The sequence below is a fragment of the Thalassophryne amazonica genome, chromosome 10 (assembly GCF_902500255.1).
Source record: "Thalassophryne amazonica chromosome 10, fThaAma1.1, whole genome shotgun sequence".
Taxonomy (NCBI): Eukaryota; Metazoa; Chordata; class Actinopteri; order Batrachoidiformes; family Batrachoididae; genus Thalassophryne; species Thalassophryne amazonica.
The window spans coordinates 89,693,426-89,837,604 of NC_047112.1; the positions used below are offsets into that span (position 1 = coordinate 89,693,426).

General features: G+C 42.7%; 1 protein-coding gene across 2 annotated transcripts; it reads right to left on the reverse strand.

Annotated features, from left to right (window-relative positions):
* Positions 1 to 19,404: 19,404 nt before the first annotated feature.
* LOC117519166 (protein-glutamine gamma-glutamyltransferase K-like) lies at positions 19,405 to 81,215 on the reverse strand. 2 transcript variants are annotated; one of them, XM_034180476.1, is made up of 14 exons: positions 81,029 to 81,215; positions 80,661 to 80,926; positions 80,392 to 80,580; positions 39,688 to 39,939; positions 38,678 to 38,796; positions 38,480 to 38,587; positions 33,559 to 33,736; positions 33,331 to 33,469; positions 33,011 to 33,203; positions 24,422 to 24,575; positions 24,040 to 24,324; positions 21,039 to 21,199; positions 20,809 to 20,945; positions 19,405 to 20,727 (listed from the first exon to the last, which is right to left on the reverse strand). In XM_034180476.1, the coding sequence occupies exons 2-14, from the start codon at positions 80,923 to 80,925 to the stop codon at positions 20,568 to 20,570; spliced, it is 2,340 nt and encodes a 779-aa protein (XP_034036367.1). In that variant the 5' UTR covers position 80,926; positions 81,029 to 81,215; the 3' UTR covers positions 19,405 to 20,567. The 2 variants fall into 2 exon arrangements, with proteins under 2 accessions (XP_034036367.1, XP_034036368.1); XM_034180477.1 differs by lacking the exon at positions 38,480 to 38,587.
* Positions 81,216 to 144,179: the final 62,964 nt, after the last annotated feature.

The window sequence follows — 144,179 nt, forward strand, 5'->3', positions numbered from 1 at the left end:
AGAAAAGGAAAAGTCTTTTTATGTATCAATAAACTTACATATGTACATATTTATATAAATGTAAACATAAATATACATATATGTATATATACATACATACACACCCACATACACATACATATTATACATACACACATACACACATACATATATATATATATATATATATATATATATATATATATATATATATATATATATATATATATATATATATATATATATATATATATATATATATATATATATATATATATATATATATATATATACGTACATACATACATACACACACGCATACATATATACGCATACATATATACATACATACATATACATGTCTCCCCCTCTCTCTAAGTTATTACCATCATCACCATACTTCTATTTGACTAGCATTTCAACTACAGGATCATGATGTATAAAAATAATACTTTTGACCATGGTTACGACACCGGCAATAACAGGTATTATGCAAATATGTTAACATCTATTATATTAACAAACATATAGTAAGATTTTATTATCATTATTATCATTTTTTTTTATAATATAGTTTACAATTATGGCTATGATATATATAATTAAATTGATGTACAGGATAATTCCAGGTATTTTATGAAAGACCCCTTCTATTGCTGACAAGGCAAAAAAGCAAAGGTAAATTAACTAGAAATACATTAAAAAGACGTGACGATCACGCACCTCTCTCCTCATTCATGTATTTCAACAGAACCATTTCTTTGTATCTTTTTTTGAATTGATGGATGTTAGGACATCGCTTGAGCTGAGGTGCTAAACTATTCCACAGCTTAATGCCACACACGGACACACAGAAACTTTTCCTGGTAGTTCTCACTGCCTTGACTTTAAAGTTACCACATCCCCTCAAGTTATAGCTTCCGGGTAATGAGTTTTTACTGGCTTTATATAATAATTGTGCAGTGTGAAAATTAACCACATCTGGCATTTTCAACAACTTGGATTGCAAAAATAGACTATTTGTGTGATCAAGATATCCTACCTTATAGATGATTGTTATTGCCCGCTTTTGGATTATACAGAGGGGATGTAGCAAACTTTTGTAATTGTTACCCCAGATTTCTATACAATATGTTAAGTAAGGAGAGATTAAAGAACAATACAATAAATATAATGCATTATGATCCAGAAAATATTTTGCTTTGTACATAATAGAGACATTCTTGGAAACTTTTTTATGCATGTGGCTGATATGAGACTTCCATCTTAATTTACTATCGATGGTTATCCCTAAAAATTTGACTTCTGACACTTTATCTGTTTCGACACCGTCTGTATTTATTGGTAAAGTAGAATTGACATTATGATTTCCAAAAAACATGACTTTAGCCTTTTTTATATTTAGGGATAATTTATTAATATTCAACCAAGTTTTCAGCTTAATTAATTCACTATTTACCACATTAATAAGTTTGCTATAGTTATCACTGGAATAGAATATATTGGTATCATCTGCAAATAATAATAATTTTAATAATTGTGACACATTAAATATGTCATTTATATAAAGATTAAAAAAATGTGGACCCAGTATGGATCCCTGTGGGACCCCACAAGGGATGCCCAAACACCCAGATTTAAATGCACCCATCTGCACAAACTGATGTCTCTCCGTTAAATAGCTTTGAATCCAGTTCCAAGCCACTCCCCTGATACCATATCTTTCCAATTTATTGAGTAGAATTGAGTGATTAAGTGTGTCAAACACTTTCTTTAAATCAATGAATATTCCAACTATATAGTTTTTACTATCTAAGGTGTTTGTAATCTCTTCTATTGCTTCAATTATTGCAAGTGAGGTTGACCTACCAGACCTAAACCCATATTGACATTCGTTAATTATGTTATATTTTTCTATAAAGGATCCTAACCTGTTGTTAAAAAGCTTTTCTAAAATTTTGGAAAATTGTGGAAGTAGAGAGACCGGTCTGTAGTTTGTGAAGATATGTTTATTTCCATTTTTGTATAGTGGAATAACTTTTGCCATCTTCATTTTGATCGGGAATGTCCCAGTTTGAAATGATAAGTTACATATATGAGTCAGGGGTTTTGATATGCTTTTGACTAGCTTCATATCTATGTCATAACAGTCAGTTGATTTTTTTATTTTTACATTTATTAACAATATCTATTATTTCGGCTTCACTAACACTGGAGAGAAACATTGTGTTTGGATTGATTTTTATGAGTGATTCCTGCTCCTTGTTACAACCATCGGGAATTTTTGCTGCCAAGTCAGGTCCAATATTAACATTAAAGTTATTAAAGTTAAAGTTATTAAAACCATTAACTATGTTATACATAATATAGATGTCCTTGTTCTTATCAATAAAATAATTTGGATAAGAATTACCTCTTACCTTATTTTTGATTATAGTGTTAAGAATTTCCCAGATTCTCTTGGTGTCATTTTTATTATTATTTAATAGATTGGTATAATATAATTTCTTGCTGGCTCTGATTATATTAGTTAGTTTGTTTTTATATAATTTATATCTATGTTCAGATTCTTTTGTCCTTAGTCTAACAAATTGTCTGCATTTTGTAGACCTTTTGTTAACCATGGACTTTTGGCGACAATACTGTTTGTTGACTTGGCGTATTGGACAGTTTATCTCATCTAATGAATTGAAAATGTCTAGAAATTTATTGAAGGCACAATCCACATCATTCTCCCTATACACAGTGCGCCAGTCCTGTTTTGTTAAGTCATTATTGAGGTGATCTATTTCTTTTTGGGTTCTTACTCGTTTAAATGCAGAGTATTGGGGTTTTACCTGAAAATTACAATTGGAGTCATACACAGTGAACACAGGAAGATGGTCAGTTATGTCACAAATCAATAAACCACTTATATTTTTAGTTTCTATGTTGTTTGTGAAGATGTTATCTATTAGAGTTGCACTATTCAATGTAATTCTGCTTGGCCTGGTGATAACTGGGTATAAGCTCATGCTGTACATTGTGTTTCTAAATTCATCAGTTGATGTGTGCCTATTGGGGTTTATTAAATCAATGTTATAATCTCCACATATAAATATTTTTTTGTTATTTATTGATGAAAACATTCTGTCCACCCAGTTTGTAAATGTAGCCATATTTGAGCCTGGCGCCCTATATAAACAACTTATAATAATGTTTTTCTTGTTTCCATTATAAATTTCTATTGATATACATTCTAACACATCTTTTGTTGTTAACGTCATACTTTCTATTACCTTAAATTTAATATTTTTCCGCACATATATAGCAACACCTCCACCTCCTTTATTCACTCTGTTGATGTAGTTTAGATCATAACCATCCAACTCAAATTGTATTCCTTTTTGCGCATTGAACCACGTTTCTGAAATTGTTATTATACTAAAGGGTTTTGTAAACTGCTGAAGAAATTCTTTGATACTGTTAAAGTTTGTGTACATACTTCTGCTGTTAAAGTGGATAATTGATAATTTACCTTCTGTTTTAACTGTATTATTGTAATCCTCTTCCGTATAGTAGTTGCAATGAACGGTATCAGTCGAAAAAAACATATTATCCGGGTCTATTTTGTTTTCCAAATCCATTATCTTATGTTCGGTGTACTCAGTTGCTTTTAATTCCAATAATTCCTGGTTTATTATCCTCTGTTGTATTATTGCATCTCCTGAAGTAGAGATTTTGGGTTTTGATTCAATGGTTTGTGAAGTAGAACTATTTTTTTTTTTTTTACTTTTTTATTTCTCCATACATTATTGACTCATATTTCATATTTTTCCAGCTCTTTTATGTCCTTAATAACCAGCACCTTAGCTACTTCAGGAGACCCATTCAGTTTAATGAAGACTTTACAATTCCTGACCCATGTATTCTGAATTTTGTTTGTTTTCCTTAAGTATCTGGCTTTTTTTTAGCAATGACTGCATTTGTTTTTGTCAAGTGATCATTCAAATAAACATTCATACCTTTCAATTTTCTTCCTTGCCTCAACAATGTGACCATATCCTTTCTGTTGAGAAACTTCATGATAAGTACAGGAGGAGTGCCTTTCTTCGTAGGGAGAGGGTGACAAGCTTCAAGACAATTTACGTCCAAATCAGTGTCCCTGGACGCCAGGAACGCGGCGACCTGTTGTTCCGCAGAGCTCTCCTCCATCTCGCCAGGTTCGAGATCACTGCCCGCGGCCACTGCATGGGCATATGAGCGGGGTTTAATCTTTAAACCAGTCACAACCACATCGTTAATCCTTGTGTACTGCTCCAAGTCCTCAACTCTCTTCTCGAGAGCCTCGATCCTCTTGTCCTTGTCCTCTAATAAGGCTTGTAGTCGCGCGACTTCCTCCACTAGCTTGAGTATCTTGTCCTGCTTATTCTTTATGTCAGCTACGTCCAGTTACACTAACTCAAGCGCCTTTTTAACCTCCTCCGACTCCTCCACCACCGAGCTTTTCTTTGGTCCCATTTTGTAGTGATTTCGTCTTCGGCTGTTTACCCTGCTCGGTACCTCACCTGGTAGCAGCGTGGCTAACCACTAGCCCCGGTCCCAAACTGCGCTGAAAGTTACTGTTTTACATAAGTCCGAGGTCCAATATCCTTTTTTTTTACGTTGTATTTTTATCCATAGCCATTTTCCGTTTAGTCCGATTCCGAAGAAAAAAATTATATAAATAAGTTTTCAAAGTTTCTTTTGCCTCTTCTCATGCTGCTCACACCCGGATAACCCGGAACTCCTCCTGGAACTCCTCTTAAGTCTGGACATTCATCTGGACATTCATGTCCAGACTTAAGATGCATTTATTCTCCCTTTCATATGGCTAACATACTGGCATAGAATGGAACTATGCTTCCTATCCATTTAAATTCATTTTATTAGTTATGGAACAGGTCTCGGCCTCAACTTTATCTAAATTCTGGGTCTGTTAGTGAAGCTTAGGGCTAGCGGCCAGTGATCACCTTAGTATTTTCTCTGCTTTCATGTTGATTTACTGCTGATGAATTGTACCTTAGGTGTAGTTTTTCTGGTGCCTGATTCTTTTTCTGTCTGTCCGAGGCACGGATAGTGTGATGGGACAGAGTGCCAGACTGAGCATGAGATGCCACGCCTGATGCTGCTGCCACACACTGCAGTCTGCATTTGGCATGGACATTGCCACGGAGGAATGTTGTATGACCCCTGCCTGTGGCATAATCACCTACATGGAGTTCTCATCAAATACATATTCTTTTGTAATTATGTCACATTGTTTTTATTTCCTGCTTTCTGTTTCTTCACTTTTGTAAAGCTTTGTAAACACCTTGTAACTCTTAGAATGGCCTAAGCAGTGGGTCACCCCTCTGAGTCTGGTCTGCTTCAGGTTTCTTCCTCAAATCAACAGAGGGAGTTTTTCCTTACTACTGTCATCTGTGTGCTTGCTCTAGGAGTTGGTAAGATTAGATCTTGCATGTGTGAAGCATGTTGAGGCAGCTTTCTTGTGATTTGGTGCAATATAAAATTAAAGAAATTGAAAATTGAAATTGAAATGGGTAATTGTGAATGTTTCCAAAATGTTTTGAAACTCTAAGAAAAGAATATCACTGCTGAAGTTGTGATGTTAAACTACTGGACATGTGTGACTGAGCTCATGAAAACCAAGAGTTTCACACCAACAGTTCATACAGCTGCAGATTTCCTGAAATCCTCACCATAGATTACTGTGTGAAATGTGGAAAAAAGTCATCCTGATATAGTAAACATTGCCAAACATGGATAAACCACATTTAAAAAGCATATCTTCACAAAGACAAGACATTAAAGACTTCATATTATTCTAAAAAATCAATCAATCAATCAACTTTTTTCTTATATAGCGCCAATTCACAACAAACAGTTGCCCCAAGGCGCTCCATATTGCAAGGCAAGGCCATACAATAACCATGAAAAACCCCAACGGTCAAAACGACCCCCTATGAGCAAGCACTTGGCCACAGTGGGAAGGAAAAACTCCCTTTTAACAGGAAGAAACCTCCAGCAGAACCAGGCTCAGGGAGGGGCAGTCTTCTGCTGAGACTGGTTGGGGCTGAGGGAAAGAACCAGGAAAAAGACATGCCGAGAAGGGGGGCAGAGATCGATCACTAATGATTAAATGCAGAGTGATGCATATGGAGCAAAAAAAGAAAGAAACAGTGCATCATGGGAACCCCCACAGTCTACGTCTAAAGCAACATAACCAAGGGATGGTCCAGGGTCACCCGATCCAGCCCTAACTATAAGCCTTAGCGAAAAGGAAAGTTTTAAGCCTAATCTTAAAAGTAGAGAGGGTATCTGTCTCCCTGATCTGAATTGGGAGCTGGTTCCACAGGAGAGGAGCCTGAAAGCTGAAGGCTCTGCCTCCCATTCTACTCTTACAAACCCTAGGAACCACAAGTAAGCCCGCAGTCTGAGAGCGAAGCGCTCTAATGGGGTAATATGGTACTACGAGGTCCCTAAGATAAGATGGGACCTGATTATTCAAAACCTTATAAGTAAGAAGAAGAATTTTAAATTCTATTCTAGAATTAACAGGAAGCCAATGAAGAGAGGCCAACACGGGTGAGATATGCTCTCTCCTGCTAGTCCCCGTCAGTACTCTAGCTGCAGCATTCTGAACCAACTGAAGGCTTTTTAGGGAACTTTTAGGACAACCTGATAATAATGAATTACAATAGTCCAGCCTAGAGGAAATAAATGCATGAATTAGTTTTTCAGCATCACTCTGAGACAAGACCTTTCTGATTTTAGAAATATTGCGTAAATGCAAAAAGGCAGTCCTACATATTTGTTTAATATGCGCTTTGAATGACATATCCTGATCAAAAATAACTCCAAGATTTCTCACAGTATTACTAGAGATCAGGGAAATGCCATCCAGAGTAACGATCTGGTTAGACACCATGCTTCTAAGATTTGTGGGGCCAAGTACAATAACTTCAGTTTTATCTGAGTTTAAAAGCAGTAAATTAGAGGTCATCCATGTCTTTATGTCTGTAAGACAATCCTGCAGTTTAGCTAATTGGTGTGTATCCTCTGGCTTCATGGATAGATAAAGCTGGGTATCATCTGCGTAACAATGAAAATTTAAGCAATACTGTCTAATAATACTGCCCAAGGGAAGCATGTATAAAGTGAATAAAATTGGTCCTAGCACAGAACCTTGTGGAACTCCATAATTAACTTTAGTCTGTGAAGAAGATTCCCCATTTACATGAACAAACTGTAATCTATTAGACAAATATGATTCAAACCACCGCAGCGCAATGCCTTTAATACCTATGACATGCTCTAATCTCTGTAATAAAATTTTATGGTCAACAGTATCAAAAGCAGCACTGAGGTCCAACAGAACAAGCACAGAGATAAGTCCACTGTCCGAAGCCATAAGAAGATCATTTGTAACCTTCACTAATGCTGTTTCTGTACTATGATGAATTCTAAAACCTGACTGAAACTCTTCAAATAGACCATTCCTCTGCAGGTGATCAGTTAGCTGTTTTACAACTACCCTCTCAAGAATCTTTGAGAGAAAAGGAAGGTTGGAGATTGGCCTATAATTAGCTAAGATAGCTGGGTCAAGTGATGGCTTTTTAAGTAATGGTTTAATTACTGCCACCTTAAAGGCCTGTGGTACATAACCAACTAACAAAGATAGATTGATCATATTTAAGATTGAAGCATTAAATAATGGTAGGACTTCCTTGAGCAGCCTGGCAGGAATGGGGTCTAATAAGCATGTTGATGGTTTGGATGAAGTAACTAATGAAAATAACTCAGGCAGAACAATCGGAGAGAAAGAGTCTAACCAAATACCGGCATCACTGAAAGCAGCCAAAGATAACGATACATCTTTGGGATGGTTATGAGTAATTTTTTCTCTAATAGTCAAAATTTTGTTAGCAAAGAAAGTCATGAAGTCATCACTAGTTAAAGTTAATGGAATACTCAGCTCAATAGAGCTCTGACTCTTTGTCAGCCTGGCTACAGTGCTGAAAAGAAACCTGGGGTTGTTCTTATTTTCTTCAATTAGTGATGAGTAGAAAGATGTCCTAGCTTCACGGAGGGCTTTCTTATAGAGCAACAAACTCTTTTTCCAGGCTAAGTGAAGATCTTCTAAATTAGTGAGACGCCATTTCCTCTCCAACTTACGGGTTATCTGCTTTAAGCTACGAGTTTGTGAGTTATACCACGGAGTCAGACACTTCTGATTTAAAGCTCTCTTTTTCAGAGGAGCTACAGCATCCAAAGTTGTCTTCAGTGAGGATGTAAAACTATTGACGAGATACTCTAGCTCCCTTACAGAGTTTAGGTAGCTACTCTGCTCTGTGTTGGTATATGACATTAGAGAACATAAAGAAGGAATCATATCCTTAAACCTAGTTACAGCGCTTTCTGAAAGACTTCTAGTGTAATGAAACTTATTCCCCACTGCAGGGTAGTCCATCAGGGTAAATGTAAATGTTATTAAAAAATGATCAGACAGAAGGGAGTTTTCAGGGAATACTGTTAAGTCTTCTATTTCCATACCATAAGTCAGAACAAGATCTAAAATATGATTAAAGTGGTGGGTGGACTCATTTACTTTTTGAGCAAAGCCGATAGAGTCTAATAATAGATTAAATGCAGTGTTGAGGCTGTCATTCTCAGCATCTGTGTGGATGTTAAAATCGCCCACTATAATTATCTTATCTGAGCTAAGCACTAAGTCAGACAAAAGGTCTGAAAATTCACAGAGAAACTCACAGTAACGACCAGGTGGACGATAGATAATAACAAATAAAACTGTTTTTTGGGACTTCCAATTTGGATGGACAAGACTAAGAGACAAGCTTTCAAATGAATTAAAGCTCTGTCTAGGTTTTTGATTAATTAATAAGATGGAATGGAAGATTGCTGCTAATCCTCTGCCCCGGCCCGTGCTACGAGCATTCTGACAGTTAGTGTGACTCGGGGGTGTTGACTCATTTAAACTAACATATTCATCCTGCTGTAACCAAGTTTCTGTTAGGCAGAATAAATCAATATGTTGATCAATTATTATATCATTTACCAACAGGGACTTAGAAGAAAGAGACCTAATGTTTAATAGACCACATTTAACTGTTTTAGTCTGTGGTGCAATTGAAGGTGCTATATTATTTTTTCTTTTGGAATTTTTATGCTTAAATAGATTTTTACTAGTTATTGGTGGTCTGGGAGCAGGCACCGTCTCTACGGGGATGGGGTAATAAGGGGATGGCAGGGAGAGAGAAGCTGCAGAGAGGTGTATAAGACCACAGCTCTGCCTCCTGGTCCCAACGCTAGACAGTCACAGTTTGGAGGATCCAAAAAAATTGGCCAGATTTCTAGAAATGAGAGCTGCTCCCTCTAAAGTGGGATGGATGCCGTCTCTCCTAACAAGACCAGGTTTTCCCCAGAAGCTTTGCCAATTATCAATGAAGCCCACCTCATTTTTTGGACACCACTCAGACAGCCAGCAATTCAAGGAGAACATGCGGCTAAACATGTCACTCCTGGTCTGATTGGGGAGGGGCCCAGAGAAAACAACAGAGTCCGACATTGTTTTTGCAAAGTTACACACCGATTTAATGTTAATTTTAGTGACCTCCGATTGGCGTAACCGAGTGTCATTACTGCCGACGTGAATTACAATCTTACCAAATTTACGCTTAGCCTTAGCCAGCAATTTCAAATGTCCTTCGATGTCGCCTGCTCTGGCCCCCGGAAGACAATTGACAATGGTTGCTGGTGTCGCTAACTTCACATTTCTCAAAACAGAGTCGCCAATAACCAGAGTTTGATCCTCGGCGGGTGTGTCGTCGAGTGGGGAAAAACGGTTAGAGATGTGAACGGGTTAACGGTGTACACGGGGCTTCTGTTTAGGGCTACGCTTCCTCCTCACAGTCACCCAGTCAGCCTGCTTTCCCGACTGCACGGGATCTGCCAGGGGGGAACTAACGGCGGCTAAGCTACCTTGGTCCGCACCGACTACAGGGGCCTGGCTAGCTGTAGAATTTTCCACGGTGCGGAGCCGAGCCTCCACTTCGCCCAGCCTGGCCTCCAAAGCTACGAATAAGCTGCACTTATTACAAGTACCGTTACTGCTAAAGGAGGCCGAGGAATAACTAAACATTTCACACCCAGAGCAGAAAAGTGGGGGAGAGACAGGAGAAGCCGCCATGCTAAATCGGCTAAGAGCTAGTAGCTACGCTAAGCTAGCGGATTCCCAAAAACACACAAAGTAAATAATGTGCAAATAATCCAAAGGTGATTCAGCAGAAGGAGTGCCCCAATCAAGGCACCAAACAGGCCATGAAGCAGCACAGGCAACGCACGACAACGGTGCTAAAATAAAATAAAAAAAAAAAATAATAAAAAAAACGAAAGCGTTAGCAAGCTAGTTAGCCTGCCAACGCTAATAAAAGTTAGCTGATAAAAGTGCTCCGTCGCGATGTTTCGACCGTTAGAGGTCTTCCTTAGGCGTTGGAGCACAGTAAAAAGTTAAAAAAAATTAAAAAGTAAAAAAGTAAAAAAAAGTAAAAAAGTCTTGAAAAAGACTGTTAGTTCAAGTCCAAAGCAGCAGGTAGCAGTCTCTGTGTAAACAGTCCCAACAGAGAGCCCTCCAAATCCAACCTACTACCCGAACCCGAACAAGACTCGTGGAAGGCTGGTAAGTGAACGTGGAAATACAACAAACTGCCCGAATTTGAGAGTTGTTTAAAAAAAGAAACGATAATTGAGAAAATAGTTTTTGCAACTGTTGTTTTAAATTTTAAAGTGTTGCTGCTCTCCACATCCTCGCTGTGAAGACAGGAGGAGCAATGTCATGTCTGATTGCCCAGTGTCTCCCCCACAGGGTGTGCTGCACAGACTGCAGACTGATTCAGTGAACATGTCACACAGCAAGAAGGTCCGATAATGACTTCTCTGACGAATGTCACTTTGGTGTCAACAGTCTGCAAACAGCAATTGCAAGAGAAATCGTTTGAGCTTTTGTTAGAGCTTTTTCGACTTATATACAGTTGTATGCAAAAGTTTGGGCACCCCTGATAATTCTCATGATTTTCCTTTATAAATCATTTGTTGTCTGGATCAGAAATTTCAGTTAAATATATCATATAGCAGACGAACACACTGATATTTGAGAAGTGAAATGAAGTTTCTAGTATTTACAGAAAGTGTGCAATAATTATTTAAACAAAATTAGGCAGGTGCATAAATTTGGGCACCCTTGTCATTTTATTGATTTGAATACATTAGCACTAATTATTGGAACACAAAATTGGTTTGGTAAGCTCATTGACCCTTGACCCCCTTACACAGGTGAGAATAAGATGTTGAGAATAAGTGAGAATTTGCATTGGGAAAAGTGACAATGCTGATGTTTATTCTTTTTAAAAAATGGCAAAAAACAAAAAAATTTGTGTGGCACACGGCGCTGTCCGTGGTGCTGAAAGCAGTCACTCCCAGAGAGACAGGAGAGAGAGGCTCAAACAGCTCATTTCAAAGTTATTATCATAAAACACAGTTTGTGTTTGAGGCACTGTACATTTCTGATGCAGTCAGTAAACTTTTTGTCTCTATTTGACCCGCCAGAACAGCGCACGGCCTCCAAATTTATCTCTTTATGAATTCAAAGTAAACTAAAAGTCCCAAAACAAAGGAAAAATGCATAATCTACAAAAGGTCCGTTTTAATCGTGTTTTTACAACAATGACATAACATTCTGCAAAATCTCTTTTGAATAAACACACACAAAAGCGTACTGTGCACTCAAACTGGGGAAAAAAGACACCAAAAAAGCCAGTGTGCAGGCCATGTCTCTCCCTCCTCATCACCCATCCCTCCTCGCCCTCTCCACCTCTATCTCATACAACGCATAAACATAAAAATGTGAATGGCAAATCTCAAAATTTTAATTTGATGAATTCAGACAGACCCAAACATTCCACAGTTTGCATAATAATGAAGCCAGTGCTGGCGCCATGAAGTGAATTAAACGCATGTCTTACATTCAGAAGAGTTGCAATCGGTGAGTGTTGTTACTGAACCTCCTTACAACAGTGTCCTTCCTCTCAGTTGTGCACTTTCTTATTAAGTCCCTCTCAAACGCCAGCATTACTTGTCTGCGGTCCAAAAAAATGTTCCTCAGAGTGGAGAATGAGTTCTCACACGTGTCTGCTTATGAAATCCCCGCTCTTTCTCCGCTGCATTTTTTCAGTTACAGAAACCCACAATCAACGAAAGGATCCGTTGTATGAGACCGGCTGCGGTGGCCGCTAAACTGCCGGCAACAAAAACAAAATGCTGCATGGGCTATGATGATGTACTGGAGCCAGTCTAGGTTGTGATACTGAACAGCGACAAATGAATGCTTCCTTCCACTGAAAATGCTGGCAGGGTACTGCTGCTGCTGTAAAACAATTTGGTTGGGCTGGTCGGTCCCAAAGTCATCTATCCGTGGTTTTCCACAGGTAGCACTTGGGCTAGCAGGTGCATCCCGGCTGTTAACGGGTGCATTTGCTCCCTCTTCAGTAGATAGAGCTGAGGGAGGCCTAGAAGATGCAGCACCATGTAGCCACTTCCTTATGTCCATTTTCTGACTGCTTCAAATGCTATTTTAGTATGATCGTAGTTTTTGTAGTACTCACTGACCGCGCCTTTTTTGAAATGACAACAAATCAAATCAGTAGGTCACAGGTTAAGCGCCGGACCAATGAGCATACATCCCCACATCACGTGACACAAATATTACTAACAAACGCATGTTTTTAAAAAACTGAATCATTAATTTTTATGCCATTTACCAAGGATGTGTCATGCTTTGGCCCTGGACCTGACCAGAATCTGGTTTTGTCCCCCAGTCTTCGTCTGTTTCCCTCTGTTTGTCCTTCTGTCCTAAACTGAGTGTTTATTTTCTGTTTTTCCACTTTACCAGGTCTATTAGAAAAGTATCGACCTTATTATTTTTTTCAAAAACCATATGGATTTGAATCACGTGTGATTACATCAGACATGCTTGAACCCTCGTGGGCATGCAAGAGTTTTTTCACGCCTGTCGGTTACGTCATTCGCCTGTGGGCAGTCTTTGAGTGAGGAGTCGCCCACCCTCTCGTCGATTTTTTCATTGTTTAGGAATGGCTCAGAGACTGCTGCTTTGTTTGATCAAAGTTTTTTCAAAACTGTAAGGCACAACTGAGTGGACACCATTTGATAAATTCAGCTGGTTTTCAGTAAAAATTTTAACGGCTGATGAGAGATTTTGGTCTGGTAGTGTTGCCGTAAGGACGGCCCATGGTGCCTGATGGCGATTTGCGCTTCAAGGCGGCGTCGTCTCGCCGTTTCAAGTTGAAAACGTCCACATTTCAGGCTCTGTTGACCCAGTAAGTCGTCAGGGAACAGAGAACTTTCAGAAGAAGTCGGCATGAGGAGTTTATTCGGACATTCCATTATTAACGGACATTTTGTAATGAAAGAACGTGCGGGCAGAGTCGCATGTCGGGCCGGACCCGACCGCGGGGGGTCGCGACAGGAAAAACACCTCCGTTGGAAACGTTAATGGGCAAGCTGGAACATGCCCAAGCTGTTAAACAATTTCTCAGGTACTCACTTGTTGAAAGCCATCAAAAGCCGCCTGAATTTTACAAATGGTTTTCAACACGGAGGTGTTTTTCCTGTCGCGGCGCACACAGATTCGCCGAGTCTTCACGGAAACGACTCGGCGAATGTCCTTAAACAGTGGAATGTCCACATAAAGTCCTCATGCCGGCCTCTTCTGAATCTTCTCTGTTCTCTCACGACGTCCTGGGTGAATTAAGGCTTAAATTAGGATGTTTTCAGCTCGAAACAGGCTGATGACGGCGCCTGGAAGCGCTGCGCCATGTCCCGCTCCGTGGGAAGTCCTTACAGTGACAGAAACACCCCATAATCTCTCATCAGCCGTTAAACTTTTCACGGAAAACCAGCTAAATTTCTCGAATAGTGTCCACTCGGATATTCCTCACAGGTCCAGAAAAAATTTTGATAAAGCAATGCGCGCCGTCTCGAGCAGCGTGTGAAACAAAGGAATTCAGCCGAGAGGGCGGGACCACATCTCACTCAAGGCCTGCCCACAGGGAAATGACGTCACCGACACAAAAAACTCACGCATGCGCATGAGGGTTCAAGCATGATTGGTGTAATCGCACGTCATTCAAATCCATATAGTTAAAAAAAAAAATAAAAGTGTCGGTTTCTTTTCTAATAGACCTCGTAGTCTTGGTTATCTTATCTGTTATTCTTCAGCCACTTTAAGTCCTGTTCTAGTTTAGCCTCTGCTTTTTATTTGAGTCATTCTGTGTTATCACGTTAGGTTTTGAGGATTATCTGTTACACTTCAGCTACTCATTGAGTTCTGTTCTAGTTTAGTCTTTGTCCGTTATTTTCTGGTTAGTCAGTATTCTGGTTTGAGCACATTAGTCCCTCAGGTTTATCTGTTGCACTTCGGCCACTTGTTGATTTCTCCTCTAGTTTGCATCCAGCCTTTAATTTTCTGTATTCTGTTTCTGCTTTTTCATTTGTTTATTCTATTGTTTAACATTTGTTCCGTCACTGTCACATTCCTCTTTTTGCTGCTTTTGTCTGACACGCCCACCTGTCACTCCACTCGTCTCGTCCAGCCACGCCTTCTTCCCTGCACCTGCATCTAATCACACCCTGATTAACCTCTGCTTTTAAACCCCTTGTTTTCCACAGCTCACTGCTAGTTCATTGTGCATATTTGCCTCGTTCCATGCCTGTCGTGTTTTGTCTGCCATAGCCTGTTTCCTTGCCGTGTATGACCCTCACCTGTTTTGACCTTGCCTTTTGTCTGAGCCAGTTGGACCTGCTTCTCTGTGCCTCAACCCTGCTTGTTTTTTACTCTGTTTTTGCCTCCTCCAATACACCTGTTTGCTCGTACTTGAACTCTGCTCGTTACTGACCACGCCATGGCCTCACAACCGTTTGTACCTCCACCTGCCTGTTTGTCATCCAGTGTATCAACCTCAGCCTGTTTGTGATTAAACCTTTTTCTACTTCCCACCTCTGAGCCATGAGTCTGCATTTGTGTCCGCCTGCCTGTCGTGCCATGTCCTCACATTTCCTGACAGGATGATTTCACATTCAATAAGATACATTTAAATAATCAATAAAATATAGGTTTGGCATAAAGGCTTGGCTTGCTTGTGGGTGAGTGAAGGGGAGGCACAATAACTCATTTGGGGGGCATGGCCTGTGAATGACCCCCATGACGCCGACGCCGCTGAATAATGAGTAAATAATAACGATATAGAAAAGCAGACACATGGAAGTCCATTTTAAATGGAAAATGTGGTGAGGACAAGAAAAACAACCTAAAGATGTGAAGGCAATGATCAAACTGAAAATAAAACTCAGGTGATTACTGTGATCATGCAACACATATGCACCATGACAGTAAGGAACACATAACCATAAACACAACTTGAGGTGCACACATGGGATTCTCTTAGGAGAAACCAGTACCTTGTTTCCCATGGATACTGGTTCCTTGAACCACACTGGGGAGAATAAAGCCAAACAGGAAAAATAAATACCCGGACCGGGATGTGAGAACATCCAAGAATCTCATGTGAGTGCACGTGTAATGTGGATCGGGACACTAAGGATCTCTAGACCATAGATGATGCATCTCAGACTGTTTCACTTGATCGTTTGCTTGACCAGTGTAAAAAGTAAACTCACCTAGAAGTAACTTTACCACCAAAAGCATCCAGCACCATGAGTTATAGAAAGGAATTACAATTTAAAATGTGATAGTGGTTAAAAAAATAAATAAAAAATTTTCTACACTATGAGTGAAATTGGTGGCGTGACATACAACTTCCACCTCACTGCAGCAGATAAATGGTTTTGAAAAGTGGGTAAAGACTTGTTGTATCCCTGCGTGGTTTTCATCCAGGACCCAGGGTGTTTTATTTTATTTTATTATGTGGTGAATGTACTGACATACGGCACAAATGCATGTTCCCAGACTTGACCTGTTCAGCCCCACCCTAATGTAAAAGCTGTCTTATTCAACATTTATTGGAGACAAAATTTAGTTTTTGTTTGTCTGTTGGAGGTATTATGACAAGTTGGATTTATATGGTAAATTGTGGGCAGGTGTTGGTAGAGAACTTAAAAACAGATTTCACATAAAATGACACACTTACAGTAAATTCATTTCTAATCCTGTGACTGATGTGTATTCCACAGTGTGTAGGTGACATAGCAATATGTTCTTCAACGATAAAAACATCTGCAGGCTTTGCAGAACACACCAACATTTATGATTAACTTGCTCTGGATTTAACACAGCCCTTTGGGAGATTATGTTTTTTTTGTTGTTGTTGTTGTTTGTTTTTTTGTATTTTCATCTCCAAATGGTTATGCTGACATTTTGGAGTTTCAATACGAAGTTATTGCTACTCCCACATTCCAGGTTGTGGCAGCCGTTATATCAGCATCCGTTCTCTCAGCTGCCTCCTTCATTACAGTAAGTCACATCTGCGCATAGATGACCTCTGTAAGGCCCAGTTCTTGCTGTGCCGCCTCTCAAAGACACAGAACCTGAAGTCACAGATGGCTATGTGAGGAGGAACAAGAAGTTTAGGACCTGAGTTTTTTTTAGTGTGACGGCACAACACACACACACATGCGCGTGCGCCATAGGAAGATCTAACATTTAATAACTAAATTGCATGACACAAAGTCTAATGATAACATTGAACAATTGGTCACTGTACAGTCACTTTTAGTCTTTAGCATACCTTTTCTGTGCTGTGTGTCCATCTGTCCGGTTTGTGCCTTTTGGTCATGGTTTGTGTTCAGTCCTGTATGTTTCTGGTTGTTGTGTTATGATCTGTTGCATTTGGTTTTCCGTGTGTGTGTCATCCCTTGCCTGTCGCTAATGTCGTCTCCGTGCCTCTTGTGGGTGTGTATCTTTGTATGTGCTCCCGTGCCTGTCGTGTGTGTTGTCTCTGTATCTTGTGGGTGTGTGTTTGTGTGTCATTCCTTGCCTGTTGTTGGTGTCACCTCTGTGTCCTCTTGTGTGTGTGTGTGTGTGTGTGGGTGGGTGTGTGCTCCCGTGCCTGTCGTGTGTGTTGTCTCTGTGTCTTGTGGATGTGTGTTTGTGCGTCATTCCTTGCCTGTTGTTGGTGTCATCTCTGTGTCCTCGTGTGTGTGTGTGTGCTCCCGTGCCTGTCATGTGTGTTGTCTCTGTGTCTTGTGGATGTGTGTTTGTGTGTCATTCCTTGCCTGTTGTTGTCATCTCTGTGTCCTCTTGTGTGTGTGTGTGCTCCCGTGCCTGTCATATTTATTGTCTCTGTGTCTTGTGGGTGTGTATGTGGGTATGTGCTCCCGTGCCTGTCGTTTGTGTTGTCTCTGTGTCTTGTGGGTGTGTGTTTGTGTGTCATTCCTTGCCTGTTGTTGGTGTCATCTCTGTGTCCCTTTGTGGGTGTGTGTGTGGGTGTGTGCTCCCGTGCCTGTCATATTTATTGTCTCTGTGTCTTGTGGGTGTGTGTTTGTGTGTCATTCCTTGCCTGTTGTTGGTGTCATCTCTGTGTCCTCTTGTGTGTGTGTGTGTGCTCCTGTGCCTGTCATATTTATTGTCTCTGTGTCTTGTGGGTGTGTATGTGGGTATGTGCTCCCGTGCCTGTCGTGTGTGTTGTCTCTGTGTCTTGTGGGTGTGTGTTTGTGCGTCATTCCTTGCCTGTTGTTGGTGTCATCTCTGTGTCCCTTTGTGGGTGTGTGTGTGGGTGTGTGCTCCCATGCCTGTCATATTTATTGTCTCTGTGTCTTGTGGGTATGTGGGTGTGTGCTCCCGTGCCTGTCGTGTGTGTGTTGTCTCTGTGTCTTGTGGGTGTGTGTTTGTGTGTCATTCCTTTCCTGTTGTTGGTGTCATCTCTGTGTCCTCTTGTGGGTGTGTGTGTGGCTGTGTGCTCCCGTGCCTGTCATATTTATTGTCTCTGTGTCTTGTGGGTGTGTATGTGCTCCCGTGCCTGTCGTGTGTTGTCTCTGTGTCTTGTGGGTGTGTGTTTGTGTGTCATTCCTTGCCTGTTGTTGGTGTCATCTCTGTGTCCTCTTGTGGGTGTGTGTGTGTGTGGGTGTGTGCTCCTGTGCCTGTCATGTGTGTTGTCTCTGTGTCTTGTGTAGTGTGTGTCATTCCTTGCCTGTTGTTGGTGTCATCTCCGTGTTCTCTTGTGGGTGTGTGTGTGTGGGTATGTGCTCCTGTGCCTGTCATATTTATTGTCTCTGTGTCTTGTGGGTGTGTGTTTGGGTGTCATTCCTTGCCTGTTGTTGGTGTCATCTTTGTGTCCTCTTGTAGGTGTGTGCTCCTGTGCCTGTCATGTGTGTTGTCTCTGTGTCTTCTGTGTGTATGTGTCATTTCCTGCCTGTCATTAGTGTCATCTCCGTGCCCTCTTGTGGATGTGTGTGTGGGTGTGTGCTCCCGTGCCTGTCGTATGTGTTGTCTCTGTGTCGTGTGTGTGTGTGTTATTAATCCCCTGCCCGTGTCAGTCATCTGTCTCTGTCCTTGTGTTCAGCACCCGGTCTGTGTCTCTGATGACATTGCGGTTTCCGTGGAGTCGACAGATCCAGCACCCAGTGACTTCAGGATCCTGGAGGAACCGTCCGACTCCTTGCTCATGGGCATCTGTGTGACAGCCAGGACCATCAACCCCTGGGTTTGGTGACATCTGCGTTTCAGAGGAGCCATCTGGTACAGCACCAGAGGATGTTTGTTCACCTGTGGGCCGTACAGTTGCCCTCTGGTCTCGACTGTGGACACCTGTGGGTCATGTTGCCGCGCATCTGGGTCGGCTGTGGAACTCCTGTGGGCCGTTAGGCTGTCCTCTTGATTCATCCGTGGATTCCTGTGGGCCATTCAGCCACGCTGTAGAACCAGGTGTGGATCCCTGTGGGCCGTCTGGCCATCCTTCTAGCTCTGCTGGGAGCTCCTGTGGGCTATGCGGCTGTCTTCTCGACTCAGCCGTGGACTCCTGTGGGCCATCCGGCTGCCCTGTAGACCCAGTTGTAGACCCCTGTGGGCTGTCCAGCCATCCTATCGATGCAGCCGTGGACTCCAGTGGCCCATCTGGCTACGCACCTGGCTTCGTTATGGACTCTCGATGGCCGCCCTCCAGAGGACGCCGTGATCTCCTGCCGGCCACACGGTCATCCCCCTGACTCTGCCTGGACTTCCTGGTTGCCCTCCAGATGCCGCATGGGGCCCTGGGCACCTATGTGGTTGCTCTCTGGCTACAAAATCATAACATTTTCATTGTTCCTCCTCAAAGGAGGCCATAGACAACAAACAACACTGAAATAGCTCACTGCATTATAACATTTAATCAATAAATACTACTCTTGGGGTACAACAGCATTTAAGTTGCTACTTTTATGAAACAAAACAAAAACAAAGAATAGAATTGCACACTTGTGATTTCATCCTAAAATCAAAAGCACCTTTGCTGAAGTTGCCACAGTGTATCTTCAGCTGATAGAACAGGAATCATAAATGCATCATACAATTTTGACTAAAGCCAAGCTCCCATTGCAGATTTTTTGCAATTTCCAACTTGATTCTAAAAATGAGGAAATCTGGTCTAATTTATTAAAATAAGAGGCAAAATTCCTTGTTTTCTATTATTATTGTTGATGAGCTCCATGACACAAATGCTTGTGAGCATGCCACCCACAGCACGTCTTCATACAGTCGATGCAGTACTCCCGTGGTTATGGCCACACTTTTCCACAAAGCTAAAATGTATAGTAAAATCTCAAAACTGTCTTATGTTCTGAAGAGGGCAAAATGTTTTTTTTTTTTTATGGGATTTGTGGTATTGATTGACATTGCAGTGAATAATCAGGAGGCAGGTTTCTGTCACTATCCTCACCTACGTTTGCTCCTGAGATATCATAAACATATATGCTTTTGCCAGAGCAATGAACGGAGTGGTGTGGACTGCTCAGAGCTCTTCATTGAGCTGCCTCCCTCATGGAGCTGTGTGTCTCATCGAACTGTACCTCTGATGATATTGAGGAAGAAACCTCAAGCAGACCAGACTCAAAGGGGTGACCCACTGCTTAGGCCATTCTACCAAAAAGGTTGCACACACTGATTACACTTGTTTTCAGGTCCTGATTTAGGTAACTATTTTTTTCCTCACTAAAAAAGTACACATGTAGGTGTCTTAGCAATGAGAGCCTGGCCTAAGACCGGAATGTGGTGACTAAAACTGAGTTTTATAAATTCCAAAGAGTTAATATTTTCAGATGAAATCACAAAAATATGATTCCAGTATATTTTGTAAATAGGTTTCTTGCCTTTGTTTTGAAAATTGTTTGGAAATAAAAGTAGAAGCATAGTGTCAAGCCTGTGTAATTCTCAATATACGTATATCTATATGCTGTAAAGTTCATGAGAAAATACTTCACAGTGGGGGAAGAGCAGTAATTTGGTGTCAAACATTCACTGTCAAAGTGGCACAGTTTGGAAATTTTTATACAAGCACATTATTTTTTTCCTGCACGATGATGTCCACTACACCGTGAACCTGAGTGAGCTCTTTGCAGTCTAGAGAAGCCAGCAATTTCCTCCGTCCGGGAAGGGTGGGGACGAAATGTTCCGTTAGACACACTGAAGCATATCTGCCAATATCACTACAGGTAGGAGGGAAAATCACAGTGTCAGTCACAAAAGGAGAAAAAGACAAGGACGTAACAAGAAAGTACTCTGCTCACCCATAACTAATCATTCGAGGAGTCATGAGTCCAATTCCTTCCACGTGAAATATCACAGCTTTCAGCATCCGTGGTAGCGGGTTTGTAAATGAAATTTCTGCTGCCATCTTTTGCCCAACTTTGGCCATTCCGATGGGCTGTGAGAGGCAAACAAAGAAAACAAAATCAGATCTGAAATCAATTTTTAAACAGACATCTCAATAAGACTGAAGCTGAGTTGGATGACTTACTTTTATGATGAGGTCTGGCAACTTGAGTCTGAAACTGAACTGAGTGGCGAGGACCTGCTGTGTTTCTTTGACCCTGCCCGACAGTGTCAGCATCAGTGCCGCCTGGTCCACGAGTTTGTCCTTGTAGTGGTTATACTCCAGGATCCAGTCCAGAACGTTAACTGCAGATGGGATTTGCAATTAACATCAACTTTAATGTGCTTGCTTACCGTGCATGCAAAAAGTATTCACAGCACTTCACTTTTTCCACATTTTGTTGTGTTACAGCCTTATTCCAAAATGGATTAAATTATTTTTTTCCTTAGACTTATACATACACACAATACCCCATAATGACAATGTGAAAAAAGTTTCGAGATTTTTGCAAATTTATTAAAAATAAAAAACAAAAGAAATCACATGACATGGCACATGGCAAATCACTGTTTTCATCTATATGGTAGGTCTTTCTGCTGCATATATAGCTTACAGATGTTTATGATGTCACAAGTCTGGTTTGCAAAAGACATACAACCCCAATTCCAATGAAGTAGGGATGTTGTGTAAAATGTAAATAAAAACAGAATACAATGATTTACAAATCCTCTTCAACCTATATTCGGTGAATACACCACAAAGACAAGATATTTAATGTTCAAACTGATAAACTTTTTTGTTTTTGTGCAAATATTTGCTCATTTTGAAATGGATGCCTGCAACACGTTTCAAAAAAGTTGGTACAGGGCAACAAAAGACTGGGAAAGTTGATGAATGCTCAAAGAGCACCTAATTGGAAACAGGTGAGTGTCATTATTGGGTATAAAAGGAGCATCCCCAAAAGGCTCAGCCATTCACAAGCAAAAATGGGATGCGAATCACCACTTTGTGATCAACTGCATGAAAAAATAGTCCAACAGTTCAAGAACAATGTTTCACAACGTTCAATTGCAAGGAATTTAGGGATTCCATCATCTACAGTCCATAATATAATCAGAAGATTCAGAGAATATGGAGAACCTTCTACACGTAAGCGGCAAGGCCGAAAACCAACACTGAATGCCCGTGACCTTCGATCCTTCAGGCGGCACTGCATTAAAGATCCGACATCATTGTGTAAAGGATCTTACTGCGTGGGCTGAGGAACACTTCAGAAAACCATTGGCAGTTAACACAGTTCGTCACTACATTTACAGGTGCAAGTTAAAACTCTACCATGCAAAGCAAAAGCCATACATCAACAACATCCAGAAACGCCGCCACCTTCTCTGGGCCTGAGCTCTTTTGAAATGGACAGACGCAAAGTGGAAAAGTGTGCTGTGGTCTGATCAGTCCACATTTCAAATTGTTTTTGGAAATCATGGACGTTGTGTCCTCCGGACAAAAGATGAAAAAGACCATCCAGATTGTTACCAGCGAAAAGTTCAAAAGCCAGCATCTGTGATGGTATGGGGGTGTGTTAGTGCCCATGGCATGGGCAACTTACACATCTGTGATGGCACCATCAGTGCGGAAAGGAATTGGAGCAACACATGCTGCCATCCAAGCAATGTTTTTTTCAGTGAGGTCCCTGCTTATTTCAGCAAGACAATGCCAAGCCACATTCTGCACGTGTTACAACAGCGTGGCTTCGTAGTAAAAGAGTGCGGGTACTAGACTGGCCTGCCTGCAGTCCAGACCTGTCACCTATTGAAAATGTGTGGCACATTATGAAGTGCAAAATACGACAACAGAGACCTCGGACTGTTGAACAACTGAAGTCATACATCAAGCAAGAATGGGAAAGAATTCCACCTACAAAGCTTCAACAATTAATGTCCTCAGTTCCCAAATGCTTACTGAGTGTTGTTAGAAGGAAAAGTGATGTAACACAGTGGTAAACTGTCCCAGCTTTTTGGAAACATGTTGCAGGCATCCATTTCAAAATGAGCAAATATTTGCACAAAAACAAAGTTTATCCGTTTGAACATTAAATATCTTGTCTTTGTGGTGTATTCAATTGAATATAGGTTGAAGAGGATTTGCAAATCACTGTATTCTGTTTTTATTTACATTTTACACAATGTCCCAATTTCACTGGAATTGGGGTTGTAAACGAAAGCAAAATTAATTTCAGAAAAGCCTTTTAATCAGATCCAAAACTGCCTCAAAGTTTAGTGAACCCTTTCTTAAACAAAGGACATCTCTTCACAATATCTGGTCAAAATTAATCTTCTCTGGAACTCAGGATTTGTAGGAAAATGTGTTTAACTTAAAAAAAATCCAATTATACAGGTTTGAAGATGGCTTCCACTCAGATGAAAAATACTAAAATGTTAGGGTTTCTTTTTGGGCAGCAGGGTACCTCAGTGGTTAGCACTGTTGTCTTACAGCAAGAAGGTCATGGGATCGATTCCCACCTGTGGCCTTTCTTTGTGGAGTTTGTATGTTCTCCCCATGTTTGCATGGGTTCCCTTTGTCTCCCACAGCCAAAGACATTCAGGTAAGGTGGATTGAAAACTTTAAATTTTCCGTAGGTGTGCGTGTGGGTGTGAATGTATTTGTTTGTCTGTATGTGGCCCTATGACAGACTGGTGTCTTGTCCAGGGTGTACCCCGCCTCATATCCTATGACTGCTGGGATAGGCTCCAGCCCCCCGTGACCCTTAATTGGGTTGAAATTGAGTGAAGGTTTCTTTTTTCTTTGAGAGAGAACACTGCAAAACATGCCATTTGTGTATCAATTCAATTGATTTATATAGTGCCAAATCACAACATGTCACCCCGAAGCACTTCACAAGGGAAAGGAACTGTGTATACATGCACAAAATGAACTAGAATTTAAATTCAACAGCACTTCAACTGCTCATTTGATTTTTATAATCTCTTGGCTCTCCACCCGGATCCTTATTGCTGTTTAACTATAAAAACAAAAAAGCTATAATTGGCTGCTGAGTAACCCACGTACCAAAGATATGCATGCACAAAATAACCTGTTTGTTGGTGATCATGTCTGGAAAGCACTCTGACTGATGACCTTGACTCACCATCATTGGCTGGCACGTCCACCTCCATCCTGTCCTTTCTGACTACAGCTTTGTGCACTCCTGTGTAGTACATGACTGACACCTGGCTGTGCAGGATGACTTGTCGATGCTCTGAGCTGCTGTTTGTCAGCACAATGGTCAACTCTGCATCCCTTCCCATTTGTGGCCCTTCACCATCCATGGTCACTTCCACAGAAACATCCTCTGCTTTAGGGGCAGAATAGGCCTCTGATTTGGAGCCATAACGGCAGGCTCTTTCCACGGCAATACGTTCTTCCTCTGAGCCTGAGAAGGCAAAACTGTAGTTCTCATGCTGGACAGTATAAATACCATCATTCATGGTGTTTTCAATTGTGACTTCCAGGGATTTCATGTGTGATACCTTCAGGGTGTTTGTAAAGGTGAGTGATGTCACTGCGCTTATCAGACCCAACAGCCTTGGTGCTGATGTAGTGACCCACTGAGTTTTTCTCACTGTGAAACTGAGTGAAGGTCCCATATGAATTTCTTTGCCAGTATATTTTATCACTGTTCACCTGCATGGATACATTTGGTTAGAATTAAACAACAACAACAAAAAAGCCCTGAACAACTAGATAATGTTTGACATGTTTTTGCCAACTCCAAATCAGAAAACATTGGGATGGCATGAAAAACACAAATTTAAAAACAAAACCTCTTACATTTACTTTGACTGTTACTATCTTGGAGATGGTATGAACCCAACATATTTCATGTTTTGTGTGGTCAGCTTCTTGATCAGCCCAGTGTTATTCCACCAACTACTCCACTTGTCTGGTATGTCTGGTATTTATATTTGTGTATTTATATTAATTTAATTTAATTTAATTAGCTTATAATGCACCAAATCACAGCAAAAGCCGTCTCAAGGCGCCTTAACATAAAACAAGGCAACATAAAATTTAATAAATAATTTAAAAAATGAAAAAAAAAATTCAAATACATAAATAAAAACAGAAGTAAAAGAATAAAACAGATAAAAATAAAAACTATTCATAAGAAAGAGAATAAATTAGGTTTTCAGTCTTGACTTAAAAATGTCCACTGATTTTCCTGAGGGAGTCTTCCAAAGGAATTAATAAAGTTCTATCTAATCTAATCTAATCTACACCTAAAATAAATCCAGTAGCCTAGAAACTCTGCCAAGGAATGGATTACTATCACGGCCTTCCAGAATGGATATTTATTTTTCTGTTGCAATTTTGTGCCACTGTCAAGTGTGGACCAATTGGGCAGCACAGTCTCGTTTGAGAGCTGGTGTTAAGGGGTAAAATATCACACAAATAATGTAATTTCTCTACTTCTTGGGACAGAAACACGGCACTTTCTCTGACTTTTTAGGCAAATTATACGCAAAGAAAGTGAAAATGCAGAGCAAAAGTGACGATGTGGTGGAAAGTGGACATCTGTTGCGTTTTTTTTATGACCCGGAGCTCAAACGTGTTGAGGCAGTTGTGCAGGCGAGAGAACACAGCTACTCTGGTTATCTGTGTAGGCTAACGCTTACTGACACGACCGCTCCCACTTGCCTTGTCTTCCCTTCTCCACTAGGAACTGAAAAAAACAGCACTTTCGTGACCGGTTCAGTGATTGCAGCCGTAAACAAAACAATACACCATTTTCCCTTTAGAACTGACGCTGGATGTGGGAAGAGACAAATCCCCGGGCAGAGTGTGGGAGTGTCAGCACAAACCATTCGGAGGATGGGGTTTCAGCGAAAACCATTTTAAAGAGGCACGTATTAAATCAGCAGGTCCGCTAGATGACAGCGGGTATGCTTTTAAGTTTATTGAGCCAGGCTGAATGGTTTGAGCTGAAACTCCCACACTCCGCCTGGGGATTTTTCTGCCATGTTTGTGCCGACTGTCGCCAGATGTGGTCAAATCCCACGATATCATGTAGGGGTTCAAATGAGACTGTGTTGCCATATTTCTTTCTAGAATATATCTCAAATACTACATCTTTGCTGCCATGAGTGTTATGGTCTCGCTAACATGACACAAGAGTTCAGTATGGTTGCTAACTTCATGTCTAACCCTGTTTAATGAAGCAGCGGGTTCAGGATTCAGCTGTACAGAACGTTTACTTTGCAACTTGCAGCAGCGTACAATCAAGTCACTCTTCAGTGAGAACTCATATCTGTATCCGGAATTCCAACCTAGCGCATGCACAGTGTTCTAGAAGTAGATGCTCAGTACTAACCGGTACATTAAACAATATCATTATTATTGCAAACTGTTGAATGGAACAATTCAAATGTTCTACAAAACCCAACATGAATTGCTGGTTTTAGGTGCTCACCTTGGTTATGTCATTAGCCACAGTTATCAGTGAGAAACACAAAACTACTCTTTGTGTTTACCAGCAGATTGCAAACCAGCTTTAGAGGTGCATACCGCCACCTACTGTATCAGTGTGTGTGAATAAATATCTTAAAAAACAGCGCAAGTATGATGATGTTACCACAATGACACAGCACTTTTAAAAGACTGAACAAGCGCACTCTATGAGTGCTGTAGTTATACTTTATAGCCGAACACCACAGTGCTCAACCGATGATTCCAATCTATCACTTTGTCATGTTGCCATTCCTTCTCAGAACACTTAAAAGGCTTCTTGGCATTGAAGATACCAAATGATGAAGCGTATCAGGCGTTATTTTGTTCCATTTCTTCCTGCACAATGACAAATCCAAATGATCCGCACAGCCACAGCGCTCTCAGTCAGAAAAAGTTTTATTTAACAGAAAAAATAAAGTGTTACGTTTCGGGCAGATGCCCTTCGTCGTCTGATGAAGGGCATCTGACTGAGAGCGCTGTGGCTGTGTGGATCATTTGGATTTTTCATTGTGATATATTGTTGATCCTGCACGCTCCTTCAGATGCTTTGGATGTGCGTGTCTCCACTCCATTTCTTCCTGCAAACATATTTCAAGGTTTGCAACAGGGTGGGGTTGTTGTTGCATTTTTCATTTCTGAATTCTCCACATACTCTTTATTGGGGACAGGTGATGACTGCAGACAAGCCAGTCCAGTACCCATACCCTCTCCTTCCATAACCATGCCTCTATTTATGCAGAATGTTTTTTTCATCCTCTTGTTAAAAAACTGATGGATGTTCTTGGAAAAGTTGTGGTCTTAAAGGCACCATATGCTGCTTTAAAATCTCATAGTACTTTTCTGCATTAGTGTTGTCATCACATAGGTGCAAATTACCTTCGCCAAGGTCAGTGGCACATCCCCATGACATCCCCATGACATGAAAGACCCTACCTTTTGCACTTGTTACTGATTACACTCTGGATGCTCCTTTTAGTCTTTTGTCTGGGCTACATGGCATCAATTCCTTCCAAAAAAGATCTGGAGTACTGATTCATCTGACCACAGTACATATTTCCACTGTGTGCTGGTGCAATCCAGATGCCTTCTGTTTGGCACAGTAAGGGCCCTGTCCCACTGGCGGTTAGGAGGATTTGCGCATGAAATGAGGAGACAAAAGCTGACCGTCCGCAACAAAGGTGGGCGGAAATGACAAATATCCCGGGGTGGATTACGTAGACATCATGAGTGTACAGCAAATACATGAGGAAGAAAAGCGGATATAACAGGGAACAGAAACGAAGGCGACTGTGGAGGCGCCCCCATGAGGGGCACAGCTGGTAAATGTAGTGGAACGTATCGCGGCCATTGCGGAAACACAACGGCCAAACACGGATGTATAAAATGCATGGATAGAGGAGAGGGATCGGACGCAGAGCGACGAACACAGCAGCACAACGGCTGCAATAGGGACGCAGTGCACATGTGTGGCGGGAACTGCGGTGGTGGCGCGCATGCGCCGCATTTGCATCGCTGACACAAAGGAAGCGCAAACGGGCCTGCCGGGATCAGTATCCACAGCTGGGCTGGTGCTGGCCGGCATTTATGTGTTTTGTAATACATCCGCGTATGATCGCATATCGGATACACAGCGGCCGTGATGCACTCGCTTCATCCGTGCCCACTCTGTCTGCATGCGCGACATACCATTTGCGACCGTGATGTGGCCGTGCTGGGCACGCGTTATATCTGTTTTGCATGCTGTCCCAGTCCGCCACCAAGCCGCGCCAACCCGTCGGTTGCAGATATCAGCGGATGACAGCGGATATGCGGCGCGTTGATTGTGTATGTCCTGCGTATGTCTTCAGTATGTGTTCAAGAAGTGATGCGGATCTCATCCGCATCAAGATTTTTGAGCCGCTCAAAAATCCTGGCTGCGGACATGTGTGCCTCTGCCGATGTTCACGGACGTGTTCGGATGTCGGCCGACTCATACAGGAATGTTACACGGATATTGCGGTTCTTTGGCGGATGTGGGCCACTTTTGTGTGCATTCCATACGCAAATCCTCCTAACCGCCAGTGGAACAGGGCCCTAAAGTTTTAAGTGGTATTTTTGAATGCAACTGCAGTGCTTGACAAAGGTTTCCCAAAGAAATCCCTTGCCCAAGTGATTATATCAGCTATTGATGGATGTCTGTTGTTGATGCAGTGCTGTCTGAGGGATTAGAGATCATGGGTATTCAGTTTTGGCTTACACATTTTTGCCCTTTATACACTGAAGTCCCTCTATTTTCTTTGAATCATTTTATGACATTATGCAATATGCAAATCTCTTCCAATCATTAGTTGAGGAACATTGTTTTTAAACATTTCAGTAATTTTCTCATGCATTCTTTGATGAAAAAGTGGAGATCCTTTCCCCATCTTTCCTCAAAGACTCAAGTTTTAATTAAAATCACCTGTGGAAAAAAGATTTTTCACCTTTATTAATATCACATGCAGAGCCACCTTGGATCCATCCTGAGTGAAAACAAGGGAGCAGCTGAAGGGATTTACTATTACTATCCCTAAACTGCCCCCTTCCAATTTTATATGATGTGCTAATTTATGAATAATGTTATCTTAGACTCAGTAGCTTGCTAGGATTCACTGATGTTGGAAATAGAGAAATGATGAGCTCCAACTTCGACAAAAATATTTGAATGCCAGGTTGGGTTGACTTATATGCTTGGAAACTCAGAAATTCACTGCCCTTATACTCAATGTGACATCATAACAACTACAATCCTGGCATCTTCTATCATGACTATTAAGACAGTAATACTGCAGATGCTGTTTAACTGCTTTTAACAAATCATTTACTTTTGTATATGTTAGGGTTTTTTGTGTGTTAGTGAAGGTGCCAGTTTTACATTGTTGTAGTTTAGATGTTACACCCCTGAAAAGCGGGGGGATAATCACAAGAGTGATCTGGTGGTGTTTCCTTATCAAGAGCGTTTAGTGGATTGAGGCAAACACAATCTTTTCCCCTGGTACATGGGCGGAGACAAAAGCAATCTGTAGACTGCCTGATGTCCAAATGTCTGGATGGCAAACACGGGACCGGAATGGAAGGGAGTGCTGTATCCTTCCTTTGCACGGAACCTGACGGTACTGGACATCGTAGTACAACCAACGTATGGACCGGACTCACACCATATGTGTCAAAGCCGGCATTGATGCAGTCACTCACTCACTCATGCATCACATATGCACTCATCCTCCCCTTCCCAGCGCTACTGACCTCATATGTGTGCTAAAACAGACGCTGAAATGACCACTCAGCTGTGTGTGTGTGTGTTCATAACAGCTGAATGAGCCACTAAGTGTGTGCATGGGGCATGCGTGTGTGTGGGGTGCACGTGCGCGCTGCTACCAGCCACTGGACACAGCAGTCACACCATGCGTCAGACGCAGCCTTTCCAGTGAACTTTAATTTCTTTTTTGTTTTATGCTCACTTCAGCAACACATCGCAACTCTGTACACTGTGATGTCAGTTTGATTATCACATGGGATTTAATTTGCTGTGGTCGTTTACAGCACACAGCAGCCGGGTGAGAAGCTTTTCACCACAGACTGTGGTTCTTGGATCCTGTGCACTCTGCTCTGTGAAACGATCCTGGTTCCGTGCTGGAGGTGTGTGTTCATGTTTAATAACGTTGTCATGACCTGGTGATACAGTTCCATGTCACACCTCCTACAGAGTTTAGATGGTGACCAAGTAATAACATGTATATTACAGCGGTGAGATCCATTCAGGTCTGACACATGCAATGATGCATTACTGCACATGAGACCACGGAGAAGCGTAGCGGCACACAGTACTTTCGGTTTGATTGTTCACACCCACTGTACATGATGAATGTGTGCCACATACATGTTATTACATATCAACATTTCCTTTGCCCTCCCTGGCCGGGGTCCAGTGGAGGTGGACATCAGTCATGGCACAGCATGCTGTGCCATGACTGATGCTGTTATGATGCCGTCAGAATACGTAGATTGAGATCGGATGACTCAAAAACTGCATATAGACCACCGTCAGATGTGCGTCTCATCAAGATGGCGCCAAGAGTGTTTTGAACATGTGCGACATACTTGGGACAGCCGAGCGAATGAGACCAAACATGTAGATGTTCACAGACTGCCATCCGTCGGTCTTCAAACTGCACCTCAATACTTCCCGATTGTGGCCAGATGTGTAATTTTGACGCCATTCAGCCTCAATCAGTGCATGTATGATGGGGGTATTTAATTTGGTGTGATATAAATAAACAACAGTGGATTTAGTAGTGACCAGGATGGTGAGATCAGCTTCTAGGCTTCACAAGCATTAAATTATTAAAATGACCTACAGCAGTTAAAAAATAAATAATAAATATACTAAGTATAAAGTGGTGTGTGTTGGCTGAACTCATTGAGTCATTACATTCATCCATCACTGATGTTACTCTGAACAATGTCAGCGGGGATGAAAGATGTTTTAAAGCAGCACTTATGTGCACAGTGCACTCCGAGCCTGTGTCCCAGTGGCATCACCTCAAAAAAGGCTTGACCAGGAAGAGATGTGTTAATTTATCATGGATTTTGTTAGCCATTATATTATCTGCTTTTGCATAATGACCTGAGAGCGGAGTCTGTGTGCAGCCTCTGATTTAGCTCTCCTGGTTGACCAGTCTGGAGAGTTTGCCTTCACACTTCATAGTCAATTGATCAAACCAGGACACAGTGGTAAAAATTAATACACTTTAAATGAGTTGCTCAGGCGTTCTTTCTTGACATTTAATTAAGTTTCACTGCAGAAAAAGAGAGTGCGTGCAAAGGTATTAAAACTGGCTACTTCTCCACTATTTGGTCATTAAATGCATTGGCATTGACAGTGGGCGGAGTTTAACATGTTCATCTTATTCCCACCCACACACATTTCCTTTGTGTTACATATTTGGTTTTGATCTTTTCAAGCCACTTAGACAGTTCTGCAACATATGTGTTAAATGGTAAATGGACTGCATTTTTATAGCACTTTTCCATCTGCATCAGAAGCTCAAAGCGCTTTACAATAATGCCTGACATTCACCCAAACACACACACAGACACACACACACCGATATCATGTTGCTGCCATGCAAGGAGCTCACTACACACCGGGAGCAACTAAGGTGTTAAGGACCTTGCCCAAGGGCCCTTAGTGATTTTCCGGTGTGGGTGGGTTTTGAACTGAGTATCCTAGTGGTCTGAAGCCCAGCGCTTAACCACTAGATCATTACCTCTGCTATGTTCAGAGACTGAACATCAATTAAGCAAGCTACCAGAGCCATATCTGCATATGTCACAAACCTGAGACAGATAGTGCTGCACATGATCTCATTAGTGTAAACTGAGAATACAACCAGGGGACAGCCTTGGGGAACCCCCCAATATAAAATCAGGTCATATGAGAAATATACTTTTAGGTTCACATGCTGGGGATAGTTGCTTAAAAATTCTCTGATCCACAAAATCCAGACTGGATGAGTCTGGAGATCACAGAGATGCTTAATAGGTATACTTGGATGCACTGTGTTAAATACTGATAGAAAAATCTATGTATAAAACCTATGCACATGTCACTGCCTTATACTGTGACACAGTTTGAAGGAGTGTCAATCATGCATCCTCTACTCCCCATTTGGCCTTATATGCAAAGGATCCATCAGTGATGTCATGAGCTGTTTGCATATAACGTTTTCATACATTTGCAAAGAATCACAGTTAGGTCTGTTCTTGGCTATGCTGCTACGTGTCTGTGTCTCTGAACACGCCTCAGTTCACACAGCTGTAAATGGCTCTAGGCCTTGGCAACAGTGGCAGCTCCAGATATTTTTTTTTTTTCTGCAGGTGCTATGGGGCAGCTTGGGATTTTTATGAGGGCGGTACGAAATAAGGGTTCATGTGTCACGATGGTTCTCTGCTACATCTCGGCCATGTTCATGGGCATGCGCGTATAGCCGCGTTCTCATGTGCAACTGTCACTGAGGACATGCAGAATGAACAAAATCACACACAAAACTAGGCTACTGTTCTATACAAATATCCATAGACCTACACATGTAGTCTATAGCCTAAAACAAAAAATGCCAACAGCAGGCAGAAAATCTTTCACTTGCCATTGATGTCTTCATCACAGCACAATGCGTCTATTGAATGGAACTGGATAGAAGACTTCACTTCTTTCCATTTCCACTCGTGGATATTTGGGCAACAAAAATCGATCCATTTCAGCAACTTAAACACTTTTTTGGAATGTGTTGCTGGCTCGAAATGCTGGGATGGATGTATATTAACAAATGAAATGACACAAAACATGAAATATCTTGAGTTTACAATCTGCAATAAAATAAAAGTACAAATAAGAATAATTGTCAAAATCACTATATTTTTGACTTTTTTTCTTTTTCTACACCAATTCTGATTTGGGTTTGTATATTTTATTCATTAAAAATGAAGAACTTAAAGAGCCCTTTACTCTTGTCAACTGTGGTATTTTAATGCTTTCTTGTGTAACGTTTTATGTTCTGTTAATGATTTTAAGTGAATTATGTGACACAAACCTCAGCAAACACAAATGGAGAGTCATGTTTGAGGTAGACCTGACCATTGCGGATAGCTGCCAGAGAAGCAGGCCCACATCGGAAGATCCCCTGGCTTGTCTCCTGAGGTGTGGCATCAACAGCCTGCCAGCCCCCCATGCCAGGAGGTAAATCTGTACGGGCCATCCAGCAATCATTCCACACATGAAAGTTCCTAGAGGAAAAAAAAAAAAACACAGAAAAAACACAAGCTCAGGGTAACAAAACTGGGAAGAAGTGTTGGCTGTTAAAGCAAAGTATGCAAGATGAAGCAGCTTTAACAACATGGTTGTAAAACATACCAGATTGAGTCAGCATTGAGGTACGCTAAAGGCTCCAGATTGTCATCAAAGTATACATCAGTTGTCAAAGAGACATCTGTATCGTGAGCTGACCTGAAGTTGGTCACAGGACGACTGGGAATGCCTAAACATCGTAGTACTACAACAACACAAGTTTAATGCATTATCTGTGTAATCAGACATTGTCCCATACCTGTATGTGAACATGTGACACAAAAACTGACTAACTAGTCGTAACAACACCAGCAAACACCCAACACTGCCCATATTTAACAGGGGTGCCTTTGTATTTATGGTAGTCCTTCAGTATTTCAACACTGCCACTCCAAACTGTTGGAGACGTTCCATCTGAATAGTCTCCAGACCAGTTCCCTTCCAGGACACCGTAATCATCAGGAGAGTTTACCTGGACGAAGAATAAAAAAAAAAAAAAAAAAAAAAAAAATGTTTTTTACTTTTGAAAAGAAGTCAATGTTGTCAGCCCTGTTTTTTTCTTTTGGGTTTTTTTTCTTTTGTAGTGGTTGAGATGGTGGGGACGGGGGTCATCAGGACATCTCAAAAACACATAAATACAGTCTCGCATACAACAATACAACATATACAACATGCTTTTGGAATAGTTACTTTCATTGCAATCTCACTGACAAATGTGTTTAAAAAGTCATTAGCAGGGTTTTGGATGTTGGAACAAACTGTGACTTTGAGTCCAACTTAACTCCTTATAACTCCTTAATTATCTTGTCTTTTCTGCTTTGATTACTGCACACAGCTGAAATTCTGAACACCTGCATTGCTCCAGAAAGATTTAAGAGACCACATTTCAAGAATCTGTTCACAGCTGACTGATTGCACACTGACAGGAACTGTTCCCCACACGCACTGATTTATGGGTCCCTGAACACAACATGGATTTCAATTCAATTTAATGTAAACAATCAACCGGCAAATGAGGAAGTAAACAGGAGTGACTTATAAACCAATGAACAGATGAACAACAGGTGCAGAAACAGTAAAAATGGAAAGGCTGAAACACGGGGGGGGGGAATAACGGAACACATGGAGATGAAATAAAACGGACAATGCGAGGTGAGTTGAAATAACATCTGATCACAAAATATAAAACCAAAACATAAAGTACACAAAATACAAAAAACAAACGTGGAACTAACAGACAACACAATAGATGATAAACATCTCAAACATGGATCAAATCATGAACAGTGCAAAAACCCGTAACCTTAATCAAACATAAACACTAGGGGTGTATGATATAAATGATTTAATTGCTTCACGATATAAATTTGGCCGACGGTAGAGATTTAGACTCCACCGACCAATCACGGTAATGCTTGATGATGACATCATCATATCTTCTTCAGTGATTCTGAACGACTGAAAAAGGCTGCAGTCAGTGCTTTGGTCAGAGGCTCCATCTCATTTTATTTATTTATTTTAATCAATTGCTAAGGTTGATTGCTAAGGGACTATATGACCCATTCAGAAACACTTACATTATAATTTTTACACTTAAGTTTATATCGCAATATATACTGTGACCATGAAGGGATTCAATTTATATCGTGATATGAATTTTAAGTCATATCACCCAGCCCTAATAAACACAGGAAACAAATGCGGAACTCAAACTGGGCAGAGTGACAATGGGGGACACAAGACAAACCTAAGAAATACATAAAGAACTCACACACAATCATCTTGAAACCGCTTAGTCCAATTAAGGGTCGCGGGGGGGGTGGAGCCAATCCCAGCAGTCATAGAGCGTGAGGCGGGGTACACCCAGGACAGGATGCCAGTCTGTCACAGGGCCACATACAGACAAACACATTCTCACCCACTAGCACACCTACGAACAATTTAAAGATTCCAATCCACCTAACCCGCATGTCTTTGGATGTGGGAGGAAACTGGAGCACCCACAGGAAACCCACGCAAACACGGGGAGAACATGCAAACTCCTACATAAAGAAATGAACAGCAAAAATAACAAAGATTCAGAGGACTGTGGGCGGGGAAAATATAATGTCTCGACAGGAACACAGAATGATACACATGCAGAGGAGTAAACACTACGGATGGCAAATTGCAGACAGGTCACATGGGCAAGGGAGAGTGATGACAGAGCATCAACACACACACATAAATGGGACCACACGAGATATGGACAGACACGAACAAGGGGCACACAAACAGACACTACAACAAGGAGTATGTGTGCACACACATACACATACCCTAGACCAGGGGTGGGCAACTTGTTCCAGAAAGGGCCAAGAGGGTGCAGGTTTTCTTTGCAGCCACTGATTCCACCAGGTGATTTCACTGATTAACTGATTCCATCTGCTCAAAGTGATATTAATCAGTGAAATCACCTGGTGGAATCAGTGGCTGCAAAGAAAACTTGCACCCTCTTGGCCCTTTCTGGAACAAGTTGCCCACCCCTGCCCTAGACAGACACAACAAGGAGCGCCCTTACACACAATTGGCTGACGAAGGAGGGTAACCCTAAACACTCAGACATAAGACCCAGATAGAAAGCAGGGGAACACACAAATACACAATACAGACACAAAGCCACATGGGAGACAAAAATAACAGATAGAGAAGACAAAACACACAGACAACAAGTTCAGACAGGACTAACAGGGCACGCCCACAACAATTCGACTGGATCTGATATGTGTCCACAATGACAATCTCATTCATACTGATTGCTATTGAAACAGGCTGCGCCAAGGAAAAACTTGGACAACATATTGTGCCTGTTTCTGTCTGAAATGGTTTTGTGGAGATGCAGCATAAACTTTCTTGTAATTGCAAGGAAGCGAAAGAACGAAGGAGACTGCCAAATTGTGCCGCCATGCTCTGTCATTTTTGACTATTTTCTTTGACATTTTTTCCATTTAGTATTCCAACTCCACTGGTAAAGAGCCTCGAATCAACTTCTGTCTCTCCATCACAACGTCACTGTTGTTCATGTCGCACTGTGAGTGATGCAGAGGAGACTGTTGCTCAAATCCTGTTTGAGCAACCGCAACATTCAGATTGAAACAGATTTGCAAAAATGTGATTTGATTTGATTTTCAAACCATTTGAATCCACTTTGGCAATCTCAAGCGGTACAACAGTCCACTAATTGCTCAAACTTACAATAACATAACATAGCAAGCTAGGTGTAGTTGTTTTTATAAAACACTAATTACTTTGATGTTAACTTGTTCATAGAGGGAAGTCACTTCGCTGGAAATTATTTTATGGTTATGTACAATTTTTAGCACCAAAACAGATCATCCAGTTGAAGAAAGGTGTATTTTCAATAAAGATTTGAAGAACTTTGTAAAATTACATTTAATTTTTTAGATTTAGAACCAAAATATTTCTACATACAGCATTCTTGATAAACATATAACATATTTTCTGAAAGCTGAGATTGATGAGAACATTTTGATATTCAACATGGGCATTATACTTAAAAAAAACCTGGACACCAGAGGGTTAAAACTTTTCAGTTTGGAACTACAGTATAACCTCTCAAAACTGCAACCAAGGGAGCAGCACTTTCCATATTCCATGCCTAAATGGGATAATTTTGGTCTGGAATTTCAGGGTTGATTTGTATATGAATCCAGAGAAAGTGAAACCAACACACTGAAAGGCCTTGGGGAGACGGATGAGCTTCTGAGCTATTTTTAAATCAAATGTGTAATTGAGCAGGCCAGGCAATAAGGCACTCATCAGAACACTTTCAGAAATGTTGGAGCCAGCTCATAATAAATGAACACAGTGCCACTGAATGGGTCAGGTCTAGCAGCAGGTGCTCATGGTGCTCTGCATTGTTACATCTGCCACACAATATAACCTCCATGGGTTATGATTGATGACCACCCGGGTAGACCACAGATCTATCACTACCTCTTGAAAGAAGCCCTTTATCTGCTATAGAGGCTTTGCAGTCACGTGAACTGGCCACTTCCTGGCTACTTCCCATCGCCACGCTACCGATCATGTGCAGGACTTCCAGATTATTTATATGAGAAACAACGTACAGACTTTGAGAATGTGGCATAACCTAGCAACAGGCATGCAGCATGCCAGAGTGACAGCTCTCCCCTCAACACACGTGGCGTGCATGTGTATCGTACGTGTGTTGTGCCCCCACTCCCCTGCAACACATGTGGCGTGCAGGGAGGGGGGCACACTTGCATGAAATGCTGATATGTATGTACAGACATGATCACATGGGGACCGGCCAGCCACGTCTGAGCGCACACAGCACAGCAAGGCGCCTCTTAGCTGATCACCAGCCAGCCACACACTGACAGCTGGAAGTGACAGCTCAGTGCACACAACGTGTTACATTACAAACACAGACACCACAGCCAGGACAGGTATATAAATAATTACTACAATAACTACATACACAATTATATAACAACTGAAACAAATGATCACAGAACACGGAAACAGAGAGTGACACTTTGTTCTATGCAGTGAACGAACAGGTGTCTGAGATGTCTGAACCTGATAGTGAAGTAAGTGAACATACCAGGCATCTTTCTGGCACTGAATTACTGCAGTACAAGGACAAAAACTGCTGTTTTTGGACGCTTGTACACTGCAGTTGGCTGAACCTGGAGCAACATTGTCATCAATGCATGTGTAACTACACTCAGGACTTAATAAGTTAATTGAGGATTGCAAACATGCATATTTATAATAGTATTTAGTGATATTGTTAGTCATTAACTTTACTGAATGTTGTGTACACTGCTGTGTGATTGTGGAGAAAAACCGAGCAGAGTCTCACTCTTTTTTTCTTAAGTGGTAGCAGCTTCCTTTACAAAATAAGTAATGTTATAGTGTTTGAGGTTTTTTATATTATTATTATTATTTACTATTTCTAGACCTACCCATGGTGTAATAGGGGAACAATGGCAAAAAACAGAGGAAAGATGAGTTAAGACAGCTTGTTTACACAGCCAAGCATACTGTGACCGGCTAAACTTAACCTTCAGCTGTGGGTGGCACTGTCCTGCACATGACCTGTGACAGGAAACCTTTAAGCAGTTGCCAGTGGGTGAAAAGTTTTGACAAGAAAAGAGTTTCAGTGAATATATCACTAAACTCTCACCATGGCTGAGATAACTCGCACCACATTAATTGGGTCTCCCCAACCAGATGGTAGTGTTCCACTCTTTTCCAGGACAAAGAAGCAAACAGCAAGAATCCCTTCATCAAACTAAGACCATAAACAGAGAAACACAAACACAGTGTCAGGATCCAATCAGTTGCTTTTGGTCAGATCACTCACCGAATGGTACTCACCCACCTGTCCAAAGTCCCAGGTTCTGACTGCTATCTGAATCTCTGTGCCGTAGTAAATTAAACCAACATCATTCAGCACATATTCCTTCCTCTCATCCTCATCATCCATGAACACTGTGTCATCTGATTGAGCACAAAAATGGTAAATAATAACACAAAATCACTTTGAACAGCACTGCATCTGGGATACGATGCAGCGTATTCATGGAAAATCTATATCACTTTCTTTTCTTGAGATAATTATCTTGAGAAAACAAGCATGATTTGGTAGCTCAGAACATTATTTTTCATAATGCTTAACTTGTGTTACCTTACTTAATTCTTACCTGATCAATAACTGCAGTTAAACAAACATGGGTGAACAAAATAAAAACATACATAGTTGTGCACTTGATGTAAATTTATTTAGACTCAGATTGTTCAAGGGTCAGTGGTGCGAGAAAATGTGTGAACCCTTGAAGTTTTCCACATTTTTATTTTTTATATCAAATCCATTTTTAATCATTTTTTCCGCAAAAATTTCTATAGTTATGCACTTTCGTCTCAAAATGAAAACAAATCCTTACAAAATTAAATTCTTTATGTCTGCTCCTTCCACTGAGGGTCACCACAATGGATCAGCTGACCCCATCTCACCATGTCCTCTGTATCTTCTGTCAAAACTATCTCAAAGTACTCCCTTAGCACATCTATAAACCTCTTTTCCTCCTGTCTGGCGACTCCATCCCCAGGATCCTTCTCCCGATATACCCCACATCCTTCCTATGCACATGATCAAACCATTTAAATTCTGCATCTCCCACTTTGGATGCTAACCACCCACCAAAGGCTGGGTATCTTTACTACAAGGTCTCTTTGAAGGATCCTTGCCCACTTATGTAATGACTGTTTGTTAAAGAAGCGGCTACTTAGGGAGACTCAGACAAGGAGTATCACTTGCACTGTGAGGGAGCATCAGCTACAACATTTTGGACATGTGACTTGCTTGTCTGAGTTGGTTGGTTGGTTGGTTACCTTCGCACCAGGGGTTGAACAACATGTAGATGTCATTAGCAGGGTCATATGTGGAGCTGGCCTTCCCTTTTGGACAACTTGTTTCCACCGTGAGTCGGTATCGACCAATGACAGCTGTTGGTAGAGAGTTCACCAGCAACTTTAATCTGTTGCCGTCCGTTTTGACAATAATAGCTTCCCAAGTGCTGTCTCCAAAATCCTCCACCAAAGGCACAATGACATGAGTTCCTTTTGCCACTGCTGGCAGAGTACCTGTCAATGTGTATAAGGAGCCAGATATATGTTACAGCACTGTCCAAGTTACATTTGATGAATTGATTACACACCACTCCAACTGTTTTCAAGATATGTGCATTACCTTTCAAATTATTGACAAAAATTGCCCAGAAGCATTATATCACACAACATCAAAAAGAAATGGTAACGTAGGTGAGAGAATCACATCTGACCAAGTCAAAAACATCTTAAACTCGAGCACTGCAAAATTTCTAAGTCATTGTTCTGTTAGATGTTGCTTTTCATAAGCTAAAATACAATACAGTATATAGATCAAAAGGGCTTTTCAGTGTTAAGATCAAATATCTGCTAATATGGATCAGATGCGGATCAAACTTAGCATATTCATTGAGAGTGCCAGTTTACACCTCATTGTCACAAATGAGAGTGATTGAGGCACTTTTGATTGAGATATAATGCAAAATGTACACCAAATGGGCTTTTCAATATTAAATTGAAAGGTACACAAAATCCACAATCTGCATCAGATCTGGATCAAACTTTGTCAGGTGATAGTGAGTGCCAGTCTGCACCTCACTTTCAAATATGAGAGTAATTGGAGCATGTTTGATTAAGATATAATGTAAAATATACATTAAATGGGGTTTTCAATGTTAAATTTAAATGAACACAAAATCTGCAGTCTGGATCAGATCTGCATCTGATCCAGATTGAGCTATGGTCCACATGACATGTTGCCTTGCTGGACACGCATGCTGGGCTAGCAGATACGGAGATGATAAGCGCGCACTGCTTCATTCATGTTATTTCATGACTGTGCGTCTATGACCATGGGTCATCTACAGAGGAACAGAAGGATCATACTTGTATTGTCTGCTTTATAAGAGGGATTCAATAAAATGCGTTCTTTTATGGTGTGTGTGTGTGTGTGTTTTTTTTCCACAGCAGCGACGTCCGCGGACAAAGGGGGGCATGTCTCCCTGCTACCTGCAGCTGTTCAGATGTCTGTGCTTGCACGTCACAGCTGAGGAACACATGGCTGGTAGAATATGACATCACATAGCTACACCGTGAAGTGCAGATGCCAGCTTGCTGTCCTCATGTGGGAATAAATTAAAACATAATTGCTTCAGTTGAGCACTGCGTCAGTGCACCACAAAGCTGGTGAATATTGTGCCATGCTGAGAATCACTGTTAAGTGTGTGTCACTGTAAAAATTAAAACACATATCACATTTGTAATGCCATCACCAGCGGAACATGCCATGCTGGCTGATGTATTCATCGCACGAGCGCCTGCCTCTCGTGCCATGAGACTTCATGAGACTAGAGCCCTGCTGATGTCTTCATGAGACGAGCGCATCAGATAATTCATGTAAAACATAAGGGAGAACAGTAATCCATGTCATTTCATTACTTTCTGGTGTACATCTAGGCAGAGGCCTCTGCTTTATATAACAGGAATTAAGTATTATAAATTGTGGTGTTTTATTAATTTTTTGTTCCACTGCTGTGTGTGCGACTTTCCATGAGCTCGCACTGTGTTCGTGCACGTGAACACGAGCATGCACTAAACCTTTGCCTCAGTACCGTGCACGCCTGTCCAACTGGGCATTGTCCCTCCTGACAGCAGGTGGAATGTTTTGCGGTTCCCCATTTTGTTTTTGGTTTGCGGATTTTCTTCCGGTTTCTGCATCTTTCGTATTATGTGTGAAGAGGCCCTAACTTCTGATTGCCTAGTTGTCTCAGTCAAGGACAGATCATGGTCCTGGATTGGGCTGAAGGAGTTTTGGGGATTTAAATGTTATTGTGGTTCATGTCAGTTTAACAGTGTTGTTAGTGTTATTGATTTATTGTGTTTTTGTACTTCAAATGGTTTAGTCAGTTTTGTTGAGTGTCATGTTGTCGTTACTATGCGTGAAAAGAGTATTGTTTTTGATGGTTTCCGCCACGATCTCTGTTTGTGCGTGTGTAAAAATTAAAAGCACCTGCTTGGGGACAGCTGACATTTCCCATTTGGGATACTTATGTATTTTGGGTCAAGGATGAATGCTGCCAAAACTGAATGTTGATTTTTGGAGAAACTATGGATATAAGCTAACATTGTTAATTACATTCTGGATTAACACATCATTCTAGCAGGGGTGGTAAATCATCTTTATATTAAAAGCGTGAGTGTGTGCATGCGTGATTTTATTCAGTAAGTTCAAGGTAAGTACATAATATAATTGAAACTCTGTTAAAAATATATGGCTGACACAAGTGAAAACACTTATTTCCATTGTGGTCTATTTAAAAATCAAATGACAAAGTAGAAGTAATAATCAAATATAATAAAAATGACCATAATAATAACAGTGTGCATATGATAAGACGAGCGCCGACGGAGGGTTTTCCAGCAGCAGCAGCCGCGGAACTGACGGGCCTCGAAGGTGGGCCGAACCCTCCGCGGTCAGTCGGTGTAGTTACTGCCCATAAGGTACAACCTTTTTTTCCTAACTGTACAAAATGCCAAAAAAAAGCCTTAAGTAGTGAAGATCTGGATGAGATCAAACTCTCCCTGAATTTCATGTCAGATGAACTCAGTGGAGTGGTTAAAAAGCAAACTGAACTGCTTGGTTTATTGAAGGAGGTGCGTGATCTCAAAAAAATCTTGCAAGAGAAAGACAATAAAATCAGATCACTGGAAAATCGTGTCGATGACCTCGAGCAACAAATGAGGATGGAGGAAGTAATTGTTTCAGGACTGAACATTAAGCATCGGACATATGCTCGGGCCACTGCTGTGGGCAGCAGTGCCGATGAAGCAGATGACACGTGAGAAGAAACTCACTCCCTGGAGCAACAGGTTGTTCAGTTTTTCTTCCAACGATATCCACATTAATAGTACTGATATTGCTGATTGCCATTCAGTTGCAAGAAGAGACAAAAAGGTGAAACCGGTGATCATCATCCGGTTTGTAAATAGAAAGTTTAAGAATGAATTGTTAAGGCAAACAAAAAAGTTGAAAGGAACCGAGGTGTAGGTGAATGAACATTTGACAAAGAAAATTGCAGAGATTGCAAGACAAGCCAGAGTCCTTCGCAAGCAGAAAAAAATTCAAGCGTCATGGACCAGGAACTGTAAAGTGTGGATCAAACTAAATGGAACTCCGGAGGAAGCGAAGGTCATAATGATAAGAGAGCTTGTGGATTTGGATAAATTTAAATGATTGCTCCTTTTGGATGAACATGTTCCTTATTGTTTCGATATTGTTTATTTGAAGGGATTTTGGTATGTTTTTGTTTCGTTTTCCTTTTTTGTTATGAGACAATTCTTTGCTAAATCCATATCACATACTCGTTTACATGAAATAGTCATATCATATTTAGCCACATTTTTGGTTTGTCGATTACAACCCTTTTATGATGTCAGTTGATTCTTTTCAACTTGCTTCTGCACAGGAGTTTGATCTAAAAGTGTTTGATTACTCTGAACATAAATCTCATAGCATTGATTACAATATAGATCCGGATTGTTTTTTTCTTAAAAATACTACTCACCACTGCAATTACTTTACCGAGGAACAACTTAAGGACTGTTCCATGATAAACGGTTCTTTCTCCATTATACATTTTAATAGTAGAAGTCTTCCTATGAATTTGCCCAAAATTCAGGATTGTTTAAAAAGTGTCAATAACCCCTTTTCTGTCATTGCGGTTACAGAGACATGGTTGAGGGATGAGCACATGGACACAGTCTGGCTCGATGGTTATGAACTTTTTGTTATAAATAGGATGAATAAAAGGGCCGGTGGCGTGGCACTTTACGTCAGTTCTAGTTATCAGTGTGAAATTGTCAATAATATGTCTTTTTCTTTTGATAATGTTATGGAATGTGTCTCAGTGGAAATTAAATGTGAAAAATCAAAAAACATAATCATAAGTTGTATTTACAAAGCTCCTGGATCAAACACAAATATTTTGTGGATAAATTGACAGATATGTATAACACCTATAAAAATAATAAGCTTTTGTTTATCTGTGGAGACTTCAATATGGATTTCCTCCATCCTCATTGTCAATCACACATAGATGAATTTATTAATTCCGTATTTAGTATGGGATTGTATCCAGTAATTACTCATCCAGCTAGGATAACTAGGAATTCATCAACACTTATTGACAATATACTGACAAACATTACTACAGGAAACATAATGGGTGGACTTCTCATTAGTGATATCAGTGATCATCTGCCTGTTTTTGTTGTTTTCAATTCATTAGTTGATAAAATTGACAATATTAATATTATAAACTTCACAAGGAAAATAACAAGGAAACAATGGAAAAGCCTAGGGCGGATTTAAGACAGCAAAATTGGAGTGACATTTACATTGAGGATGTTGATCAATCTTATGAATTATTAATTTTGATTATTTCTAATTTATATGACAGACATTGCCCTTGTGTGTTAAAAAATGGAAAAAAGCTAAGCAAAGATAAACCTTGGATCACTAAGGGACTTCTGAATGCATGTAAAAAGAAAAAAATGTTTTGTATAAGCAGTTTTTAAAATCTAGAACAATTGAAGCTGAGATAAGATATAAGTCATATAAAAACAAATTAAATTACATTATGCGATCATGTAAAAGACAGTATTCTAGTGATTTATTGGAAAAAAAACTAAAATGAATATAAAGGGTACTTGGAGGTTGTTAAATGAAATCATAAATAAGAAAAAAGATGTCAAAGGATATCCTGCCTATTTTTATGCAAATACTGACACAATTGTTAAAGAAAAAAAAAGCTATTGCAGATCATTTTAATGGTTATTTTGTTAACATGGGTAAAAACTTAGCACATTCAATTGTTCCTTCCCAAACGTGCTCCTTGAATTACAGCAAAACAACAGAAACAGTTCGTGATTCAATGTTTATTAGAGGAACAGATGAAAAAGAAATTATTGATATAGTTCACAAACTTAAAGGGAAAAAATCAACTGATAGTGACCGTTTTGATATGTTTTTGGTTAAAAATATTATTGATTGCATTGTTAAGCCTTTAACATATATCTGTAATTTGTCATTAATGACTGGGAAATTTCCCTTCAAAATGAAAATAGCTAAAGTGATCCCATTGTTCAAATCTGGTGACAAGCATGTCTTTTGCAATTATAGGCCAATCTCCCTCTTACCACAATTTTCCAAAATTCTGGAAAAGGTATTTGAAATTAGGTTAAACGATTTTTTTTTAACTAAACATCATATCCTTAGCGAGCAGCAATACGGTTTTAGAAAGAATCACACTACTTCGTTGGCTGTGATGGATTTCGTTGAACAAATTACCAACGCGATTGAAAATAAGCAATATACTGTAGGGTTTTTTTTTTTTTTTGATTTACAGAAAGCATTTGATACTATAGATCATACCTTGCTATTGGACAAATTACAGAAGTATGGTATCAGGGGATTGGCACATGACTGGATAGCGAGCTACTTAGACAGTAGGTATCAGTGTGTCCACTTTTGTGGGACAAATTCTGAGTTTTTGAAGATTACTTGTGGGGTGCCCCAGGGTTCAGTCCTTGGGCCACTGTTGTTCCTTTTGTATATTAATGATATATGTTTGGTTTCTAAGTATGTAAGTTTTATTTTATTTCCGGACGATATGACTGTGTTTTGTAGTGGGGATCATTTGGGACAGCTCCTGGACAAGATGGAAAATGAATTACATAAATTTAAAAAATGGTTTGATTTAAATAAATTATCGCTCCATTTTGGTAAAACTAAGTGTATGATATTTGGGAATAAGACCAGGAATTTAAGCAAAAAACTATTACTACATGATATTGAAATTGTAACAGATAAAAAATTTCTTGGTGTTCATATTGATGATAGATTAAGCTGGAAAACACATATTAACTATGTTAAAACTAAAATGTCAAAAGCCATTGCAATTCTGCACAAAGCCCAGGACTTCCTCACCCAACATGCATTGACCACTTTATATCATGCATTACTTGTACCATATATGACATATTGTGTCGAGGTTTAGGGAAATGCATACAGAACTAATACTAAACCAGTTTTTCTGTTGCAAAAGAAAGCCATAAGAATTATCAGTAATAAACCATATCGAGAGCCAACAAATTCATTATTTGCTTGTCTGCAAATTTTAAAATTCTGGGACTTGGTTCATTATATTACAATACAGATTATGTATAAAGTTAAAAATAAGCTTTTGCCTCTACATGTCCAGAATCTGTTTAAAATGAGAGACTCCAACTACTGTTTGAGAGGAACATTATTATTTGAGAAATTGAAGATCCGTAGGACTGTTAAAAGTCATTGTGTTTACGTCAGGGGTGTTAATATTTGGAATAATTGTCCTGATAATATTAAAATACTTCGTACATTGGTTGGTTTTAAAAGGCTTTACAAAAAGAATATATTTACTCGTTATAGGTTGAAGGATTAGGTGTACATTTTGTCACTGTTCACTCTTACTTGTTTGGTTGTGTTTTGAAATTTTGTGATTAAGTTAAATTGTTTATGCACTTTTTTCCTTTTCTTTTCTCTCTTTTCTTGTACAGTTATTATGACCATATGTGTAGGTGTGTATGTATATGTATATATGTATGTGTATATATGTATATATACATTCTTTATTTTTAATGGTATAAAGGGAGGGTGCTTACAGTATAAGCTTTGCTTCTGCCTTCACCCTTTCAGCCACACGGGTTTTCGTACGTTGTTTCTTTTATGTTTTGTTATTGCCTTTGTTGTTGCTCAGTTGTGTGCCGGATAAATAAATTAATTCAATTCAATTCAATTCAAACCCAGTCTGGACTCACACACCATTCCAACTCATTATACAAGCTTTGCATAATTTATGACCACATTTGAAAAAATGTCAGCTACCTGTTTGATAAACACTGCCCAATCTAGAGCCCGTGGATCCCCATGGGCAACATTCTAGTACAGATATAATTGTTGGATTTAGATTCATTGGCATGCTTAGTACATTGCAGGGAAGAAAACAGTGAGAGGAAAGGAGCAGGTGCTGAAATGAACTGTGGGTAAAGCTGAGACAGTTGAGGTTCAGACAGCTGGTAGCTGAATTAGTGGTGATTGTGAGTGGACGAGATTTGTAGTTCGAGCAGGACTCAGGGTTACACATCAATTAAAACTCTCCTCAGAGCATAGCTACCAGAATGGTTACTATAGCAATAGTAACCAAATTTCTACCTCTGCCTATCTAGCTCACACACAACAATAAAACCAAGTCGATGTTCTCCACATTTGTGCAGGATTACAACCCCTGGAAAAAATTATGGAATCACCGGCCTCAGAGGATGTTCATTCAGTTGTTTAATTTTGTAGAAAAAAAGCAGATCACAGACATGACACAAAACTAAAGTCATTTCAAATGGCAACTTTCTGGCTTTAAGAAACACTATAAGAAATCAAGAAAAAAAGATTGTGGCAGTCAGTAACGGTTACTTTTTTAGACCAAGCAGAGGAAAAAAATATGGAATCACTCAATTCTGAGGAAAAAATTATGGAATCACCCTGTAAATTTTCATCCCCCAAATTAACACCTGCATCAAATCACATCTGCTCGTTGACACTGACCCTATGCCATGACATTGACCCTATGTGTCTTTTTGCAAGGAATGTTTTTGCAGTTTTTGCTCTATGGCAAGATGCATTATCATCTTGAAAAATGATATCATCCCCAAACATACTTTCAATTGTCCAAAATATCAACATAAACTTGTGCATTTATTGATGATGTAATTACAGCCATCTCCCCAGTGCCTATACCTGACATGCAGCCCCATATCATCAATGACTGTGGAAATTTACATGTTCTCTTCAGGCAGTCATCTTTATAAATCTCATTGGAAAGGCACCAAACAAAAGTTCCAGCATCATCACCTTGCCCAATGCAGATTCGAGATTCATCACTGAATATGACTTTCATCCAGTCATCCACAGTCCACAATTGCTTTTCCTTAGCCCATTGTAACCTTGTTTTTTCTGTTTAGGTGTTAATGATGCCTTTCGTTTAGCTTTTCTGTATGTAAATCCCATTTCCTTTAGGCGGTTTCTTACAGTTCGGTCACAGACGTTGACTCCAGTTTCCTCCCATTCGTTCCTCATTTGTTTTGTTGTACATTTTTCGATTTCTGAGACATATTGCTTTAAGTTTTCTGTCTTGACGCTTTGTCTTCCTTGGTCTACCAGTATGTTTGCCTTTAACAACCTTCCAATGTTGTTTGTATTTGGTCCAGAGTTTAGACACAGCTGACTGTGAACAACCAACATCTTTTGCAACATTGCGTGATGATTTACTCTCTTTTAAGAGTTTGATAATCCTCTCCTTTGTTTCAATTGACATCTCTCGTGTTGGAGCCATGATTCATGTCAGTCCACTTGGTGCAACAGCTCTCCAAGGTGTGTTCACTCCTTTTTAGATGCAGACTAACGAGCAGATCTGATATGATGCAGGTGTTAGTTTTGGGGATGAAAATTTACAGGGTGATTCCATAATTTTTTCCTCAGAATTGAGTGATTCCATATTTTTTTTCCTCTGCTTGGTCTAAAAAAGTAACCGTTACTGACTGCCACAATCTTTTTTTCTTGATTTCTTATAGTGTTTCTCAAAGCCAGAAAGTTGCCATTTGAAATGACTTTAGTTTTGTGTCATGTCTGTGATCTGCTTTTTTTCTACAAAATTAAACAACTGAATGAACATCCTCCGAGGCCGGTGATTCCATCATTTTTGCCAGGGGTTGTATAAGCACTTATAAAAAGGGCAGTAAAAGAAATGTTTTTCTTGGCTCATCTTCTCCCCCTAGCCCAGACTCTTCCATGGGCATTGACACTGACAAAAAAGTGAAGAAATCTTCATTATCATGTGTCACTTTGCTCTTTGTTTCATGCTCATGTCAAGAAATGACATGAGCATGTTTCAGCCAGGTTGGCTGGGGTCCATCCATTTTCACACTTGACATCTTGAAATGAGATAGCAGTCATATGGGAACTGTGTTTTTTTTTTTTTTTTTCCATGGGCATTCTAGCGATCATGGCCTCACTTAGCCGTAATTAAGTTAGTCCATTAATTTTCTTTTCTAAAAGGGCTGGTGTTTCAACTGAAAAAGACTGTTGTTTTCACTTCTGATTTGAAATTCCTGGTGCAGCTGTGGGACATCTTCTGAAACACTCCTTTGGTCTTCACACCCCAAGTGTATTGTCCATTGTGTGTAATTTAGTGTTTTTCAAAGTGGTCCTTGAAAACTATTTATCAGTGAAGTTCCGGCTAGTCTACTTTATGGGACAGGTTTAATTGCCAAGCGTCAAAAATGAGAAGCTTCCTAGACCCCTCAGGATATCTCATCAAGTTAATAAGACCACAAATGTAGAGCCTTGACAACCAGTTTATCCTACAGTTCTCAGTTCAAAGAACACAACCACTTTGTGTCAGAACATTATTTTATCTGCATATGAAAGTCTAATGTTTTCTTATGTGTTTAATTAAGCAAAACGCTTTGCATATATTCAATTTAGCCTGACGTGTTACTGTTATAACTCGGTATGTTAAAGGTGATTCTTGGCTTATTAATACTTTGATGGTGAAATATTTTGTTTCTAATCAATGGTTTGATCATGTTGTATTTTGGGTGTGATAACATAGTTAACGTTTTTAAGTATGTGACTCATTTGTGTCTGCCTGCACATGAAGTTTTTCTGAAGTGAAATTACACACCCAAGTACGTGGAGTAATGACGTAAGAGTCCACTTTAAAACTTCCAGATCAGAGTCTTCCTTCTCCTCGCTTCTGGCTCGCTCTCTCTCACCTTTTTCTCTGCTCTTCTTACAAGAGCGTAATTTTATTCTGTGGCTAACAGGGCCCCAAGCGGCCTAGCCTCATGTAGCTAAAAGCTACCACGTGGCTCTTTGTTCATCTTTGGTTTCATGACTTTTGATAAGTTTTGATAACAATTTTCCAGCATGATAACTCTGTTAAAGCTTGTCTAGTTTTCAACTTTTATAAGATAACTTCCTAGCGTAGCTTTTCAGAATAAGAGCAAATTTTCTGTAACGTTACAACATCACTATCAAAATTTTTAAATTTTCTAAATTCACAAAGACTTTTAATCTGGATCCACAAATTTTTGGGAGCCACCAGAAATCCTTTGAGAATAACCACCTAAAACCTTTATCCGTGGGCGCACTGGAGGAGTTAGGGGGCTATTCAAATAGGCCAACTAGTAAGATATCACTCCTGAAAACAATCTTTGGTTTATCACGTGGGGTAACTCTGTCCTGCGATTGTATTTTGGAAAATCATGTGATGGTGAACCAATTCCGATTGGACACTCACATTGCGCACGTCATCACACAGCTTCTATGAGGAGTACAAAGATGGCCAATGGTGGATCAGAAATCCGAGGAGTTAACTTTTCAGCAAAAAAAGTAAGTTTCTATCTCATATCATTAAAAAGTTATTTGTAATTTAGTAAAGCTTGGTCCCAGCCATCGTATACGACGGCGTCGGCCCCAGAGGGTTAATCTGTCTTTGATCTGAAAATCATAAGTTCTGGATATGATTGATTAAACATCTGTCTTCAACTGGACACAAGAAAAACAATTGGTGTAATATTCACAGATTTATTTACATATGTACAAGTACAAACAAAAGTGACTGAGATTGTGACAACATGGGTAATGAGTCATCATTTTATTACTGAGAAAATATGTTGATGATGATACATGGAAAGCAATAGAAATTAAAGAATGAAATATAGAAATGTTGTAAAAACAAATCTGGTAGGAATTTAGCAGTGAAATATGGGTTCACAATTTTTTTAATAAACATATACATATTAAGAAAATTATCAAAGATTAGCTACTTTGCATCACTGGCAGCAAAAAGCATTGGAACACTTGAAGGTTCAGTTATCTGGGTCCTTGGATCGGGTGGAGTGACCGGTCCGGTTCCTGGTCTTCTTTAATTAACCTGCATCAAGGTTAACCCACCGGGTCTCCCAGATGACTACAGGCGTGGAACATTATAGTTCTGTGATGCGTAAAAGCTTGGTTTACCAACCAGCCCAGGATGAAGGTTTAGGTGTTTGCTATTAACAATGTTCTGGCAACTTTCAAAACATGTGGAAGATCAATTTAAAGTCTTTGTAAAAGTGTAGAAAAAGTTCAAGGCTTTGCAAAGAAAGGTGTGGAGAAAAATTAAGGTTAACAAAAACACTTTTGGAACTGAGCGGGAAAATAAAGAATTAGGAGACTTGTACATTCGCTCTTAATTTGAAAAACTCAGCTCAGAAGTTGTCTTCAAAATGCAGAGAACTTGACTCATGCCTTAAAAGTTATTAAAAACTGGTTCATCAAACAAAAGTTACAGAACAAAAAAGCAGCACAGTAACACAATGAAAAAAAAAAGCCCAGAGCTAAGAACTTAGAGAGTGCTGAAGAGGGATGGATGCAAGAGAGTCGGAGAAGATGGCGATTGGAAGAGTATGAAAAACCAAGAAAGCAGAAGAAGATGATGTAAGAGGGCATCGTAAGAGCGGAAGAAAGAGTTTAGACTATTCCAAATGCGTTGTGTACCTCATGAATTGCATGAGAGAGGGGGGGGAAGCTGCATCTGTAATGGTCCTCTGTGATTCTGGAAATGATTAGAGGTGTTTTCATCAGCCAAACTCTGAGAGAAAATGATTAATCAGCTGCATAATAATTATTTTATATATGCAGCATCCAGTGGCACAAAGCGCGGCATTCAGCTGGGAACACAGCGGGTGGCACTGTCACGACGAATTGCGCAGCAGTGTTGGGGTTAAACGCTTGCAAGTGACACCTTAAGACAGGGGTGGGCATCGAGGGCCGAGACACTGCAGGTTTTCCATGTAACCAATCACCTCAGCAGGTGGGTTGCTGATGAGCTTCTGCTCTGAACATAAACACCTGGTTGTCAATGAAATCACCTGCTGAGACACCTGATCATTAATGAAATCACCTGCTGAGGCGATTGGTCGCACGGAAAACCTGCAGTGTCTTGGCCCTTTATGGCACATGATTGCCCACCCCTGCCTTAAGACGTCTGCCAGGCTCTCAAAAGAATGCTTTTAGCGCCCCGTCTGGAGACATGAGATGCTATAAATTGATTACAGAGCGCTTGGGTGTTGATGTTTCCTGGCATCGTTTCAACAAACAGTCCATAGGGACTGTTTGTTGAAACCTTCCAGAGCTGTTTGGCTACACTGTAAAAAATGTCCGTGAAATTAACCGGGAAATCCTGTAAAATCACGACGGGAAAAAAAATGTAAAAAGAAAAACAATAGTGTTTAATTAACAGCAAAAATTTGTAAAATGTGGAACGGAACTGAACTGTGAATTTAACAGTACAAATTTGTGAAAATAATCATATACCATTGTAGAATTTACAAATAACTGTAGTTTAAACACAGAAAACCGTAATACTATAAACTGTACAATACAGTTAAAATTACAACATAACAGTGTTAAAATAATGTTTTTTTCTGTTAATTTGAATTTTATAATTGTTTTAGACTTTACACATAAGAATTTTCACCAATACAGTAAAATACTTGAAAGAAGAGGTGATGTGTCTGTTTGACCTACATTCTGGGGATATTTAAACATAAGGGGATCGTTTTGCACAATTTTATCTGCTAGATAGACAATTAATAGCATATCTCTTCCATATATTTGCATTGTAATTATTAAAATTCAAATATAAAGAAAAGATTAATTTTGCATTGTAATAATTATTAATAAGAGATAGATAGATAGATAGATAGATAGATAGATAGATAGATAGATAGATAGATAGATAGATAGATAGATAGATAGATAGATAGATAGATAGATAGATAGATAGATAGATAGATAGATAGATAGATAGATAGATAGATAGATAGATACTGTATTTGTTAGTAGGTAACATACTTTTAAACATGACAGTAACAAAGTTTAATCTGTGTTTAGGTAATTGTACAGCAAAAAGTAACATTTGTGTTTGAATCATTGGAATTTCTTATTGATTTTTAAACCTGTGGTAATTAAACTGTTTTGTTTATCCTTGCCATGGTATGCAAACCGCCAATAAAATCCGAAGAAGAAGAAGGAGGAGAAGAAGAAGAAGAAGTCAACTAGTTTGAGCGCGATATTTTCTGATGAACACTCGTCAAAGTGGAAAGGTAAATTAGTCGTAAGAAATGACGTGTCTTTTTGTAGTTTCAAATGTTAAAAGTATAGTTGAAGACCAAGCGTCTATAAATCCCGTGTTGCTGCATGTCGTACAAATTATTTCCCTGTTCTCTGTCGCTCCCAGCGATGTTAGGTAGCCTACCTGCTAAAAAGTTATCAGATTGTTAGCTTTGCAAATTTGGGTAGCAGCTAAAAGATATATCACAGAAGCATAGTCGATTGTCAGGTTAAATCAAAAAGGCAATTTAGTTAAAAGAAACAATGTTGTTTTATTTATTTCAGTCGTTGATAGATGGGGAACTATTAACTTTATGTTGCTACGTTTGCTGCTGGCTGCTAATATTATATTTTTGGTTTTTTCGAGCCCATTATGTGGGGTGTCCCCAAGATGCTAGCATAGTATACAGTGGTAACATCATTTACACAATGTAGTCTTAGAAGAAGGTAGTTTTGAACATGATTGAGTGTAGTTTTTGCAGCAGAACATTGCACACATTGAAGGCTTATGTGTTGCACTGTAGGATTCATAGAAATGAACCACGTTTTGTGTTTAAGTGTGAAAGCACTGATTGCAGGCAGACATTTTGCACCTATGCAGCATTTAAGGGTCACTTCTATCGAAAGCACAATGTGCCAGCGCCAGCTGTTGGCACTAACACATCGCAAACAAATTTTGTTTGAGCTGTGTTGCTGTGTTCATACCGATTTCAGACTGTGCAGGAACTTATAGTGTGTTTTCTCAGGACGTCATCAAACCGGACGTCCGCCATGTCGGAGGCATTGGAGGTGTTTTGATTAGCTGGAGTGCATGACTGTGTCAATTCATACTGACAAAATAGCGACATAATGGTCAATTATTGTCGAGTAGACGGCTGCCACAATAGGGCAGACAGGGAAGAACATCTCCATTACTATCGCTTACCAAAAGTGATAAGAAATCAGGGAAAATATTGTAAAGAATTGAGCGAAACGCGAAGGAGGCTATGGCTGGCCAGTCTTCAGCAGGATCTTACTGGAAAAACTCTCGACAACATCCGAGTCTGTTCTGCTCATTTCATCTCGGGTATGTAAATAAATCAATTATCGGTAAAAAAATTCAGTTCTTGATTTTCTGCTTCCAGATACGGAGACACGCGGACTGCAATTGTGACAGACTGACATCATCCATAGCTAGCATGCACTATGTACTTGACATGTATCAACAATATGTTATTGTATGTAGCCTACTGTAGCTAGGCCTGACCAAACATTGATGGTACCACATTGATACCCCAACATAAATATTTACAAGCTGTTCATTTTACCAAAGATAATTTAGTTAAACTTTCTAAGGCCTTATTATTATTTTATTTTTTCAAAAATTGAAACAAGAAGCCACAAAAAGTACTAACCAAAAACTGATATGTTTTTGTAGTACTAACCTAACCTGATCATCAGGACATGATAAAAACCTGATACCCTCAAATCTCGTTTTTTTTTTAAGTCTTAGCCTGATTTTTTCTTATTTTTTCATTACAGGTAAACGTGCCGCCCTCTACGCAAAACATGAGCCTGATTGGGTTCCTTCGGTAAACATGACCAAACCTGTTGAGACGCCCTCTACAAAGTCGAAGGTAGATGCCACCACTGCAGCCACACGCTATGAACGACATCAAATAAGGACACTGAAAAAAAAACTATGTCAATGCTGCAGAATTGCTTCTTCTTCTGAGCCAGCCTCGTTCTAGTAACAGTCCTTCCGATCCAGAACCTGAGGACATCTGTTGTGTGGGCCGCTGAAGAGGAGGTACTGCTGGCCCACCACCACTAGAGGGCGCCCTGCCTGGAGTGCGGGCTCCAGGCACCGGAGGGCGCTGCCGCCTTACAGGAACAGCCAGGATGACAGCTGTCACCCATCACTGGAGACAGCTGATTCCAATCAACCGGGAGGTATATCAGCAGGACGGCATCTCCACCTCATTTGCCGAGATATCGCCTAATCAAAGAGGTAACAATCTCTGCCCAAACATATGAATAACCATTGTTGTATTTCTTGTTGAGCATTTGTAGGACAGCTGACTACTGAACAACATTTGGATAAGTACTCACCTTCCTACACTCCTGTATTGTTGTTAACGAGAGGTGGAGGTGGACTCTCCACCCTCCGTGTTGCTGGGTGCAGCTGCATCCACACCTGACTGTTTTTGTTCCTTGCCAGCAGTACCGGATCCGACGAGCGGAGGCAGTGGCCACCTGGGGATTCTGGACTTGGCGGCTCCAGTATTCCCGGGGTTCGGTGGCAGAGGAAATCGGGTTGGTTCCGGTTTGACTTGGACAGACGTCTCCTATTGTCAAGCCTGCCCACACGACACCGTTGTTATTGGACTCAGTCTCAATATTGTAATCGGCTGTGTTGTTGTGCCTGTTTTCACAACAGTAAAACAGTGTTATTTGACTCCTCCATTGCCCGTTCATTTGCGCCCCCTGTTGTGGGTCCGTGTTCCTACACTTTCACAACAGGATATCTCGGCCAGCGTCATGGATCCCGAGGGGCGTCAACCGGCTGTTGAACGGCCAATGGAAGAACAGGACGCGCAGGCGTCCTCGGGAGGGGTGATCGGTGAGTTGCAGCGGATCCTCACCGCTTTCACGACTCGGATGGATTTAATGACCGAGCAGAACGTCCTCCTGAACCGCAGGGTGGAGGCTCTCGCCGCACAAGTGGAAGCGCGCCCCCCGGGCGCCGCTGCGGCTCTCCCTCCCGTCGACCCTGTGCGTAACAGCGATGTTCCACTGGTCGTTCAACGACCCCACCCACCTTCCCCTGAAGCTTACATAAGCCCCCCAGAACCGTACGGAGGCTGTGTGGAGACGTGCGCAGATTTTCTTATGCAGTGCTCGCTCGTCTTCGCACAGCGTCCCGTCATGTACGCGACTGATGCTAGCAAAGTAGCTTATGTAATAAACCTGCTTCGCGGTGAGGCACGTGCTTGGGCTACAGCGCTCTGGGAGCAGAATTCACGGCTCCTTCTGACATATGATGGGTTTGTAAGGGAGCTCAGAACCGTGTTCGATCACCCTAATAGAGGAGAAACCGCTTCAACCGTGCTACTGTCAATGAGACAGGGGCGTCGGAGCGCAGCTGCCTATGCAGTCGACTTCCGCATTGCGGCTGCGAGGTCCGGCTGGAATAGCACTGCCCTCCGCGCCGCCTTTGTAAACGGACTGTCTTTGGTTCTTAAGGAGCACCTGGTGGCTAAGGACGAACCGCGGGATTTAGATGGGCTCATCGATCTTGTCATACGGTTAGACAACCGGTTAGAAGAACGTCGGCGGGAACGAGACGAAGGGCGTGGCCGGGCACGCGCCGTCCCTCTCCCTTCCGGTTCCGACCGCGCTCCGCCTTCCCCACGCTCCACGGCCCCTGCGCTCCGTGGGGCCACAGCTCCCCCTACTGATGAAGCTATGGACACGAGTAGGGCAACATTTAGGGCACCAGACGCACAGAGGAGACGGGCCCACGGAGCTTGTTTTGTTTGTGGTGCGATAGAGCACCATATGAGAGACTGCCCCGAGCGGTTAAACTCCAACGCCCCTAGAGACTGGGCTAGGGGTGGGCCGAGACATTCACGTGGGACACACCCACATTGCCACATGACTCCCAGTTACGATCCTTTATGAGGACTCAACCCTGAAGGCCCCAGCACTGGTGGACACGGGCTCTGAGGGGAAACTGTTGGACAGCAGATGGGCCAGGGAGATAGGGCTCCCTCTGGTGGCACTTACCTCGCCTGTACAGGTTCGGGCACTAGATGGCTCCCTACTCCCTCCGATCACGCATAAGACACCACCTGTAACTCTGGTGGTGTCAGGAAATCACCGGGAGGTGATCGAGTTTTTTGTGACTCAGGCCACCTCCCGTGTGGTTTTAGGATTTCCCTGGATGTTGAAGCACAATCCCCGGATTGATTGGCCGTCCGGGGTAGTGGTTCAGTGGAGCGAGACCTGCCATCGGGTGTGTCTAGGTTCCTCGGTTCCTCCCGGCTCCCGAGCTAAGGAGGAGGTCAGAGTCCCGCCCAATCTGGGGACGGTGCCGGTGGAGTACCACAACCTTGTCGACGTGTTCAGCAAGGATCTGGCTCTCACTCTTCCCCCCCACCGTCCGTATGATTGTGCCATTGATTTGGTTCCGGGCAGTGAGTTCCCGTCCAGTAGGCTGTACAACCTCTCACGGCCTGAGCGCGAATCAATGGAGACCTACATCCGGGACTCGTTAGCCGCCGGGTTGATCCGGAATTCCACCTCCCCGATGGGTGCAGGTTTCTTTTTTGTGGGTAAAAAAGACGGCGGACTTCGTCCATGCATTGATTATAGGGGGCTGAACGAGATCACGGTTCGCAACCGATACCCGTTGCCCCTGTTGGATTTGGTGTTCACACCCCTGCATGGAGCCCAAATTTTCACCAAGCTCGATCTTAGAAATGCGTACCACCTGGTTCGGATCCGGAAGGGAGACGAGTGGAAGACGGCATTTAACACCCCCTTAGGTCACTTTGAGTACCTGGTCATGCCGTTCGGTCTCACAAACGCTCCCGCAACATTCCAAGCGTTGGTTAATGATGTCTTGCGGGATTTCCTGCACCGGTTCGTCTTCGTATATCTAGACGATATACTCATCTTTTCCCCGGACCCTGAGACCCATGTCCAGCATGTACGTCAGGTCCTGCAGCGGTTGTTGGAGAACCGGCTGTTTGTGAAGGGCGAGAAGTGTGAGTTCCACCACACGTCTTTGTCCTTCTTGGGGTTCATTATCTCCTCCAACTCCGTCGCTCCTGATCCGGCCAAGGTAGCGGCGGTGAGAGACTGGCCCCAACCCACAAGCCGTAGGAAGTTGCAACAGTTCCTGGGCTTTGCTAATTTCTACAGGAGGTTCATTAAGGGCTACAGTCAGGTAGTTAGCCCCCTGACAGCCCTGACCTCACCAAAAGTTCCCTTCACCTGGTTGGATCGTTGCGAAGCCGCGTTCAAGGAGTTGAAACGGCGCTTCTCGTCTGCACCTGTTCTGGTGCAGCCCGATCCTAGTCGCCAGTTAGTGGTTGAAGTGGACGCCTCGGACTCAGGGATAGGAGCCGTGCTGTCCCAGAGCGGGAAGACCGATAAGGTCCTTCACCCGTGTGCCTATTTTTCCCGCAGGTTGACCCCAGCCGAACGGAACTATGACGTCGGCAATCGAGAGCTCCTTGCGGTGAAAGAGGCTCTTGAGGAGTGGAGACATCTGTTGGAGGGAACGTCCGTGCCATTCACGGTTTTCACTGACCACCGGAACCTGGAGTATATCAGGACCGCCAAGCGGCTGAATCCCAGGCAAGCCCGCTGGTCACTGTTCTTCGGCCGTTTTGACTTCCGGATCACCTACCGTCCCGGGACCAAAAATCAAAGATCGGATGCTTTGTCCCGGGTACATGAAGATGAGGTCAAAACGGAGTCGTCGGATCCCCCGATCCCATCATCCCGGAGTCCGCTATCGTGGCCGCCCTCACCTGGGACGTGGAGAAGACCGTCCGGGAGGCCCTGACACGAGACCTGGATCCCGGAACCGGACCGAAGAACAAACTCTACGTCCCACCAGAAGCTAGGGCTGCAGTCCTGGACTTCTGTCACGGTTCTAAGCTCTCCTGCCATCCTGGGGTGCGTAGGACCGTGGCAGTCGTCTGGCAGCGCTTCTGGTGGGCGTCCCTAGAGGCCGACGTCCGGGATTATATCCAGGCCTGCACCACCTGCGCCAGGGGCAAGGCCGATCACCGCAAGACCTCGGGTTTGCTACAGCCGCTGCCCGTCCCTCATCGCCCCTGGTCCCACATCGGCCTGGATTTTGTCACAGGTCTCCCGCCGTCCCAGGGAAACACCGTTGTCCTCACGATAGTGGACCGATTCTCCAAGGCGGCCCACTTCGTGGCCCTCCCGAAGCTACCAACGGCCCAGGAGACAGCGGACCTCCTAGTCCACCACGTCGTCCGTCTGCATGGGATACCATCAGACATCGTCTCCGATCGCGGTCCCCAGTTCTCCTCGCACGTTTGGAGGAGCTTTTGCCGGGAACTGGGGGCCACGGTCAGTCTCTCGTCCGGGTATCACCCCCAGACCAACGGACAAGCAGAACGGGCCAACCAAGAAATGGAGCAGACCCTACGCTGTGTGACAGCCGCGCTCCCGAGGGCCTGGAGTACCCACCTGGCCTGGATCGAGTACGCCCACAACAGTCAAGTGTCGTCAGCCACCGGCCTCTCCCCTTTCGAGGTGTGCTTGGGGTATCAGCCCCCGTTGTTTCCGGTGGTTGAGGGAGAGGTCGGTGTGCCCTCGGTCCAGGCCCACCTACGGAAGTGCCGTCGGGTGTGGCGTACCACCCGTTCTGCTTTGTTGAGGGCCAAACGAGGGCGAAGAACATGCAGACCGGCGGCGGGCCCCGGCCCCCACGTATCGTCCTGGGCAGGAAGTGTGGTTGTCCACCAAGGACATCCCCCTACAAGTGGACTCCCCAAAACTACAAGAACGATACATTGGGCCGTACAAGATTCTCAAGGTCATCAATCCCGCCGCAGTGAGGCTCCAGCTTCTGGCCTCACTGCGGATTCATCCAGTATTCCACGTCTCCAGGATCAAACCTCATCACACCTCACCCCTCTGCACTCCGGGTCCGGCACCACCTCCTGCCCGGATCATCGACGGAGAGCCGGCTTGGACCGTACGCCGGCTCCTTGACGTCCGACGGATGGGCCGGGGTTTTCAGTATCTGGTGGACTGGGAAGGGTACGGCCCCGAAGAACGCTCCTGGGTGAAGAAGGGCTTCATCCTGGACCCGGCCCTCCTGGCCGACTTCTACCGTCGCCACCCCGACAAACCCGGTCGTGCGCCAGGAGGCGCCCGTTGAGGGGGGGGTCCTGTTGTGTGGGCCGCTGAAGAGGAGGTACTGCTGGCCCACCACCACTAGAGGGCGCCCTGCCTGGAGTGCGGGCTCCAGGCACCGGAGGGCGCTGCCGCCTTACAGGAACAGCCAGGATGACAGCTGTCACCCATCACTGGAGACAGCTGATTCCAATCAACCGGGAGGTATATCAGCAGGACGGCATCTCCACCTCATTTGCCGAGATATCGCCTAATCAAAGAGGTAACAATCTCTGCCCAAACATATGAATAACCATTGTTGTATTTCTTGTTGAGCATTTGTAGGACAGCTGACTACTGAACAACATTTGGATAAGTACTCACCTTCCTACACTCCTGTATTGTTGTTAACGAGAGGTGGAGGTGGACTCTCCACCCTCCGTGTTGCTGGGTGCAGCCGCATCCACACCTGACTGTTTTTGTTCCTTGCCAGCAGTACCGGATCCGACGAGCGGAGGCAGTGGCCACCTGGGGATTCGGGACTTGGCGGCTCCAGTATTCCCGGGGTTCGGTGGCAGAGGAAATCGGGTTGGTTCCGGTTCGACTTGGACAGACGTCTCCTATCGTCGAGCCTGCCCACACGACACCGTTGTTATTGGACTCAGTCTCAATATTGTAATCGGCTTTGTTGTTGTGCCTGTTTTCACAACAGTAAAAACAGTGTTATTTGACTCCTCCATTGCCCGTTCATTTGCGCCCCCTGTTGTGGGTCCGTGTTCCTACACTTTCACAACAGACATCAACTGCAAAGACACTCAAACTGATTTGACTGGCTTGTACATCAATACCATGTAAGAGGAGCTGCAGAGTTTAAGAAATTAAAATCTTCAGCTACGAAGTGACGTGGACCATTTGACGTCTAAGTTGGACCAAAAAAGTTTTGAGGAAAATGACAAAAAGTACTATTTTTTACAGGACTTCCAAAATGGAAATTGTTAATGACATTGGCCACATATGTCAGTTTATATATTCCTGAAAGAAAATCACTCAGTAAATTTAAAATGTTGATAATTACAATGGCCAGGCTACGTCTCAACTTGTCTTCAAAATACCTTGCTTACGAGTTTGCAGTCTCCCAGTCAACAATTTCAAGGGTAAACACAGATGTTATTAATGTGTTGTATGTAAGGATGTCTCCTCTTGTTTTCTGGCCTGACAGGGAAATCCTGAGAAAGACCATGCCCATGCAATTTATGAAGCTTTTTGGAGACAGGTGTGCAGTAATAATTGACTGTTTTGAGGTGTTTGTTGATAGACCATCTAACCTAAAAGCAAGGGCTGAAACATGGTCATCTTATAAACACCACAACACAGTCAAATTTCTTATTGGAATTACTCCCCAGGGAACTGTGTCGTTTATTTCAAATGCATGGGGTGGTTGAACCAGTGACAAATTTATCACAGAAAATTGTGGCTTTTAGATAATCTCCTCCCTGGTGATATGGTTTTAGCTGACAGAGGTTTTGATGTTGATGCCTCAGTTGGCAGCATGATGGCACAAATTAAAATTCCAGCCTTTACCAAAGGACAATCACAACTGGGGCCTGTTGATATTAAAACAACCCGGAAAATAGCTAGTGTAAGGATTCATGTAGAACACGTAATTGGGAGTGTTAGGCAGAAGTACACAATTCTTGGTGGACCACTTCCTATTGACTTCTTAACCTGTAAGGAGGGCGAGACAGTGTCACTTATCGACAAGATTTCTTTTGTGTGCTGTGCTCTGGTTAACATGTCTCCATCTTTGGTTTCATTTGATTAAATCCATTTGATACATTTATTAATACGAATCATGACTTCATGTATTAGGGGTGTTTCATGCCACTCTTAATTATTAACTCTTCATTACAGAGAAGTAGGTTTGGGAATATTGTATGTAAGCACAGGTCTAGAATGCATAATACATGTACAAGTTGTCCTTAGTTTGTGTACATTGCTGTTACAAACCTAGTTTAATTATATCTTGGAGAACTAGGGTACAGAGTACTACCGTGCAAAGTACAAGTCTTAAAATTCTGTAAATACTGTTATGTCCAGACATGTAAATACTGTTATGTCCAGAGATGTAAATACTGTTATGTCCAGACATGTGAAAGCATTAAGATCAATACAAAATACATGTAGTATAGTATTTTATAAATCATGTGTAATTCTTTTTTTTTTTTTTTACATTTTTTACATTTTATTAAGAGAGTGCATAACCTTTCATAAACAATTATTAAATGCAGCACAATGAAACATGTACATGCCATACACTTTAGTTGCTTCAAGTATGACCTAGTTACTTAGACTTGGCTAGCCTTTTACCTCTCTTGAACTGTGGAAGTTTTCTACAGTCTGGGCAATACCACTTTCCTTTAGGAACACATTCTATGCCCACACAAGGGTAATGAAACCACTCAATTGAACATTCCTGATTGTCACAACCAACCATATTGCCAAATTCCACCTGGCCACAGTAACACCATGTTTTTTCACCACCAGGATAATTGTTATTGGCATCTTCAGAGTCACTATCACTGGACTGTTTTGCAGCCTGTGCATTGGAACCACTGCTACTACTAGCCCCTAATTTATTGGGTATTCCTGGAAGGCGAGTATAGAATTTACCCACAAGCTGGCTTTCACACAGATTTCATTCCAAAACTTACTATCAAAAGGAATCTGCTCATAATGTAAGTCTTTCTCTGTCCATACAACAAAACAGGCCATTTCAAGCCTGCAAACTCCAAGTTGTGTCTGAACTTGATAATAATAGGCATGGTTCCTATCAAGTTTTAAATGTCCATTCTCATCTTTTTTTAAATAAAACGTCTTGTCTACTGCATCCAAAGACTTGCTTTTGACAGAGAATGGACACTTCACTTCAACAACAATGAGGCCACAACAATCGCAGCTTAGTAAACCATCTGGCGATGCACCAATGAAGGGCACATCAGGATTGATAAAGAGCCCTGTATCAATGAGGCTGGCGTTAGTATGGGATTGTTTAACTTGCTCAAGAAAAATGTCCCTTGGCATTTTTTCATGCTCACAACCCCAAGCAGTGGCAGCTGATGAAAATTTGGTTGCCTCAGGATAACAGATACTCTTAATAAGGCTCTGTGCAGGCTGGGTTGGATCAGTACAACAGGCGGATTTCATCTTTGATGCAGTGATTCGACCAGTTCTGAAGTGGTACCACAGCTTTGAGTTCGACTGGTTGCGTGTTTCCTGTTCAACTAAATCAGCTTGGGCTTGTGAGACTGATAGACTAGCTTCAACCTCAGAACAATGCAAACTAGTTCAATGTAGTTCATGGTAAATGTCTCTTCATTTCTTAGTTCTGACAAAGGCAAAGGGAAGTCCTTAGTCAAAGGCTTCGGGACAAAATTGTCAGAATATGGGGGGTACAGAGACAAAACAGCCGAATTAACCCCACATTCATTCAACGCACTAAAAAATGCATCTGCCTCATCCTTTGTGGGTTCTGGTTCTGGAATTTTTAAAGTTCTTGAAGTTTTAGGTCCATTGTCATTGCTGATACTGCACACAATATTTTGGTTGTTTTTTTTCAATATCTTTGTAGACGTGAAGTCTATACTCCGACACTTCTTGTACTCCACAGTCTTTAGAGTATTAGGGAGAAGCCAATAGGCTTTCTCTTGAGTGACAGTTTTAGAATCCCTTATTTGAATTATGGCATCTACAAGAAACAAAAGGGCTGCAACATGGGTACACGTTTCCCCGAGTCCTGTCATGCACGTGCAGTGTCCTGCCAATATCTTGCCATCTTCTTCCGCGATTATCCAGGCTTCTAATGGTTTTTCACGGATCCTTTGTGAGTGTAGAACCTGAAAAAGAAAAACATGATGTTGGTTAAACACTATTTATTGTGTTTGGGCCATGTTACAGACAACAGAAGAAAATATCATCAAATTACTAGAGAGTGGCGTGGTACATGTCACAAAAACATTGACGTCTGTCATTATCAAGAGAAAACTGAGAAAAAGACAACATGATAAGTGATGCACTTTCATGTACCAGTTAAAGAATACATGTAAAAGCAGTCTCAACCGACTTGAGTCATTTGCTTATGTTAAAATATACTGGCACTGCTAAAGCCTATGTGGATAATCAGAAATCAGATTTTTTCAAAAGACCTTTTCTCATTTATAGTTAATAATCAGAAATAAAATATACACCCTGGACAATGCTGGAGTAATAACTTATAAGTACAATTTAACGTGTATACCAATGATGTACATACACTGTGGTGTAGTGAGAGTGTATAAATGCATATCTTACCTTAGCTTTTACCATACTCCTGGTCCCATATTTCCAAGATTTTCGGTCCCTAACCCATCCACAGCACATCTGGTTGTAGGCCTCTAACCCCTTAAAACACTTTAGATCTTCGGCCGTGTATGGACTGGGCATAAACAACAGATAATTGACGATATCTGGGTACGTGATAGCTGGCAAAAGATCGAAGTCATCACTCAGTTCCTTGTCGTCAAGTTCGTAGGGATCTTGCCCATCGATTAAAGTCAATTTTTCTAAATATCGATTCCTTACGACAGGTTCTAACCCTTCTACATACTTCCTGGCAACTTCTGCTCTCTTCTTTTTGCTTACTTTGGCTGTTGCCATTTAGAATCGCGTAAAAATATCCTCTTATTTCAGCGTTTTCTACGAGAATGATGCTTGTTTACAAAATCAGTCAGTGAAAACACACTATAGTACACATAAAAAGGCATTTAGTGGAAGGAAGATCTGTGATGTGTCCAGTGGCTGGTTGTCCAAGCACATTTACTTTAAAGTCATCATTTACTGCTCACTTGTCTAGGAAATATCCGCAATGTTCAGTGAATAACAAATGATATTTACAGAGAAACTGCTCCCCAGTCCTCTGCTACTGCTTGTGAAGAGGCTACTATCCAGACTTTGGATAGTACAACAGAGGAAAGTATTGAATTGCCACTAAATTTCAATGAAAGCTTTCTTCAGAATGTTTGCTTGTTCTATCTAAAACTGCTACTTCCAGCTTCAACAATACAGATAATTGTTGAAGAGATGCAAAATGTACATGAATTAGGCCTTGATTACACTTTGAACAAATTAAACTCACTTCTGAAAGATGAGTTAAATCTGATGTGATGAGAAAAGTCTGTGATTGTATTAAGGATTCTGATCTGTTCTCTGCATCTCACAAAGGTCCACTGAGAACAACCTATGCAAGAGCTCAGACATTCAAACACATGTTCAAATATGTAGAGCCCAAAGCAGTTAGATTAGGATATGATGAAAATATGAGACAAAGAATTGCTTATTACATACCTCTGAAACAAACATTGATTAGCCTACCAGAATCAGAATTGTGAAAAATTCAGTGTTGCAACAGTCTAATGAAACAGATGCATGCATTCTTAGTGACATTTGTGATGGACAAGCCTTCAAGTCCAACCAGTTCTTCATTGCAAACCCAGGAGGCCTGAAACTTATTTTATAGCAAGACGCATTTGAAGTAGTCAATCCTCTTGGCTCAGCAAAAAAGGCACACAAAGTTCTCGCTGTTTATCTTTCTGTGGCAAATTTGCCAGTTCATGTGCAGTCTAAAACTGATCTTATGTCCCTTGTCTTGCTGTGTGGAGAGGATGACCCAAAACATTTTGGATGTGCTAAAGTTTTTTTCTGACATGTTATTGGATTTGAAGGATTTGGAAGAAAATGGAGTCACTGTAGGAGGGGAAACGGTTCAAGGGGCTTTGTACTGTATTGCTGGGGATAATTTAGGGTCGCATGGCATTGGTGGGTTTACTGAAAACTTTGGTCATACTTATTTTTGCAGATACTGTGAGGTCACCAAAGACGAATTTCATAAAGACCCAAATCTTTACGGACAGCAAGGAACTGCTGATACCTATGATGCTGCTGTCGCCTTTCTGTCTGAGGAGAGCACAGAAGTCAAAGGAATAAAACCGAGGTCAGTTTTCAATGACTTGCCAAACTTTCATGTATGCCAACCCGGTCTACCACCTTGTTTAGGCCATGACATTTTTGAGGGTGTCTTGTCCTATGATCTTGCTCTGTACTTGAAATATTTCATAAAAAAATGAAAATGGTTCACATGTACCCTTTTGAACAGACGAATCAAACAATTCAAGTACAAAGGTTCTGATGCTCTCACGAAGCCATGCACGGTCAAATCTGGTGTACTTAAACTCTCTGGTCAAGCTGTCCAGAACTGGAATTTTTTGAGGTTGCTACCTGTTCTAATTGGCGACAAGGTCCAAAATGCTGATGATGAGGTGTGGCAGTTGACTCTCCTTCTCAAAGATATTGTCGATATGATTTGTGCACAAAAGATTTCGTTGTCACAGATAGCTTATCTTCACGTCATAATCCAAGAGTATCTGGATTCAAGAAAGAGTTTGTTTCCTGAGAGTACTCTAAAACCGAAACACCATTATATGAGACATTATCCCTCACTAATTATGAAATTTGGCCCCCTTATCAGATTATGGACAATGAGTTTTGAAAGTAAACATAGTTACTTCAAGAGATGTGCCAGGCATTTGAAAAATTTTAAGAACATTTGCTTAACTTTCTCTGAAAGGCATCAGATGTTTCAGGCATATGTCTCGGCAGGATCAGCATGCAGCACGCTTCTGCAAATTAAAAATGGTTGTGCTTTTATTCCCAACCTTCACAGTGACACAATCAATCATGCTGTCAGTGAATTTGGATTTTCAGAAAATGATACAATTGTCTCTACAGAAATTCAGTACAAAGGTACATCATACAAGAAGGGTGATTTCCTCGTCTTGAATAATGATGAGCCCATGAAATTTGGGGAGCTTGTCATCATTTTAATTCAGGATAATGCCACTGTGTATTTTGTTATGGACACTCACAAATCTGACCATCTTCCCAAATACCACCTGTACTCTTTGACAAAACAAAGTACAGGAATACAGTGTGTTAACATTAATGACTTGGTAGATTTTTATCCATTAACATCATACATCATTGATGGATACAGAGTCATTCCACTGAAACACAGCATTTTGTCAAAGTGATCTTGGCCATGTTTGTAGAGATTTAAAAGTGGCCGTAAAATGATTAAGGATGTTTTAGAGCATATTTGGCCTCAAATGGTGAATGTAATGGTAATTTTAGCCTTTAGTGGTTCTCTGTTTTTGATCTTCCCTGACTAGTGTGCATAGTTTTGAACATATTTCATATTGGAATTAGAGTTGTGTCACTGAACACAATATGTACATTGTTCCTGAGTAAATGTGTCAGGTTATTTTGTAATATTTCCTTTTATGTCTTAAATGCAAATTGCAGAGATGACTGAATCATTTCTATGTTCCACCATCACGGAGGTTTTGCCTGACCTTTCAGAAGTATCAAAGGACATCTTGGAAGAAACTCTACAATCCCTGGGGGTAGAGACCCATGATGACGTTCACTTTACAAGGTCTGTTAGAAAAGTATTGGACCTTTTTATTTTTTTCAAAAACCTGATGGATTTGAATCACATGTGCTTGCATGAGCAAACCTTGAACCTTTGTGCGCATGCGTGAACTTTTTCACGCCTGTCGATTTCATCATTTTCTGGTAAGCAGCATTTGTGTGAGGTGTGTGTCGTGCACTCGGCGGATTTTCATTCCAAGTAAAAAGACGGAACGACTGGAGCAGTGCCGCATCAAAATTTTGCCAGAAACTGGCTGACAGCCAGGTGGAAACCATTCTGATGATTCAGACGGCTTTCGGTGACTTTTCAGTCATGTGACTATCCAAGAAATTGTGGAAGAGGTGGGCATGTCACAACATGTCCTGTGAGACTTCAACACGAAGGCGCTTTTGCTCCGCCGTCGGCAGCTTCATGCCGAAGCCATTGGCATGATTTTCACCGCCACTCTTTTTATGGCCAAATCTTCTGTCACAGTGGAATGTGCCGAAAAAGCGCTGATGTCCACCTCTTCCGCAATTTCTCGGTTAGTCACATGACGGTCCCACATCACCACAGCGTTCACTTTGGAAATTATCTGGTCATTTCAGCATGTTGATGGCCGACCGGAGCATGGCTCGCTCTCCACCGTCGTGCGGACGTTTTTAAACCGGTTATACTGCTCCTTAATCTGTGTGATGCCCATAGGATCATCACCGAAAGCCGTCTGAATCTTCCGAATGGTTTCCACCTGGCTGTTTCCCAGTTTCTGGCAAAATTTGATGTGGCGCTGCTCCAGTCGTTCCATCTTTTCCTTGGAATGAAAAAATGCCGAGCGCACAACACAGGTCCCACACAAAGGCTGCTTACCAGGAAATGATGCAAGCGACAGGCGTAAAAAAGTTCATGCATGTGCACGAAGGTTCAAGGTTGGCTCATGCAACCACACGTGATTCAAATCCATCAAGTTTTTGAAAAAAATAAAAAGGTCCGATACTTTTCTAACAGACCTCGTATTAAGGAAGAGGACTTGTTGTCAGCCTTGCAGCCCATACAAGCTCGAAAGCTTATTGCTGCATGGAGTAAGTTCAGCATTGTTGTTCATGTTGTGACCAGTTATCCACATGGCTATAAAAGTTCACTCGAACTATAAAAACAGCCATTTTATGTCTCTGTTTTGTGTGTGTATGTTTTAAAGGCCAGGCCAAAGAAAGTGCTTCTTCAAGCCTTGCTGCCTCACCAGGACCTTCCACATACATGCTGTCACCATCATCAGCTTCAACTTCATCATCCAGCAGCAGTCATAGCTCAGGTGGCTCTTTTCCAGACTCATTCCAGATTCCATGGGGAGAGTTCCCCGAAGCTTTGATGCAGGCTTTGGACAGAGATAAACGTCCAGGTCCATGTTTGAGGAGGGAGATGGTTAGAATTGTGGTCCATGAAATGATGAAAGTAACACCATCCATAAGTAAAATGAATGCTACTGATGTGGCCAAAAATGGTGGCAAAATATCCACAATCACTTCAAGATGTCATTGAGGGTCACATAATAGGGACTGGGTACCATTCCCTAGCAAAACAAATTCAAAACAGAGTTGAAAATGTAAAACGGCCTCTCACACCAAAAATAACAAAAAGGAAGACTTGGCACGACTCTGACGCTGATGAAATCCCCCCCGCAAAACAGGCAGCAATTCAAGACACCTATGGGTGCATCAATTGGCATGTCAAGTTTCTGCCCCTGGGAGAAACAGCTGAAAGTCAGCAGCAGAAAAAAGAGAAGCTTAAAAGTCTGTTTCGACAAAGTGACCAAAATCCAGCTCCTGTGAAATTGCTGATGAAGTCGATGTTCTATACCCAACGCCAAGAGGTCAACCAAGGAAAAGACGTAAAGCACCTCGTTGAAAACTGGCCATATTGGTTTACTGAGATTGGCATGGCAGTACACTTCAATGAGCTCACAGGAGTAGAACTCAAAGAGACCTTCCTCAGGAATGTGGAGCAGAAGGGGGAAAGGCTCTTGCACTTCATGAAAACTGTTGCTGTGAACAAAAGCAAAAGACTGTCAAGCTGCGATGAAGCTACAGCTGATGAGGGGAGAGCACACAGATTCCTCTGAAGATGTCACTGCTGCTTCTTCTGGCTTACTTTGATGACAAAGAAGATGTGATGTTCCATTATGTGGAGGACACATGCCTGGCTGGGGAAGTGGACATGGACCGAGTTCCCTTGACCCCTTGAGTGGTAAGTTAACCTCACTCACCTGTGTTTGAGACGGACAGCTGAGACATACACTCAACAAAAATATAAACGCAACACTTTTGGTTTTGCTCCCATTTTGTATGAGATGAACTCAAAGATCTAAAACTTTTTCCACATACACAATATCACCATTTCCCTCAAATATTGTTCACAAACCAGTCTAAATCTGTGATAGTGAGCACTTCTCCTTTGCTGAGATAATCCATCCCACCTCACAGGTGTGCCATATCAAGATGCTGATTAGACACCATGATTAGTGCACAGGTGTGCCTTAGACGGTCCACAATAAAAGGCACTGTGAAAGGTGCAGTTTTGTTTATTGGGGGGGGATACCAGTCAGTATCTGGTGTGACCACCATTTGCCTCATGCAGTGCAACACATCTCCTTCGCATAGAGTTGATCAGGTTGTCAATTGTGGCCTGTGGAATGTTGGTCCACTCCTCTTCAATGGCTGTGCGAAGTTGCTGGATATTGGCAGGAACTGGTACACGCTGTCGTATACGCCGGTCCAGAGCATCCCGAACATGCTCAATGGGTGACATGTCCGGTGAGTATGCCGGCCATGCAAGAACTGGGACATTTTCAGCTTCCAAGAATTGTGTACAGATCCTTGCAACATGGGGCCGTGCATTATCCTGCTGCAACATGAGGTGATGTTCTTGGATGGCACAACAATGGGCCTCAGGATCTCGTCACGGTATCTCTGTGCATTCAAAATGCCATCAATAAAATGCACCTGTGTTCTTCATCCATAACAGACGCCTGCCCATACCATAACCCCACCGCCACCATGAGCCACTCGATCCACAACATTGACATCAGAAAACAGCTCACCCACACGACGCCACACACGCTGTCTGCCATCTGCCCTGAACAGTGTGAACCGGGATTCATCCGTGAAGAGAACACCTCTCCAACGTGCCAAACTCCAGCGAATGTGAGCATTTGCCCACTCAAGTCGGTTACGACGACAAACTGGAGTCAGGTCGAGACCCCGATGAGGACGACGAGCATGCAGATGAGCTTCCCTGAGATGGTTTCTGACAGTTTGTGCAGAAATTCTTTGGTTATGCAAACCGATTGTTTCAGCAGCTGTCCGAGTGGCTGGTCTCAGACGATCTTGGAGGTGAACATGCTGGATGTGGAGGTCCTGGGCTGGTGTGGTTACACGTGGTCTGCGGTTGTGAGGCTGGTTGGATGTACTGCCAAATTCTCTGAAACGCCTTTGGAGATGGCTTATGGTAGAGAAATGAACATTCAATACACGAGCAACAGCTCTGGTTGACATTCCTGCTGTCAGCATGCCAATTGCACGCTCCCTCAAATCTTGCGACATCTGTGGCATTGTGCTGTGTGATAAAACTGCACCTTTCAGAGTGGCCTTTTATTGTGGGCAGTCTAAGGCACACCTGTGCACTAATCATGGTGTCTAATCAGCATCTTGATATGGCACACCTGTGAGGTGGGATGGATTATCTCAGCAAAGGAGAAGTGCTCACTATCACAGATTTAGACTGGTTTGTGAACAATATTGAGGGAAATGGTGATATTGTGTATGTGGAAAAAGTTTTAGATCTTTGAGTTCATCTCATACAAAATGGGAGCAAAACCAAAAGTGTTGCGTTTATATTTTTGTTGAGTGTAGTTGCTGTCTGAACCTGGTGTATTCTGGAATAGAAATCTGTATTTCTATCCCAGAATTTCATGTTCATGCAGCATCTGCAGCTGTCTGTGTCTCAGATGTTCAACTCAAATACCCCCCCCCCCCCCCCCCCCTGCTCACTCACTCACACCTGCGCGACAAACTCTGAAAACATGCTCTCAGTTTGTGTGGGTTTGTCACTCATACGAGGGCTGTCAATAAAGTAACGGTCCTTTTTATTTTTTTCAAAAGCTATATGGGACGCAGCCGACGCGGTGCGGCGGCACAGGAAAAACACCTCCGTGTTGATAACCATTTGTAAAATCCAGGTGGCTTTTGATGGCTTTCAGTGGAGTGAGTATATGAGAAATTGTTTAACAGCAGGACATGTTCCAACTTGTCCTTAAGGCTTCCAATGGAGGTGTTTTTCCTGTGGCGGAGCGTCGCGGCGGCTGCGAGCCGACGCGCGGACCCGTCCGCACGTCTTTCATTAAAAAAATCTCCTTTAACAGTGGAATATCTGGATAAAATGCTGAAACCGACTTCTTCTGAAACTTCTCTGTTCTCTCACGACGTCCTGGATCAATAGAGCCTGAAATGTGGAGGTTTTCAGCTTGAACAGGCTGACGACGCTGCCTGAGAGCGCTGAGCGACGTCTCGCACCGTGAAAAGTCCTTAAAGCGACAGAATCACCTCAAAATCTCTCATCAGCCGTTAAAATTTTCACTGAAAACCAGCTTAATTTTTCGAACCGTGTCCACTTCGATGTGTCTCACAGGTTTAGAAAAAATTTTGATCAAACAAAGCGCCAGTCTCTCAGCAACTTCTCAGACAAAGGAATTCCGACGAGGGGCTGCACGACTCCTCCCACAAGGAGTGCTCACAGGCGAATGACGTCACCGACAGGCGTGGAAAAACTCACGCATGCGCACGAGGGTTCAAGCATGTCTGACGTAAAAACATATGAATGAAATCCATATAGTTTTTGAAAAAAAATAAAAAGGACCGTTACTTTATTGACAGCCCTTGTATATATGTCAAAATAGAGTCTGCGGTTTGGTAGAATTGGAGATCGTCATCAACGGAAACTCTACCAGTAGAGACTCCGATTGGAGTCTCTACTGGTAGAGTCTCCTATTCTACCAGATTGCCATTTCTACTTTGACATATACACACACACACCTGTTTTCTTGGACACTTGAGTTAGTGACAGACATGTTAAATGTTAACATTGTTGTCGGATTTTATTTGTTTTTGTAGGACAGTCTTGCTGTTCCTCCAGACGGATGATGCTGAGTATGGATCAAGTCATCCTGAACGAGAACATCTCATCCTTCATCACATCCTTATGCATGATGTTTGGCAGCTACTACTACTTTAACATCCATTATCCGTCTTCACTTGCATCCACCCTGGAATTTCTACAGAGGTAAAGTTTTTTTTTTTTTTTTTTTTTTAGCAATTTTAAATTAGTCAAGATAACTGAAATAATGTATCAATTAACATAAATGGCTGCAGTCAGGAAATAAGTATTTGATCCACTGTCAATTTTACAAGTTTTCCCACCGACAAAGAATGGAGAGGTCTGTAATTTTTATTGTAGGTACACATCAACTGTGTGAGATGGAAGCTAAAAAAATAAATAAAATTCAGACAATCACATTGTGTGATTTTATATAATTAATTTGCATTTTATTGCATGGAATAAGTATTTGATACAACAGAAAAACAGACCTTAATATTTGGTACAGAAACCTTTGTTTGAGGTCAGATGTTTCCTGTAGTTATTCTTCTCCAAGTTTGCACACTGCAGCAGGGATTTTGGTTGGCTTGGCCACTCCAAGAATTTGACATGCTTCTTACGGAGCCCCTCCTTAGTTGCTCTGGCTGTGTGTTTGGGGTCATTGTCATGCTGGAAGACCCAGCCATGACCCATCTTTAATGCTGTTACTGAGGGAAGGAGGTTGTTTGCCAAAATCTCACAATACATGACCCCATCCATCCTTGCTTCAATACGGTGCAGTCGTCCTGTCCCCTTTGCAGAAGAGCACCCCCAGAGTATGATGTTTCCACCCCCATGCTTCACAGTTGAAACGGTGTTCTTGGGGTTGTTCTCATCCTCCAAACACGGCAAGTGGAGTTGACACCAAAAGCTCTATTTTGATCTCATATGACCACATGACCTTCTCCCATGCCTCCTCTGGATCATCCAGATGGTCACTGGTGAACTTCAAATGGGCCTGGACATGTGCTGGCTTGAGCAGGGGGACCTTGCTGCCCTGCAGGATTTTAAACCATGACGGCATCGTGTGTTACTCGTGTAATCTTTGTGACTGTGGTCCCAGCTCTCTTCAGGTCATTGACCGGGTCCTCCTGTGTTGTTCTGGGCTTTCTCAGAATCATCCTTACCCCACAAAGTGAGATCTTGCATGGAATCCCAGACCGATGGTTGATAGCTTGGAGTGTGATTGACTGAGTGTGTGGACAGGTGTCTTTTTATACATGTAACAAGTTCAAACAGGTGCAATTAATACAAATCATACAATGTGATTTTCTGTTTTTTAGATTCTGTCTCTCACAGTTGAAGTATACCTACAATAAAAAGAACAGACCTGTACATTCTTTGTCGGTGAGAAAACTTACAAAATCGATAGTGGATGAAATACTTATTTCCCCCACTGTATGAATGCACAAAAATAGTGCAAAAATAACTTATGGCTTACTGAAATTGGGTCATTTAAATTGTAAATTGGACTTAAATTGGACTTATTCAGCATGAGCCACCTCTATGTAAAGGAGTGAGGAAGATTTGATACAGCATAATGCGAATAGCGCCCCAACAGCTAATGCTAACTCAACAATACACCTTTATGGAAGTTTTGATTTTACTAAGGTAATCTGTTAGGTTAGCGTTAGCTGGCTGGCATACATTCATTGTTTGCTGTACCAAATTATGTTGTTCCTTTACCTATCAATGGCTCATGTAGCCCTAAACAACAGGGCTATGGGCTGAATAATGACAGTTAAGCCCCAGTAACACGCACTAACGAAGGACACTGAAGCCAAAACGAAACAAGAAGTGTGGACTTGTGTTGAATTTCGGAGACATCGTTTAATCGTCTTTGATCAACTACTGTAACTATTTACGCATGCTCACATGCCATTTGTGGTTGACGAGGCTGTGCACACAGACACAAAGGGTTGTCAAGACAGCCAGAACTCGTGCCTGCAGGTGCTGTGGACATTGCAGACTGGCTGCAGACTTGATCACATCCTGGCGCTCGGTCTGATACCCTCTGTCAAGTCACATCATGAATGTTTCATTTTGATTTTGTTTAAAGCGTCATGGTTGCCATTTGCTTTGTTTTTCTTTTGTTAGTTTCGGTTTTGTTTCGTTCTTTTACGTGCTCTGGATGAGCAGGCTTTTCGGTGATGGGAGAAGTGTCGGCTCATTCGTCCACTTTTTCTGGACGATTTGTGACTTTGTGACTTTTTCCTTTGTTCAGCTAGCATCGTATGTCGTATGACCGGGCCTTTAGACTTAAATGAATGGAAAACTGTAACCCATATTCTGACCTGTTTGACTTTAATTTGAACTGATTTAACTTATAGAGATGGTTGTTTCATGTATTAATAAAATAGGCTGTGTTTCTTCTCTTTTACGTTTCCCTAGATGTTTCTTCTCTATTAATCCAGAGAAGGGGACGACAGTGGAATGAACAAAAGCACAGTTGCATGTTAATCCAAGAGTCCTTACCTTGATTCAGGGCCTCTCCGATCATGAATAGCGAGCCGTTTAAAAAGGTACTTGTGCAAGCTGTCCTTGATTTTTCGACTGACTTGACTAACAAAACTAATAGAAGTGTTTTTCCTCTCTTCTCTATTCCCCTAGGTGTTTGTTCAATTGAGTGACTGCGACAGTGAACGCCCATATTGCCTTTGTTCCTATAGGCCATACAGGTCACATTTGTTCATGCTTGTTCACACATTCGTTTTCTGTTTTTTCCTCATTAACAGTTTGTTACAGCTTTAGATGGAATTTTGAAAGGGCTGCTATTTCTTCCTGCAAAAACATTCTGTTGTTTTTACGGAAAAAACTGGCAGCTGTGGTTACAGAACAATACTGTAAAAAAAAAAAAAAAAAATCAAACTGTAAACATATTTACAACGTAACATGTAGATTTAACATTTTAAACATGTGAATTCAACATTGGATTTCAGTGATATTTATATCATGTTGCACTAAATGAACAAGTTTGCTGAATAAATTTACATTTTAAACAACTATCACTGAAATCCAATGTTGAATTCACATGTTTAAAATGTTAAATATACGTGTTACGTTGTAAATGTGTTTACGGTTTGATGTTTGTTTGTTTTTTTACAGTATTGTTCTGGTAACCACAGCTGCCAGTTTTTTTTGTAAAAACAACAGATTTTTTTTTTTTTTTTTACAGTGTAGAAAAGTGTTTGAAAGACTTTGTGAGAAGGGATGATTTTGGTGCAGGGTTATAAGATCGAGTCAGTCCAGTGTCACACATCCCAACCTTACAAATGTTTGGAGAGTCCATTCTTTTTAAAAATGGAAAATTAAGGCAACGTTTGATTCTGTAAAGACATGTCTATGGCCAAATTCACTATAGTTGTAACATAAGAAAATGCCGAAAAAGTGAAGCACTGTGAATACGTCCGAGATGCACTGTATCTCATGCTCACAGGGCAACTTCACTCCCACATCCGTTGGGACAGGGTGTTGGGTGCACTATTATTGGGGACTGTAGACAAGCCATTACCCCTGACAAGTCATTACTTCCCTGCTGGGGCAGCTTGCTCTGTGGTGCTTGGTGCAGGGTCCTGCATAGCCATGGTGGTGCATCCCATTTCAAGAGCCACGTGGAAGTGATGTGACTCTTCATGAACATCCACATTATTGCACATCTCTCTCTATCATTCACATCTGGCACACAGAATAAGTTTCCCGTAGTACTATTTTCATTCAGCAGAGGGTGTAATGTAGACTTAATCAGAGTATTTCATGTCAACACCTCTGTTTCAGGCAGACGAGAAAAACGAATGATGGATTGTGAAAAATTTCCCCAAAGAGCACATTAAGCACTGAAGATGATTTAATTTAAGGAATAATAGCAGAAATATTGATGTGGTTGAGTCTTTATGTCATGGTGCAGGTCCCTGTGGCTCAACCTATTGCAGGCCCTGCCCACTAGATCCACTGCAGGGCTCAGTGGTGACAGTGTTTAAAATTGCCTCTAATTTTCAAATCAACATGGAAAAAAAAAAAAAAATCAACCAAGATAGCAAGAAAAGTTCTCCTGCATGAAACACAGAAGTAGACATTGTGATGTACCAGTTAAGTAGAAATTGTCCAACCCTAGTGGAAAATATTCATACCATTTTTTGTGTAGCCCAGTCTGGAGTTGTAAAAGATACATTGACAAGAAGCAGCTTACTTCATAAAATCGTTTCATTATTTCATTAACCATATGGATCATGGTTTGTGTTCTGATCATATTTCTAGTGTCTCTAATTTGCTATTCTGGTTAACATAGTTCCATTGAATGCTCTTTTGTGTTGCTTTTATTCTGAATCATCTGTATGGCTGTCCAGATTATTCTATCTCCTAGTCCAGTGGTCACCAACCATTTTAAGCCAAAGATCCCCGAGCTCTGCCCGAGAAGAAGACAAGATCTACCAACCGTACTGTAAGCAAAAATACACAAGAACAATAATATTCCAAAAGGAAAATTCTTTATTTTAACAGTATTTGAGAATATTATTTGAATACAGATTCAATAAATATATATAATAATAATATAATAATAATATAAATTCACTGAATTGAGAACTGTTTTCTGTTTTTGGTATATGTTTGTGTAATATTTATAAAGATTTAACAAGCTTTATATTTTATACTACTTATAAAGTGCAACTGCAAAAAGGATCTTCTTCAGTGCAAATCATGCACACATAGTGCAAACAAGATTTGCGCAAACAAGACAAAAACTTTCAAACATCTTAGTAAGTCAGTGTGATGGCTAAGACTGAACCTCCTCTGATAGTCACTTTATACAAGTAGTTTGGTCTATAGTTGCTGACTGCAAGTCTGAGACAGTCAGTGAGATGATTATCAGTCAGGCAGTTCCTGTACTTGGATTTTATTCATTATTTATTATTATTTATTATTATTATTATTATTTATTATATTTATCATTATTATTTTCATTTGTGAAAATGCCATCTCACACAGATAAGTCGACCCAAAATATGCATTTACTCTGAGACCACATTTAGTAAGGAGGAGAAACCTTTCTCTGCTCACAAGTCCCCAAAAGTCACTGTCTCTTGACCTGCATTTAAGATCAATGTCATTCTGCAAGTCAGTTATTTCCATATCAACCCCACTTGGCAAAGAGAAGACATGCTGAATTTGGTAGCTATCTGTTCTATATCAATGGACATGAACGGGTTTGACACAAATGCAGCAATATCTTCAGTTAACCTTAACTCACCAAAACGCCTGCAGAATTCAGTACCAAGTTTCTCCAGGTGTGGGCAATACAACTCTGGATGAAAAGTACGTTTGTTTTGATTGTCCGTGACATTTTATCCAGGTTGGGAAAGTGTGTTAAGTGTGTTGCCCAAACATCCAGCTTGGCTTTGAAGGCATTCACTGAGCTAACCATGTGACACAGGTGTCTGTCTTTTCCCTGTAGCTCCAGATTTAATGTGTTCAGTTTGGCAGTTAAGTCAGTCAAAAATCCTAGGTCCAGAAGCCACGAATCATCAGACAATTCCTCGTACTACTCATTTCTTGCGGATAAGAAAGCTTTATCTGAGGCAGCAAATCTAGAAACCGCTGCAGCACTTTGCCCGACTCAGCCAGAGGACATTTGCTTAAAGAAGCAGGTCCCGAGCTGGCGTCGAGCTCATCTAGTAACGCCTTGAGTGAGCGGTGCTGTAGTGCTTAGCGCGGATTGAGTTGACAACTCTGACCACCAGATTCATGACATGAGAAAAGTCCACAGCCTTTCCAGCCAAGGCCTGCTGGTGGATAACACAGTGATAATTCACAAAGTCGGGAAAGTCTGGATGCAACAAAACCATTGTGCACCGCTGGGCCCCCATCAGTCGTAATTGCCATGAGATTATGAATGGGAATGTTACTCTCCGTAATATATTTTTTAAACTCATGGTAAATGTCCTCACCTCTTGTTCTCTCCTTTAAGTGCCAAACTGTGAGAAAGTTTGTGGTACAATCTGTAATATCCACAGATTCGTCAAACTGCAGGGCGAAATATTCACATCCCGACAAGTCCATTAACACTTGTCGATCCAAGTCCCGGGATAGTGCTTCACTGTCGTGGGTCCCAGTGGTACTGCTCTCAGGGCACTTTTGATATCGTCTTGGTTTTTGAAGTCATTAATATAGTTTCTGCTGTAGCGAGCATGGTTTCTTTAAATGAATCACCGTCTGTAAACTGCTTTTTGTGTTTAGCTAAGATATGACGCACACGAAACAAAGCTTCTGTGGCAGCCTTGTGTTGAGTTGAAGGTTGGTGAAAAACAACTGCTGGGCTTTCAATGCTGTTTTCAGTTCGCCAACCTTTTTAGACGAATAAAGCTCTTGGCGGGTAGCTGTCTTTAAACTTCGGGTGGTTGGTTTTGTGGTGCCGCTGCAGGTTCCCTCATTTAGAAAGCGCCTGCGGTTGGTGGCATAACATGCAAACACACTTGTTCTTCACCATGGTAAAAATAAATTCCTCCTCCCATTCTGGATGAAAATCGTAGGTCTTTGACTTTTTTTGCGAGGTATCTGCCATTGCAGGTACAATTTCAGCGGGGCTTTAACTTATTCTTCTTCGCTCTTTTTTGGACTTGATGAACACATACAGCGCCACTCGGTCATTGCACCCATATGGTGGTTGATCTTGGAACTACAGCAGGGACCACATTCCCATTCAGTGAATGAAAACTATGTTTATAGATCTATATATGTCGCGGCAGCTTCAACCAAATTGGTTGAGACTTATGAGATCCACTAGGAAGGGCTTATAGATCTACCTGTCAATCGCGATCAACGGGTTGGCGACCACTGTCCTAGTCACTTCTCTTCTGCGATGCTTGTATTCTGAATCTGTTCGTTGTGCTTTTACTTAGCTTTACCTCCTGCCAAAAGGCACTCTGGTTTTTGGTATCACATGCACGCTCATTTCCTTGTTCATTGAGTCACGCACAATATAACCATTCCTTCCAGTATCAGATTGTCTTGCTCCCATGCTTGCTCTCTTGCATCGCTTCTTTGTGTTTGATTTCCTACACTGCCTTACATTTTTTTCTGAGCCTAGCCTGACAACTATTAGATTGTTCACCTGATATGTTTGAAAACTGTGCTCTGACCCACAGCCTGTTACTCTTATTCGCCAAACTGTCGAATCCCTCTCAGACACTGTTGCCATACAGACTGCCTTCCTGTTGTCAGAACTTCTGATCATGTCCATGGTTTATGCAGTTACTTCTTCATGTGTATTCTGAGTCTCCTATGTTGGCTGCAAATAAACACTGTTTGCATTTTACAGTGTGGTTCTCTGCTCAGGGGTCCCCAGTTGTGCTCACAGCATTACAACATGGAGTACACTTGTGGTGTGCATTGTTTTTGTCTAAACCTGATTTATGATATACAGTCTCTACAAGTGTATATTCAACTTTTCCCATGGTTATAAACAAATAAATGAAAATCACAATATATTGTAATATCAAATTACAGCACTGGTAGAATCACATCCTACGTATGAAATCAGCACAGACATACTGTATCATGATATTATTAGGTGATAGTATTAGTTTTTAAAAATAAATTATCAAACCAGTCACTGACAGTTATAAACATCTGCAAGTGTTTTGGAATATAGAGTATACCTGTGCTGTTCAAATTGATTTCTGTTGAGAGCCCTCACCTGTTTGAAGTTCGAGGTGAAGTTTGTCTGTGCTGGGATCAAAAGCTCGAGACAGGGTGACCCACATGTGAAAATTCTGACCTCTACGGATGATAAAGTCATCACTTTGGTAGAGGTTTGTGTGGTGTTCCAGTCGGTTCTGCTCTGCTTGGCTTTTCATCAGATCTATCGATTGTACTTTCAGAAGTTCTGTGAATACAAATGAGGACTCTGTGATATGGTTGACAACTATTTGATAAATGATAGTTATGAAATCTGTTGTCCATTACCATCAAGGTCACTGTCGGTGGTCCCAGGCTTCTCATCAGGTTTCGTGTCATCCTTCTCAGTGTCATCGATCGTTGTGACCAAAGTATCGGCATCTGACGCGGGAAAGCAGCAAGGGCAGTTACGACGCAGCCACCGCCAACATACACCTTCTTCAGTTTTACTTTCTTTTTCTGGTTCTTCTTTGTCTTCCTCTGTAGATCCAAGAATCTCTGGAAATCGACCCACTGTGGATCGCTCTCTAACTGACCTTCGCTCTTCAGACATTCTGAGGAAAAGGCAGCAAACATTTTGTGACTTAAAGGATCATTTCACTTTTTTCACAACCTTATTCATATTAAAACATTGTTAGCAATCATTTTTTTTATACCTGCTTACTCCAATCAACTGTCATGGGGGGTGGAGCCTATCCCGGCAGTCATAGGGTGAGAGGCAGGGTTCACCTGGGACAGGATGGCAGTCTATTGCATGGCAACACTTAGATAAACACACTCACACCTACAGTCATTTTAAAGTCTGCAATTCACCTAACCTGCATGTCTTTGGAATTGGGAGGAAGCTGGAGCACCCGGAGGGAACCCACATGGAGATTAATCAAAACAAATCGGTATCTAGATTACAAACGTGCATGATGTGAGTACATCGATTCATTCAGTGTGCATCGATTCAATTGACGAATTGAATTGTGTTGCACCGCTCGCCGCCTGCTTGCTTCGTTTTTTTCTGATGCACAGTGAATGCACCACGGACGGTTCGGGACAGCCATTGTTTTGAGGGTGTTTATTGAGAAAAGGATTATTTCTCTATGTTGATTGCAGACTGCAGCAGGTCTGCCGTCTGCTTGAAGCTTGAAGCAATGAAGCAGGGCTTCGACCCGCTGTTCGCTGGCTCTCTGCTTCGCCGGTTTTTTCAGAAGCGGCAGGTCCACTGGCGTGGAGCACCAACCAATGCATAAACTGAAGTTAAAGGTAAAGGAAATAATAACAGTAATAATAATAATATAATAACAGTAATAATAATAATATCCTCTGTCTTGTGGGACTAAGTGCACAGCTCCAAAAGCCGTGCAGATTTTTGGTTGGAATTAATAACTTCAGCGTGAATTGCCATTTTAAATCAAATGACACCTCTTTCTAACCATTGTAATCAAACAATAAACTACAACCAACCAAACCCAGGGTTTTTCCCCCCCAAATGAAATATCCTGCCTTTTTTATGAATTACATCCTGACATACAGTGCAGCTGGCTGCAGCGCTTAGCTCAGAGTCTATGGAGTTACATTTGTGTCATTAATATCTAAAAGAAAAGGCTTTTTGACAAAAACTACAGATATTGTTCATTTCTATTTATGTCCAGAGATCTAGGATGCACTATGTACATCAACGATCCAGTGACCATGTAAGATTTTATTGATATTATTTATGTCCAGAGATCAAGGATCCAGTGACCAATTCATATTTATTTACTTTAAGACTCAATAAAATGTTGCTGACATAGAAAACCCGTAAAGCCTATTTCTAGTACACAGAAAATTCAAAAGAGGTATTGATATGGGAATCAATAAAGAATCGATAATAAGCAGAATCGATAATAACATCGATATCGATAAAATCCATCCCTAATTGTATCGCACCAAATTGCATTGTATTGCATAGTGAGGAACTGAATTGCTATCAAATACATATCAAATCACATCGAATTGGGAACAGGGGGTGACTCGTATTGGATTGTATCGTCAGTATCGTCATGTATCGCTATATGAACTGTATCGCTGGTAGTGTATGGAGGGTGCGTATCAAATCCTTGTCAGAGATGAGATTCACATGTCTAGAACCCACGCAAACACGGGGAGAACATGCGGTGGCCGCTGTGTTACGCTATGTGCATTTGGCGAACAACTGCAGAAGCTCAACGTCGGTGTGAAGAAGCTCACGTCACCGTGGCACTGAATGAGATCCGCCGCTACCAGAAACCACTGTTACAGAATTTATTTATTTTATTGGCAATAAAATTATATAAGAATACATAAAAATACCGCTGAGGATAACACAAGAACGCTTCCAATATGGATGCTTATTTGGGTGATTGTTAGAGTACGGGCACTTATTATGTCCTTTGATCATATTGTATGAAAAACAGAAAAAGGGGAATTTCACACTTTTATAGTTATCCTTTACAATGAAAGTGTGTTAAGAAATTTGTTCTAGTAGTCTATGATGACTTTTTCACCTTTTTTCAGCATCATTATATGCAAATATTGCCGTTTTGTGCTTGTCCCACACCCAGACTTTTGATCTTCAATGATAAAAATGAATGGTAAAGAAATGTTTTTCTAATGTTTAAAATATCTCTGAATAAAATATCAGTAAAATATCAAACATAATTGGGGTATTCAGTGTCTACAACTGTTGTGATTTTTTTAAACAAAATGTAGTTGCCCCCACACTATTGCCGTATTTTCCACCACAACACTGTAATGTCCCTTAAACAGTTTGTATGAAAGATTGTTTGGGTAGTTTCCTATGGAGATAAACAGTGACATCAGAGCACATGTATATAGCGCCAAATCACAACAAACAGTGTGCCCCAAGGCGCTTTATACTGTAAGGCAATGGTGGTGGGTGGAAATTACATTTACAAGGCCAATAGTGCCCGTAGTTAAAGAATCACCCATTTACATTGTGGTCCTCGAGGCACCGAGCTGCTGATCCACAAGCTGCCCTTCCAGCGCCTGGTGAGAAAAATCGCTCAGGACTTCAAGACTGACCTCTGCTTTCAGAGCTCTGCTGTGATGCTCTGCAGGAGGCCGGTGAGGGTTGACCTGGTCAGCAGCTTCCTAGTTCACATATCGCAGTGTGACACTGTCGGCCAGTTCGTTACATCACCACTAAATTCACTATCTGGTATAAGATACGGATCCACCGAACCAACTGCTACACATCTATCATGATAAATAGCTTTATCTCGAGGATTTAAAAGCATTGTAATAACTGTACATTCTCTCCATTTTTCTATCACGCGCCAGCCTCTATGTAATCCAGAATGGAGACGGCACCTGTCCTGCAGCAAATCGTCACGTGATTGAAAACCCTCTATAATATATGACAAAGAGGATTTATTTACACACAAACAAAAGAGTTTTGCACAGGGGTGTCGGACTGTTGGGGTAAAGGGTACTATGTACCCAGGGCCCAGAGCATGGAAGGGGGCCCACAAAAAACTGGCATTAAATACATTTTTGTGTTGCATTTTATTAATGTCCATACAATTCATGTTGTAAAAGAATATAATTAGAATGCATGTATAAATGTTGCGAAACATAATTCTGCTCTAGCAATAATATTGAAAGATCTCCAAGGGCCCTTCCACCCCTGCACAGTTGTAAAATGGTTTAGTCCAGGCGCACAGGCGACACTCCCCCCCCCCCCCCGGGCTGTCATGCCCACCACTCAAAAAGAAAACCGAACAGACTGAAACAGAATGTGACTTTTTAACCTCTTAAAATACCTCTTAAAATATAATAGGTCAAGGTTATCCATCTTTGAACTTGTCCAAGGTCTGTGTCCCAAGAATGTTCCCTGTGAATTTGAAGAATGTGGCAGTAATAGGACTGGACTTATGCTGAGTACAGACAGACAGACAGACACAAAGCCTTCACAATACCCAATGGTTATATTTGATGGCTTTGGGTAAAAACAATCTCTTATTTCAGACATTTAATTATTGTTCCATTCATGGTATTTGAACAAACTGGTGAATAATTATGCTGCCTTCTACCACTGCAACACACGCAGACAGCTGTGTGCACACTGCTCACACACACATAATAAAACAGCATAGAGTGTTATATGGCTGGGGGGGCCTGGCTGCCGGTTTGTTTCTGTTTTTTGGTTTTCCTCCCAGGTGGCGTGCGTTTGGGACTGAGTGGCTGTGTTGCTGAGGCTGTCAGGACTTCACCCTGATCACCTGCGACTCGTCAGGACTCACAGCTGTGGTGCATCTGGATGGATTGGAACATGTTGGCATTTAAGACTGGAATGCACAGTGTGTATTTGCCAGAGACTCGACCTTGTGACCAGACGGGTGAGATCGTCGTCTCGGGAGCCATCTCATCAGCAGCGGATGCTGAGAACGTCCAGGTTTGATGCACAGTCTGTGAAAGAGGAGGGGGTGAGTCTCATGCTCGTCAGCACACTTCCTGAGGGTACGTTAGATTATTGTGACTAACAGTTATACAGTCAGTAAATGTGGTGTCCCTCACACCTTATTGTATTGAGCTGTTTGTTAGTCATGTATCAGCTTCCACTGCAGTGGAGTTTTGTGAACGGGATGTTCCATGCCTGCAGGTTGGGAAGCTGATCAGTAATCAAGCCAGGAAGTGTTTGCTGTTTGTACACCTTAAGTGTTCTGTGTGTAGAGTGTGGACTCACATAATGGTTCCTTCTTTCACAGACTCGGTTGTTGCGACCACCTGGGGGGTGTCGGCGGGGGTCCTTGGGTCCGAAACAGCTTCTGGCTCCGGACCGTTAGCGCTGCTGGGAGCGCACCACGCCAGGCCGCACCTTTTATTATATTATCACTGTTATGTATTAAATTCAGTTATCCTTTGAACCGTGCTCTGCTTATTTCATACTGGGTCCTTCAACGCTGGTCGGTTCTCCGAGCTGCGTCCGACACATAACAGTAGTCTCTGGCCAAACATCACGGACCCAGCGGTAGCAGAGACGGTAACCGGCGCCGGGAAGGCGGCAGCAGACGTTCAGTTGGTTAATCCGGATCAGTTTGTCGGGGCTCTCCGCCCGAGAGGTGCGTGTTTGAGACCCATTACTGGATACTGATTTGTGCTCTCTTGCAGCCGTGTTCCTGTGTTGTGCCTTATCCGTGGGTCATGGTGGAGTGTGACTGGCGACGGCTTCGCGTCACACTCCGACCGGATAAGAGGTGTAAACGGGAGCTGCAAGAGTGCGTTTGTAATGGGTTCACGCGCACCGGGCGGAGCTCTGTTAGCACGGGTCGCTGGCTTCCTGTGTTACAGTCGTAGCCCCGTTCCCCGGACAAAGGTAACTACTACTGCGTCTGTTGTTTCAGCTCCGGCGTTATTTAGTTGAGCCCATTTTGGTTGTGTGTTGCACTCAGCTGCGCACATAAAAGCAGCTCGTTTGTTTTTTCTGTCGCCAAAGGGGTTTTTTTGTTTTTAGCACTCTGGCTCCCCCTTGTGGTGACTGAATCACGTTACCGTCAAGCTCTTGAGTAGGAACAGGTGTGTTCCATGTGGTTGAGCTTGACGGTATAAACTCACTGATTTGTTTTGTGTTAGTTCATTTTGGTGTGGGTGGTTTTGTGGTGGGATTTTATTTTTTTTTTGTTGTCCACTATTTGTCTGGGGTTGTGACCCTGCAGCCTGTTTGACAACGAACAAAAACAAAAAAAAACAAAAAACAAAAAAACAACAAAAAAAAAGGACCCAACCAACTGTGTGTTGGTCTGTTTGTTTTTTCTTTTATTTCTTTTTGTTTCACATCCCCCGGGGTTAGATGGAACGGTCCCCTGGGGGGTGATGGGTTGTTTTTTCTCTTTGTTTTTTGTTATACCCTCTCTTCTCCTCTGACTCCAGCCGGGTGTGCCGTAGTGTCGGCATTGCTGGAGGGGTGCAGTTAGGTTGTGCGGGGCGTTTCCCAGGTAGCCTCTGCACCCGGGAGGGGAGGGGGGGGTTTGGGGTGTCTTTTTGTTTTCCCCCCCCAGTTTCCCCGCCGCTCAGGGTTTGACTGTGGTGTCCTCTGGGGGGAAAGGGCGTTGGGTCCATCTAGCCGTGGACGGCCGGGGCTGGGTCCATGGGTCATGAGGGGAGGCGTCTCCTGGGGTTGACGAGTGGTCCTCTGGGAGCGCTGGTAGTCCCCGTGGGTGACGTTGGATCCCAGAGGGACCTCGGCCGTGGTTATTACTCCTGGAGCTGGCGGGTGGCCCTCTGGGGGGTGTTGGTCCCTACGTGTCATTTGGGGGGAGGAGGGGGGTGTTTTGGCATTTGTGTTTGTGAGCTCACGTTTGGGTTGTTTTTCTTTTCTCCCCTTCCCTAGGGTTTGATGGAACGGTCCTCTGGGGGGGGGGGTGTTTTAGTATTTTTGTTTGTAGGCTTGGGTTTGGGTTGTTTTTCCTTTCTCCCCTTCCCTGGGTTTGATGGGACGGTCCCCTGGGGAGGGGGGGTGTTTTGGTTGTTTTGTTTTATGACTAATCACACATGTTTGGATAAAGGCTGACCGCACAGGTGTAAGAACTCCTGGCCACACCTGTGCTAAGAGACTGTCAGAAACGAGGGCAAAGATGCAGCCAGTTCAACCAGTCTGTTGGAGGATGAACGCAGACGTGGTTTCCAGCCATGGTCCCTGGAGGGGGGGTTTCTCCTGGGCCAGGTGTGTGTGGTCGCCGGGAGGCTTCCCGTGAGGGTGGGGTACTGTTATATGGCTGGGGGGGCCTGGCTGCCGGTTTGTTTCTGTTTTTTGGTTTTCCTCCCAGGTGGCGTGCGTTTGGGACTGAGTGGCTGTGTTGCTGAGGCTGTCAGGACTTCACCCTGATCACCTGCGACTCGTCAGGACTCACAGCTGTGGTGCATCTGGATGGATTGGAACATGTTGGCATTTAAGACTGGAATGCACAGTGTGTATTTGCCAGAGACTCGACCTTGTGACCAGACGGGTGAGATCGTCGTCTCGGGAGCCATCTCATCAGCGGATGCTGAGAACGTCCAGGTTTGATGCACAGTCTGTGAAAGAGGAGGGGGTGAGGTCTCACGCTCGTCAGCACACTTCCTGAGGTACGTTAGATTTTGTGACTAACACTTATACAGTCAGTAAATGTGGTGTCCCTCACACCTTATTGTATTGAGCTGTTTGTTAGTCATGTATCAGCTTCCACTGCAGTGGAGTTTTGTGAACGGGATGTTCCATGCCTGCAGGTTGGGAAGCTGATCAGTAATCAAGCCAGGAAGTGTTTGCTGTTTGTACACCTTTAAGTGTTCTGTGTGTAGAGTGTGGACTCACATAATGGTTCCTTCTTTCACAGACTCGGTTGTTGCGGCCACCTGGGGGGTCGGCGGGGTCCTTGGGTCCGAAACAGCTTCTGGCTCCGGACCGTTAGCGCTGCTGGGAGCGCACCCCGCCAGGCCGCACCTTTTTATTATATATATCACTGTTATGTATTAAATTCAGTTATCCTTTGAACCGTGCTCTGCTTATTTCATACTGGGTCCTTCAAACGCTGGTCGGTTCTCCGAGCTGCGTCCGACACATAACATAGAGGAGGTTTTCAGCTGCATTCAATCCCATTTGGAGTAAATGGGATTGAATGTGGAACCGATAATGACTGTATTGGTAAAGGCCCTTTCACACATAACACAAAGTTGGGTGAATGAGGCCGAAACCTGAAAAATTCCAGATGTAGTCGGGAGGGACAGGCATTTGGACACTGGTGTATGGATGCTGCACAGTCTTGCGTTAACGGTTTCGTGCATGATCGTGTGCATGCGCAGGAACACAGTGTGACCACGGTGAGAGGTGTGATACCACATTGCACTGTCACAGCAGCGTAAGCAATTAAAAGTTGTCCAAATGTTCAGAAATCAAGAAAATATTTAAGGACAAAATAATGAGAGACCATAGAACATTATAAGAATGTTTAAATGTAAGACAGTCATGTTACTGGTAATGATGTTTAATTGATGCTTAATGACTTGATGCTGGGACAGCATCTGTGTTGGAATTGAGGAAACAAATGGATTTCTTTCTGTTTGTAAAAACCTAATTCTTGTTATAAAGAGCAGACAATACAAGAATGATCATCCTTCTGTTCCTTTTTGTTCATGAACTGTGCCCATGGAAGTAAACAAGGAATTAATGAAAGGTTTAATTTAATTTAAACTTTATTTAACTAGATTAGTCCCATTGAGATCGAGACCTCTTTTTCAAGGGAGACCTGGACAATTATAATATTTCCAATTCACCTAACCTGCATGTCTTTAAATGTGGGAAGAAACAATAGGAATCCCACGCAAACACACGTAGAACATGCAAACTCCACACAGAGGCCACAGGTGGGAATCAACCCCATGACCTTATTGCTGTGAGGCAACAGTGCTAACCACTAAGCCACCATGCTGCCAGGTAATGAAATTATAAGCATCCCTCGCTCCCTCACACATGCAGTGACCGGAGGTCAGGCCAGTGAAGTTCATGGCTGCTGTGGAGCACATGCCCGGAGCAGCTCTGCTTTGCGTTGCGCTGCAAACGCAGTCACTGGCCATGGTCAGCTCCCTCCCTGCTTGATTTCGTATGACATCCAACCTATAATGTGATTATTACATGCCAACCACTGCCCCCTGACAAACACATAACTGTAGTGGATGTGATCACGTGTGATCATGTCAATACGGATATTACATCACCGACAAGCAACATGCCCCCCTGTCTGGAGCAAAGCGGACACTGGTACACTGTCCACACTGGCAACATGATGTCATCACCTCGGTGAAGGAATGTGTCATTATCTGACAGTGTGCCACCCCTGTCACATGCATCGACTCGCAGTGGGCAGGCAGCACGCTGTGCACACCTGCACATCTCATATTACAGCTCTGCTGATCATGATGTCTCAAATACATTGTGCAACCCATGGGAGGCAATGACAATGTATGTGTCAAATCCATCATGGACATGACGGCCTGTCTAGGTGTGTGCGCTGTGCAATCACACTACATTTCAGTCACCGTTGGAGTTTTTGGCATCTCAGCCCTCGGCCGCACCTCTGCAGTGTTGGATGGGGGACACGACACACTCGCATGTGATTCATGGTGCTTGGGGTGGAACATGACACACTCACATGCCATGCATGGTGCTTGGGGGGGAACATGACACGCTCGCACACCATTTGTGGTGCTCGGGGGGGAGGCGTACACTAGAGCATGACACGGGAGTGGATTTTCACTCCAGTCCCATCCCGCTCCCAGATAAAAAAATCCCATCCTGTCCCAATCCTGGACTCGAGTAAAAAATAAATCCCATCCCGTCCCACTCCTGTAAAGATGACTCCCAATCCCATCCCGCTCCCCTCAAAATCAGTCCCACTCCCATCCCACTCCCGTATGTCTTCGTGGCTAGGATGCGGTTTGACATCTCCCAATTGTGGATGTAGTGCACGGTGACCATTATGTAATTCGTGTTGGTTCTCTCTTCTAACCACAGATCTGTGGTAAACGCATGGTCTCTGCTCTAAGCGATTTTGAGCGATTGGCGCATTTGTGGCGCGATATTGCATCGCATCACGTCGTGTTGCCCTCCTCCCCAAGTTGAAAAATCAACTTTTTCGTCTCGTCGCGCCGCCATGACCAATCAGGGACTGAATATGTAGTGACGTGGAGATGTCTGGAGTTTGACTAAAGATGTGAACATGTCCTGTATCTGGTAGCAGCCTGTGAGTAGGACTTATGTCTCTTTTGTCCTTTATTTCACAATTATGACAGAGTTTTTGGAGTGAGCAGCAGCACCACAGCAGCGGGGAGCGGAGTTTCTTTTTATTTTTATTTTACGTGCGCGCGTGAGCGAATCGTCCATGGAGATTATTTTACTTATTAACTACACAGATGTATAATAAAACAAATGGTTTCTAAACACAATTATGACAGTTTTTTGGGAAAGAGCGAGGAGCAGCCCTGGAGCAAGCAGTAGAGTTTATTTTTATTTTTATTTTACATACACGTGCGAGCGAATCGTCCATGGAGATTATTTTACTTATTAACTACACAGATTGTATAATAAAACAAATGGTGACTGGTTTCTAAACACAATTATGACAGAGTTTTTGGGGGAAGAGCGAGCAGCAGCAAGCAGCGGAGTTTCTTTTTTTTTTTTTAATTGTTTACAGGAGGTCCTCAAACTGGGTCCTGCAGAGGTGGAAGGACCACTGAAAGCGGCCGTCATCCAGACACAGCTCCTGCAGCAAATAATGATACTCCTTGTATTGGGAGCTTTCTACAACAACTCGCTCCGTGTGATCAAGGTCCGCCGTGTTAACTTGACTGACAACCGGAGCCGAGCGGAATGGAAGCTCCTCCTATTTGATGACGGTGCACCGGGCGAATTTTCGCAGCAAAAGCAGAGCGATACACCAGGCAAAGGAGGCGCGTCCATCGCCACGCGACCCCCGCGAATTTGTAGCGTCTGATCGCGCCTGGTGTGAACGCGGCATAACAATGGATGGGTGTAATTTTGGTTGTTTTAAATAGATGAAAATCATCATCTATTTTTGGCATTCCCGGTCCTGCCTGCTCCTGCCCGCGTCGCATTCATTTTTATTCCTGTCCCATCCCAATCACGGGATTGATAAAATTTTGGCTCCCATCCCACGGGAACCCTGCAGGAATCACGTGGCCCATGGGAATTCCCGAAAAATGTCATCCTCTAGCGTACACGCCACACTGACCGCCCTTTGAGCTGTCGCCACCTCGACCGCACTTCGACAGTGGTCCTGGGCACTAAATTCATGCTGGCTGCATGATGGGCATGCATTTTCTAAGTGTCTGGCGACTATGGCCGAGTGTGGGTTGAATGGGTGTTCCCCCCCCCCATTTGCCCTCATTCGGCCGCTGGTGTGATGGCTGGCTCCATCGCGACATTTGGCCAGGGTACAACATGGCTGATCATTTGGTGAAGCCTCTCAACCACGGACCGAATGGCCCGACCTGCGCACGACATGCTGTACGAATGTTGCGAGAATCAGTTGAGGAGATCACAAACGCCATAGATCATAAATTACATTCAGTTGGAATATTCACAGACCTTAAAAAAGCTTTCATCACAATCAATCATGATATTAATAAACTTGAAGGGTCTGGGATCAGGGGATTAGTGTTGCACTGGGTGAGAAGTTATTTGAGTAACAGAAAACAATTTTTGAAGTTGGGGGAATATACGTCATCATGCTTGGACATTGCTTGTGGTGTCCCACAGGGGTCAGTATTGGGTCTGAAACGCTTTTACTTTATATAAATGATATTTTTAATGTGTCCAAGATATTAAAATTAGTATTATTTGCAGATGACAAGTATTATTTGTTCTGGGGGGATTTTCAGAAACTATTAAGGAACATCACTACAGAAATGGGAAAGCTGAAAATGTGGTTTGACAGAAACAAATTATCATTAAATGAAATATGTAATTTGGCAATTGTAATAAAGACATACAAGTACAGTTACAAGTACAGGGGGTGGATACTGAAAGAGTATATGAAACTAAGTTTCTTGGGGTGACTGATGATAAAATAAACTGGAAGTCTCATATAAACATATACAGAGCAAACTGTCAAGAAGCATTTCAGTTCTGAACAAAGTTAAATACATTCTGGACCACAACTCACTCTGCATTCTCTACTGCTCACTGATCTTACCACATTTACACTATTGTGCAGAGGTCTGGGGCAATTTATAAATGCACAACAACCATTATTCATATTGCAGAAAAGAGCTATAAGAATAATTCATAATACTGGTTAGAGACCACACAAATTCACTATTCTTAAAATAAAAAATTTAAAATTTACCGATCTGGTTCATTTTCAAACAGTACAAATCGTGTATAAAGCAATAACAGTTTACTTCCTGGAAATATTAAAAACATGTTTTTTATAGAGTAGGGGACAATGTGAGGGGGGAGTTTAACTTAAAACATCAGTGGGCACGTACAACATTAAAAGGATTTTGTATTTCTGTTTGTGGAGGGAGGATGTGGAAAAGATTGGGGGTGGGGCTCAAACAATGTCCAAGCATGAACCAGTTTAAGCAGCGGTATAGGCACATGGTTTTTTCTAGGTATAGGGAGGAGGAAGGGTATTGAGGGTTAGGGTTTTTGTTGATCATTGTTTAGTTGTGTGCACTTTGTTTTTCTATCTTGTAAATATGTAGTATAAAATCACACGCATTGCATATGTATGTAGGTATGTATATATGTATGTGTAGGTGTATGTAGGTATATGTATATACGCGTATGTATGAATCTATGTATGTAGATAAAGATATGGTGTTCACTAGATATGTTTATGATTATGGGATTGGAGTTTGTGTTGTGTTAAATGTGTTTGTAGCATGGCCCACGCAGAGGGTCACCCCTTAGAGTCTGCTCTGCTTGAGGTTTCTTCCTCAGTACATCAGAGAGAGTTTTTCCTTACCACTGTCGCCTGTGTGCTTGCTTTGGGGGTTGGTAATGAGTATGTATGTATGTTTGTATATAAGGGGTGGGCGTTTATAAGCTTTGCTTCTGCTCACCTACTTTTGGTCACACATGTCAATTTATTTATTTTTTATTAATTTCAATTTATTAATTTATAAAGCGCCAACTCATGACAAAGTCAACCCAAGGCGCTTCACACAAGTCACAACAACACAATGAATCTAAAATCAAAATTAAAAGCAAGAAAAGCACAATAAAAAGAAAACACAGTAGAATAAAAAGAAATTACAAAGCAAACACAAACAGATTAAATTAGTGATAAGACAGTCTAAAAAGTGGGTCTTCAGTCTTGATTTAAAAGTCTCCACCGTGTCAGACTGCCGAATAACAGCAGGTAGATCGTTCCAAAGAGTCGGACCACGGTAGGAGAACTTGATTATCACTCATGGGCTCACAGTGTCTCTTACAGAAATATCAGACACTCCCATTTCAGATCATTTGCCGATTCTTTTTGACGTTCTTGCTCCTCCACCTGTCAGTAAGCTTCCCGCCCCACCTTCTCGCCGCAGGATTATTACTTCTTCAACTGCTGGGAAATTTGCAATTGCTTTTGTGAATATGGAGATTCCTACCTATTATGAAGAGTCTCTCCATCAAGGCCCAGATAGCCTTTTATCGTCTTTCCATACCATCTGTACTGGGATCCTTGACAAATCGCTCCTTTTAGGTGCATATTCTAAACCAAGGCTGACCCCTGGCTAAATGTCACTACTCGTGCACTCAGGCAGCACTGCAGACAGGCTGAACGTCGCTGGAAGAAGGACAGGCTACATGTGTCATTGGAGATTCTTAAGGACAATCTTGCTCAGTATCAGAGGGCAGTGAAGGAAGCTAATCCCAGACAAAGAATGGAGAGGTCTGTAATTTTTATTGTAGGTACACATCAACTGTGTGAGATGGAAGCTAAAAAAATAAATAAAATTCAGACAATCACATTGTGTGATTTTATATAATTAATTTGCATTTTATTGCATGGAATAAGTATTTGATACAACAGAAAAACAGACCTTAATATTTGGTACAGAAACCTTTGTTTGAGGTCAGATGTTTCCTGTAGTTATTCTTCTCCAAGTTTGCACACTGCAGCAGGGATTTTGGTTGGCTTGGCCACTCCAAGAATTTGACATGCTTCTTACGGAGCCCCTCCTTAGTTGCTCTGGCTGTGTGTTTGGGGTCATTGTCATGCTGGAAGACCCAGCCATGACCCATCTTTAATGCTGTTACTGAGGGAAGGAGGTTGTTTGCCAAAATCTCACAATACATGACCCCATCCATCCTTGCTTCAATACGGTGCAGTCGTCCTGTCCCCTTTGCAGAAGAGCACCCCCAGAGTATGATGTTTCCACCCCCATGCTTCACAGTTGAAACGGTGTTCTTGGGGTTGTTCTCATCCTCCAAACACGGCAAGTGGAGTTGACACCAAAAAGCTCTATTTTGATCTCATATGACCACATGACCTTCTCCCATGCCTCCTCTGGATCATCCAGATGGTCACTGGTGAACTTCAAATGGGCCTGGACATGTGCTGGCTTGAGCAGGGGGACCTTGCTGCCCTGCAGGATTTTAAACCATGACGGCATCGTGTGTTACTCGTGTAATCTTTGTGACTGTGGTCCCAGCTCTCTTCAGGTCATTGACCGGGTCCTCCTGTGTTGTTCTGGGCTTTCTCAGAATCATCCTTACCCACAAAGTGAGATCTTGCATGGAATCCCAGACCGATGGTTGATAGCTTGGAGTGTGATTGACTGAGTGTGTGGACAGGTGTCTTTTTATACATGTAACAAGTTCAAACAGGTGCAATTAATACAAATCATACAATGTGATTTTCTGTTTTTTAGATTCTGTCTCTCACAGTTGAAGTATACCTACAATAAAAGAACAGACCTGTACATTCTTTGTCGGTGAGAAAACTTACAAAATCGATAGTGGATGAAATACTTATTTCCCCCACTGTATGAATGCACAAAAATAGTGCAAAAATAACTTATGGCTTACTGAAATTGGGTCATTTAAATTGTAAATTGGACTTAAATTGGACTTATTCAGCATGAGCCACCTCTATGTAAAGGAGTGAGGAAGATTTGATACAGCATAATGCGAATAGCGCCCCAACAGCTAATGCTAACTCAACAATACACCTTTATGGAAGTTTTGATTTTACTAAGGTAATCTGTTAGGTTAGCGTTAGCTGGCTGGCATACATTCATTGTTTGCTGTACCAAATTATGTTGTTCCTTTACCTATCAATGGCTCATGTAGCCCTAAACAACAGGGCTATGGGCTGAATAATGACAGTTAAGCCCCAGTAACACGCACTAACGAAGGACACTGAAGCCAAAACGAAACAAGAAGTGTGGACTTGTGTTGAATTTCGGAGACATCGTTTAATCGTCTTTGATCAACTACTGTAACTATTTACGCATGCTCACATGCCATTTGTGGTTGACGAGGCTGTGCACACAGACACAAAGGGTTGTCAAGACAGCCAGAACTCGTGCCTGCAGGTGCTGTGGACATTGCAGACTGGCTGCAGACTTGATCACATCCTGGCGCTCGGTCTGATACCCTCTGTCAAGTCACATCATGAATGTTTCATTTGATTTTGTTTAAAGCGTCATGGTTGCCATTTGCTTTGTTTTTCTTTTGTTAGTTTCGGTTTTGTTTCGTTCTTTTACGTGCTCTGGATGAGCAGGCTTTTCGGTGATGGGAGAAGTGTCGGCTCATTCGTCCACTTTTTCTGGACGATTTGTGACTTTGTGACTTTTTTCCTTTGTTCAGCTAGCATCGTATGTCGTATGACCGGGCCTTTAGACTTAAATGAATGGAAAACTGTAACCCATATTCTGACCTGTTTGACTTTAATTTGAACTGATTTAACTTATAGAGATGGTTGTTTCATGTATTAATAAAATAGGCTGTGTTTCTTCTCTTTTACGTTTCCCTAGATGTTTCTTCTCTATTAATCCAGAGAAGGGGACGACAGTGGAATGAACAAAAGCACAGTTGCATGTTAATCCAAGAGTCCTTACCTTGATTCAGGGCCTCTCCGATCATGAATAGCGAGCCGTTTAAAAGGTACTTGTGCAAGCTGTCCTTGATTTTTCGACTGACTTGACTAACAAAACTAATAGAAGTGTTTTTCCTCTCTTCTCTATTCCCCTAGGTGTTTGTTCAATTGAGTGACTGCGACAGTGAACGCCCATATTGCCTTTGTTCCTATAGGCCATACAGGTCACATTTGTTCATGCTTGTTCACACATTCGTTTTCTGTTTTTTCCTCATTAACAGTTTGTTAACAGCTTTTAGATGGAATTTTGAAAGGGCTGCTATTTCTTCCTGCAAAAACATTCTGTTGTTTTTACGGAAAAAACTGGCAGCTGTGGTTACAGAACAATACTGTAAAAAAAAAAAAAAAAATCAAACTGTAAACATATTTACAACGTAACATGTAGATTTAACATTTTAAACATGTGAATTCAACATTGGATTTCAGTGATATTTATATCATTGTTGCACTAAATGAACAAGTTTGCTGAATAAATTTAACATTTTAAACAACTATCACTGAAATCCAATGTTGAATTCACATGTTTAAAATGTTAAATATACGTGTTACGTTGTAAATGTGTTTACGGTTTGATGTTTGTTTGTTTTTTTACAGTATTGTTCTGGTAACCACAGCTGCCAGTTTTTTTTGTAAAAACAACAGATTTTTTTTTTTTTTTACAGTGTAGAAAAGTGTTTGAAAGACTTTGTGAGAAGGGATGATTTTGGTGCAGGGTTATAAGATCGAGTCAGTCCAGTGTCACACATCCCAACCTTACAAATGTTTGGAGAGTCCATTCTTTTTAAAAATGGAAAATTAAGGCAACGTTTGATTCTGTAAAGACATGTCTATGGCCAAATTCACTATAGTTGTAACATAAGAAAATGCCGAAAAAGTGAAGCACTGTGAATACGTCCGAGATGCACTGTATCTCATGCTCACAGGGCAACTTCACTCCCACATCCGTTGGGACAGGGTGTTGGGTGCACTATTATTGGGGACTGTAGACAAGCCATTACCCCTGACAAGTCATTACTTCCCTGCTGGGGCAGCTTGCTCTGTGGTGCTTGGTGCAGGGTCCTGCATAGCCATGGTGGTGCATCCCATTTCAAGAGCCACGTGGAAGTGATGTGACTCTTCATGAACATCCACATTATTGCACATCTCTCTCTATCATTCACATCTGGCACACAGAATAAGTTTCCCGTAGTACTATTTTCATTCAGCAGAGGGTGTAATGTAGACTTAATCAGAGTATTTCATGTCAACACCTCTGTTTCAGGCAGACGAGAAAAACGAATGATGGATTGTGAAAAATTTCCCCAAAGAGCACATTAAGCACTGAAGATGATTTAATTTAAGGAATAATAGCAGAAATATTGATGTGGTTGAGTCTTTATGTCATGGTGCAGGTCCCTGTGGCTCAACCTATTGCAGGCCCTGCCCACTAGATCCACTGCAGGGCTCAGTGGTGACAGTGTTTAAAATTGCCTCTAATTTTCAAATCAACATGGAAAAAAAAAAAAAAATCAACCAAGATAGCAAGAAAAGTTCTCCTGCATGAAACACAGAAGTAGACATTGTGATGTACCATTAATAGAAGTCCAACCCCTAGTGAAAATATTCACCATTTTTTGTGTAGCCCAGTCTGGAGTTGTAAAAGATACATTGACAAGAAGCAGCTTACTTCATAAAATCGTTTCATTATTTCATTAACCATATGGATCATGGTTTGTGTTCTGATCATATTTCTAGTGTCTCTAATTTGCTATTCTGGTTAACATAGTTCCATTGAATGCTCTTTTGTGTTGCTTTTATTCTGAATCATCTGTATGGCTGTCCAGATTATTCTATCTCCTAGTCCAGTGGTCACCAACCATTTTAAGCCAAAGATCCCCGAGCTCTGCCCGAGAAGAAGACAAGATCTACCAACCGTACTGTAAGCAAAAATACACAAGAACAATATATTCCAAAAGGAAAATTCTTTATTTTAACAGTATTTGAGAATATTATTTGAATACAGATTCAATAAATATATATAATAATATAATATAATATAAATTCACTGAATTGAGAACTGTTTTCTGTTTTTGGTATATGTTTGTGTAATATTTATAAAGATTTAACAAGCTTTATATTTTATACTACTTATAAAGTGCAACTGCAAAAAGGATCTTCTTCAGTGCAAATCATGCACACATAGTGCAAACAAGATTTGCGCAAACAAGACAAAAACTTTCAAACATCTTAGTAAGTCAGTGTGATGGCTAAGACTGAACCTCCTCTGATAGTCACTTTATACAAGTAGTTTGGTCTATAGTTGCTGACTGCAAGTCTGAGACAGTCAGTGAGATGATTATCAGTCAGGCAGTTCCTGTACTTGGATTTTATTCATTATTTATTATTTTTTATTATTATTATTATTTATTATATTTATCATTATTATTTTCATTTGTGAAAATGCCATCTCACACAGATAAGTCGACCCAAAATATGCATTTACTCTGAGACCACATTTAGTAAGGAGGAGAAACCTTTCTCTGCTCACAAGTCCCCAAAAGTCACTGTCTCTTGACCTGCATTTAAGATCAATGTCATTCTGCAAGTCAGTTATTTCCATATCAACCCCACTTGGCAAAGAGAAGACATGCTGAATTTGGTAGCTATCTGTTCTATATCAATGGACATGAACGGGTTTGACACAAATGCAGCAATATCTTCAGTTAACCTTAACTCACCAAAACGCCTGCAGAATTCAGTACCAAGTTTCTCCAGGTGTGGGCAATACAACTCTGGATGAAAAGTACGTTTGTTTTGATTGTCCGTGACATTTTCCAGGTTGGGAAAGTGTGTTAAGTGTGTTGCCCAAACATCCAGCTTGGCTTTGAAGGCATTCACTGAGCTAACCATGTGACACAGGTGTCTGTCTTTTCCCTGTAGCTCCAGATTTAATGTGTTCAGTTTGGCAGTTAAGTCAGTCAAAAATCCTAGGTCCAGAAGCCACGAATCATCAGACAATTCCTCGTACTACTCATTTCTTGCGGATAAGAAAGCTTTTATCTGAGGCAGCAAATCTAGAAACCGCTGCAGCACTTTGCCCCGACTCAGCCAGAGGACATTTGCTTAAAGAAGCAGGTCCCGAGCTGGCGTCGAGCTCATCTAGTAACGCCTTGAGTGAGCGGTGCTGTAGTGCTTTAGCGCGGATTGAGTTGACAACTCTGACCACCAGATTCATGACATGAGAAAAGTCCACAGCCTTTCCAGCCAAGGCCTGCTGGTGGATAACACAGTGATAATTCACAAAGTCGGGAAAGTCTGGATGCAACAAAACCATTGTGCACCGCTGGGCCCCCATCAGTCGTAATTGCCATGAGATTATGAATGGAATGTTACTCTCCGTAATATATTTTTTAAACTCATGGTAAATGTCCTCACCTCTTGTTCTCTCCTTTAAGTGCCAAACTGTGAGAAAGTTTGTGGTACAATCTGTAATATCCACAGATTCGTCAAACTGCAGGGCGAAATATTCACATCCCGACAAGTCCATTAACACTTGTCGATCCAAGTCCCGGGATAGTGCTTCACTGTCGTGGGTCCCAGTGGTACTGCTCTCAGGGCACTTTTGATATCGTCTTGGTTTTTGAAGTCATTAAATATAGTTTCTGCTGTAGCGAGCATGGTTTCTTTAAATGAATCACCGTCTGTAAACTGCTTTTTGTGTTTAGCTAAGATATGACTCACACGAAACAAAGCTTCTGTGGCAGCCTTGTGTTGAGTTGAAGGTTTGGTGAAAAACAACTGCTGGGCTTTCAATGCTGTTTTCAGTTCGCCAACCTTTTTTAGACGAATAAAGCTCTTTGGCGGGTAGCTGTCTTTAAACTTCGGGTGGTTGGTTTTGTGGTGCCGCTGCAGGTTCCCTCATTTAGAAAGCGCCTGCGGTTGGTGGCATAACATGCAAACACACTTGTTCTTCACCATGGTAAAAATAAATTCCTCCTCCCATTCTGGATGAAAATCGTAGGTCTTTGACTTTTTTTGCGAGGTATCTGCCATTGCAGGTACAATTTCAGCAGGGCTTTAACTTATTCTTCTTCGCTCTTTTTTTGGACTTGATGAACACATACAGCGCCACTCGGTCATTGCAACCCATATGGTGGTTGATCTTGGAACTACAGCAGGGACCACATTCCCATTCAGTGAATGAAAACTATGTTTATAGATCTATATATGTCGCGGCAGCTTCAACCAAATTGGTTGAGACTTATGAGATCCACTAGGAAGGGCTTATAGATCTACCTGTCAATCGCGATCAACGGGTTGGCGACCACTGTCCTAGTCACTTCTCTTCTGCGATGCTTGTATTCTGAATCTGTTCGTTGTGCTTTTACTTAGCTTTACCTCCTGCCAAAAGGCACTCTGGTTTTTGGTATCACATGCACGCTCATTTCCTTGTTCATTGAGTCACGCACAATATAACCATTCCTTCCAGTATCAGATTGTCTTGCTCCCATGCTTGCTCTCTTGCATCGCTTCTTTGTGTTTGATTTCCTACACTGCCTTACATTTTTTTCTGAGCCTAGCCTGACAACTATTAGATTGTTCACCTGATATGTTTGAAAACTGTGCTCTGACCCACAGCCTGTTACTCTTATTCGCCAAACTGTCGAATCCCTCTCAGACACTGTTGCCATACAGACTGCCTTCCTGTTGTCAGAACTTCTGATCATGTCCATGGTTTATGCAGTTACTTCTTCATGTGTATTCTGAGTCTCCTATGTTGGCTGCAAATAAACACTGTTTGCATTTTACAGTGTGGTTCTCTGCTCAGGGGTCCCCAGTTGTGCTCACAGCATTACAACATGGAGTACACTTGTGGTGTGCATTGTTTTTGTCTAAACCTGATTTATGATATACAGTCTCTACAAGTGTATATTCAACTTTTCCCATGGTTATAAACAAATAAATGAAAATCACAAATATTGTAATATCAAATTACAGCACTGGTAGAATCACATCCTACGTATGAAATCAGCACAGACATACTGTATCATGATATTATGATGTATAGTTTTTAAAAATAAATTATCAAACCAGTCACTGACAGTTATAAACATCTGCAAGTGTTTTGGAATATAGAGTATACCTGTGCTGTTCAAATTGATTTCTGTTGAGAGCCCTCACCTGTTTGAAGTTCGAGGTGAAGTTTGTCTGTGCTGGGATCAAAAGCTCGAGACAGGGTGACCCACATGTGAAAATTCTGACCTCTACGGATGATAAAGTCATCACTTTGGTAGAGGTTTGTGTGGTGTTCCAGTCGGTTCTGCTCTGCTTGGCTTTTCATCAGATCTATCGATTGTACTTTCAGAAGTTCTGTGAATACAAATGAGGACTCTGTGATATGGTTGACAACTATTTGATAAATGATAGTTATGAAATCTGTTGTCCATTACCATCAAGGTCACTGTCGGTGGTCCCAGGCTTCTCATCAGGTTTCGTGTCATCCTTCTCAGTGTCATCGATCGTTGTGACCAAAGTATCGGCATCTGACGCGGGAAAGCAGCAAGGGCAGTTACGACGCAGCCACCGCCAACATACACCTTCTTCAGTTTACTTTCTTTTTCTGGTTCTTCTTTGTCTTCCTCTGTAGATCCAAGAATCTCTGGAAATCGACCCACTGTGGATCGCTCTCTAACTGACCTTCGCTCTTCAGACATTCTGAGGAAAAGGCAGCAAACATTTTGTGACTTAAAGGATCATTTCACTTTTTTCACAACCTTATTCATATTAAAACATTGTTAGCAATCATTTTTTTTATACCTGCTTACTCCAATCAACTGTCATGGGGGGTGGAGCCTATCCCGGCAGTCATAGGGTGAGAGGCAGGGTTCACCTGGGACAGGATGGCAGTCTATTGCATGGCAACACTTAGATAAACACACTCACACCTACAGTCATTTTAAAGTCTGCAATTCACCTAACCTGCATGTCTTTGGAATTGGGAGGAAGCTGGAGCACCCGGAGGGAACCCACATGGAGATTAATCAAAACAAATCGGTATCTAGATTACAAACGTGCATGATGTGAGTACATCGATTCATTCAGTGTGCATCGATTCAATTGACGAATTGAATTGTTTGCACCGCTCGCCGCCTGCTTGCTTCGTTTTTTCTGATGCACAGTGAATGCACCACGGACGGTTCGGGACAGCCATTGTTTTGAGGGTGTTTATTGAGAAAAGGATTATTTCTCTATGTTGATTGCAGACTGCAGCAGGTCTGCCGTCTGCTTGAAGCTTGAAGCAATGAAGCAGGGCTTCGACCCGCTGTTCGCTGGCTCTCTGCTTCGCCGGTTTTCAGAAGCGGCAGGTCCACTGGCGTGAGCACCAACCAATGCATAAACTGAAGTTAAAGGTAAAGGAAATAATAACAGTAATAATAATAATATAACAGTAATAATAATAATATCCTCTGTCTTGTGGGACTAAGTGCACAGCTCCAAAAAGCCGTGCAGATTTTGGTTGGAATTAATAACTTCAGCGTGAATTGCCATTTTAAATCAAATGACACCTCTTTCTAACCATTGTAATTCAAACAATAAACTACAACCAACCAAACCCAGGGTTTTTCCCCCCCAAAATGAAATATCCTGCCTTTTTTATGAATTACATCCTGACATACAGTGCAGCTGGCTGCAGCGCTTAGCTCAGAGTCTATGGAGTTACATTTGTGTCATTAATATCTAAAAGAAAATGCTTTTTGACAAAAACTACAGATATTGTTCATTTCTATTTATGTCCAGAGATCTAGGATGCACTATGTACATCAACGATCCAGTGACCATGTAAGATTTTATTGATATTTATTTATGTCCAGAGATCAAGGATCCAGTGACCAATTTCATATTTATTTACTTTAAGACTCAATAAAATGTTGCTGACATAGAAAACCCGTAAAGCCTATTTCTAGTACACAGAAAATTCAAAAGAGGTATTGATATGGGAATCAATAAAGAATCGATAATAAGCAGAATCGATAATAACATCGATATCGATAAAATCCATCCCTAATTGTATCGCACCAAATTGCATTGTATTGCATAGTGAGGAACTGAATTGCTATCAAATACATATCAAATCACATCGAATTGGGAACAGGGGTGACTCGTATTGGATTGTATCGTCAGTATCGTCATGTATCGCTATATGAACTGTATCGCTGGTAGTGTATGGAGGTGCGTATCAAATCCTTGTCAGAGATGAGATTCACATGTCTAGAACCCACGCAAACACGGGGAGAACATGCGGTGGCCGCTGTGTTACGCTATGTGCATTTGGCGAACAACTGCAGAAGCTTCAACGTCGGTGTGAAGAAGCCTCACGTCACCGTGGCACTGAATGAGATCCGCCGCTACCAGAAAACCACTGTTACCAGAATTTTATTTTATTTTATTTGGCAATAAAATTATATAAGAATACATAAAAATACCGCTGAGGATAACACAAGAACGCTTCCAATATGGATGCTTATTTGGGTGATTGTTAGAGTACGGGCACTTATTATGTCCTTTGATCATATTGTATGAAAAACAGAAAAAAGGGGAAATTTCACACTTTTATAGTTATCTTTACAATGAAAGTGTGTTAAGAAATTTGTTCTAGTAGTCTATGATGACTTTTTCACCTTTTTTCAGCATCATTATATGCAAATATTGCCGTTTTGTGCTTGTCCCACACCCAGACTTTTGATCTTCAATGATAAAAATGAATGGTAAAGAAATGTTTTTTCTAATGTTTTAAAATATCTCTGAATAAAATATCAGTAAAATAATCAAAACATAATTGGGGTATTCAGTGTCATACAACTGTTGTGATTTTTTTAAACAAAATGTAGTTGCCCCACACTATTGCCGTATTTTCCACCACAACACTGTAATGTCCCTTTAAACAGTTTGTATGAAAGATTGTTTGGGTAGTTTCTATGGAGATAAACAGTGACATCAGAGCACATGTATATAGCGCCAAATCACAACAAACAGTTGCCCCAAGGCGCTTTATACTGTAAGGCAATGGTGTGGTGGAAATTACATTTACAAGGCCAATAGTGCCCGTAGTTAAAGAATCACCCATTTACATTGTGGTCCTCGAGCACCGAGCTGCTGATCCACAAGCTGCCCTTCCAGCGCCTGGTGAGAAAAATCGCTCAGGACTTCAAGACTGACCTCTGCTTTCAGAGCTCTGCTGTGATGCTCTGCAGGAGGCCGGTGAGGTTGACCTGGTCAGCAGCTTCCTAGTTCACAATATCGCAGTGTGACACTGTCGGCCAGTTCGTTACATCACCACTAAATTCACTATCTGGTATAAGATACGGATCCACCGAACCAACTGCTACACATCTATCATGATAAATAGCTTTATCTCGAGGATTTAAAGCATTGTAATAACTGTACATTCTCTCCATTTTTCTATCACGCGCCAGCCTCTATGTAATCCAGAATGGAGACGGCACCTGTCCTGCAGCAAATCGTCACGTGATTGAAAACCCTCTATAATATATGACAAAGAGGATTTATTTACACACAACAAAGAGTTTTGCACAGGTGTGTCGGACTTTGGGGTAAAGGGTACTATGTACCCAGGGCCCAGAGCATGGAAGGGGGCCCACAAAAAACTGGCATTAAATACATTTTTGTGTTGCATTTTATTAATGTCCATACAATTCATGTTGTAAAAGAATATAATTAGAATGCATGTATAAATGTTGCGAAACATAATTCTGCTCTAGCAATAATATTGAAAGATCTCCAAGGGCCCTTCCACCCCTGCACAGTTGTAAAATGGTTTAGTCCAGGCGCACAGGCGACACTCCCCCCCCCCCCCCCGGGCTGTCATGCCCACCACTCAAAAAGAAAACCGAACAGACTGAAACAGAATGTGACTTTTTAACCTCTTAAAATACCTCTTAAAATATAATAGGTCAAGGTTATCCATCTTTGAACTTGTCCAAGTCTGTGTCCCAAGAATGTTCCCTGTGAATTTGAAGAATGTGGCAGTAATAGGACTGGACTTATGCTGAGTACAGACAGACAGACAGACACAAAGCCTTCACAATACCCAATGTTATATTTGATGGCTTTGGGTAAAAACATCTCTTATTTCAGACATTTAATTATTGTTCCATTCATGGATATTTGAACAAACTGGTGAATAATTATGCTGCCTTCTACCACTGCAACACACGCAGACAGCTGTGTGCACACTGCTCACACACACATAATAAAACAGCATAGAGTGTTATATGGCTGGGGGGGCCTGGCTGCCGGTTTGTTTCTGTTTTTTGGTTTTCCTCCCAGGTGGCGTGCGTTTGGGACTGAGTGGCTGTGTTGCTGAGGCTGTCAGGACTTCACCCTGATCACCTGCGACTCGTCAGGACTCACAGCTGTGGTGCATCTGGATGGATTGGAACATGTTGGCATTTAAGACTGGAATGCACAGTGTGTATTTGCCAGAGACTCGACCTTGTGACCAGACGGGTGAGATCGTCGTCTCGGGAGCCATCTCATCAGCAGCGGATGCTGAGAACGTCCAGGTTTGATGCACAGTCTGTGAAAGAGGAGGGGGTGAGGTCTCATGCTCGTCAGCACACTTCCTGAGGTACGTTAGATTTTGTGACTAACAGTTATACAGTCAGTAAATGTGGTGTCCCTCACACCTTATTGTATTGAGCTGTTTGTTAGTCATGTATCAGCTTCCACTGCAGTGGAGTTTTGTGAACGGGATGTTCCATGCCTGCAGGTTGGGAAGCTGATCAGTAATCAAGCCAGGAAGTGTTTGCTGTTTGTACACCTTTAAGTGTTCTGTGTGTAGAGTGTGGACTCACATAATGGTTCCTTCTTTCACAGACTCGGTTGTTGCGACCACCTGGGGGGTGTCGGCGGGGTCCTTGGGTCCGAAACAGCTTCTGGCTCCGGACCGTTAGCGCTGCTGGGAGCGCACCACGCCAGGCCGCACCTTTTTATTATATTATCACTGTTATGTATTAAATTCAGTTATCCTTTGAACCGTGCTCTGCTTATTTCATACTGGGTCCTTCAAACGCTGGTCGGTTCTCCGAGCTGCGTCCGACACATAACAGTAGTCTCTGGCCAAACATCACGGACCCAGCGGTAGCAGAGACGGTAACGCGCCGGGAAGGCGGCAGCAGACGTTCAGTGGTTATCCGGATCAGTTGCGGGGCTCTCCGCCCGGAAGGTGCGTGTTTGAGACCCATTACTGGATACTGATTTGTGCTCTCTTGCAGCCGTGTTCCTGTGTTGTGCCTTATCCGTGGGTCATGGTGGAGTGTGACTGGCGACGGCTTCGCGTCACACTCCGACCGGATAAGAGGTGTAAACGGGAGCTGCAAGAGTGCGTTTGTAATGGGTTCACGCGCACGGCGGAGCTCTGTTAGCACGGGTCGCTGGGCTTCCTGTGTTACAGTCGTAGCCCCGTTTCCCCGGACAAAGGTAACTACTGCGTCTGTTGTTTCAGCTCCGGCGTTATTTAGTTGAGCACATTTTGGTTGTGTGTTGCACTCAGCTGCGCACATAAAGCAGCTCGTTTGTTTTTTCTGTCGCCAAAGGGGTTTTTTTGTTTTAGCACTCTGGCTCCCCCTTGTGGTGACTGAATCACGTTACCGTCAAGCTCTTGAGTAGGAACAGGTGTGTTCCATGTGGTTGAGCTTGACGGTATAACTCACTGATTTGTTTTGTGTTAGTTCATTTTGTGTGGGTGGTTTTTGTGTGGGATTTTATTTTTTTTTTTGTTGTCCACTATTTGTCTGGGGTTGTGACCCTGCAGCCTGTTTGACAACGAACAAAAACAAAAAAAACAAAAAACAAAAAAACAACAAAAAAAAGGACCCAACCAACTGTGTGTTGGTCTGTTTGTTTTTTCTTTTATTTCTTTTTGTTTCACATCCCCCGGGGTTAGATGGAACGGTCCCCTGGGGGGTGATGGGTTGTTTTTTCTCTTTGTTTTTTGTTATACCCTCTCTTCTCCTCTGACTCCAGCCGGGTGTGCCGTAGTGTCGGCATTGCTGGAGGGGTGCAGTTAGGTTGTGCTGGGCGTTTCCCAGGTAGCCTCTGCACCCGGGAGGGGAGGGGGGGGGTTTGGGGTGTCTTTTTGTTTTCCCCCCCCAGTTTCCGCCCTCAGGGTTTGACTGTGGTGTCCTCTGGGGGGGAAAGGGCGTTGGGTCCATCTAGCCGTGGACGGCCGGGGCTGGGTCCATGGGTCATGAGGGGAGGCGTCTCCTGGGGTTGACGAGTGGTCCTCTGGGAGGCGCTGGTAGTCCCCGTGGGTGACGTTGGATCCCAGAGGGACCTCGGCCGTGGTTATTACTCCTGGAGCTGGCGGGTGGCCCTCTGGGGGTGTTGGTCCCTACGTGTCATTTGGGGGGAGGAGGGGGGGTATTTTGGCATTTGTGTTTGTGAGCTCACGTTTGGGTTGTTTTTCTTTTCTCCCCTTCCCTAGGGTTTGATGGAACGGTCCTCTGGGGGGGGGGGTGTTTTAGTATTTTTGTTTGTAGGCTTGGGTTTGGGTTGTTTTTCCTTTCTCCCCTTCCCTGGGTTTGATGGGACGGTCCCCTGGGGAGGGGGGGGTGTTTTGGTTGTTTTGTTTTATGACTAATCACACATGTTTGGATAAAGGCTGACCGCACAGGTGTAAGAACTCCTGGCCACACCTGTGCTAAGAGACTGTCAGAAACGAGGGCAAAGATGCAGCCAGTTCAACCAGTCTGTTGGAGGATGAACGCAGACGTGGTTTCCAGCCATGGTCCCTGGAGGGGGGCGTTTCTCCTGGGCCAGGTGTGTGTGGTCGCCGGGAGGCTTCCCGTGAGGGTGGGGTACTGTTATATGGCGGGGGGGGCCTGGCTGCCGGTTTGTTTCTGTTTTTTGGTTTTCCTCCCAGGTGGCGTGCGTTTGGGACTGAGTGGCTGTGTTGCTGAGGCTGTCAGGACTTCACCCTGATCACCTGCGACTCGTCAGGACTCACAGCTGTGGTGCATCTGGATGGATTGGAACATGTTGGCATTTAAGACTGGAATGCACAGTGTGTATTGCCAGAGACTCGACCTTGTGACCAGACGGGTGAGATCGTCGTCTCGGGAGCCATCTCATCAGCAGCGGATGCTGAGAACGTCCAGGTTTGATGCACAGTCTGTGAAAGAGGAGGGGGTGAGGTCTCACGCTCGTCAGCACACTTCCTGAGGTACGTTAGATTTTGTGACTAACACTTATACAGTCAGTAAATGTGGTGTCCCTCACACCTTATTGTATTGAGCTGTTTGTTAGTCATGTATCAGCTTCCACTGCAGTGGAGTTTTGTGAACGGGATGTTCCATGCCTGCAGGTTGGGAAGCTGATCAGTAATCAAGCCAGGAAGTGTTTGCTGTTTGTACACCTTTAAGTGTTCTGTGTGTAGAGTGTGGACTCACATAATGGTTCCTTCTTTCACAGACTCGGTTGTTGCGGCCACCTGGGGGGTGTCGGCGGGGTCCTTGGGTCCGAAACAGCTTCTGGCTCCGGACCGTTAGCGCTGCTGGGAGCGCACCACGCCAGGCCGCACCTTTTTATTATATTATCACTGTTATGTATTAAATTCAGTTATCCTTTGAACCGTGCTCTGCTTATTTCATACTGGGTCCTTCAAACGCTGGTCGGTTCTCCGAGCTGCGTCCGACACATAACATAGAGGAGGTTTTCAGCTGCATTCAATCCCATTTGGAGTAAATGGGATTGAATGTGGAACCGATAATGACTGTATTGGTAAAGGCCCTTTCACACATAACACAAAGTTGGGTGAATGAGGCCGAAACCTGAAAAATTCCAGATGTAGTCGGGAGGGACAGGCATTTGGACACTGGTGTATGGATGCTGCACAGTCTTGCGTTAACGGTTTCGTGCATGATCGTGTGCATGCGCAGGAACACAGTGTGACCACGGTGAGAGGTGTGATACCACATTGCACTGTCACAGCAGCGTAAGCAATTAAAAGTTGTCCAAATGTTCAGAAATCAAGAAAATATTTAAGGACAAAATAATGAGAGACCATAGAACATTATAAGAATGTTTAAATGTAAGACAGTCATGTTACTGGTAATGATGTTTAATTGATGCTTAATGACTTGATGCTGGGACAGCATCTGTGTTGGAATTGAGGAAACAAATGGATTTCTTTCTGTTTGTAAAAATACCTAATTCTTGTTATAAAGAGCAGACAATACAAGAATGATCATCCTTCTGTTCCTTTTTGTTCATGAACTGTGCCCATGGAAGTAAACAAGGAATTAATGAAAGGTTTAATTTAATTTAAACTTTATTTAACTAGATTAGTCCCATTGAGATCGAGACCTCTTTTTCAAGGGAGACCTGGACAATTATAATATTTCCAATTCACCTAACCTGCATGTCTTTAAATGTGGGAAGAAACAATAGGAATCCCACGCAAACACACGTAGAACATGCAAACTCCACACAGAGGCCACAGGTGGGAATCAACCCCATGACCTTATTGCTGTGAGGCAACAGTGCTAACCACTAAGCCACCATGCTGCCAGGTAATGAAATTATAAGCATCCCTCGCTCCCTCACACATGCAGTGACCGGAGGTCAGGCCAGTGAAGTTCATGGCTGCTGTGGAGCACATGCCCGGAGCAGCTCTGCTTTGCGTTGCGCTGCAAACGCAGTCACTGGCCATGGTCAGCTCCCTCCCTGCTTGATTTCGTGTGACATCCAACCTATAATGTGATTATTACATGCCAACCACTGCCCCCTGACAAACACATAACTGTAGTGGATGTGATCACGTGTGATCATGTCAATACGGATATTACATCACCGACAAGCAACATGCCCCCCTGTCTGGAGCAAAGCGGACACTGGTACACTGTCCACACTGGCAACATGATGTCATCACCTCGGTGAAGGAATGTGTCATTATCTGACAGTGTGCCACCCCTGTCACATGCATCGACTCGCAGTGGGCAGGCAGCACGCTGTGCACACCTGCACATCTCATATTACAGCTCTGCTGATCATGATGTCTCAAATACATTGTGCAACCCATGGGAGGCAATGACAATGTATGTGTCAAATCCATCATGGACATGACGGCCTGTCTAGGTGTGTGCGCTGTGCAATCACACTACATTTCAGTCACCGTTGGAGTTTTTGGCATCTCAGCCCTCGGCCGCACCTCTGCAGTGTTGGATGGGGGACACGACACACTCGCATGTGATTCATGGTGCTTGGGGTGGAACATGACACACTCACATGCCATGCATGGTGCTTGGGGGGGAACATGACACGCTCGCACACCATTTGTGGTGCTCGGGGGGGAGGCGTACACTAGAGCATGACACGGGAGTGGATTTTCACTCCAGTCCCATCCCGCTCCCAGATAAAAAAATCCCATCCTGTCCCAATCCTGGACTCGAGTAAAAAAATAAATCCCATCCCGTCCCACTCCTGTAAAGATGACTCCCAATCCCATCCCGCTCCCACTCAAAATCAGTCCCACTCCCATCCCACTCCCGTATGTCTTCGTGGCTAGGATGCGGTTTGACATCTCCCAATTGTGGATGTAGTGCACGGTGACCATTATGTAATTCGTGTTGGTTCTCTCTTCTAACCACAGATCTGTGGTAAACGCATGGTCTCTGCTCTAAGCGATTTTGAGCGATTGGCGCATTTGTGGCGCGATATTGCATCGCATCACGTCGTGTTGCCCTCCTCCCCAAGTTGAAAAATCAACTTTTTCGTCTCGTCGCGCCGCCATGACCAATCAGGGACTGAATATGTAGTGACGTGGAGATGTCTGGAGTTTGACTAAAGATGTGAACATGTCCTGTATCTGGTAGCAGCCTGTGAGTAGGACTTATGTCTCTTTTGTCCTTTATTTCACAATTATGACAGAGTTTTTGGAGTGAGCAGCAGCACCACAGCAGCGGGGAGCGGAGTTTCTTTTTATTTTATTTTACGTGCGCGCGTGAGCGAATCGTCCATGGAGATTATTTTACTTATTACCTACACAGATGTATAATAAAACAAATGGTTTCTAAACACAATTATGACAGAGTTTTTTGGGAAAGAGCGAGGAGCAGCCCTGGAGCAAGCAGTAGAGTTTATTTTTATTTTTATTTTACATACACGTGCGAGCGAATCGTCCATGGAGATTATTTTACTTATTAACTACACAGATTGTATAATAAAACAAATGGTGACTGGTTTCTAAACACAATTATGACAGAGTTTTTGGGGGAAGAGCGAGCAGCAGCAAGCAGCGGAGTTTCTTTTTTTTTTTTTAATTGTTTACAGGAGGTCCTCAAACTGGGTCCTGCAGAGGTGGAAGGACCACTGAAAGCGGCCGTCATCCAGACACAGCTCCTGCAGCAAATAATGATACTCCTTGTATTGGGAGCTTTCTACAACAACTCGCTCCGTGTGATCAAGGTCCGCCGTGTTAACTTGACTGACAACCGGAGCCGGCGAGCGGAATGGAAGCTCCTCCTATTTGATGACGGTGCACCGGGGCGAATTTTCGCAGCAAAAGCAGAGCGATACACCAGGCAAAGGAGGCGCGTCCATCGCCACGCGACCCCCGCGAATTTGTAGCGTCTGATCGCGCCTGGTGTGAACGCGGCATAACAATGGATGGGTGTAATTTTGGTTGTTTTAAATAGATGAAAATCATCATCTATTTTTGGCATTCCCGGTCCTGCCTGCTCCTGCCCGCTCGCATTCATTTTTATTCCTGTCCCATCCCAATCACGGGATTGATAAAATTTTGGCTCCCATCCCACGGGAACCCTGCAGGAATCACGTGGCCCATGGGAATTCCCGAAAAATGTCATCCTCTAGCGTACACGCCACACTGACCGCCCTTTGAGCTGTCGCCACCTCGACCGCACTTCGACAGTGGTGTCCTGGGCACTAAATTCATGCTGGCTGCATGAATGGGCATGCATTTTCTAAGTGTCTGGCGACTATGGCCGAGTGTGGGTTGAATGGGTGTTCCCCCCCCCCCATTTGCCCTCATTCGGCCGCTGGTGTGATGGCTGGCTCCATCGCGACATTTGGCCAGGGTACAACATGGCTGATCATTTGGTGAAGCCTCTCAACCACGGACCGAATGGCCCGACCTGCGCACGACATGCTGTACGAATGTTGCGAGAATCAGTTGAGGAGATCACAAACGCCATAGATCATAAATTACATTCAGTTGGAATATTCACAGACCTTAAAAAAGCTTTCATCACAATCAATCATGATATATTAATAAACTTGAAGGGTCTGGGATCAGGGGATTAGTGTTGCACTGGGTGAGAAGTTATTTGAGTAACAGAAAACAATTTTTGAAGTTGGGGGAATATACGTCATCATGCTTGGACATTGCTTGTGGTGTCCCACAGGGGTCAGTATTGGGTCTGAAACGCTTTTTACTTTATATAAATGATATTTTTAATGTGTCCAAGATATTAAAATTAGTATTATTTGCAGATGACAAGTATTATTTGTTCTGGGGGGATTTTCAGAAACTATTAAGGAACATCACTACAGAAATGGGAAAGCTGAAAATGTGGTTTGACAGAAACAAATTATCATTAAATGAAATATGTAATTTGGCAATTGTAATAAAGACATACAAGTACAGTTACAAGTACAGGGGGTGGATACTGAAAGAGTATATGAAACTAAGTTTCTTGGGGTGATAACTGATGATAAAATAAACTGGAAGTCTCATATAAAACATATACAGAGCAAACTGTCAAGAAGCATTTCAGTTCTGAACAAAGTTAAATACATTCTGGACCACAACTCACTCTGCATTCTCTACTGCTCACTGATCTTACCACATTTACACTATTGTGCAGAGGTCTGGGGCAATAATTATAAATGCACAACAACCATTATTCATATTGCAGAAAAGAGCTATAAGAATAATTCATAATACTGGTTATAGAGACCACACAAATTCACTATTCTTAAAATAAAAAAATTTAAAATTTACCGATCTGGTTCATTTTCAAACAGTACAAATCGTGTATAAAGCAATAAACAGTTTACTTCCTGGAAATATTAAAAACATGTTTTTTAATAGAGTAGGGGATTACAATGTGAGGGGGGAGTTTAACTTAAAACATCAGTGGGCACGTACAACATTAAAAGGATTTTGTATTTCTGTTTGTGGAGGGAGGATGTGGAAAAGATTGGGGGTGGGGCTCAAACAATGTCCAAGCATGAACCAGTTTAAGCAGCGGTATAGGCACATGGTTTTTTCTAGGTATAGGGAGGAGGAAGGGTATTGAGGGTTAGGGTGTTTTGTTGATCATTGTTTAGTTGTGTGCACTTTGTTTTTCTATCTTGTAAATATGTAGTATAAAATCACACGCATTGCATATGTATGTAGGTATGTATATATGTATGTGTAGGTGTATGTAGGTATATGTATATACGCGTATGTATGAATCTATGTATGTAGATAAAGATATGGTGTTCACTAGATATGTTTATGATTATGGGATTGGAGTTTGTGTTGTGTTAAATGTGTTTGTAGCATGGCCCACGCAGAGGGTCACCCCTTAGAGTCTGCTCTGCTTGAGGTTTCTTCCTCAGTACATCAGAGAGAGTTTTTCCTTACCACTGTCGCCTGTGTGCTTGCTTTGGGGGTTGGTAATGAGTATGTATGTATGTTTGTATATAAGGGGTGGGCGTTTATAAGCTTTGCTTCTGCTCACCTACTTTTGGTCACACATGTCAATTTATTTATTTTTTATTAATTTCAATTTATTAATTTATAAAGCGCCAACTCATGACAAAGTCAACCCAAGGCGCTTCACACAAGTCACAACAACACAAATGAATCTAAAATCAAAATTAAAAGCAAGAAAAGCACAATAAAAAGAAAACACAGTAGAATAAAAAGAAATTACAAAGCAAACACAAACAGATTAAATTAGTGATAAGACAGTCTAAAAAAGTGGGTCTTCAGTCTTGATTTAAAAGTCTCCACCGTGTCAGACTGCCGAATAACAGCAGGTAGATCGTTCCAAAGAGTCGGACCACGGTAGGAGAACTTGATTATCACTCATGGGCTCACAGTGTCTCTTACAGAAATATCAGACACTCCCATTTCAGATCATTTGCCGATTCTTTTTGACGTTCTTGCTCCTCCACCTGTCAGTAAGCTTCCCGCCCCACCTTCTCGCCGCAGGATTATTACTTCTTCAACTGCTGGGAAATTTGCAATTGCTTTTGTGAATATGGAGATTCCTACCTATTATGAAGAGTCTCTCCATCAAGGCCCAGATAGCCTTTTATCGTCTTTCCATACCATCTGTACTGGGATCCTTGACAAAATCGCTCCTTTTAGGTGCAGGTATTCTAAACCAAGGGCTGACCCCTGGCTAAATGTCACTACTCGTGCACTCAGGCAGCACTGCAGACAGGCTGAACGTCGCTGGAAGAAGGACAGGCTACATGTGTCATTGGAGATTCTTAAGGACAATCTTGCTCAGTATCAGAGGGCAGTGAAGGAAGCTAAATCCCAGTATCTGTCTGACATTATTTCCACAAATGGACATAGCCCTCGCGTGTTGTTCAACACAATTAATTCGGTTGGGAACCCCCGCACCCCTCATTTTGAAAATGCCACTGTTTCTACCTGTGAGGACTTCTTACACTTTTTTGTGGATAAAGTGATGTCAGTGAGAGCACTGAGAAGCTGCAGTATCAATCTGGAGGAGTCTGTTACTACTGCGCACTCTGCAGTGTTTGATCATTTTGATCCATCACTTTGAGATCCCTCACTGACATTGTTAAATGCATGAGGGTCACTAACTGCCCTTTAGATTTTCTTCCTGCTAAATTACTGAAAGAAGTGTTCACCATTGTTGGCCCTTCCCTTTTGATTTTAATTAATATGTCTTTAAGTTCAGGATGCTTTCCTGACGCTTTCAAACATGCTGTGGTGAGACCACTGCTTAAAAAAACCACGCCTTGAAACTTCTGTTCTAGCTAATTTTAGACCTGTGTCAAATTTGTCTTTTATTTCAAAAATTATTGAAAAAGCTGTTTTTAAACAGTTACAAGTGTTCTTAGATAATAATTTTATTCTTGAAAAATTTCAGTCAGGGTTCAGAACAAGGCACAGCACAGAATCTGCACTTCTCAAAGTCCACAATGATGTGGCTCTGTCGCTTGATGCTAAATGTCCAGTTCTTTTAGTGCTTCTTGATTTGACAGCAGCATTTGATACTGTTGATCACAGGATCCTCTTGTCTCGTTTAAAACACCATGTTGGCATTTGTGGCACAGCATTAAAGTGGTTTAGTTCCTATCTAATGAACAGAACATTTTCTGTCATAATAGGTGACTTGTCCTCCTCTGCTGCAACCTTGTCTTGTGGAGTAGGGTTCCATTTTGGGCCCCATTTTGTTTTGTCTTTATATGTTACCACTGGGCTCCATTATGGAGAGACATAACATGTCTTTTCTTTGCTATGCAGATGACCTGCAGATTTATCTGCCAGTGTCTTCAAATACAAATGACGCTATCAGACGTTTGTCAGACTGCATGGCTGATATAAAGCTGTGGCTACAGCAAAATTTTCTTCATTTGAACGAGGACAAAACTGATTACATTTTGTTTGGTGACCCTGCTCTTCTAGGTTCTGGTTTGTTGTCTGCATCTTTGAAACCTATAGTAAGAAATCTTGGGGTGGTATTTGACAATACTTTTAGATTTGACAAACAAATTGACAGCATGGTAAGAACAAGCTTTTATCAGATGCGTCTTTTATCTAAGGTTAAACCATTTTTAAACCACACTGACCTTGAAAAAACTATCCACGCTTTTATCAGCTCTAGAATTGACTATTGTAATGCCTTTTATGTCGGAGTTCCTCAGACATCTCTGAGTTGTCTCCAGCTGGTGCAAAATGCTGCAGCCCAATTTTTAACAAACATATCAAGACGTCAGCACATCACCCCAGTTCTTTTTAATTTGCACTGGCTTCCAGTCTCTTTTAGAGTTGATTTTAAAATTTTGATGTTTGTCTTTAAAGCCCTTAATGGCCTGGCTCCTCCTTATTTGACTGAGCCTTTGCATCCTCGTGTCTCAAACAGGTCTTTGAGGTCTGTAAATCAGCTTTTACTGGAAGTGCCCAGGTCCAGGTCTAAACACTGGGGTGATTGGGCCTTCTCTGTTGCTGGGCCCAAACTTTGAAATAAATTGCCGCCTGAAATGAGAATCATCTCTGACTTAGAGCTTTTTAAGTCCAGGCTCAAGATGTATTTGTTCAGGCTGGCTTTTAACACTCAGTAGCATGATGGTGCTTTATTTTATGCTATTAAATGTTTTTATGCATATTTTATTTAATTGTTTTTGTAATGGTTTTACTGTTGGATATTTGTTTTTACCATGTTTTGTTTTTAAATTTTGTTGTAAAGCACTTTGGTCACTTTGAGTGTTGTAAAGGGCTCTAGAAATAAACTTGATTGATTGATTGATTGATTGATAGGAGAAGGCTCTATACCCCACAGACTTCTTGTTCATCCTCGGAACACACAGAAGCCCTGCGCCCTGCGAACGCAAGGGCCTCGCAGGTACGTAGGGCTTAACCAAGTCCGCCAGGTAGGAAGGTGCCAGTCCATGAACAATTTTAGAAACCAACAATAAAACTTTAAAATCTGATCTGGCAGAAACCGGTAGCCAATGAAGGGATGCCAGAATGGGAGTAATGTGGTCAAACCTTCTACTTTGTGTCAAAAGTCTGGCAGCAGCATTCTGTACCAATTGAAGTCCTTGAATGCTAGACTGCAGCAGGCCAGAAAATAAAGCATTACAATAATCCAGTCTGGAAGAAATAAATGCATGTATCAAAGTCTCAGCATCAGCCATAGACAGGATGGGACGAATCTTCGCCACATTTCGCAGATGAAAGAAGGCAGTCCTCGTAATGTCTCTAATGTGGGGGCCAAAAGACAATGTAGGATCGAAAAGTACTCCAGGATTCCTCATTTTGTCCGTATGATGCACAACACACGAACCAAAATTAAGCGCCAACTGGTCAAAATGATGCCGATGTCTGGCTGGACCGAGAACCATCATTTCAGTCTTATCAGAAATCAAGAGTAGGAAATTACTAGACAACCAACTTCTCACAGATATAAGGCAATCTTCCAAGACTTTTATATGGGTAAGATTACCAGCAGTTACTGGCATGTACAATTGAGTATCATCAGCATAACAATGAAAGGCAATCCCGTAATGCTGCAGAATATGCCCAAGGGGCGCTATATAAAGTGAGAAAAGCAAGGGGCCTAACACAGACCCCTGTGGAACCCCAAATTTCATTTTACCAAGGCCAGAAGTAGTGTTATTATACATAGCACAATAAGAAATCTCCAAATGTAGTTGTGAAGAAAAAAAGTCAACTTTGGTGGATCATAGTATACCACACAGTAGGCTGGAAAATGACTTGGGGATTGCTGGGAATGTCCTTGCATGGTTGACATCCTATACCTAATCAGTTACTCACTGTGTTCTGCACAGTAACATCACTTCAAACCTTGTTCCCAAGAAATTCAGACTTCCACAGGGGTCCATCTTAGGCCATCTGATTTTCTCCCTTTATAGAGCACCCCTTGGGCACATACTGCGACATTATGGGATTGCTGTTCACTGCTATGCTGATGACACTCAGTTGTACATGACAATTACTGCTGGTAATCTCACACACATCAAGAATTTAGAGTATTGACTTACATGGGTGAAAAGCTGGATGTCTAGCAATGTCTTACTTTTAAATTCAGAGAAGACTGAAATGATGGTCCTTGGTCCCACGAGACATCGGCATCAGTTTGACCAGCTAATGCTTAACTTAACTCGTGCTTCATACATCACTCTGACAAAGTGAGGAACAGGGTGATTTTTGAGCCCACTTTGTCCTTTGACCTACACACTAGACAAATCACGAGGACTGCTTTCTTCCAGGAGAGGTGATGGTCTAGTGGTTAAGCGTTGGGCTTGAGACCAGAGGATCATTGGTTCAAATCCCAGCCTGACAAGAAAGTCATTGAGGGCCCTTGTGCCTTATTCCCTTAGTTGCTCCTGGTGTGTAGTGAATGCCTTGTATGGCAGCACCCTGACATCAGGGTGAATGTAAGGCATTATTCTAAAGTGCTTTGAGCATCTGATGCAGATGGAAACATGCTATATAAATGGAGTCCATTTACTATTTCCAGAATTTTGACAAGAGGCAAAAAGTTCAACTACATTACACTGATGTTGGCCTCCCTTCACTGGCTTCCTGTCTCTTTGAGGTCTGATTTTAAGGTTCTGTTATTAACTTGTGAAATTATTCATGGATTAGTGCCTTCCTACCTAGCGTATCTAATTAGACTTTATGTATTGGTCCATGCTCTGCATTCTCAGGGTGCAGGACTACTTTGTGTCCCTAAGGTTGTAAGGTAAGTCTGCAGGCCACAGAGCCTTCTCTTATTGTGTGCCTGCCTTGTGGAATGATCCCCCCACAGAGATAAAACAGTCAGATTCTTTAGAGACATTCCATTCCAGACTTAAGATGCATCTATTCAACCTTTTGTATGGCTAGCATACTGGCATAGTATGGTACTATGCTTCTTATCCCTTTAATTAATCTTATTAGCAACTGAAAAGGTCTTGGCCTCACTTCATCTAAATTCTGGGCCTGTTAGTAATGGTTAGGGCTAGCAGGCGGCAATCACCTTAGTATTCTCTCTGCTTCCCTGTCGATTTATTGTGGGTGAACTCAAACCTTAGGTGCAGTTATTTCTGACTGACTGATTCTGCTTTTTCTCTCTGTCCAAGGCACTGACAAGACCTTTAATGAATGCTGGCCCTGTACCCCAGGGCGCCGGACTGACCTCAGGATGCCCGAAACTATTTAAGACCTGGAGGCAGAAACTAAGCACTAAAAGAGAGTGCAGTTTATCTCAACAACAGACTCTGGTTTTGATGCTCTTCTGTTTTTTTGTTTTTATTTCCCTATTTCTTCTGTTTGTAAAAAAAAATTGTAAAAACCTTGTAACTTTTACAACAGCCAAAGCAGTGGGTCACCCCTCTGGGTCTGGTCTGCTTGAGGTTTCTTCCTCATTATCAACAGAGGGAATTTTTCCTTACCACTGTCACCTGTGTGCTTGCTCAGGGGGGCTGGTAAGGTTAGACCTTACTCATGTGAAGGGCCTTGAGGCAGCTTTGTTGTGATTTAGTGTTAATGAATAAAATAAATTAAATTGAATAAAAAAAATCATTATAGGGGCTTCAATGTACTTGTCAGTTAGAGATGCAAGAGTAGCCTTTGTGAACACTGACTCACATGGCATCAGTTGATGGTTCAAAACAACAATAATAATTTGAAATTTTAGGTTTTGAATCTTTATCCATGCAATCATCTACCTCTAATACTCAAAATAATGCTACAAAATGATGATGCAGTAGTACTCTTTTTCCGAGCCACATCCTACAGTTCCTCTTGATGGGAATGCTATGGTGTCTCTGAACATCATTGCATAGTTGCATAAATATGGGACTGATAAGTGTGTACTGTAAAGGGCCGACAGTCTGCAATTCCATAATGACCTCACCTCCTCAGTGCACTGATGAGTTCCTCACCTCAGCTCTAAATGCTGCACTGAAATCAACTGCTGAGGCGATGGAGTTGGAATTTCCTTCAGACTATCAGCCTGCTATGACACACAGTTGCCCATCCCTGTAATATACAATCCCTCTAACAGTTGTGACTCCTCGCATTGTGGATATATGAAATCTCCAAAGGGAGGTGTCGGGCCCAATCTCCAACCTTGTGCAAAGCAGTAAACAGTGTAGAAAAAAATGTGTCATTGATAGTTTCCAACTGATGCATTTGTCACTTTAGTGCCCATGTTCTTTAAATTAAGGGTGCACTTGCTCCCATTTGTATGTCCATGCATGTGTTGGTATTAAAATGAAGAGTTGTCAGGCCTTCACTGTGCATGTGTCATTTCGTAGCTCAGTAGCACGTCTGAGTCTGACTCTCGAAACCCAAAGCGATCAAAGGGAATAACGTGATTATTAACCATCAGATGACAAAGTGAAACCTCTTAAATCATCCTAAAGTCAGTTTTAAGCAGAAACGTTGTTTTAAGCAGAAATGCGGCAATAATCTGTGAATCGCTACTGACGCTCAGAAATGATGTAGGCGCAGCAGCAGCAGCACTTCAGACTCAGACGTGCCCTATGTACCGGCTCACTTCACTCTGCGTTCACAGGACGCAGGATTGCTTTGTGTCCCTAGTGTGAATAAAAAGTCTGCAGGAAATAGAGCCTTCTCCTATCGTGCCCCGGTCCTGTAGAATGATCTTGCTGTGTTAGTGAGGCAGTCAGACTCTGTTGAGACTTTTAAGTTGCAACTGAAGACGCATTTGTTTTCTGTTTTATATGATTGACAATATTAGTGCAGCAGATAACTGAAACAATCATGCAAATGGTGATAAAAGCATCAAATTCGGCAGAAATACTCCTTAGACACTCTTTTGAAAAAAACGATTGGCCACTTGACTTTTCAATCGGTGATCAGGTAGGGGTCAATTGAAGAATTACACAGAGGTCAAAATTAAAAGATGCTCCAATCATATTGAAAAATATTCCACATTATTTGCTGATCATAAAGATTCCAAGAAGGTAGTGTGGACTATCTATAACTGAATGTTCTGGAGTTACAGGGTAAAAACAGCAAGAATGGTGACAAAGCTCTGTTTAATTTTGTACAGGGGTCAAAAGTTAAAGTTACTCCAATTTTGGTAAAAAGTGATGCAAATTATTGGCTGAGCTAATAGGATTAATAAATGGAACAGTTTTGGCAATGCTGAATGCTTGGTCTCCACAGTAAAGGTCAAACAAGGTCTACGTCTATTGGATTCTATGATGTTACCCCGTAACGTGATAAGTAAGGATGATGCATGGTCCAAACTATTCCTTTTTAAAACCGCGTTAACTCAACTAACAATTTGCATCACTTTTTACCAAAACTGGTGCAACTTTAACTTTTGACCCCTGTACAAACCGACACTGACCTTGGAGGAAACTAATAACACAACCATTCCTGAGCATCAACATCAGCACATAAGTAAGGATTAAATAACGAGAAGCCATGCATTATACGGTTTGAATGCACGACACAGAGTCTAAAACACCATGACACGAAGCGGAGTGGTATTACTCTGCGAAGTGCATTCAAACCGTATAATGCATGGCTTCTCGTTGTTTAATTCACTTATAACATGGTCCCACACAGTAAGCTGACACACAAATATTTAACTTTTTCATGTTCTCTTCTTCTTACCTGTCTTCAATCTTGTCCAGTTCGTCCGATGTTAAATCTTTATGCCGTTGCTTTTGCTGTTCTTCTCGTTTGCTATCCTCCTCTTCCCATTCCTCAAACATTTTATTTTGGCCAAAAAATATTAAAATTCACTTGGAAATCCATGTTTTATCACCTTTCTGTCATTCACCTGTCAAATCACAGCTGATCTGCGCCAACTGATTTGCACATTGCTATGGTGATATTACAGTGACTTAACTCATCGAACTACGTGTGCGTATACATGAAAATAATGCACGCCAGTTAGACATGGAATTCTCACTGACCATGGTATAATCCAGGAGAATGGTGCTTACAGTATGAAACAGCAAATCGATATCCTCACACCTTGACTGCTCGTCTTCTTGCCCTCAGCTATTAATCTCACATTTTCCATCGGTTTTCTACACTTGCCCTTTGATCGCCTCACTCTGATTGAACTCAGCTGTCTTTAGGAGTAAACACCATTTTTCTCTGTACTTCAGCAGACCTTCTTCACCACATGTTCCTCTGCATCAATGACTACTATGCTGCAGCCAATCAGGCTGTGATGATCCAAATCTGACAGTAAGATCATTGCTGCTTCAAAATCAAGTGCTGGTGAAATGTCACGAGAAAGAAATTTAAGGCAGTGAGTGGAATAAATCATGCAGACAGTCAGGGGTTAGGGCATGCTGCTTAGGGTTGTGCCATATTCATAAAATGAATTAAGAGTAAAAGCATAGTAACATACTATGCCAGTATGCTAGCCATACAAATGGGAAAATAAGTGTGTCTTAAGTCTGGACTTGAAAGTCTCTACAGAATCTGACTTTTATTTATGCAGGGAGATCATTCTACAGAACAGGTGCACGATAAGAGAAAGCTCTGTGACCCGCAGACTTTTTATTCACCCCAGGGACACAGAGTAGTGCTGCACCCTGAGAACGCAGAGCCCGGGCCAGTACATAGGGTTTAATTAGGTCAGCTAAGTAGGGAGGTGCCAGTTCATGAACAATTTTATAGGTTAGCAGCAGAAACTACGACATGATATGATAATCATCAAGTACACCCTACAGTGCAGTGGAACCCACAGTAATACCACCACAGCTCACCCACCAACGTCAGCAGCTCTGCGTGAGCTTTGGGGGCTCTGGCGTATTAAAAGGGTGCGGGCACACAGGGCACCACCCACTACCTCGATAAAGGACATAGAGCTACTAGGAAACAACCAGACAGATACCACCCCAGACATTGCCCAAGATCATGATTGGCCTTGTGCTTCCAAGAGGATCCCAGCTTTTAGTCATTCCCTACTGTCAACATGATTTTTCCTGCATCCACTGGAACTTTCCCCAGAGTCAACAAACTGCTGTCTACAAACTAATCAGTTGAAAGTACAGAGCTGGAGCCCACATGGGTTGAGAAGACATTAACATCTTTGAACATTTGCACAAGTGCAATGTGAATCCAAACAAACAGGTCAGGTCTGGGAGGGTGTACTGGTGTTGCACGTCTCTGCAGCCAACACGTCTTCCAAAGCCCTCCCCCTGTCCCTCTCTGTCTCTCTCTCTCTCTCTGTCTGTCTGTCTCTCTCTCTCTCTCTCTGGTAATCAGATGTTTACGGGGGCATGGCACAGTGTGGTCCACTGTCTCCCTGCTAGATTTCGAATGACATTCAATCCATGACATGATTACATGTCAACCAGGGTCCCCTGATGAACACATAACTCTAGTGGATGTGATCGCGTGTGATCATGTCAATATGGATATCACATCATCAATGTGCACATCCACAGCCATTGTTACCGGTAAACCAGTACGTGGTGCATCATAGACAGTCAATCCATGATAATGGGACCATGGTTCACATACATCAGTCAATACAGTGGATCAAAGATGTAATTCAGAGGACATGTAAAGCAGATTCTGTTACGAAAGTATCACACATCGCCCGCATCACCCCCCCACCCACAATAGTGCTCTCACCCTCTCTCTGTGTCACTCCTTCTCTCTCTCTCCGCTTTGTTTTTCGTTCTACTCTGTTTTTTCACCCCATCTGTCTTTTCTCTTTGTTTTCTATTTTACACCTTTTTCCACTTGCTCTCCCTCAGCCTCCAGGATATCAGCTGCAGCAGTCAGCAACACACACAGCAAAGCGAGCACATGAATGAGCTCATTGCTTTCCCCTCTCCAGGACGTGGGGCCCATGAGCTGGCCACACTGGGACACGCATATGTCCTGGCTGTCAGTTAATACTCCACATGATGCACAGACTGTGCGGATGTTGCGATCGCGTGGTATGTGACATGATGCCCAGCGGGCCATTGTGCTATCTGGTAGGATGGCGCGCTGGCCGCCATTGGAAGCAGGCTGCTACATGGTTGGTGTTTGTCCAACGCTGTGACACGCACCTGGAGGTGTTCCAAAGCTGGGTGTTTTAATTATACTTCTGTTGTCGTGGCCTGGCCACGCTGTAAATGTCATGATAGGTGTATTCCAGCTGTCACATCCCGGTCAGCTGTGTTGTGTGGCAGCGCGCTGGGCCTGTGACATACACTGACTTGCCGTGGGCCAGCAGCGTACCACACACACCTGCATGTTGTTTTACAGCTGTGATGATCATAATGTCTCACATACATTTTGTAACCCATGGGAGGGGATGACAATGTATCTGTTAAATTAGGTCCATCATGGACATAACAGCCCGTCCAGATGTGCACGCTGCGCTGCACAGTGATCGCACTGCACTCTCACCACCTTTCAAGCTTTTGCCACTTTGACTATGTGTCATATGCACTACATTCGTGCTGACCACAGGAATGGGACCGGCTGTTGTAAACAGTGATATGGTAACGCTTTACTTAGTAACGTGTTACTCTAATCTGACCGCTTTTTTCAATAATGAGTAATCTAACGCATTAATCTTGCCAAATCAGTAATCAGATTAAAGTTACTTCTCCGAGTCACTGTGCGTTACTATTATTTTTGTATTGTGGGTCGATCACAGCTTCAAAACAGTGTCCTGACGAGATGCAGAGGAGATATGAACTGTCCACTTTCAGCAAGCTGCGAGCACAGGGCCGCATGCACTGTGCACCTCAGCTCTGAGTTGAAGAACACTTGTCTTTCAAAACGCGGTGGTGCTTAGAGCTATGGTGTTACAAAGACATTTTTACGCTTTTTTTCATCTTTAAAACTCTGTGCCGCTCTCTGTGTTAAAAACAGTAGAGAGAAAACTGACCCACCTTTCGTCAAAAAAGTGACAGCTGCCAATCAAAATCGGCCACGTCACTAAGCCCCGCCCCCTCTATGACGTCATAGCCAATCAGAATCGATGACGTCACTATGTCCCGCCCCTAAGCCCCTCCCCTAGTCCCGCCTCCAAGCCCCGCCCCTTATGACGTCACAGCCAATCATAATCGATGACGTCATTATGCCCCGCCCCTAAGCCCCGCCCCTGATCCCGCCTCCGAGCCCCCGCCCCTTATGACGTCACATCCAATCAGAGTCGATGACGTCAGTATGTCCCGCCCCTAAGCCCCGCCCCCAGCTCCTCCCCTAGTTCCGCCCCTGGCTCCTCCCCTAGCCCCACCCCCAAGCTCCTCCCCTAACCCCGGCCAAGCACCGCCTCCAAGCCATACCTCCCCTCCCACCCAGGGTCTAATATTTTAATGTCATTTTATTTCATGAATTAAAGAACGATTAAAAATATCCTAGATCTTTTTAATGTATTAAAGAATTAACTAATTCTGAAATAATTAAACATAAATCACTGTCTATTATTTAATGACCCTTTAATATCTTTAATTCTTAAATTATTACGTTTCCTTTTCTGTTTTTTAATTCGTAAATTAAAGAAGGGGAACAAATACCCGTCTCTCTCAGCTGTAAGTCTTTGCAGCAAGACGGTCAAATACCCACGCATAGAGCCGCTCGCGGAAACATGACCCCACGGCTGTAAAACCTGTTGCAGACGCTGTGTCTGTGTGAGTGCGTGTGTGTGTGCGTGTGTGTGTGTGTGTGTGTGTGTGTGTGTGTGTGTGTGTGTGTGTGTGTGTGTGTGGCGGGACACCCGCTGAGCGGAGATGCTGCCCCGAGGTGATGAACCCGAAGAACAATAAACAATGCTCCTTATCACTCACGCCAGATGATGTTTTCTTTTAAGATATTAGCCGATCGATCATGGGGCGCGGGACACCCGCTGAGCGGAGATGCTGCCCCGAGCCCGAACAATAAACAATGCTCCTTATCACTTACGCCAAACGGTGTTTTTAGAGCAAAAGGTAAGGAATTACGCCCCGCGGACGAAGAAGGGTTTAAAAATCCCCTTTCGACGATAGAGTGACATACAGCATTCACCATGGCGAGACGAACTCCGATCCTCCGCTACATCTGCGAGACCCCGGTTAACATCACCATGACAACAGAAGGCTCGCTTGCCCCAAAAAAAGCGAGAATGTACGTCAGCCGTCTGAGCCAGCCGATACCGGAGGAAGATCTGACGTACAGCCTGGAGGGGCACGAACGTTTAACTTACACGTTCGACCCGTATTATGCCCAAGTAAGTTTCTTCACTCTGGCCGAGGGTGAGACTGCCACTCGAGGAACCCCACGGGTGGCGCTTACTTCCGCCGATTGGGGTGTCTTCTCCGCGGCGGCGGGCTCGATGATTCGCGACACGGTCAACCCTGAACCTCCAGGAGATCGGACGCCGGAAAAGAAGAAAACACGCTTCCAACTCACCTGGCTCAGTGCCCAGGGGCCTCGCTATAGGGTGATATTCCAGCGTGGACCTCCTGACACTGTCTCTGAGGGTGAAATTAAGTTGGAGCGGGTTAGTGCCAGCGGCCACGTCAGAAGCGTCACAGCTGCGGCTGAGAGCTGGCATGAGATGTTCAACACCTGCAACGACAGGATTACGGGCCTCTTTACAAGGTGCCTGGCCTGGAGGGACGTTATCGAAGTCCGAAAAAACTTGGCCCCTCTTTTTACTTAAAAAAAATAAATAAAAAAATAAAATAAAAAATAAAATAAAAAAAAATAAAAAAAACTCTGACGTAGCTCCTCCCCGCATGCACGGGGATTTCTATAAAAACCAGGGGACCACATCTCATTCAAGCATCGGACGACGAACCAGCATGAGCTCCTCAACCTCTCCCATTGCAGCGGCCGACGACATCGCTTGTGACTGCGCGCTCGACTGTGGAAGAGACCGGCCCTCCCTGAGCCAGGCTTCACGGACCCGCGGTGGGTACGAGAGCCCGTGGGGAGTTCAGCTCGAGGCGGTCTGGGGCGAGATCCATCCTTCTCACGCGCTTTCCAGCCCGGGAGGCGTGGGGTCTCTTCCCGCTGTCACGGAGGCCGCGAGTCCGCGGGAGGTACAAGACCTCGAGCCGGCTGAGAAATACGCCACATCTTTCGCATCTGACCGGCCTGACGGGTTCCTGTCAGAGGAATTCCTGAAAACGGTGAAAGTCGGCGTGGCACACTTACTTTTGGCTGTGATCAAAAGTTACAGACAAAAACTCTGTTACGGGTGTGAGATCGATCACCCCAGCCAGCGCCAGCACGAGTGCCTGGACCCGTTAAATGAATATTTCTTTACCGGACATTTTGAGAGATTAATGGTGAGACTCTGGAGACCGACCTTCATCCCGGCTGTGGTAAAGCTCCTAGCCCAGCGCTTCCTCAACCCATCGGCTGCGAGGGTTCAGGGGGTGGTAGAAAACATCCTCACTGAGCTGAAATACACTGATACTTTTGAAGCAAAGATCAACGAACTGTACACATGTTTCGGTGAAGACGCAGATCTCGACCTGGAGGGGATGGTAGCCGTCTATAACCCAGACGACTGAAGAAAAACCTGCTTTTTTTTTTTTTTTTTTTTTAAATATCATTATATTGTTTTACAGTCATGGGTAATTGTGCGATGATTCTCTTTCAAAGCTTGCGGGAAGTTTATATTATACGTGGACTCTCGTATAAGCTGGAGCGGGTAGTCATTCGCAGGCTGGAGATCCCAGACGCCCCACCTTTATGCGCTATGGAGAGGGTTTTCGACGTTATCAGACGTCGCCCCGGGCCCGGAGTCTGGACAGATCATATCTACAGCGCGGCTCTCCATTCATCTGAAAAATCTCTGTACAACGTATTACTGAAAATCTCTGTTTTGACCACTGACGATTTTACACGGTGTAATACGATGCATCTGCTTACATTATACACTCTGTTTGTGGATGTGATAGCGTGCCGGGTGAAACAGATGGGGGTGTCCAGAGGGGAGATTGTTCCTACACTTTTACAGCTGAATACTGAAATAAACCGTAAATGCGGGGGAGATGTATTACTGAGAGTTTTCCAGTTTTGTACGTGAACGTATGCTTTTTTCCTTCACGTATGCTGTGTTTAATAAACATGAACAATTGCTTTTTTCTCTGTGTGTGACTTTAATGAATGTAATAAAGCACATATTCTAAACCTTATACGGCCTGTGTTCTTTCCTATAATATTGTTGAAAAAGGGTGAAATGTTTTTCATATTGCAAGACAGAGTCATACAAACGAGGTTTTGGTGGAAAAAAGGTGCTCGTATGAATTAATGAGGGGTTTTAACACGGTCTTATTAAAAGCTCGAGGCTGCTCTGTGAGCGCTCTCCGCGGTGCTGAATCAGAGTTCAATTTAAAACAAAAGACTAATATTTATGGTCGCTAAAACATATAAAAATGCAAAAGGACTATCCAGTTCATCATTCTGAAGAGATCCGTCTTAAAAGATGGGTGATGAGGGTTTAATGAAGGATGTATATTATAGTCCGGTAAATCCGGGGAGTTTTGGAGGGCCGGAGCGTTTACGCAGGGCTCTGCATGATCAACACAGCTCTAAAATTCGTATGAAGCATATCAGAGATTTCCTGTCGGGGGAAGATGCATACACATTACACAAACCTGCCAGGACGCATTTTCCAAGAAATAGAGTATTTGTCACAAACCCGCTTAACCAATTTCAGGCGGATTTATGCGACATGCAGGGGTTATCAGATTTTAACGACGGGTACAAGTACCTGCTGACCGTTATCGATATCTTCTCAAAAAAAGCGTATGCCAGACCTCTGAAGTCAAAGCAAGGGCGCGAAGTCTCACAGGCCTTTGCCTCACTCTTAAAGCAGAGCGGGGTGCCTCTGAAGATGCAGACTGATGCCGGGAAAGAGTTTTTTAACAAACCGTTCAAGGATTTAATGAAAAAACACCGGATTCTACATTTTGCCACCGCAAGTGATCTGAAAGCCTCGGTTGTCGAGAGGTTTAATCGCACGCTAAAGACGAGAATGTGGAGATATTTTACTGCTAAAAACACGAGAAGATACATCGACGTCCTACCGTCTTTACTCACGGCTTATAACGAGAGTTATCATAAAAGCATTAAGATGAGGCCGAATGAGGTTAATGATCGAAATGTCGATCAAGTGTTTCAAAATTTGTATGGGGCATCCACCCTACGCAGGAGGCCTGTGAAGTGTAAATATAAGGTCGGAGATATAGTCAGGGTCTCCAAGCTCAGGGGAGTTTTTGATAAAAAATATGAACAAAGTTTTACGGATGAAATGTTCACGGTGTCAGAATGTATACAACGTACGCCGCCCGTTTATAAATTGAAAGATTATGACGGTGAGATCATTGAAGGCTCATTCTATGAACCGGAATTGCAGAAGGTTAAAATAGCAAAAGACAGACCGTATCAGGTTCAAGAAATTATTCGTGAACGTTTTACCAAGGGAAAGAAATTTGTATTTGTCAGATGGAAAAATTGGCCCGAGAAATTTAACTCCTGGGTTCCCGCGGACCAGCTGATGGCCGTATAAATATGAGAACTTCCATCTTCAACCGACATATGAGAAATGGATCGGGATCTGAAACACGGATTTTATATGACTCTGCCTTCAAACGCCAGCCTAAAAGTATTCCCGGACAACACAATTTCATGCTACCAGGTGGACTTGGCTCGACACCTGGATCTAGAGGGTGACTGGGATGTGGCGCTGACGGAAATTTGTTATCCGCACACCTGGTTAAATATCCCGGAAAAGCCTTCCTGTACGTTCCAGGTGATGAAAATTACGGGCAAGAACAAACTCGCCGTTCACTCGCGATATTTTGACACGGGATATTATGATAACTTTGAGGTTATTGCAGGGCTGATAAACCCTCGTTTGAAGACTATAGATCCGAATCTGACTTTAAAATATGACGATATCCAGAAAAAGTTTCTGTGGGAAGGAGACGGTACCAGCCAGGTATATTTTGAAGCCCCGACGGCGTACATGCTGGGGATGCACCCTAATCAATGGCTGAGATGCGGACCCGGGGTCACGAGCTGTCCCCGCTACCCCGATATAAAAGCAGGGATGTATCACCTGTTCTGTTATACAGACGTTGTACAGCCTCAGGCGGTGGGTGACGCTTTTGCTCCTCTCCTCCGAGCGTTCGAAATTGGAGGTCGTTTCGGGGAAATAATTACAAAGAAATTCAACCCCGCTTATTACATCCCGGTCTCCAAAAGACATATTGAGACAATACGCATCGAAATCAAAAGCGATCAAGATCAAACGGTGGATTTCAGATACGGTAAAGTGGTTGTGACATTACATTTTAAACCGGCGGGATAAAAAAAAAATGGCTGGGGCAGCGCACAAAGCCGACATTTATAGATTTGTGCCTTACTATGAAAATCAAGTCGGGAATGGCCTTCACGGCTTCCACGGCGCTCCTGTTATGTACGGGCGCGGGCTCGGGAACATATTTTCGAAACTGTTCAAATTTGTGTCGCCGCTGATTAAACAAGGATACACGATCGCCAAACCTCACCTGAAAAACGCAGCCCGAAGCATCGCTTCCGACGTAGTGAGCCGCGTTGTTGAGAGGGCCGGACGGAGTCAGGAGCCCGAGCAGCAGCGGGGGTCCGGGATCATGGTGCTCTCAAGAAGGCCCCGGAAACGCCCCCCGGGGAAACGGGTCAAAACAGTTAAAAAGCGAAAGACCCCCGGAAAAAGCAGAACAGTTCGAAGGAAGCATAAGAAGAGGAGGTTGTCCGGGGATATTTTCTCTTAAACAATGTCTCTTTTGCGAAATAATTCCCCCGAATGCACCATGAGCGAATTGGATTTATTCGCCGTCCCCGGGACCCAGCTGTCCATCGAGCAAAGCCAATACGTTGAAGTCAGCCCGTTATCAGCCCTGACGGACATGGGCCCTATCGAGTTTTTTATCCCCGGAGACGGTGAGAGGTATTTAGACCTCAATAATACGCTGCTTTATCTGCGAATGAAAATTACAAACGCCGACGGGACTGACCTGGCTAATGACGCCCGCGTGGGCGTCATAAATTATCCTCTCAATACGATTTTCTCACAAGTCGACGTGACTCTGGGTGACCGGCTGATTTCCCAGTCCAGCGCGACGCACCCGTACAGGGCAATGATTGAGACGCTGCTGAACTTTTCCCCCGCTTCATTGAAATCGCAGTTCACGGGCGGTTTGTTTTACAAGGACACCCCGGGTCAGCACAATTCGACCGCTGTGGATGACGCGTGCCCGAATAAAGGCCTCGTGAGCAGAGCGCGCTTTAGCGCCGAATCGCGTGAATTTCAAGTTCAGGGTCCGCTGCACGCGGACATATTTTTCTGCGAGAGGCTTCTTCTGAATAACATTGATCTAAGAGTTAAATTAATTCGAGCCAGCGATGCTTTCTGCCTGATGGGGCTGGCGGCCTCCACTTTCAAGCTGAAAATTCTGGGCGCGTCCCTATTCGTTAAGAAAGTCACCGTATCCCCTGCAGTGAGATTGGGCCACTCCGCGGCTCTCATGAAAGGGAACGCCGTGTACCCGTTATCACGAATCAACGTTAAGACTTACGTGATCCCCAGCCATTCCAGGATATGCAACCAGGAGAACCTGTTTTTAGGAACCATACCCAAATATGTGGTTCTGGGTATGGTGAATCACAATGCATTCAGTGGGAGAAGAGATCTGTCCCCGTTTGAATTTGCACACTATGACCTGGAGTACCTCGCACTCAGTCAAAACGGGAGACAGCTGCCGGCTAAAGCTTTCCAGCCTGAATTTAACAACGAACTCTCTGTCAGGGAGTTTTACAATCTCTACACCGCGACCGGACGACACCTCAAAGACCAGCCTCTCTGTATAGACCGGGAGGATTTTGCGCGCGGCTACGCGCTGTACGTCTTCAATTTAAACCCGGAGGAGGACAGCGGCGCTCTGAGCCCCGTCTCCACAGGCACCCTGCGACTTGAAATGAGATTCAGAGTCGCGACTCCGCATACCACCACGCTGATAGTGTACGCGTGTTATGATTCTCTCCTGGAGATTAATTCCAAGCGACAGGTCCTTGTGGATTTTTACTGATGAACACCCTGGAATTGGACGCAGTTATGAGGGGCTTAATAGGAGACCTGTTTGCCGGTGTTTTTGCGTCTGACGAGTTATTCCGGATCAAGCCGGGCCCTCCCGTATATTTCATTGTAAACACCCACCCTAGACATTTACCGGGAGAACACTGGTTAGCGCTCACCGTTGAAAAAAATGGTCGAGCCACATTTTTTGACTCGTTCGGCCTCAGCCCTGACTTTGATTACTACCCTAAAAGCATCCTGTAATATCTGGAGAATCTCCCAGATGTTAAAAACATTCTGTATCACAACAAGCAGCTTCAGCACGAGTTATCCGACGTATGCGGACAACACTGCGTGTATTATCTGTATAACAGAGCCAGTGGGAAGTCGTACCGGGACGTGGTGTCTTTATACTCCGAAAATACTATCGCGAACGATGATTTGGTTTCTGATTTTGTGAAAAGATATCGTTATTGCCTTAAGAAAAGCTGCAATACCTCCTGTAACCAGCTAGCAGGGCCTCTGCATGAGTTTAAATATTGTCACGGCTTGTGTTAACCGGCGTTCCTATTTTTTTATGTTTTTCCGTGTGAAAATGTAACCCCCGTCTTAGAACGCTCTCCCGATCATACCTTTAAAGTTTTATTGCGTTTGGAAAATTTAAACCCCCGTTTTTTAAACGTAGAAAGAAGCCTTGACCTTTGACCTTTGATTTTTGTATGTGTTTTTTTCGCCTGAAAACGGGGTGGATGTGTGAGAGCGGCCTTCCGATCATACCTTTAAAGTTTTAACGCGTTTGCATAATGTAAACCTCCGTTTTTAAACGTAGAAAGAAGCTTTGACCTTTGACCTTTGATTTTTTGTATGTGTTTTTTTTCGCCTGAAAACGGGGTGGATGTGTGAGAGCGGCCTTCCGATCATACCTTTAAAGTTTTAACGCGTTTGCATAATGTAAACCTCCGTTTTTAAACGTAGAAAGAAGCTTTGACCTTTGACCTTTGATTTTTTGTATGTGTTTTTTTTTTGCCTGAAAACGGGGTGGATGTGTGAGAGCGGCCTTCCGATCATACCTTTAAAGTTTTAACGCGTTTGCATAATGTAAGCCTCCGTTTTTAAACGTAGAAAGAAGCTTTGACCTTTGACCTTTGATTTTTTGTATGTGTTTTTTTTCGCCTGAAAACGGGGTGGATGTGTGAGAGCGGCCTTCCGAACATACCTTTAAAGTTTTAACGCGTTTGCATAATGTAAACCCCCGTTTTTAAACGTAGAAAGAAGCTTTGACCTTTGACCTTTGATTTTTTTATGTGTTTTTTTTCGCCTGAAAACGGGGTGGATGTGTGAGAGCGGCCTTCCGAACATACCTTTAAAGTTTTATCGCGTTTGCACGCTTTAAAACATTGTTATTAAGTACAGAAAGAAGTGTTAATCTTTGATCCTAAATTTTTTTTATGTTTTTTTTCGCCTGAAAACGGGGTGGATGTGTGAGAGCGGCCTTCCGATCATACCTTTAAAGTTTTATCGCGTTTGCATGATGTAAACCCCCGTTTTTAAACGTAGAAAGAAGCTCTGACCTTTGACCTTTGATTTTTTTTATGTGTTTTTTGTGAAAAATGTTCCGAATGTGTAGAAAATGCACCCCCGATCATACCTTTAATGTTTTTGCATCGTTGTTATTAAGTAGAGAAGTGTTGAAAGTTGTTTTTTAAACCGTATACCGAATAAAAGTGATGAAGGCCGGAGATGAGTTTCAGTCTGTGTTTTATTAGTAACAATATACAAAAACGTGACTGACTGCGATGTATTTTAAAGAATCTTGATCATAATATCCAGTCAGTTTTTAATTCGATACCCTCCTTTTATGGTGAGAAACCTTCCCAGCGTTGGAAGTCTTTTTTTTTCTTAAGTTTCTTCCTGGCCGGCGAATCGGTTAAAAGAAGGGATTCATCCGGCGAGCTGCTCCGGCCTTTTTTAAGCTTCTGAAGCTGCTCGCGGGCTTGCGGGTTTGATACGCACGCCACCGGGATGTTCCGCTCCTGTAAAATATTGAGGAACTTCACCCAGCCTGTAGGAGGGCTCGATTTCTTGAACGAGGATCCGAGAAGTTTCATAAGATCTATGGCGTGAGACCCCCTCACGACTTTCCCCTTGTAAATAAATTCCCCCGACGGACTCCAGCGCGTATCACCCTTCGATAATTTCCTCATAATATATTCAGCGTTTCTACGCTCTCTGGAGGGGATATTCTTCAGGACCCCTGTGACAGTCTCATCCTCCTCCTCCTCCTCCTCCACCCCCTCCTCCTCAGGTTGCTTAGCGACGCGAGTCTCTTGCGGGGGTGAAACGCGTGATTCGAGTTCCCCCTGCTTGATCAGGGTTAAATAGCGCTGCAGCAGAGCCTCATACTTTTTAATTTTTTCATAAGGAGAGTGAGTACGTTCTTCCAGTATACCTCGCATTCGCGAGTCTAAATCATTTTCCGCCGTTTGTCTGATGTTATTTCCGCTCGGCGGAACGGAATGACTGAGTTGAAGCATCTGCTGTGGAGTGAGTAAAAACATCTTTTGCGCCGCTTTGAACGCCATTATCCTCTGGGTACTATTAGACTCGTTATAACGGGCAGGGCCGCGGCGAGCAGAGGCAGGAGAAAGCCGCCCGTCTGAATCAGCGCTCCCTGCTTCTTTTTATAACTGGTTTTTCTGTCGGCCAGAAGACGTAAAACTCTTTTTCGTTTTTTCAAGGCCCGGAATTGAGAGTCGCTCAAGGCGATATTCCCCTTTAATATATTCAAAGCGATCTCGGATAAAGTTTTCAGAAGCTCCGGCCTGCAGGTCTTCAGGCTGTGGTGACGCTCCCTCGCCCCGGCTCTGATTAGCGCTTTAAGAGCGGGGGCGTTCCTTTTTAAAAGAGAGCTCATATCCGTTTATCTTTCTGTAAATAAACTGTGGGCCACTCGTGCGGGAGTAATCCCGATCTCAGTCTGAACTGATCTGGACACTCCTGCGTGCAATCCAGTAATAAATACCCGTAAGGTACGCTCGTAGCATCATCAAGTGCCTCCAAAAAAAATTGTTTTCTGCCGGGAAACATTTGCTGAGCCAGAATGTTCATCTGTAACTTGTCTCTGGGATTTTTAAACAGCACCATATAATTACAATTCAAACTGATGGTTCGACTGTATTTCCCTTTATGAAACACGTTCTGTGTGATCATGATGACGCTCATATTCCGGTGATGTCTGTACTGGGTGAAAATTCTTACAACTTCAGGATGATCCGTTGCTTGAAAGATGAGATCGTCCAAAATAACCAGATGGCTCTGACCTTCAGGGAAAAGGCTGTCGTCCAGAAATGAGTCAGGGAGTCCTCTTACAAATTTAATATTTTTATTCTTCAGTTCAGAATACAGAGGTTGTTCAGACGTATACAGCCATACAATGTTGTCAGGCACATGTCTCATAGCGTGGCTACAATTTTCCAGCAATGTTTTCACAAACACAGTCTTTCCCGAACCACTCGGTCCAACGATGAGACAGGAGAATGGGAGCTGAAGTCTGGGGTCAATCTCCACCGTATTTCCAGAGTGAGACATGTTTCAAAATCCGAACGGTTCGGTTTCCCCGTCCTTTAAAAGACGCCGCTTGTCATACACCACCCTGAAGGATTTTTGAAATGACACGTTTGTCAAACTGAAACTGCTTTTATGACGTTTAATTCCCTGCTGCGGCGTTATGATAGATGCAGCGAGGGCGGGATCTTTTATATAACCCTCGACCAGATCTTTGACGCTGTCAAAGTTTATTTTCTGACAGCTTTCGTGGGTTTGAGTGATCCCCTTCACACGCATGACCGTTTTACCTCGTGCGGTTTTATATGCGTAACTTTTAGGTCCCGCCGCTGCAAACTCTGTGATGACGTCGCCGTTCAACTCGTCGGTGAGCTGCCCCAGATAATTACCGGTAGGCAGCGGGGTTTCACCCCGCCTACAAACGTAAATCAGGCTATCGGTATCATAATACAGAATCCTGTCAGGATTTGCCACAGCCTCCATAAAACCGTACAAGGTCAAACGCGCGTACGCCGTTGTAAACGCCGCGATGAAAATATTGACGGTTTTACCCGGTCGGCTGACGTGCCGCGGGCCGTACCTCCATTGAACCATAGCCGCCTGACTGCTGAGGAATGTTAGATATGTGACCTCGTACTCTTCAGAAAACAGATACCTGAACAGATCGTCAGCATTTTTAACGAGCGCGGTCTGCGTCAGATTTGCCCTCTGGGCGAATTTCCCCCAGAAGGAGTTGAGGCAGATCTTAGCCATCTGACGTTTTGCCGGATTGTGACTGATTTTTTCTGGGTCTAAACGAATCTTCTGATTCAGCCAGTAGTCCGTGATGTATTTTTCTCTGCTCTCGGAGTCTTTATCAAATTCGGGAGGGAAACCAGAGGCTTCCTGCTTGTGTTTTAAGAAGGTGTTTATGTACCCCTCAAAGATTTTATCACTTTTTTCCTCAAAATGCCAGACTTCAAAAATCTTAGCTACAGCATAGCCTGTATCCAGAGCTTTGTGGAATTCCGGGGTCGTCCAAGTCCCAGACAGAGCTCTCTGCTGCTGACTGTGTGTGCACGCTGCAGCTTGATTATTTTCATCAGCGCAGGTGCGACACAGAGTAAACACCAGTTTACCGTGAGGAGTTCTGTGTGGGAGGACGGGGAATTTTAGCCCCTGGGGCGGGTACACGATGGCTTTGATGAGCCCGAAATAAGTCCTGGGGTCTCTGAAATTTCTCTCTATAATTTCCGGATGCCCCGTGGGATATGTGAAATTTACGTTAACGTAAGGATACAGCGAGGTCACGTCGACGTAATAGACCGTCTCATCTTGCTCAGCCGTGTACCTCAGACGGGCCGCGCAAGTCCGACCGCCGTATAAAGCGTCGCGAGGTTCGAGGGGCGGCGGTAACCCCCTGCGGGCGAGGAAACACCGAACGCTCTCATCCCTCAGCCTCATTTCAAGCCATTGATGCTCCCAAATTACGTTGAGGGTGACGCCCGGCATAGCCCGCAGAAAGGCTATTTTTTTCTGACACGCTGCGTGGAGCTCTCCAAATGAGGTGTTTGTGAGAGGGTTTATTTCATGCTGTGTAAAACACCTTGCACACCCGTGGTAAAAACATCCGAGAAACTCCCACACTTTTATCCGGCCGTCAATCTGAGCATACCCATCAACATAATAACCTCCTATTTTTTTCTCGCCCCTGTTTAGAGCATGATCGATGATAATGTTTTGCGTCTCAGCAACCCATTCTAACCATTGCACGGCCACGTCCGAATATTTTTTATGCCTCGTTCTATAATTGTCGGCGGAGGGGATCGCCAGCGTTTTTGGAGCAAGAAAGTTAGTTTGGAAGACTTTCATACACGCCGAGGCGATTGTAACGCAGGTAAAAGGATCCACGAGTGTTTCAGCGATGAATTCAGACATAAATTTGGAGCAGGCTGCAGCCAAGATTTTTGTGTCGTTATCACAATACATAACGGCCTCGGCTTTAAAATCGAAAATTGCGTTTTTTTTCCGCACGTACGTTAAATTCCTCTCTTTCTCCCTCTGACATATTTGCGACCCCGTAAGCCGCTGAGTCCGGGTACGGACAGACATAGTTCAGATTTTTTTCTGAACTGAACAGGTGCGGAAAGTAACCTTTGCGGATGATTTCGTCTTTCAGCCGGATCCCCAGGGCTTTAGGCATCTGAGATAAGCGCATTGTAAGGAAAGATAACGAATCTATATATTTCTGTTTAAAGGCGGCGTCTGTCATGAGTAATAGTTTACTCCCGGTCATAATCACAGCGGGGGTTACGCCCTGCTGGACTAAATACTTTAGAAGCAAATAGCCGTCAAAACCTTTTGAGTTGTGAGCGATGAACACGTATTCTTTGAATTTTCTCGTTCTAAAATGTTTAAAGAAGCGGGCTACGCAGTCTGTCCCCCATGCGCTCCAAAAATCACCCGTCTTTGTTACAGCGCTGACGTAAAACGGTACGTGTTCCCCGTTATTATCGACATACGTTTCAAAATCATAAAAAACATATTTCTCTGAATGCGTCTCTTCAGCTTTGAGCGGGGTCATATAGCAGAGGTGACCCTCGCTCGGCTCCTGGAGAGCCTCGCCGCATATATGACACCTCTTCTGCTTACACACGTGCGGAGCGCTGTTTTTAGAAAACGCTATGTAATACTCACGTTTACATCGAGAGCATTTTTTTCTGTTATCACACACATTAACGAACTTACCGGCGGAAGGACGATACTTCGGCTGTTTATGCAGGCTGTAACAGGTGGGAGAGCGACACTCCTTGTTACATTCGCTGCAGAATACAGGGTTATTTTTCTCATAACACTGCGTGGATTCACAAATTTTACAATATGACGGACAATTATGGGAGGCGTGGTTATTGTACCCCTCAAAGCAAAACTTACATACATATTTCACTCCCAAAAATCTCTTTAAATCGATGATTCCGTAAAAATGATTATTAAACAGAAAAACGAAAAGAGTTTTCTGCTGCGCCGGTATTCCTGTCTGGAATTTTGTCAGCTTTCTCTCCCCTTCGGCTCTGAAAAACACCACAATTTTACAACCCAGAGCGTTTTCAAATTTTCCCACCTGCTCTAAAGATACCGGCGTAGCTTCCGTTAATCCGACGCTATTTTGTAACGCCAGTCCGCGCTGCTCCGCCTCGTGCGTACTCAGATGAGGATTCAATAACTGAACGAGGTTTATCGCGAAACATAAACTGTTGTCAGGATTATACACGATATTAAGGCATTTGGATTTTTTCCTCAGAACCTCGTGATGGAGGAGGTCATCTATTCTGCGTTTCCCCGCGCCGTTCTGGTTGCGGATGACTTGAACCACTAATTCCAGAGACTCGTCGGCTAAAACGTTGGAATTTGATTGTATCAATCGTTCTAACAGATTTTGGAAGCCCGTCACATCGCCAGCGTCGTTATATGAGCTGATCAAAGCGGCCTCGTTGTAGACTGAGTCCCCACGAATCTCCATTTGGATAAAGTCCCCGGCCCTGGCGTGTGTTAAAGCCTTTTCGACCGAGTTATGAAGAGCCCCAACGACGTTACGGTAAAATTCCGAGTAGTCGGGAATTTCGTCGGCGCGCTGGAAATTGAGAGGCAGCCTGATTTCGATATTGTTAAAAGCAGGTCTCCTGATGACGTTAGCAGCCCCACCGCCCGTCATGGGAGAGTGTCGGCTGGACCCCGGTCGTGCATCATCCCCGTCTTCCATCAAAACAGAGATCGCCGCGTTTATCGGGGTTAAACGAGCTCTGTTTAAAATCTCTTCTCCGCGCGCATTGCGCGGGGAGGGACTTCTTAAAGGTGAAAAAGCGCGAGGGTCGTTAGGCGTTTGATTTAATTCATCCACCGCGGATTGGACGTGAGGATTAACTTCACACGCGAGGAGGTTTACGGCGTTATTTAACGGAGTCAGACGTACCTGGTTCAACGCCGCGGGACCGGACTCGTCTGGAGGTGAGGTGTGCGGGGGGTCAGAGGGCTCTTCAGTATCAGACTGGACCGTCGAATTTATAGCGTTAATCGCAGAAATGATGTAGGGGTTAATTTCTTCCGATTCTCGTTCAGCCGCTAAATTGTTAAGAGCCTCATTTAACGGTGTTAAACGAACACGGCTTAAAAGTCTCTCTCCGGACTCGATGTTATTTTGAGGCGGCGAATTTAACGCCTCGGGTAATGGACCATCTGCTCCAGGAGCGCTCCCCGCTGAGTCGATTATTGAAGCGTTTAAATCCAATACACGTCCGAAGTTATTTTCCCGATGTGAATTCTCTCCTTCCATCTTTTAAAATCTGTAGCAGGAAGAATCTACCTCAAGAAATTCAGTTAATATACCTCTTCAAAATGAATTCTCCCGTTCCATCGGAATAAGAGAAAAAATAAAAAAATAAAAACAGACTACACATTTTCAAGAAAGTTGCGTGATGAGGTTAATCCCAGCTCAGAATATCTTCGAGCCTTGCGTCTCTGTGGAAAATAGACGGTCTCCCTCCACCGCGTGCTGAAAAAAGAGAAAATCGTTAGTTATTAAATATTTAAAATAAATAAATACATAAACTCCGACTCCTTACCGTGTACATCCGCGGATCGTTTTACGGGTCTCTCCCACTGACCCGCTTCTCCATGGGCTGTGACAGAAAAAATCGGGTTATTCCAGAGTTTTAATCGTGATTTAATCTCGATCGCTGTACTTACATCTGCGTGGTGAAGTCGGGGCTTCCAGCCTTCGAACTTCTTCAGGGGGCTCTGACTTGATTTCTAGAATTAACATAAATAAATGAATACAAAGCATCACCCTCGCAAGCGGATATTCTGTACTATTTCAAATATATTACCGAGGACGGGTCCGAACGCGCTCTGGACCGTCTGCGTGGTTTTGTCTAAAAAAAAAAAAAAAAACAGTTTCAGACGGCGTGCATCATTTAAAAACACTCATTTCTATCAAAACAGATTACTTAAATCACTTACCCTGAAAGCTGATGCGGTTTTCGCACTCTGCTCGAAGACAAGAAAACTTAATTAAACAACATGGTTTTCCAGGATTTTTTCCGCAAATTTATTCTATTTTATACCCATAGCTGGGGGTCCAGGCATCTTCACTCTTCACCGGTCGTAGTGGAAATGCTCGCTGACTCGTTCCCAGGGGCGTAAGTGATAAGGAGCATTGTTTATTGTTCGGGCTCGGGGCAGCATCTCCGCTCAGCGGGTGTCCCGCGCCCCATGATCGATCGGCTAATATCTTAAAAGAAAACATCATCTGGCGTGAGTGATAAGGAGCATTGTTTATTGTTCTTCGGGTTCATCACCTCGGGGCAGCATCTCCGCTCAGCGGGTGTCCCGCCACACACACACACACACACACACACACACACACACACACACACACACACACACACACACACACACACACACACACACACACACACACGCACTCACACAGACACAGCGTCTGCAACAGGTTTTACAGCCGTGGGGTCATGTTTCCGCGAGCGGCTCTATGCGTGGGTATTTGACCGTCTTGCTGCAAAGACTTACAGCCGAGAGAGACGGGTATTTGTTCCCCTTCTTTAATTTACGAATTAAAAAACAGAAAAGGAAACGTAATAATTTAAGAATTAAAGATATTAAAGGGTCATTAAATAATAGACAGTGATTTATGTTTAATTATTTCAGAATTAGTTAATTCTTTAATACATTAAAAAGATCTAGGTATTTTTAATCGTTCTTTAATTCATGAAATAAAATGACATTAAAATATTAGACCCTGGGTGGGAGGGGAGGTATGGCTTGGAGGCGGTGCTTGGCCGGGGTTAGGGGAGGAGCTTGGGGGTGGGGCTAGGGGAGGAGCCAGGGGCGGAACTAGGGGAGGAGCTGGGGGCGGGGCTTAGGGGCGGGACATACTGACGTCATCGACTCTGATTGGATGTGACGTCATAAGGGGCGGGGGCTCGGAGGCGGGATCAGGGGCGGGGCATAATGACGTCATCGATTATGATTGGCTGTGACGTCATAAGGGGCGGGGCTTGGAGGCGGGACTAGGGGAGGGGCTTAGGGGCGGGACATAGTGACGTCATCGATTCTGATTGGCTATGACGTCATAGAGGGGGCGGGGCTTACTGACGTGGCCGATTTTGATTGGCAGCTGTCACTTTTTTGACGAAAGGTGGGTCAGTTTTCTCTCTAACAGTTGATCCGCAACGTGCAAATACTAATGCTTTTTTCCCACCCAAATGCACCCAAGTCTCTTTCTGAGGACGACATGACATAAAAACGCTGCTAAAGTCTTACCTGTCAATCTGCTCGTGTTTTCTGCACAAATAAACATTTATCCATTCTTTCTGCTCAACAGCAAACCAGGTTTCCTCTTCAAATCAAAATATTTCCACCTGTGAAGCCTCAATGGAATGTGAGTTCAGTGCAGGTTGGGCCTGTTTGCTAAAGTGAAAATGGAATTTATGCCAGCACATCCTTCAGTGGCAGAAAAAAAAGAAGGGAGGAGCAAGGAGAATGCACTCCTTGTGGAGGTGATTACAGTCTATCTGCACACACAGACCTACATACGTCCTCTCTGCTGTGGCAAGTAACAAATGAAACAGAAATTGCATAAGGCTGTAAACTCATACACTGAGATGAGGAGTCAGCAGGCGTATCAGGTCTGCAGCGCAGTGAGGGTGAGACTGTGTCACATCGTGGAAGCTGTCTGCCAAATGAACCCGCCATGAAATTAATTTTTCTTCACTGAATCATCTGTCACATCATCCTGAATCCTCACAGCAGAATTTCTCCTGCTCCCACAAGACTCTCCATTCATTTACTCCCAAACCAACATGCTCCGAGGTCAACACAAGAGTGTGTGCAGCTGAAGCTAATAGCACTCTGAAAATCATCAATCACACACCACAACACAAGTGTCTACATCAAGGTTTATATATGTGCCTTTAAGATCACTTAAATCAAACATAAGAAATATAAAGACATCTTCAAAAATAAGGTGACTGAGTCTGAATGAGAATGTGACAGAAGCCTCCAAGATGCCTGAAGGAGTTTCAAGCTTGAATGGCTGTGATTGGAGAGTGTGCTTCTAAAACCTGTTGCGTTACTAGTCACAGCTTTATGGTAGAGTGTTGGGAAATAGAACCCAGCTGCAGGTCACAAGACAGGCTTTGCAGGTAAATGGGAGTGCTGGACTGGATGAATGGCCCATACACAGAAAGGCCTCGAGACAGACGAGGAAGCCGGGTAAAATTGCACAGAAAAACAGGACTTTCAACAAAAGAACAATACCACTGATTCCCTGGGGAGAAACGGATGAGCAATTCCATTTATTTATATAGCACCAAATCACAACATGAGTTGCCCCAAGGTGCTTCACAAAGGTAAGATCTAACCCTTCCCACACTGCTGGGCAAAAAACACATTGCTCGGGGGTGTGATGGTAAGTAACCACAGTGATAAAGAACACCTTCCCGATATTTTTGGTTTGTAGGAAGAAACCTCAAGCAGGCCAGACTCAGAGGGGTGACCATCTGCTCTGGCCATACTACCAATAGCAATTTCACAAATATTTGACAAATAAAACAAAGTACAACAAGAGCAATCATAGATTTCTGACATCTGCCAAGCCAGATCTGGATCACCTCCAAAACTCAGTGGAGTCTTCCATGTCCTAATATCTATCTGTGACACAAATTTGGTGAGAATCCGTGAAGTAGTGTTTATGTAATAGTTTTTTTTTTTTTTTATGTGACAAAGTTTTATTCGGCACACAAACAATTCCACAAACAAACACAGACAAAACTAGTGAGTCCGAAAGGGTGTGGGCTGAAGCAAAGCTTATTAGCGCCCACCCCTGCTCGTACAAGTCCAACAATTCTTATCAGTCATATTTACATAAATACAAATTCACTACTACATGTTGACACACAGACATACACATCAATATACTATTCACTTATAATTATATTTATATAGTACCAGATCACAAGAAATTCGAATCAAGGCACTTTACGCCAGTAAGGACTAACCTTACCAACCCCCAGAGCAAGCACTAAGCAACTGTGGTGAGGAAAAACTCCCTATAAGGAAGAAACCTCAAGCAGACCAGGCTCTTGGGGGTGACCCTCTGCTTGGGCTGTGCCATATATACCTATATACATACCTATATACTTTACAAACATAAATATATACATACATACATATACACAGTCACTTATATACATATACACCTACCCATATCTATATATCTACATATCTACATACGCATATACATACCCACACATTCAAATATACAATGAGTCCCACTTATAAATTGAACATTCCATATAAATCAAATTATATTTGCTTCTTTATGATACTTAGACATGATGCTCTTTTTGAGTAGTTTCTTAAATCTTACTAAGGTACTACTCATTCTAACCTCTGTTGAACATTTGTTCCATTTCCTCACCCCAACCACAGACACACAAAAACCCTTTACATTTGTTCTTACTGGTGGTTTCATAAAAATTGCACAACCTCTTAAACTATATCTGGATTCCCTCAATCGGAACAGACTCTGGTCTCGGTAAGGCTTGGTTTTTCGCTCAAAATAAAGTTTGAATTGTAATGTAATCGACCAAATCTATGAATTTTAATAAATTTAAAGACACAAATAAAGAATGAGTTGGTTCACGATATTGTTTATTGCAGATGATTCGTATGGCTCATTTTTGCAAAAGGAATATTGGATTGGTATTTGATTTGTAAGTGTTTCCCCATGACTCAACACAATATGTCATATATGGTACCATCAGAGAATGATATAAAGTAAGTAA

Coding starts and splice junctions, on each gene's coding strand:
- LOC117519166 (XM_034180476.1), bottom strand. CDS start 80,925: ATGTCTGAAGAGCGAAGGTCAGTTAGAGAGCGATCCACAGTGGGTCGA. Junction 39,940..80,391: donor TCACCTCGAACTTCAAACAG/GTGAGGGCTCTC, acceptor ACACATTGACAG/GTACTCTGCCAGCAGTGGCA. Junction 24,576..33,010: donor CTCCATTTGTGTTTGCTGAG/GTTTGTGTCACA, acceptor GTATCCATGCAG/GTGAACAGTGATAAAATATA.